The sequence below is a fragment of the Monodon monoceros genome, unplaced genomic scaffold, assembly GCF_005190385.1.
Source record: "Monodon monoceros isolate NGI ecotype Baffin Bay Population unplaced genomic scaffold, NGI_Narwhal_1 Super_Scaffold_22, whole genome shotgun sequence".
Lineage (NCBI taxonomy): Eukaryota > Metazoa > Chordata > Mammalia > Artiodactyla > Monodontidae > Monodon > Monodon monoceros.
Window position 1 is genome coordinate 41,514,416 of NW_021703779.1, and position 140,615 is coordinate 41,655,030.

At 48.1% G+C, this 140,615-nt stretch overlaps 5 protein-coding genes across 17 annotated transcripts; 4 read left to right on the forward strand and 1 right to left on the reverse strand.

The window, feature by feature from the left end:
• Positions 1–11,220: 11,220 nt before the first annotated feature.
• Positions 11,221–13,737, reverse strand: NDUFB11 (NADH:ubiquinone oxidoreductase subunit B11). Its single transcript, XM_029240759.1, has 3 exons — positions 13,227–13,737; positions 11,603–11,733; positions 11,221–11,448 (listed from the first exon to the last, which is right to left on the reverse strand). The coding sequence occupies exons 1-3, from the start codon at positions 13,431–13,433 to the stop codon at positions 11,322–11,324; spliced, it is 465 nt and encodes a 154-aa protein (XP_029096592.1). The 5' UTR covers positions 13,434–13,737; the 3' UTR covers positions 11,221–11,321.
• Positions 13,738–14,070: 333 nt separating this feature from the next.
• RBM10 (RNA binding motif protein 10) lies at positions 14,071–44,265 on the forward strand. Of its 10 annotated transcripts, none has more exons than XM_029240392.1 (24): positions 14,071–14,515; positions 16,365–16,506; positions 29,061–29,283; positions 30,759–30,989; positions 32,843–32,912; positions 34,806–34,879; positions 36,309–36,395; positions 38,461–38,521; positions 38,665–38,841; positions 39,225–39,385; positions 39,561–39,658; positions 39,745–39,832; positions 40,438–40,624; positions 40,728–40,870; positions 40,957–41,074; positions 41,159–41,250; positions 41,338–41,502; positions 42,494–42,643; positions 42,740–42,805; positions 42,881–43,069; positions 43,149–43,223; positions 43,513–43,619; positions 43,695–43,824; positions 43,919–44,265. In XM_029240392.1, the coding sequence occupies exons 1-24, from the start codon at positions 14,200–14,202 to the stop codon at positions 44,042–44,044; spliced, it is 3,276 nt and encodes a 1,091-aa protein (XP_029096225.1). In that variant the 5' UTR covers positions 14,071–14,199; the 3' UTR covers positions 44,045–44,265. The 10 variants fall into 10 exon arrangements, with proteins under 10 accessions (XP_029096225.1, XP_029096228.1, XP_029096226.1 ...); XM_029240395.1 differs by having other exon boundaries at positions 40,510–40,624; XM_029240393.1 differs by having other exon boundaries at positions 39,225–39,382.
• A 5,539-nt stretch (positions 44,266–49,804) lies between these two features.
• On the forward strand, positions 49,805–72,266 carry UBA1 (ubiquitin like modifier activating enzyme 1). Of its 3 annotated transcripts, none has more exons than XM_029240914.1 (26): positions 49,805–49,947; positions 57,884–58,000; positions 58,130–58,188; positions 58,289–58,457; positions 58,545–58,679; positions 59,629–59,735; positions 59,995–60,085; positions 60,198–60,330; positions 60,815–60,912; positions 61,007–61,153; positions 61,283–61,459; positions 61,585–61,689; positions 61,777–61,857; positions 62,221–62,376; positions 64,035–64,200; positions 64,347–64,543; positions 66,549–66,613; positions 66,854–67,049; positions 67,771–67,845; positions 67,965–68,154; positions 69,505–69,593; positions 69,889–69,981; positions 70,109–70,300; positions 71,491–71,592; positions 71,697–71,797; positions 71,934–72,255. In XM_029240914.1, exons 2-26 carry the CDS (start codon positions 57,884–57,886, stop codon positions 72,067–72,069), a joined length of 3,177 nt encoding a protein of 1,058 aa, XP_029096747.1. In that variant the 5' UTR covers positions 49,805–49,947; the 3' UTR covers positions 72,070–72,255. The 3 variants fall into 3 exon arrangements, with proteins under 3 accessions (XP_029096747.1, XP_029096746.1, XP_029096748.1); XM_029240913.1 differs by lacking the exon at positions 49,805–49,947 and adding an exon at positions 53,197–53,399 and having other exon boundaries at positions 71,934–72,266; XM_029240915.1 differs by lacking the exon at positions 49,805–49,947 and adding an exon at positions 53,204–53,219.
• A 3,245-nt stretch (positions 72,267–75,511) lies between these two features.
• On the forward strand, positions 75,512–87,604 carry CDK16 (cyclin dependent kinase 16). 2 transcript variants are annotated; one of them, XM_029240987.1, is made up of 16 exons: positions 75,512–76,046; positions 80,919–81,126; positions 81,733–81,866; positions 81,968–82,093; positions 82,182–82,238; positions 82,337–82,451; positions 83,135–83,229; positions 83,328–83,390; positions 83,656–83,779; positions 83,982–84,102; positions 84,212–84,309; positions 84,394–84,499; positions 84,581–84,623; positions 84,775–84,865; positions 86,148–86,225; positions 86,317–87,604. In XM_029240987.1, exons 2-16 carry the CDS (start codon positions 80,925–80,927, stop codon positions 86,352–86,354), a joined length of 1,491 nt encoding a protein of 496 aa, XP_029096820.1. In that variant the 5' UTR covers positions 75,512–76,046; positions 80,919–80,924; the 3' UTR covers positions 86,355–87,604. The 2 variants fall into 2 exon arrangements, with proteins under 2 accessions (XP_029096820.1, XP_029096819.1); XM_029240986.1 differs by lacking the exon at positions 75,512–76,046 and adding an exon at positions 76,069–76,490.
• Positions 87,605–90,523: 2,919 nt separating this feature from the next.
• Positions 90,524–106,289, forward strand: USP11 (ubiquitin specific peptidase 11). Its single transcript, XM_029240892.1, is given in 22 exon segments — positions 90,524–90,640; positions 90,642–90,802; positions 98,179–98,288; positions 98,462–98,592; positions 98,938–99,055; positions 99,194–99,339; positions 99,462–99,523; positions 99,648–99,747; positions 100,107–100,280; positions 100,363–100,521; positions 100,906–101,130; positions 101,272–101,355; positions 101,474–101,568; positions 102,306–102,512; positions 103,188–103,240; positions 103,428–103,670; positions 103,761–103,831; positions 103,985–104,097; positions 105,056–105,205; positions 105,294–105,409; positions 105,582–105,670; positions 105,744–106,289. Coding segments are annotated over 22 exon segments (2,862 nt in total). The 3' UTR covers positions 105,882–106,289.
• Positions 106,290–140,615: the final 34,326 nt, after the last annotated feature.

Below are 140,615 nucleotides of genomic sequence, written 5' to 3' on the forward strand. Positions count from 1 at the left end.
TCCAAACACCAATGACACACAGCCCCAAACACTGACCCTTAAAGAATCCAATTAAGGAGCCAAAGAAACCCCCATCAGAGTGTCGCTCGTCACCGGCCCACATAAACACGAGCAGCACAGCCCCTCTCCCAGTGATCGACAGTCACGTACCCTCAATCAGCAGCCTCGCAGGCCTCAATCACTATTTCCCTCAGGACTCACTAATGGCGCCACATTCCCAACATCGCTGGCAGCTGATCACTGACCTTCCAAAACTGCCAATGGCCAAATCATAGGGACTATCAGAGTATACAGAACCATCCCTCAGTCCTTGACTGTCAGGGTCAAGATATTTTTGTAAAGGGTCTGAGATTTTACCCTCTTAGAAGAGAACAAGTTTTAGAGATGCTGACAGAAGACATGAGATTCCTGGGGCAGAGACAAAGGAGTTTACTATTCACGGAGCAGCAAGCAGCACGTACATCATATCGGCACCCCATGTCCTCGAAGTCCCACAGGGGTGACATAGAGGGACCCTGGTGGATGCTGCACACACAGTGGATTTACATCACAGCCATGAAAAGCTGAATTTGGGGAATCCAGCCTGCTCTTTGTCCCAGAGGGAGACATTACCTCATCCCTCAAGGTTCCTCACTGTCAACGCAGCCCTGAGAAATGGCCAAGGTAATAAGTGGTCAGAGCCCATCTTAGACAACCAGGAAGTAGTCTAAGTTCAGGCTATTATACTGCACCCCACACAAAGGAGTTTAGACTGACTTTCGGATGTTTGGTGTCAGCATCAATAATGACAGCATCCAAAAGCAAACCCCATCCCCAGTGGAGAGACGTTCTATCCCCCAGTCTTTCCTCCATATACGAACACATAACCCAAAGGAACACAGTTCATTTCAGTTCAGAATTTGTTGTTAGACTTGACTGGGAACACCATGACATTGGTTTGGTGAAGTCCAATAGGTGGTAACATCAATCGCTAAACATAGCATAATCTGAGACCATTCAGGTGTTGGGGGAAGCAGATGAATTTGTATCGGTCAGATCTAAACAAGGTCATGCTGGCCCATGTGTTTGTACAGTTATGAGGGACGTCTGTCTTCAGGAGTTGACATTGATGGCCTCGGGCACAGTAGACTAGTTTAGGACCAGCCATGTTCTCATGAGTTTTTCTGTTTTTGTCATCCCAAGGAAGTGATGACACAACTGGTAGCAGGTCAGATTGCCAGCTGTCTGCTTGACTCTGGGAAACCACACGATTGTTTTGCCAGGCTGTAGTGCTCAATCTAGGGGACAAAGAACATTAACTGGCTCCCCATCTCGCACCTCTCAGGGTCTAAGATGTTCCTTCCCCAAGTACACACATTCCATAGCCATGAAATCGCTGTGTCCCATCCCAGTGCCTATAACTTCACTTTTATTCAATCATTTCCTGTTTGCACACAGACCTTTCATCCAGATGCAGGGTCAGGTGCAAGAGGACAAAAGGCATTTTTATAAAATTTACGGAGATTTTTTTTAATGTCTTCTATCTTGGCCCCTGTGGGCCACTGGAGGGGAATTCGGTAAGCAGTGTCTTCAGTCAAGTGGTCAGTGTTGTTATGATCTACGACCACGTCCATCCAACAAAAGAATCCAGGTGACTGAACCAGAATGAAGTTCAAATCCCCTAGGCCCCTTTTGGGCTGAGTTGCCACCCCTTTTGTCCTGACCATTACCCAGAAGGTATCCAATAGGCGATGATCCTTTTCTGGTGGCAGCCACATCCAGTGACCAAACTGACTTACTTAAGTGTGTGGACCAGAAAGAGGTAGAGAGAGGTAGAGTCTGAAATCCTTTTGAGTCCACTTTTGAGGAGGCTGTTCAATGTTCAACAATATAAGATACCTGCTGATGGTAGGGAGCACTGTTGGGTGCACCACTGTCAGACTGCAAACAGTCTGCATCAGAAACATAGAGATTTTTACTTTGTACCCAGTCTCTGATGGTGGATGTGTTACCATGTCCAAGGGAAAACGGCAGTGATCTGAGCAGCACAGACTCCATCCGCTGCTTGATTCCAATTGGTCTCATCAGAGAACAGGCCCATACTATGGGCGTCTACATCAGTCACCCAGACTGACCTCAACCACTCACCATCCATTACAGATTCCCACAGGCCACCATCATTGTCCTCAGAAATCCCCATTCACTCTCACCAGAGACCCTCTATCAGACAACCTCCTCCATCACCATCTCTCAAGCCCTAAAATTCAAATCAAGTTCCAATTCTATGCCAACTGCTGTTCAGCTGCTTCTGAGAACCACTTCCATTTCCAGTCCCCACCACTAAGATCACCTTTTCTAAGGGCTGCTCTTTTTTTCACAGGTACAGTGAGGCCACCATTTCTGTCCAGCATGAGAAAGCTAAATTGCTCTAAAGCTGTGATTTTCCAACTTTTTAAAGTATCATAGCCTTTTCAAAAACAGAAAAGGGGAAAAAATTAAAAGAAAAACAGAAAAGGGGGAGTGCTACTTGTGGAATTTGGTTTTCCTCGTTGAGCAAAACAAGGGTCAGTCAAGGACAAGACCCTGCCTTTTCTGCCACTAGCCGCCCCGCCCCCAGCTCAAGTAGACCTGCTTACTGGATGATAAATGTGTCAGTCAAAGCAAGACCCTCCCCTCAACTGCCAATAGACCCGTGCTACGCAGGGCCCCGTGGCTCAGACATTCTGACTCGTTGGAAAGGCTATCAATCAAGTCCCCACTCCCGCCCCCTGCTCGCAGATGAGCGGCGGGTCCAGAGCCTGCACTCACAAACAGGCTGGCTGGTCAATCAGTCCTCCACCCTCTCGCTCAGCACACCCAGTGCCCCAGGAGCAAGAGCCCTTGATTGGCCATCTGCTGCCCTTTCAGATGGAGGACCCACCCTCTAAAGGTGGCAAAGCTGCTGTGATGAACAGCTGATTAACCCAAGGGCTGTCACTGGCCCACAGATCTGTCACGACTGGCTCCACCTCTTCCCAGACATCTATTGACACGAAGACGGGCGTGCCTGCAAACAGGCTCTGCGCTCATCCCAGCTTCCCTCTGCTGGTCCTTTTAAGGTGTCCGGTTTGGAGCCCAGTCTCCACCAGGGAAGAGAGACCGTGGCGCAGTGTAGGTTTCCCAGACTGTAAGAGCGCAGAGGGAAAGAGTCCCTACGCAGCCACATTCTGGAAAAACAAAAACCTGGGGGTGGGTCCAAAACACTTTTAAAGATTAACTCAGCGAGCTGCTTCTTTGGAGTTCTCACCTAGCGCTTAGGTATTGGCTTTCCTTCAGACTGCATGGGAAATTTTACCTGCATGTGTGCATGTCTGATTTTTTCAAAATATACTTGAACTTTCTGTAATTGTGTTTTCTGTAAGATTCTGTAATATGGTAATGGTGGTGAGTAATTCACTTACAACTCTAGTTTGAGTTGAAAAACAAAAGTAGTAAAAATAACCATAACTACAATACTCTTATTGGTTACACAATGTAAAAAATATATAAACTGTAACATCAAAAACCTAAATTGTGAGGAAAAGTGTAAAGTTTAGGAGTGCTATTGAAGTTATCAGCTAAAAATAGGGTGTTATAATTTCAAGATAATTTACAAGCCTCGTGGTAACCATAAGGGAAAAACCTGCAGTAACTACACAAAAGAACATGATAAAGAAGTCAAAACATACTGATACTGAAAGAAATCAAAACACACAAAAAAGACAGCAGGATAAGAAATAAGGAACAATGTGTCTACAAAACAGCCAGAGAATAATGAAAATGGCAATAGTAAATCCTTACCTATCAATAATTACCTTAAATGTAAATAGATTAAATACTCTAATCAAAAGACATAGATAAAATAGATTAAAAAATACAAGACCCAACCATATGCTGCCTGCAAGAGACTCACTTTGGTCTTAAAGACACATATAGACTGAGAGTGAAGGGATGGAAAAAGGTAATTCAAGCAAATGGTCACACACACACACACAAAAAGGCAAGTGTAGCTATATATCAGACAAAATAGACTTTAAATTAAAAATGGTAAATTTTATTAATCAAAAGCCTTTTTCAGGGTCAGATCCCAAATGGCCCCTCTGAGCTTGTTTTTTCAAAATGAATCTCCCCCCAAAGAGGCCACATTTGTAGGGCAAGTGGAATTTTCTGAAAAAGGGAGAAAGTGGATTCTAGGTTAGAAAAATAGCGGCCCAGAGGTTGTTATGACTTAGAATCTTGGCAGAAACAGAGGCTGGAAACTGTGGAAATAATGTTTTTCATTTAGATGGAATTTGTTCAAATACACACACACACACACGCCAAACCTCGGTGTGACACCTGGCCCCAAACCACCATTCCTGCCACGTCTTGATGGGTTTAGGGTTTTTGAAGATTTCCTCCATCTCCCCTTCCTCTCTCCTTTCTCTTCTTCCTTTCTCTCTCCCCCTCATTAAAATAACAACCTAGTTTATTTTTGTTTAATTGCTGGTAGCATGACCTCAATTACAAGGACAACACAACTAATGCAGTTTGTGTGTGCTGTAGGGGGAAAAAAACTCCAAAAGAAAAAAAAACCTAGAGAATGAATAGTAAGGGGGATTGTACCTTTAAACGAGGGGAGTCCTCTTTGAGAAGCTGATGTTTAGCAAAACACTTGAAGGAGGTGAGGGAGTTGGAAAGAGGATAAAAAGACAAGGCTACAGCATTTCAGGGCCCCAGTTCAGGGCCTCTAATTGACACCTCGCGGCATTTGTTGATGGCTGCTCTGCTCTTTTCCTAAAGTTCAGCTGAGACCCTGGATCCTCATTCTGACCCTGTCAGAGTTCCCCAAACTCTCTCTACCTTTGAGGCAATTGACTCCAAGAATCCTGCAGCTTTTCTGACAACTGCTACCTAAAGTACCTGACTGGCCTAAGTAATTTTTCAAACCTTGCCTACTGGAACCACAACTCTCAATACCACACCCTAAACCTCTCAGTAGTGACTGCCAGGTTTCCAGAACCACCTTCCATACCGAGTCCACAATCTGAACATCCCCAAAACCATAGTTGCCACAAGTTCATTTTATAGGGCACTTCCATGGCCACTACATTAATGTTAATGAGGATTCATTCATTCAACCAATATTTACAAACACCTAATCTGTGGCAGGCAGTGTTATAAGTACTCTCAGATTAATCCTCTCAAGATCCTTAGGAGGTAGTTAATGTCATTAGCCCGAGTTGATAGAGGAGGAAAATGGGAATATAAGGTCACACATTGGATGTGGAGAGGGCTGTGATTTGAACCCAGTCTGGCTCTAGAATCCATGCCCTTAACCCCTGTGACTGTCTTGCAATCATGGGTCTTGTTTCAAAGTTCTCTCTTCAGTTGGGCACTTCCCTTATGTCTTTCTTAAATGTCAGCTCAGTGAGGCCTTTTCCATGGCCATTCTAGCTAAAATTTACACACACACACACACACACACACACACACACACAAACACTCACTATACCCTTTCCTGCGTCATTTTTCTCCTTAACCTTTATCACTATATTATACATTTTATTTATTTATCTAGCAGTTATTACCCCAAATGGTTATTTGTTCTTTACATTTAATATCTGTGTCCTGCACTAGAACTCAGCTGCAAAAGGGCAAGGATTTTCCGCCTGTTTTATTTGCTGCTGTATCCCTTGTCACACAGTAGGCACTTGGTAAATATTTGTGGAATGAATGAATGAACCCTTCCCTTGTGGAATGAAAGAATGAATAAGTGAGTGAATGAACCCTTCCAATGATGGCTGATTCCAGGCTGCCTTGCTTGGATCCTGGTTGGCTCTGGATTCACCCCTCTGACTCCCATGCTTTTGACCGCAAGTGTATTGGCTCTGTTTACAAATGTTAACGTTTAAAATCAGAATTATACCAATTCAGATTAATTTCTGTTGAGGAAGTTTGCCCTGGAGTTAATTCTGAGTCAATGTAAATTCTTGTTCAATGCCGTACAGTGGCGAAGTTAACCCAAAGCCAATTTTGTCCATTTTCACTTTTCTGAAATTGTTTTCAGTGGGATGAATCATTTTCGGGTTAATATTTACAGTGATAATTAGATCCACACATCAGTATTCTTATCTGTGTCATATTTCAGCAATAATAGCTTTGCCCCTGATATCTCCTTGCCCTCAGGCTGCTCTTTGAACAGCTCAGGCACATTCTTGCTTTGGGGACTGTACTGGTTGTTCCCTCTGCCAGAAATGCTCTTGCATCTGTAGTTCATCTCTTTCTTTCTTCACATGTTTTTCCTCAAAAAAAAAAATTGCCTTTCAACAAGTCCTAAGCAGACTACCCTATTCAAATACAATTTTCTCCCATCCTGCACTCCTGATCCCCCTTACTGCTGTTATTTATTTTTTATTGAGATATAATTGATTTACAGTGTTTCAGGTATACAGCAAAGTGATTCAGTTATATATATATACATATGTATACATATATATGTACATATATATTTCAGATTCTTTTCCATTATAGGTTATTACAAGATATTGAATATAGTTCCCTGTGCTATACAGTAGGTCCTTGTTGTTTATCTATTTTATATATTGTAGTGCATATCTAATCCCAAACTCCTAATTTATCCCTCCTCCGCCTTTATTATTTTTTCTTTTTTGCGGTACGCGGGCCTCTCACTGTTGTGGCCTCTCACTTTGCGGAGCACAGGCTATGTCTGAATTGCAAAAAGCAGTAGCTCTCTTGATATCTTTTGAACGGAATGTTGCTGACAACAGGCAAAAGTGGAATTCAAGAGGGAATCTTATGCTAGAGAAAGAAACATTGTTGCAATAATTCAATTCTGTCTTCTTTTTTTCTTTTTTCTTTTTTTGCGGTATGCGGGCCTCTCACTGTTGTGGCCTCTCCCGTAGCGGAGCACAGGCTCCGGACGCGCAGGCTCAGCGGCCATGGCTCATGGGCCCAGCCGCTCCGCGGCATGTGGGATCTTCCCGGACCGGGGCATGAACCCGTGTCCCCTGCATCGGCAGGCGGACTCTCAGCCACTGCGCCACCAGGGAAGCCCCCCGCCTTTATTTTTAATTTAATGCATACTTATCACCTCCCAATACACAAATATAATGTAATTTATTGTCTTGTTTATTGTCTGTCTCCCTCTGCTAGAATAAAACTCCACAGGGGCAGGAAGTTTTGAATCTTTTGTTCCCGGCTGTATCCCCACTACCTATAATAGTGCCTGGCACCCAGTAGGCACTCAATTAATATTTGCTGAATGAATAGCTCCTGTTCTTCTGAGCTTTATTTGTGGCAAGTTTTCACCAAGTCTAATATTTCAAGATTGCAGTTTGCAGGTTCATGTTTGGTTGAGAGCATTGGTTCTGTTTTCCCTTAACACATTTTAAAGTTCACGGTTTTAGCTGTTGTCAGTTTGTTCTGCAGTGATTATGTCTATCAGTAATAGTCATTGTGAATCCGGTAAGATATTTTGTTTTTATTTCCTGGGTAATCCAGGAGAAAAACTGTACGCAATCCCCTTAGACAGTCCAGAATTGTCTGGGATGGGCTTTGCTAAGCTGGGTTTTCAGTCAGCTTCTGGTCAACTTTGTGTAGTGTGTAAAATCTAAACTCCTTCCAACAAGGACCTGCTGTCTAGCACAGGAAACTGTATTCAGTATCTTGTCGTAACGTATGATGGAAAAGAATCTGAAAATATATATAACTGAATCACTTTGCTGTACACCTGAAACTAACACAACATTGTAAATCAACTATACTTCAAGTTTTTAAAAAAATCTAAACTCCTTCTAACCATGGCCCATGGGGCCCTACAGATCTGGCCCATGACCATCTCTATAACCTCGTCTCTAACCACTCTTTTGCTGGATGATTCCAGTGATTCTAGTAAGCACCGTATTCCAGCCACACTCGCTTTCTGGCAGAATTTATCTCATCTGTTGGTTTCCATGCTTGTTTATCCTCTGTCTCACCCACAGCCTTGAGGTAAAGTCCATGAGGACAGAGACTGTCTTAGTTTGGCTCCTTCCAGAAGCTGACCCTGAGACAAAGATTGAAGTCAGTAGTTTATCTAGGATGTGTTTCCAGGAAGCACCTGTCAGGCAGTGGGGAAGTGAGGAGGTGAGACAAAGAGGGGAGGGCAGCCGATGAGGAGTGTTATTAAACGACTTAGTGCTGTGGGCAACGGGACTTGTTCCCACTGTGGAGTTCTGGAGGCCAGTGGAGAACACACAGCTCGGGGATGTCACATCTGAGGGGCAAGGGGGCAGGGGTACTTATCTACCAGCTCTCGTCGGTCATTGGCTGAGGGCTACTGCCAGGAGGTGTTCATTTCCTGGCCCCTACAGCCTGCCAGGCCCAGAGGCAGAATGGCCTTATGCAGCTTGAGAGAAGTCCTCCAGCCAAGAGATGCAGACCCTGGCAGTTGGCAGTTGGCCAGTGCACACCGGAGCAGTGAGGGAGCTGACAGTGTCTGCCACAGGGACTGTGACTGTCTTGTTCACTGGGCCTTGCACATAGTACGTGCTCTATTAGACTGAAAGGTGAAGCTGGTTCATACCTGTTATTTTGCCAGAGCAAAGCTGGGCCCCATACATCAAGGTTCAAATATCCTTGGGGCCAAACAGTATGGTGAAAACATTGAGTGTAAGGTCTCTGACCACTCACACTGGCCTCCACTCCCACCCTGGGAAATTCCTGAGGACAGGGATCCTGGTATCTGTCATGCCTGGCACTGTCAGGGTTTGACACATAGTAGGCACTCAACTTCCACCCCTTCATCCCAATGTGGTCCTTAAAATGTCAGTCAGTCACCAGAATGGCTACAATGAAAAAGATGGGGAGTGCTGAGTGATGCTGAGGATTCACCACTGGGGAAGTGTAGATTGGAGAATTGGCATGATTTACAAAGCTGATCATATGTCTACTCCCATGATTTAGCAATTCCATTCTTAGGTATATGCCCAAGAGAAATGAGTGCATATATCCATCAAAAGATATATACAAGAATGTTCACAGAAGAATTATTCTTAATAGCCCCAAATAGAAAACTACCCAAATGCCCATCAACAGTGGAATAGATGAAGTGTGGTCTATTCATGGCAATGCAAGAGAATACAGCAGTGAGGATGGGCAAACTACTAGTTACATAACAACGTGGATCCATCTTGCAAACATCACGAGATTGAACGTTGTTAGAAGTCCAGAGAGTGATTACCCTTGGGGGAGGGGGGTGGACTTGAAGGGAGCTTCTGGCGTTTGTTTCACATTCTCTTTCTTGACCTGGGTGCTGGTCATATGGGTGTGTCTAGTTTGTAAAAAGTAAATGAGCTCTGTAAACTTACGGTGTGTACACTTTTCTGTATGTACATTTTAATTTAATGATTTAAGAAGAGGTGGCCAGTGTGGCTGGGGCCCATGAAGGAGAGGAAAGGTTGCTGTCAGAAAGGGGGCAAGGACATGAATTTTAGGATTTGGTGTAAGTGCAGCTTCTTGTTTGACCAGAATGGAGGCTTCTTGAGAGCTTGATGAGGAGGCGGGGTGGGGGGGGGGGGCAGAGGGGGCGATCAGAAATGCTCTTCCTCAGGGGCTGTAAGCCTGAAGGGCATTGATGGTAGGGAATGGCACCTATACCAGAGGTAACAATACCAGTGTGTTGCAGCACATACTGTGCCAACCCCTGCTCTAAGTGAACAGATATACCCAAATACCTGCCCTCGTGGAGCTTACATCCTGGTGGGGGTTAGTGGGGGGACATATTCTCTGGGCCAAGGGTAGCTATGGCTGCAACAGGCTGAGGTTTATTATGGGGGTATTCCCCTCATATACTCAGGTACTTGGTGGCTGGGATAACACGCCCCTTTCACTTCCACAGTCCCCGTAACTGTCGGCTGGAGAGTGGAGAGTGCTCGCTTTACACATTAGTACTCTCTGCTTTGGAGCTGCCCTCGAGTTGGGAGACTGGCTCCACAAGGAAGCATTCAGGGAGTGACACTGCTCACTTCCAGGAAGGTTCACCTGGATATCACTCCCACCTTAGCCTCATACAAGTGAACTAGGACTCCTCCTGACTCAGAAGCTAGGGTTAGGGGCATCACCTGTAGTGGTGGGTCCATCAGGCCAGATGTTCTTCGGTAGCCAGTGACTGGGGGCTCCTGCCCTCTCCGACACCCCAGGCAGGGACATGCACAGAGATGGCAGCAATGAGCATGTGATATGGGAATCTCATAGTGTGAGCTGTGGAAGGGGGCCACAGGGGAGAGGGCAGAGATGCCAGGGGCACGAAGGGGAGCCCAGATGCCCAGACTTAATGGGGATCTAGGAGAGACTCCCTGGAAAGAAACAAAGAGCCAGAGCAAGTGTCCAACTCCATCTGCCAGATCCAGAGAGACGGAGACAGAGAGAGCCTGAGAATGAGCCCCTGACGCAAGGACGTGGCCTATTCCCAGAGAAAAAGAATGGGGGATGGGGTGGGCAGTGGAGAGAGACTTCCTGCTCGAAAGAGAGACACAGAAAGACAGAGAGAGAGATAAGGGGGCAGGGAGAGAAACAGACACACATGCACACACACAGAGATGTGCATCTTGAGTTAGAGACCATCCAGATTGGGGCAGAGGGGAAGAGAGAGGCATCCACACTCACCAAGACACAAGACAGAGGCAGAAACCCCAGAGATGAGAGAAACAGAGAAGAAGGCAGGGAGCGAGACAAACACTCACCCTCAGCAATATAAAAGCCCTGCTCTGACCCACCACCCTCAATCCCTGGTCACCCTGGCCCTTCTTCCAGCATAGGCGGTCCCAGTGTGGTAGCTTTTTTCTAAATACAGCTGCCATCAATTTCTTCTCATATGCTACACCTTGATCCAGAGAAGGCCTGAGCCACCACATAAAAAGCCCAGGCTACTCTGCTGGAGAGAGAGGCCACATAGAAGACTCAAGTACCAAACATGGGAATACAGAAGTCATCTTGGATGTCCAGCCCCGTTGAGCCTCCAGATGATTCCAGCCCAAGCCACCCAAGACCCCAAGAAGGAACATCTAGTTGAGCCTGGTCAACCACAGGACCATGAAAGGTAATAGTAAATTGCCGTTTTAAGCCACTGAGTTTTAGGGTGTTTGTCACATGGCAACAGATAACCAGAATACCCAGAAAAGGCTTTTAAAGCCTGACATCCCACTCCCACATCCCCCTTACAACAAAAGCAACACCAGCCAGTCACAGTTTCAGTCCCTTTAATTAGGTGCTCTGAAGAGAGGGCGGAATGGCAGACAAGGGGTGGAGAAGGTGGTGCTTCTTAAGCCCCTTTCAGTAACCGGTCAGTCCTCATCCTCTGGCAGCTGGATCTTGCTGGGGTCGAAGCAGTTGGAGTCCATGATGGGGAGGCCATTGGCCTCTCGGTATTTTACAAGCCTCTCAGCTTCCCGGCGGGCCCACTCCTGCATCCTGGAGGCAGCAGCGTGAGGGTAGACGTGAGGGAGCTTCAATGGACACCAATCCCCATCTTAGCTCCCCAAGGACAGGATTTCTGGCAGTCTCCTTCAATCTCCACCCCTGCTTCTGCCCCGACCCGTCCCACTCTCTTTGACACCCCATGCACCTGTAGTCAGGCAGATAAGCCACAAAGGTGCTGCCAAGGACCAAGATGATGGAGAAGCCAAAGAAGAAGACGACCCGCATGTTCCAGAGGTCCACAGCAGGGTCCCTGTCATAACCGTGGGAGTCTGGGTTCTATGGCAAAGAGAAGAAGAGGTCAATGAGGGCTTCCCGCTGCTCCATAAAGCCTTATGCTGGCGCTGCATAACCTGGTCTCCAATTTCACCTTGGAGCAATCTCCCCTCCCTCCCTAAATTCCTCTCTGTTCTTAGGACTTGTCAAGCTCCTTCCCACCACAGGGCCTTTGCACCTGCTGTTCCCTCTGCCTGGAAAGCCTTTCCCCCAGATCTAGTCATGGCTGGATCTGTCTCCTCATTCAAGGTTTTGGCTTCACCATCACTCCCCTTAGGAGGCACTCCCTAGTCACCTTATCTATTAAGTTGAACTATAGAAAATTGCCATTTTTACAGGTCAAAAATGGCTCAACCTATTAACTCCCTACCCCCAAGTCACTCTCCATCCTCTTACCTTGCTTAACTTTCTAGCATTTACTAGTTTACCAAAGTAGCATATCCTCCAAATCCTCTGATCACATCATCTTATATTATTGATTACATACTCTTTATTACTGTTTGCTAACATTTTACATGTTTATTTTCCGTATTCTCCACTACTACGTAAGCTCTGTGAAAGCAGGGGCTTTATCTGATTTCCATACTGCTGAATCCCTAGCACCCTGAACTTAACCTGGCATTACAGCAGGCCCTCAATACATAGTTACAGAATGAATGAATAAATGAATAAGCATCCTATATATCACAGCCCCTCAACCAGAGATTAGTATTAATGAAGTACCTATTATATGCCAGGCCTTTTCACAAGCACAAACTGCACAATATCCCAGTGAAGTGGAAAGTGGCAAGAATAATTAACACCTTCTAATGGTGAGTACTTACTAAGTGCCACCTGCTGTTTTGAGCATTTTGATTCATTGAATTACACGAGGCAGGTGTACTGTAGTATTTTATTTTTTTAGAAGGTGTCCTAACACTTTCCCCATCTTACATAGAAATTGAGGCACCAAGGGGTTTAGCTACTTGCCCAAGGTCACTGCCTGTATTCCAACTCGGGCGTTCTGATTTCTGTCTCTGATATCGGTATAGCACAGCAGACCTGGCTCCACCACACATTCAGTTATGTGAGCTTGGACAAGTCACTTAACATCTTTATGCTTCAGCCTCCTCATCTGTAGAATGGGTACACTAATACTACCTACCTCAAAATAAGGTTGTTATGAGGATTGAGTTAATATATGTAAAGTGTTTCAAACACCTGAGCAAGCACTATATCAGTGTTTAGTATTACTGTTGTTATATTGCTTCAAACGTGTTTTGAGCACTGTCCACTTCAGGGTTGGTATCTGTCTGCAAAATAAGGCCAATCTCGCCTCTGGCCCTGAACCCGAAGGTGATCGGGGACAAAGGAGGAAAACAAGCTAGGCAAAATTCCCAAATCTTCGAGGATTTCGCCAGCTGCGCAATCTTCAGCCGACTAAGAACGTCCTCTACGGCGCCCATCCGCCGGTCCCCGATTGACCCTTCCGGCGTCCCGTATCCCCTCCCTCTCACCTTCTCGTAGAGGTTTTCGTCCTCGGGATCTGGGTCCTCCTGCCAGCGTAAAGTCGGTTCCGGCGGCCGCTTTCCCGCCACAGCGGACGGGGCGATCACAGCCCTGGAGGAGCTGGATTCCCAGCGAACACGGGCAGCCGGGAGCCCTCGCCTCGCCGCCACCGCCAAAAGGCGGCGGCCGCACAAACCTAACATCCCGGCCACCATGACAGACGTTCTGCAGTTTATCGGGGGCGGGGACGGAAATGTGACTGCGCAGCTGCAGCTGGTCCGAGCGCGAGAATTGTCGCTCCGCCCCTACCGCAATAGGTCCCGAGTCGAGATTTTGTTTTCAAAAGGGCGAAGCGTCCCCTTTCCCTCCCTCTGTCACGGCCTCACGGAAGCAACCATCTTCTTATCCTCTCAATCAGGCTATGGAATTTCTGACCGAAAGGCTGTGGAATTTCCTTGAAAATAAAGCGGTAACACTCGTGTGAATTCCGTTTCCAACCAATTGCACGGAGAGCTCCCTTGCCCTCTGGCGAGAAGGGCGGAGCTTCCGTTGCTCTTTCATCTTAGAAGGAAGCCAACTTTTTTTTTTTTTTTTTTTTTTGCGTTACGCGGCCCTCTCACTGTTGTGGCCTCTCCCGTTGCGGAGCACAGGCTCCGGATGCGCAGGCTCAGCGGCCATGACTCACGGGCCCAGCCGCTCGGCGGCATGTAGTATCTTCCCGGACCGGGGCACGAACCCGCGTCCCCTGCATCGGCAGGCGGACTCCCAACCACTGCACCATCAGGGAAGCCCGGAAGCCAACCTTTCTTAAAAGCGCCTCGCCGGATTGGCCAATTGCTGCTCCTTTTCTCGACTTGTGGGAGTTTGCATGGGGAGCGGGGAAATGGCGTACACTTGCCAATCAGAGCAAGCCGGGGCTGGCCGACGGCGGACGGCGACCAATAGACTGGGCAGGCCAGAGCGCGCTCCCTTAGTAGGTGGATGGTGGTTGAAGCGCCGGCTCCCTTCTTGTCGTCGCCATTTTGTGCTGGTGATCGCGGCCGGCTGGGAGTAGGCGGCAGTGGGTTTCCAGGGGAGGGTAGCGCGCCTCGCGCTTCTCCCCTCCCTCCCATCTCCGCCCTTCCCCCCCTCCTCCGCCCTTCCGCCCCTAGCCTCGGACTTGGTAGCTGCGCGGACCGGCTCCGGCTGAGCTGCGAGAGTTGGAGGAGGTGGCGGCGGGCCGAGGTGATGTCCGAGAGCCCTCCCTTGACAGCCCGGGCCGAGAAGGTGAGCGTCGACGCTGGTCGTGGGGGCGGAGGTAAGGGGCCGGGGTGGGGGAGGGGGTGCGTAGAGGAGGCGGGAGGGCGGACTGCGGGCGGCGGGTCTGGGCTTCGCGAAGAACCGATCGATGCTTGCACGGTCTGAGCCGGGGAGGGGGTGTCTTTTTGTTTTTTGTTTTTCTCCTTTAGAGAGCAGAGGCGCGTGCGCGATTGGGACACTGGATGGGTGCACGCGGGTTGGGGGAAGGGAGGGACGAATGGGAGTGGGCTACTGTGGCTCACTGTGTCTGCGACGCCGAACTTTATCCGTGGGAGGCGGATGTCTGCGACTTTGCTTTTTATTCATAGAAGTGTGCTCTCTGCAATCGTGTGTGACTTTGGTACTTACCTACCCATGGGGAAGTGTTTTGTGGCTCTGGTCCTTATTCTTGGGTGGGGGAGGAGGGAGAACGTCGGTATGACTCGGGTCTCTATCCTCGGAGTGTGTGTCTGTAACCCTGGTCCTTATCCATGGGGAGGGGTCCTTATCCAAAGAAAGTCTTCTTACGATTGGCCCTAATCCACTTACTGGGTGGGGACGGGGAGTGCAAGGAACGTGTGTAAGACTTACTTCCCCGTCTTTTTTGGGGGGGGGGGCTTCGTATCTGTTATTCTGACGCTCATCCTGTGAAAGGGGGCCTCAGTGTGTGATTATGGCCCGTGTTGATTGTGAATTCCTGTCTGTGATTTTGGCCCGTAGTTATTTGGGGCTCGAGTCTGTGACTTTGGTCCCTGTCTGTTTTGGATACCAGTGTATGACTCCGGCCCCTTTGCCAGATCTACTGAGGGTTTTGTCTCTGGCTCTCATCCACTGGGGCCCCTGGTTGTGATTCTCTTACCCATCTGGGAGCAGGTAACTCTGGTTCCCTGTGGCTTGAAGAGGAAGAGAAAATTGGTGTGAGTGTATACAAGGAGGAAAGGTGTGGTGGCAACCTAGTGTTGGGCAGGTGCTGTTAACGCCTGACTTTGCCTGATTCTTGTTTAGAGGGTGGGGCCTGAAGATTCTGGGATACTTCGTGGTGACCCCTGGCCCGGTCACATGGCTTTCAGGCCTTCCTTCGTTCTCACCGCAGCCCTGAGGGTTGCGGGAAGGGACTGCCCTTCCATCCCAGCAGAGTAACAGTGGTTCAGAACAGGCTCCAAAAGGGTTCCTTATTACCTCTGAATAACTTGGGCCCAGAGCCCTGGGGAGGGAGCCGCCTTGGGGGACCTGGCTGTGCATAAGAGACAGGGCTCAGGGCTGAGCCAGTTGCCCTGTGAGGGCCAAAACTGTGTTAGCCGGGAGCCTAGGGAGGCGGCAGCTGTCTCATTGCCAAGTTACCCTTCACCCCCTGAGCCTTTCGTGGTCTCCTGCTGTCTCATAGTGGGCAGCCAGCATCTTCTTGGGAGGATGAAATGGCACCTGAGGGCTCATGGAAGAAGCCTGGTGGGTGCCTGGGACTCCCGTTGTGAAGTCTCGCCTCCATGCCTAATGTGCCTGATCTCAGACAAGTCATCCAGCACTTAGAGCCCCCTGGGCAGGTAGCTCCGGGCTTGACTTGTCTACCAGTCTCAGGTGGCAAAGCCCTGATCACAGAATTGGTGGCACCACCGGGTCTCTGCAAGATGCTGTCTGCTGAAGGCCATGCTGTTTCTAGGGCGGCCGGCTCTAGCCTCACGTTTGTAGGGAAACGAAGCAGCAGGCCAAATAGGGACTGCCTTCCTGCCCTGGTCCACAGGAGCGCTAGGAGTTGGGAAACAGCGTCGCTGGGCTCAGGGACAGCAGAAAGCCTTCGCAATAAGCGTTTCTCAAGGAGGCCCTCTCTGCCCCAACTGCCGTGACCCCTTTCTTCCTTCTGCTCTCTCCAGAGTCCCTGCAGGAGGCATCACCCAGGCTGGCAGATCATGGTGGCAGCAGTGGGGGTGGCTGGGAAGTGAAACGGAGCCAGCGGCTGAGGAGGGGCCCCAGCAGCCCCCGCAGGCCCTATCAGGACATGGAGTATGAAAGACGGTGAGTTACCTGCTCCCACCTTTGCCAAGAAATCTAGGCTTGTCCCTGTGTGAGAGTTGATCCAGGAAAGTGCTAGGAGGGGGCCTTTGTGCAGAAAAAAACAACAACAAAAAAAACAGCACAGCATATAATTGGTTTCTTTTCAGCAGACATTTACCTTGGCACTTGTGAGCCAGGACCTGTGCTAGGCTCTGGGAGTGCATTGGTGAATTGAGACAAATAAGATTGTAGCCTTCTCCTTACTTAGGGTCTCACAAGGGAGACCACACAGTTTACAGATCATTACAAAACAGCTTGATAGGTGCCATGTTTGGTTGCAGAGTGGGAAGGGATCCAGAGAAAGGGAGGAATGGAGACTGATGCCTAGGTTTCCAGTTTGGATGACCCAGATAGGTATATGGTGCCATTCACCAAGGTGTGGACAGCCACTGCAGGAGGAGAGGCAGAGGTGCATGACAGATGGGCAGTGGGTGGGTTGTAAGTGCTGTGGATTCTCAGGAGAGAGGTGTGGGCTGTAGCTTTGGGTTTGAGGGATGAAGAGGAGTGGTGCCTTCAGAGTCGGGAATTTGCCCAGAAAATGTATGGGGCAAGCCAGGTCAGATAGTATTACTCAGCACTGCATTTTTAAGATTTAGGATTCAGGGACAGGGTGGGCTGAAGTTGCTGTGATACTTATCTTGGAATGGGACACTCTTATACAGTTATTTTTAAACTCTGGTACGAACAAGAAACAGTTGGGACACTTGGTGAAATACAGAGATCCTGGGCCATACCCTTACCATACTGGTGGATCACCTTGCTTGATTCTAACGAAGGTGATTTATTCCTGACATTTAAAGATTGTATAGGAAAGTAGACCTAATTGTCCCAGAGAGCCTCTATTAAGAGTCAGTAGATTTATGAAAAGTCAGGGAGGAAATAATTTTTTTAATGTCTTACAAAGGGTTTCTGCTACCACCACCTTTTCAAAAATATAGAATTATAATATTTTGTTTTCTGAAAAGTGATGAGCCCAAACTTGAGGTGTGGTCATTCTCTAGTGTTATTCAGCCTTGACTTTATTTGAGAATGTCTTTTGAAAGGCATTCGATTTTGGATGGTATTCACTGGAAGAGCTCTGTGGCAGTTTCTGAGTTTGAGTAGGTAAGATACTTGCCTCAGACTTTATTACCAAATAAAGCCACTAGCTTTCTTTTGGCTTTTAAAGGACCTCAAGTGCAGAGGTTTGAGTTAATCATACTTTTCCAGTTCAAGGTACATTTCTGTCATAGGTTGGTACAAGACCTTCTCTTGCCATATTTATTTTTTCCTTTTTTATTTCCAATACCCATAGCTGTAGGCAGCTGCTCTGTCGTGTTTGAAACGTATCCTTCTAAAATATGTAGTGTTGTTTCGAGTGTGTTTGTTTTCAATTTACACAAATGGCAGAGTATTACAGTCTTCATTCTGTTTCCTGGACTTTGTGTTACTCAGCCCTGCATTCTTAAGATCTGTCTGTATTGCCATGTGTATGTTAGTGCTTTGCTTCTAGTTGGTCCCAAAGACACCATGGGGTGTGCCTACTGCCTTTTACTTAATGATTCCCTCAAGGATGGATACCTGTTTTTAATTTTGGTGTGCTGAAATTCATCACTTTTTGTCCTATAACCTTTCCTTTCAGAATCTTCTCTATTCCTATCTCTGGATCACAAAGATTGTTCTCACTCTATAGTTTTACCTTTTGCATTCACATCTTTAAATCCATCTAGAGGCCACTTTTGAATATGTTATAATGTAAGTTCTGGTTTTATTTTCCTCCATATAGTGGGCAGTTTTCCCAGTACAGCCCCCCAGATATTCCATTCTTTCTTTATTGATTTGCAGTACCTCATCTCATTTTAAGTTTCCTCATGTACATGGATCTGTCTTGAGTGATCCGATTTGTTTCATTGGTCTATTTGTTATTCTGGTGTAGAACCCTACTGTTTTTCTTACTGTGGCCTTATAGAATATCTTAATAGGTCCTACTTTGCTCTTATTTTTCAAAGTTGATTTAGTCATTTTGGAGCTTTATATAAAAAACTTACCAAGTCCTTCAAAAAGTTCAAGAATTTTGATTGAGATTGCACTGAATTTATATATTAATTTGGGGAGAATTGTCAGCTTTGTAAGTAGTCATCTCATCCTCTGAAACAGGTCACAAAGATCTATAAAATTCGTTTAAAGGACATAAAAATCTGAATAAACCAAAATACAGGTCTTTGGTATTCCTTTTTTTTAAATTGATGTATAGTTGATGTATAATATTATGTAAGTTTCAGGTGTGCAGTATAGTGATACAGTCTTTAAAGATTGATTATATATTCCATTCATAGTTATTATAAAATACTGGCTCTATTCCCTACGTTGTACAATATATCCTTATAGCTTATTTATTTTATACATAGTAGTTTGTACCTCTTAATGCCCTACCCCTATCTTGTCCCCCCCCTCTTCCTTTTCCCCACTGGTAACCACTAGTTCTCTAATCTGTGAATTTGTTTCTGTTTTGTTATAGTCATTAGTTTGTTTTAAGTTTTAGATTCCACATATAAGTGATATACAGAATTTATCTTTCTCTGACTTACTTCATTTAGCATTAATACCCTCTAAGTCCATCCATGCTGCAAATGGCAAAATTTCATTCTTCTTTATGGCTGAGTAGTATTCCATTGTATATATGTACCACATGTTCTTTAGCCATTTATCTGTTGATGCACACTTAAGTTGCTTCCATATCTTGGCAGTTGTAAGTAATGCTGCTGTGAACATTGGGGTACATGTATCTTTTTGAATTAGTGTTTGCATTTTTTTCAGATATAGACCCAGGAGTGGACTGTTTTTAGTTTTTTGAGATGCCTTCATACTGTTTTCCACAGTCGCTGCACCAGTTTACATTCCTACCAACAGTGTACGAGGGTCCCCTTTTCTCCACATCCTCACCAACATTTGTTGTCAGTGTTCTTTTTGATGATAGCCATTCTGACAGGTGTGAGGTGATACCTCATTGTGGTTTTAATTTGCATTTCTCTGATGATTAACGATGTTGAACATCTTTTCAGGTGCCTCTTGGCCATCTGTATGTCTTCTTTGGAAAAATGTCTATCAGGTCTTCTGTCCCTTTTTTTTTTTTTTTTTTTTTTTTTTTTTGCGGTACGCGGGCCTCTCACTGTTGTAGCCTCTCACGTTGCGGAGCACAGGCTATGTCTGAATTGCAAAAAGCGGTAGCTCTCTTGATATCTTTTTAACGGAATGTTGCTGACAACAGGCAAAAGTGGAATTCAAGAGGGAATCTTATGCTGGAGAAAGAAACATTGTTGCAATAATTCAATTCTGTCTTCTTTTTTTCTTTTTTTTTTGCGGTACGCGGGCCTCTCACTGTTGTGGCCTCTCCCGTTGCGGGGCACGAACCCATGTCCCCTGCATCGGCAGGTGGACTCTCAACCACTGCGCCACCAGGGAAGCCCCTTCTGTCCATTTTTAAGTTGGGTTTGTTTGTTTCTGTTTGTTTGTTTGGTATTGAGTTGTATGAGCTGTTTATATATTTTGGATATTAACCCCTTATTGGTCATATCATTTGCAAATATTTTCTTCCATTCAGTCGGTAGTTTTGTTTTGTTGATAGTTTTCTTTGCTGTGCAAAAGCTTTTAAGTTTAATCTGGTCGTGTGTTGTTTGTTAAAGTAATTCCTAGATGCTTCAGTAGTTTTTATTCGCATCTTGTCTTTTTATTTTCCAAGCTGGTATTTACTGGGGTAGAGGAAAGCTGTTGGTTTTTTTAAGTTATCTTATCTCTGCTGTGTTCCATTGTTATTTCTACTCATTCATTGTTGACTTTGATGGTCTTTCTAAGTAGTTAGCCATGTTGTATACAAACCAATCCTGGCTTTTCTTATTTCTTTTTCCTCACTTATAGCACTGACCAGGACTTTTGATACCATGTTAAATAGTATCTGTGATGCTGATTAAGATTCATTTTAGTTAAGAGTCACAAGTATAGATTCATTTTGGTAGGTTGTAACTGAAAATCCAAAGAATAATGGCTTAAACAATATAGTTTATTTTCTTTCCCATAAAGGACATCTGCAGACAGACAGTCAGTCCAGGCCTGATAGGCAGCCCCTTTTGCTTAGCCATCAAGTGTGATGTGTACTGTAGGCTTTTAGAATATAGTCTTCAATAAATCAAGAAAATTCTCTAGTTTTAGTTTGCTAAGACTGAACAGAAATGAGTATTGAACTTCATAATTACATGCTTTTTTCCCTCCTTTTGTCCATCAACTTCATAAATTGCATTCAGTTGCATCCTTGATATTATTGAGATATACCCTCTTTGATCATGGTATGTATGTGTATGTTTATAACTTCTCATTTTGAAAAAACCTCAGATTTACAAAAAAAAAATTGCAAGTACAACGAACTCCCTTAATCCTCTACCCAGAACCGCTAATTGTAAACATTTTGCCACATTCGCTTTGCCTACTCCTTCCTCCTTCCCCCTCTTTTTTCTCCCCTCTCCCTTTTCTCCCCTCCCCTCTCCCTTCCCCTCTTCCTTCTCCCTTCCCTCTACCCCTCCTCCACTTTCTATACATAACATTTTTTTCTGACTCATTTGAGTTAGTGGCAGACATGACCGGTAAGTACTACAGCATGTTCGTCCCGCTTTCTCTTTCATAATCACAGGATGCTTATCAATATCAAGAAATTTAACATTGATACAATACTTCTGTCTTAAAGTCTATATTCAGATGTCATCAGTTCTTCCAAAAATGTCTTTTATAGCTGTTTTTCCCTAATCCAGTATCCAATCCAAGATCACACATCACATTGAGCTACTTTGTTTTTTAGTCTCCTTTAATCTGGAATAGTTATTCAGTCTTTGTCTTTTATGAACTTGATGTTTAAAGGGTACATGTCGGTTGTTTTGTAGATGTTTCTCAATTTGTGTTTTTCTAATGTTTACTAATGAATTTTTGGAAGAAAAATTATTTAAATAATGTTGTGTATACTTTTAAAACACTGTTACATTTAATTAGATAATTGTTTTATTTAGGATATTTGCATCTGTGTCCATCAGTGATGGGGTCCTATAATTCCTTTTCTGGTATTTATCTGGCATTGAATCAAGGTGGCCTCATGACATGAATTGGGCATCTTTTGCTATTTCTCTGTTTATTGGAGGAACTCATATAAGACTTATCTGTCCCTTGAAAGTTTGGTAAAACTCACCTTTAAAGGGGCCTGGGTTTTTGATTATCATTTTGTCTACTTCTGCCAATTATGGCATTTTATGTTTTCCAGAAATATACTCATTTTGTGGAGATCCTCTTATATTATGATTCAGTCCAGCTTCCTAGAAATGTATTATGAATGGGGACTACCTTTGGAAGGTATTTAGTCAAAGTGCTTTGTGGCCAATGAAAAGTATCCCTTACTATCCAAATCTTTTCCCTTCCTGAGTTTAGATAGCAAGAGTTCAGTATCCAAATTTATTTGGTTTAGATGCTGGGTGTCAGTTAAGGATTTCATCTGAACATTTATTCAACTCTATTCAGTTTTTTTGGTTTTTATTTTGTTTTTTGTTCTTTTTTTTTTTTTTTTTTGGCTGTGTTGGGTCTTTGTTGCTGTGCGGGGGCTTTCTCTAGTTGTGGCGAGTGGGGGCTACTCTTCGTTGCGGTGTGCGGGATTCTCATTGCAGTGGCTTCTCTTGTTGAGGAGCACCGGCTCTAGGTGCGCGGGCTTCAGTAGTTGTGGCACACGGGCTTAGTAGTTGTGGCGCATAGGCTTAGTTGCTCTGCGGCATGTGGGATCTTCCTGGACCAGGGCTCGAACCCGTGTCCCCTGCATTGACAGGCAGATTCTTAACCACTGCACCACCAGGGAAGTCCCCAAATCTGTTCAGTTCTTAGATTCTGATAACTAGAGTACAAATATCGAGGAATACCTACATTAAGCAACAATGAAAAACATTGTTCATATCAAAAGCTTAAAAATACTCATATCTCTCACACCAGCCACTTCTTGTCTAGGCATTTATCATTAAGGAAACAATTTGGGTTCTAAGCCAAGCTCACAAGGACAGAGACTTCATTTTGTTCACAGCAGTATCCTCAGCACCTAGAATAGCACCTGACACATAGCAAATGTTACATTACTATTTGTTGAATGAATAAATGAATGAACAATTTTGAAAAATTGCAAACCAACTGAAATGTCTGGAAACATTTTATTTTTCCCATTTGTTAATTACCTTTTAGCTTTTTGGGGGTTTTCCAGTATTTTATTATGAAATTTCAAGCATACAGCAAAGTTGAAAGAATTTTACAGTGAACACCTCTATATCCGTCCACTGGATTCTACCATTAACATTTTATCATATTTGTTTTATCACATGTTTATTTGTTTATGGTATTTTTTTATACTCTAGATATTTAAAATTTTTTATGAAGCCAGATTTATCTTTTTTTTAAATTTTATGACTTCTGGGTTTTGCCTTACTTATAAAGGTCTTCCCCATTCTTGAGGTAATCAGTTTTTTCTTACATTTTCTTTCTAATATTTTTAAGGTGTCTCTTCAGGGACTTAAATTTTTGATCCATCTAGAATTTACTTGGTGTAAGAAATGAGGTAGATAAACAACTTTATTTTCTTAAAGGTCAACAAACTTTTTCTGTAAAGGACGTGATAGTAAATATTTTTTGGCATCGAAGACCATACAGTCTGTCACAACCAGTCTGCGGAAAGCAACCACAGACAATATGTAAATGAACGGGTATAGCTGTGTTCAAGAAAACTTTATTTAGGTGACTGAATTTGGCCCCCTGGCTGTGGTTTACCAATTCCTGAGCTAGACAGTTATCACAATTAGTATTTATTGACTAATCCATTTTCTCCTTGTTCATTTGAATTGCAACCATTGCCTGATTCTAAATTTCCATATGTGTGTTTGTGTACTATGAACTCTGATTTTACCGATCTGTCCATTTGTGTTTCAATTGCTCCACCTTTATAATATGTTTTAATATTTGGTGGGGTTCCTCTCTCCATCATTAGTCTTTTTTTAAACAGAATTTTCCTGACTCTTCTCTAAGTTGTTTCTTGTCCTTTGCTGTTATAAACAGTGTTACATTGAGAATACTGTTTCTGTATATGTGTAAGTGTATCAGTACATTAAATTCCCAGAAGGAGAATTGGGGGTCAGAGAGTATATAGATTTTTAGTTTTGCCAGCTATTGACAAATTCTCCTCCATGAGGATCGTTCCATTTTCACTCGTACTACCAATATGAGAGTGCCTATTTCCCATACAGCCTTGCCAACAGTTTGTTGTCAAACATTTGGACTTCTGCAGATTTGTTGAGTTAAAAACATTCGATCACAGATCTTCCTTACAGAAGAATTCCAAATAATATATGTAGATACTCCCCACTCTAAGAAGTAGAGCTTAATTTTCCTCCTCTTGAGTGTGGGCTGATCTTAGTGACTTGCTTCTAAAGAATAGAGTGTAAGAGAAAAAGAAACTTTACAGCGGAGAAACCAGGCAGACCCCACCATAACCAGATGATCAAGTTCAGTGTCACCAGTGGTAAGTCACATTGATAGCATGCCCCTGAGATCTGATGTGATCAGAAGGGCACCTCTATTGTATTCTTCAAAAAACCATAACTGACCAGTATGCTTCAAAATTGTGTCAAGGTCATAAAGAAACAAGGCAAGACTGAGAAACTTTCACAGGCCAGAGGAGACTAAGGGGGCATGATGACTAAATGCAATGTGGTATCTTGGATTAGATCCTGGAACAGAAAGGGGATAGTAGTGGAAAAACTGGTGAAATGCTAATGAAGTCTACAGTTTAGTTAACTTTTTAGTTCTGGCAAATGTACCATGGTTCTCTTCATATTAGGAGAAACTGGGTGAAAAGTATATGAGAATTGTATTATCTTTGAACTTTTCTGTAAATCTAAAATTATCATTTCTTTTTTTTTTTTTTGTGGTACACGGGCCTCTCACTGTTGTGGCCTCTCCCCTTGCGGAGCACAGGCTCCAGATGCGCAGGCTCAGCGGCCGTGGCTCACGGGCCCAGCCGCTCCGCGGCATGTGGGATCTTCCCGGACCGGGGCACGAACCCGTGTCCCCTGCATCGGCAGGTGGACTCTCAACCACTGCGCCACCAGGGAAGCCCAAAATTATCATTTCTTAAAAATAAGTTTGACTTTATCAAATTAGAAACTTTTATACATCAAAGAATGCTATTCAAAAGAATGAAAAGGCATCCCACAGAATGGGAGAATGTGTTTGCAAATCATATATCTGATAAGGGATTAACACCCAGGATATATAAAGAAATCCTACAAGAGCAACAGAAAAACCTAATTCAAAAATGGGCAAAAGACTTGAATAGACATTTCTCCAAAGAAGATGTATAATTGGCCAATAAGCACATGAAAAATGCAAAATAACAAGTGTTAATGAGGATGTGGAGAAATTGGAAGCTTTGTGCATTGCTGGTAGGAATGTATAATGGTACAGCTGCTATGGAACACTGTTTGGCAGTTCCTCAAAAAATCAGTTACCATAGGATTCAGCAATTCCACTCCTGGGTGTGTACCCAAAAGAACTGAAAGCAGGGACTCAAACAGATACTTGTACACCAGTGTTCATAGCAGCATTATTCACAATATCCAAAACAACCAGTAGGTGGAAACAACCCAGGTGTCCATCAAGAGATGTAGCATATACCATACATACATATATGGCCATAAAAAGAAATGAAATTCTGATGCATTCTACAACCTGAACCTTGAAAACATTCTGCTAAGTGAGATAAGCCAGACACAAAGGGACAAATGTTATATGAGTCCACTTATATGAGGTACCTAGAATAGGCAAACTCATAAGAGACAGAAAGTAGAGTAGAGGGTGCCAGGTGGTGTGTGGAATTATTGTTTAATTAGAGTACAGAGTTTCTGTTTGGGGTGATGAAAAGGTTCTAGAAATAGATAGTGGTGATGACTGTACAACATTTTGAGTGTACTTTGTGCCACTGAGTTGTACACTTTAAAATGGTAAAGTCCTTGGGCCTCCCTGGTGGTGCAGTGGTTAAGAATCCGCCTGCCAATGCAGGGGACACGGGTTCGAGCTCTGGTCTGGGAAGATCCCACATGCCGCAGAGCAACTAAGCCTGTGCACCACAACTACTGAGCCTGCGCTCTAGAGCCCACGTGCCACATCTACTGAAGCCCACACACTCTAGAGCCTGCGCTCCGCTACAAGAGAAGCCCGTGCACCGCAATGAAGAGTAGCTCCCACTCACCACAACTAGAGAAAGCCCACGTGCAGCAACGAAGACCCAACACAGCCAAAAATAGTAAATAAATTAAAAAATTTATTTTAAAAAATGGTAAAGTTCTTGTTATATATATTTTATCACAGTAAAAATGATTTAGGAAAAATATACAAAAATAAATTTTAAGTGTTATAAAAATGACCTACCCAGTATAGTTTTAATTTTCATCTTTCATTATGAGTGAGATAGAGCATCTTTTCAAATATAAACCATCTGTACAGTTGACCCTTGAAAAACACAGGTTTGAACTGCATAGGCCCACTGATACACAGATTCTTTTCAATAGTAAATACTACAATGCTACAGGATCCATGGTTGGTTGAATCTGAGCATGTGGAGGAACCACAGATACAGAGGCCTGACTATAAGTTATACTCGGATTTTCAACTGAGCAGAGGGTCGGTGCCCATAACCCCCGCATTGTTCAAAGGTCAACTGTATTATTTTCTGTGAATTCAGTTGCCTTTTTCTTTATCCCTTATCTTTTCCCTGTTTATTGTTTGTCTTGACTTGGCTTGTGATGGTTTTTGTTTTTTCCAAGCAGAAATGTTTTATTTTTATGTAGTCAGATTTAATAGTCTTTTCTTCTGTGGCTTCTGGATTTGGGTCATAGTTTTCCCCATTTCAAGATTATCAAAAAACTATCTCGTGTTTTATTCTTCTTTTCCTCTATGGTTTCATTTCTTCCATTTAAATCTTTGACCCATTTCAAATGTATCCTGGCTTATATGTGTGAAGTATAGTCATAAGATCTTGCACATGTCTAGGTATTTAACCTTTTTGATGCAGTGATCCTTGGGATCTTCCTATTTCTAAACAGTGGCTCTCTGAATACAAGCACAATATTTATTTCTGTGTATTAATTTTGAACCCAGCATCTTTACTGATTTATCTTATTATTTATAATCATTTCTCAGTTGATTCTCTTAGGCTTAGGCAGATACATCCTCATATCATCTACAAGTAATGGTAATTTTACCTTTTCCTTTCCAGCTTTTAATCTTTTTTTTCCTTTGTTTAATTGTTTAATAGCGAGTATCTTAGAATAATGTTAATAATGGTGTGGATAATGGATATTCTAGTATCATTTCTGACCAGGATTGGGATCCTGCTAGTAGTAGTCTATGGTGATGTCCATTTTTGTCTTGTTTTAAGTAGATATGTATTGGTTGCTTTTAGAATACTTTTAGAGGGAGTTTCCTGGTGGTCCAGTGGTTCCTGAGTGCTCTTTAGAGTCATTATTTTATCAAAGAATAATTATTGGGCACCTGCTGAGTATTAGGCACTAAGCTAAGCTTTGGGGAATAGGGCAGTGAACCGAACAGGTGGTTCCCTCATCTCCCAAAACTCAGTCTAGTAATTTTTTTTTTTTTTTTTTGCGGTACGCGGGCCTATCACTGTTGTGGCCTCTCCCGTTGCGGAGCACAGGCTCTGGACGCGCAGGCTCAGCGGCCATGGCTCATGGGCCTAGCCACCCCGCGGCATGCAGGATCTTCCCAGACCGGGGCACGAACTCGCATCCCCTGCATCAGCAGGCGGACTCTCAACCACTGCGCCACCAGGGAAGCCAGTCTAGTAATTTTTTAAATCATCAAAGAAACGCACATTAAATCAATGTTGAGATAATTATTTTACAGTTATTGCAGTAGGAGAAATTTTAACAAAACAGCTGCCAGGGGCTTCGCTGGTGGTGCAGTGGTTAAGAATCCGCCTGCCAATGCAGGGGACACGGGCTTGAGCCCTGGTCCAGGAAGATCCCACATGCCGCGGAGCAACTAAGCCCATGTGCCACAAATACTGAGCCTGCGCTCTAGAGCCCACGAGCCACGACTACCGAGCCCATATTGCTGAAGCCCGCATGCCTAGAGCCCGTGCTCCGCAACAAGAGAAGCCACTGCAATGAGAAGCCCACGCACCACAACAAAGAGTAGCCCCTGCTCGCCGCAACCAGAGAAAAGCCCACGCGAAATAAATACATACATACATACATACAACGAGAAGCCCACGTACCGCAACGAAGAGTAGCCTCCGCTCGCCGCAACCAGAGAAAAGCTCACGCGAAATAAATACATAACATACACACAATAAGAAGCCTGCGTACCTCAAGAAAGAGTAGCCTCCGCTCGCCGCAAGCAGAGAAAAGCCCACGCAAAATAAATAAATACATAACTACATACAATGAGAAGCCCGCGTACCACAACGAAGAGTAGCCTCCGCTCGCCGCAACCAGAGAAAAGCCCACGCAAAATGAATAAATACATACATACGATGAGAAGCCCGCGTACCACAACGAAGAGTAGCCTCTGCTCGCCGCAACCAGAGAAAAGCCCACGCAAAATAAATAAATACATACATACAATGAGAAGCCCGTGTACCACAACGAAGAGTAGCCTTCGCTTGCCGCAACCAGAGAAAAGCCCATGAGAAATAAATAAATACATACATACAATGAGAAGCCCGCGTACCGCAATGAAGAGTAGCCTCCGCTCGCTGCAACCAGAGAAAAGCCCACGCGAAATAAATACATACATACATACAATGAGAAGCCCATGTACCGCAACGAAGAGTAGCCTCCGCTTGCTGCAGCCAGAGAAAAGCCCACGCGAAATAAATATATACATACATACATACAATGAGAAGCCTGCGTACTGCAACAAAGAGTAGCCTCCGCTCGCCGCAGCCAGAGAAAAGCCCGCACAAAATAAATACATACATATATACATACGTGCAAACAGACAGCTGCCAGTGCTAGCAAGGTGACCGTGGAACAGGGGGGCAGGGTAGCGCAGTGCACGATGAGGTGGAAGGAAAGAGGTCAGCAGGGACCTCATCCCGCAGGACCCTGCAGACCTTGTAGGACCTTGGTGAGCATTTTGGTGTTTTGTAAGGAGCAATATGGTTGGGCTTGATTGACTTTGCCTTGTGAAACCCTCACTCACATTTGGGGTATAGAGAGTAAACTAGGGGAGGCCTGGGCGGAGGTGAGGAGACCAGTCGGGGTTCCACATCTAAGGGCCCAGTGAGGGAATGGAGAGGTGGGGAAGGGAAGGAGAGAAGTGGGTTGAATTTGAGGGAGAGGTGGGAGCCAGTTGGCCCCACGGGGTCAGCATGTAGGGATCCCTGTCAGGGGGTGGGGCTGAGGGTCTAGGGGGAGGGGGTGGGTGGGGTCACTCTCACCTCTTGCACCTTTCAGAAAGGACTGCCCTCTCTTCCCTCCCCATCCTTTCCCCAGAGGGGGTCGTGGAGACAGGACTGGCCGTTACGGAGCCGCCGATCGTTCACAGGATGATGGTGGGGAGAACCGCAGCCGGGATCACGACTACCGGGACATGGACTACCGCTCATATCCCCGCGAGTATGGCAGCCAGGAGGGCAAGCACGACTATGATGACTCGTCCGAAGAGCAGAGTGCAGAGGTGAGGGCAGGGGAGGGCCAGCTCCTGCGGGGCCTCTGTCTGGCTGTAGCACCGTGTGCAGGTAGCTCTCAGCTCCCATGCCTTCAGACTGTGCTCGGTGGCTTTGCCTCACCTGGAGGGTCTGTCCCCACTCCCCTCTCTGAGGGCTCCTCTCCCAAGTTGGGTCTCCCTAACTTCCACGTGCTTGGCTCTATACTTCTGAGGGCCCCTGGCCACCACCTGTCTCCCTTCTTCCCTGTTGTTCGGGGTTCACTGCAAGCCCTATACTGCCTGCTCCCAGCCAATTTGGGGACCCGGCATCTAGGGTTGGGAGGGCACTTGGATATCACTTGGATATCACCAAGCAAAGCAGCTCTGGGGGGCTGACCGTGGGCATTCCCAGTGGTGGCAGAGCCTCTAGACAGAAGGGGAAGTCCCCTCAGGCCTCTCCTTTGAGCTCAGAAGCTAGCCATTTCCATGTTGTATAGTTAGCCCTGGCCTGAGTGGGGAGGCATGATGTTCACCATCAGGGAGCCCCCATCTGACGGGAAGCAGCAGCCTTGCCTTATGGGAACCCCAAGTTGAGGGGGCGTCAGGGCCCTGGTCCACACAAGCAGACAGCTCTCCTTTCCAGTGGGAAGCAGAGTGTGGGCTGCCGGCCACCCTCTGGGGGGTCCAATGGAAAGACCCCTGTGGTGGGCAACCAAGCTTCCTTGATGGCAGCTGTGAGCTGTGCCTGGATGTCTCCAGGGCACTGGCTGGGCCCTGGGTGGACCAGGAAGAGTGGAGTGCTAAGTTATCTGGCCTCCGTGAGGGCAGTAGGGTGTGGACCCAGGCCTGGCTTGCTTAGTCCTGAAAGGATGGTTTGGGCAACGCCCAGGAATCCAGTGACCACACCCTGTTAGGAGAGAGCCTGGTGGTGATGGAGGACTGGCCAGGCAGAGGATCAGGGACCAGAAGGCAGCGCTGTAGCCCTCGCACCTTTGCCAGGCCCTGCTGGCTGGCTCTGGCTGAGGTCTTAAGCTATTCCTAAACCCACGACTTGGTGGCAGGGCCCAGGCTGGGAATCTTAAGCGAGGTGTGGCCTTCCATGGCACAGGGAAAAATTGTGCACATGCTAGCTGAGCTGGCGAGGGAGGAGGGGGGAGAAACAGAGCAGGGTTTAGTGTGCCAACCCCAAATGGTCTCTTCCCAAGGAGGTTTTAAATGGTGTCTGGTCACCTGTCTGTGGGAGTTCCTCTCCCACACCAATACTGCCACCGGCCTCTCCCCACTCCCCACCAAAGCAGCCCCCAAAAGCATCCTGGGGAGAATCTCCAACCCCAGAAGGGTTGCAGTCCAGGGCCTGCCCACATTGCCTGCCCCAAGCCTTTAGCCGGAGCCCGCCCACCCCTGGCTTTCAGAGCCTGCCTGCCTCGGAGAGCCAGCGGCCAGCTCCTAGGCCCACCCCAGACTGACTGCCCGTCTGGTGTCTCTCGTCTCATTCTGTTGGCCAGGATTCCTACGAGGCCTCCCCGGGCTCCGAGACTCAGCGTAGGCGGCGGCGGCGGCACAGGCACAGCCCCACCGGCCCACCAGGCTTCCCCCGAGACGGCGACTATCGGGACCAGGACTATCGGACCGAGCAAGGGGAGGAGGAGGAGGAGGAGGAGGAGGAGGAGGAGGAGGAGAAGGCCAGTAACATCGTCATGCTGAGGATGCTGCCACAGGCAGCCACTGAGGATGACGTACGTGCCCCCCGTGTCCCTGGGCAGGTGGCAGAGCAGGAGGCCAGGCTGGGTCTCCTCCAGGGCCCTCAGCTTCTCCCTTACCCCCAACCTCAGCACTTTTCATGCCTTATCCCCACTAGCTTCTGTCCGCCAGCACTGATCCGTCCCCCGGACAGGCCTTGTTGTCTCCTAGTCTGGAAGGGAGGAGCGTTGGATAGGCTGACTTGGCCCAGGGGCTGTGGTGGTGGGTGGGGGAGGGAACAGAGCATTCCTTCTGCACGTTCCACTGGCCATCCATCCATTCTGCAAATGTCCATCAAAGGCCAGATGCTCACCAGTCCCAGTGCCAGATATTTCTGGTGACAGAGATGTTGTGGAGACCCTGCGGCCTGGGGGGTGGGGTGGTTCCCCGTGGGATTTTCTGAGGTTTTATTCTCATTCCCCGCCCTCCACCCTCTTTTGCCAGCAGCATCAGATCTCCTCACTGGCACGACCACAGAGCCTTGGGTTCTCCTTTGACTTCATTGCTGCTGCAGCCTTCCCACCCTGTTTTCCTGTGTGACGTTCCCTCCGATCCTCCTCCCTTCTCGTGCAGACCTCTCCTAGAGAGCAGGAAAACCCCAAGTGGGCCACTAGAACAGCCTTCTCACTAGCCTCCCCAGTTCTCCGCCTCCTCCCCACTGCCCGTGAATTCTCTGCTCATCTCTTCTCTGAAACCTGCTGGCTGCCTATGTTGTCGCAGAGAAAACCCCACCTGTGTGCTTGAGAGCTTTCAGGTCTGGCTCACCTGCACTGTTCAGGGTCAGACGGTAACTGAGTGCTGACATCTGTGGAGGATTTATCACAGGGTGGGCCACATGTCAGGTCTGATTTAATCTGCACAGCCACCCTGTAGGGAAGGTACTTTTGTATTTTCATTCTACGGATGAGGAAGCCAGGCCCCCAGCAGTGAAGCAGTTTGCCTCAGGTCCCACAGCCGGTGAGTGGCACAGCAGAGTTGGGGTCTGAACCTGGACAGCTGAACCCCAGAGCCCACATTCTAGCTGTTTCCTGAGCTCTCCCTGAGTGTTAGCAGTTCTGATCTGCTCCTCTGTGTCTTTCTTTTTCATCCTTGTATGTGTATGTTTAATTTCCCTTCTGTTGTTGAACCTGATGAGGAAACAGGCCCAGAGGCATTAAGGCTGCTGCCCAAGAATGCCCAGCACAGGCTCCCAATCGCTTGCGAGAGGCACCACTGGCCTAGAGACTCTGCCTCGCCTGGTCCAAATCCCAAATTGCATCTGCAGCTTCCTTCTGGCTTAGGTCATCCAGGAAGCTTTCCAAATCCCACGGCCATGCCTTTTGGTTTCCACCCCAAGTTACTGCTCCATTTATGGTCTAGCACACATGTTTGGGGTTTGCTCAGACCCCAGTCCTTCCCAGTTTCGTACTTTTTGTCATGGGTCTCTCTTGATGCAAGCCGGAGGGCAGTCCCTTTGCACAGGGCCAGAATTGCTTGCCAGCTTTCCTTGCTCTGTGGCTGCACCAAGCCTGTTGTCAGACCACCCCTGCCCACCATTCTTGAGCTGCTGGCTCGCTTGCTCTCTTGCTGTTCTCCATCCCTGAGGGTCGTTATGCTGCCATGCTTCACCTTGCACCATGCCCCTTTTTTCATTTGACTCACTCTGCAAGTCTGGGGCTGAAAGCTGAGACTGGGTACTGGTGTGGGGCTGGGGCTGTGGTCACTTGGGGGAAAGCCCTGAGAGAGGGAGAGGAGACAGTGTGTGCACATCCCCTATGACCCTCTGGGGTCCTGGAGGCCTCCAGCCAGCCTCAGGTACCCAGTAGCCCCCTCGTGCTGAGCTTGCTCCAATCCGTATCTCCCCGTACAGATCCGTGGCCAGCTGCAGTCCCACGGCGTCCAAGCACGGGAGGTCCGGCTGATGCGGAACAAATCCTCAGGTGAGCTTTTGTTCTAGTACCTTCCTCTTCCACTGGCCAGCCTCAGCCTCCGAGTCTCCCTCCTGCCTCTGCCTTTTCCCTCACCCTCCCTACCCTGCCTTCCTGCCACAGCTGGGAATGGGCAGCTTGGGGGTACCCTCTTCTTCTCTCCCCCTCATCCCACTCTCCTCACAGCTCCGGCCAGTAGCCTCTTGTGCGAGGCTGTCAGGGAGGGGGTGCAGCTCTGAGATGAGCTGAGTGCTCCCCGGGGGCAGGGCCAGGGCCAGGCTCCGGGGAACCTCCTCTTTGGGACTCTGAGTATCTGAGATGGTAACCCCGTCCCCCCAGTAGCCTCCCTTCCCTCCCCTTTCTTCTCCTTTCCCTGCCCCTTGCTCTCCCCCACATTTTTCTGGTAACAGCCTCTGACCAGAAAGAGGTCTGACACGGCCCCACCCATGTGTCCCAAGAGGGGAGGCAGGGGATGGCTCTTGTCCAAGGGTGCATCCCAAGGAGCAGCCAGGATCGCTGGCCTCGCTTGTTCCCTCCCTCCCTCTTGCAGGCTGCTTGGAGCTGGCCTGAGGTTAGTAGGGTGGTGGGGGGTTGTCTCTGCAGGACCTCTGGCCCAGGCTCCCCAGGGCAGGCACAGTGGGGCCTCGTTCTGCCTGGGCTTCTCTCTGCATCTCTCAGTCTCTCTCCTCCCCACGCCTCCATCTCTCCATCTCTCTCTCTCTCCATCTCTCTCTCTCTCCATCTCTCTCTCTCTCCATCTCTCTCTCTCTCTCTCTCTCTCTGTCTCTCTCTCTGTCTCTCTCTCTGTCTCTCTGTCTCTCTCTGTCTCTCTCTCTGTCTCTGTCTCTCTTTAATTATACCATTCCATCCTCCTGTGCATCCTAATGGTTATTCTTTCGGAGATCAAGCATGCCCCTCAAGTCCCGCCGTGTCTAAGCCCTCCCTGTGTGTGCACCTCCAAAGAAGGAGCTACTTTCCCCTGGTATCAAGCCCTGGATCCTTTTCCCAGCCCTGGCCAGGCCTGGAGTCTCTCTTCATAGCATGTAGGTCTTGCTCTGCTGTACCCCAGCCAAGCTGACAGGATTCTGGTCTCCCTGAGGCGCTGTCCCAGGTGCAGCCCTCTCTGTGGCCCTGGGCGCTTCTCCCAGGCACCTGCTGATTCTTTAAGATCTACCTGGACGATCCTGGCCCCCATTCTCCTGCTGTCTTGGAGGACTTGGACTGTAGGTGGCTGTAATCTTCCCAGCTTGGCCCTGAGGTGGCTCCCTGGTGAGGCCAACCTTCCCTGGACTGTGGTGAGGCTGAGGTGACCTTGTGTCCCTAACTCCCTCCGGTTCCTGTTGGGCCTAGAGCCTTCCCAGCCTCCCCGAGCAGCCTGGCCCAGCTTCTCTTCTGCTCCTTTGATTAAACACCTGTTACAGGACCCCTCCTGGGCTGCCCCGGCCTTGTGCTGGGCCCCACCATTTGGTTATTTATTCTGGCCCATGTGAAGCCAGCTGCCTGCCCATCTGTCCTCCTTCCTTCTCTGGAGACGTCTCCTTGTACCCTTTCCCTCCCAGCTCCTTCTCTCCATCTCTGTCACCCCAGGCTGTCCGGGCAGGTGTGCCTGAGCCCCATCTCTCTGTCTTTCTTCCCAGCTGGCGTGTGTGTATCCCCTGCCCCCAACCCCTCTCCAGCTCTGTTTTCTTCCCTCCCGCTTCCCTCTTTCCTGCCCCTCCCGACCATCTACCTTGCCTCCCACACCCTGGTCTTTCTTTGCTTCTCTCTCTCCCTTTCTTCCTTTTTCCTCTCCCCACTTCCCTCTCTGCCCCCCAGTCCTCTCCCCTCGGGTCCCGCCCCCGGGAACGCCGTGTGTCCAAAGCTGTTGACTAACCCACTGCGTCTGTATCTGAATGCTGTCTCCAGGTCAGAGCCGGGGCTTCGCCTTCGTCGAGTTTAGTCACTTGCAGGACGCTACACGATGGATGGAAGCCAATCAGGTTGCTTTGCCGCACTTGAACCCCCCCCCCCCAAACAAATACTACTTTGTAATCGAGCGCTCCCCATCGCCTGATTCTTACGGACACAGTTCCCTGCCCTGTGGCCCTGTGTCCCATCCCCCCACCCCCCTCTCTCCCCCTTCCTGACCCTCACTATCTCCTCTTCCCATCTCTCGCTACCCACTGGGCTTCCCATCAGGAACCCACACTCACCACTGGCCCTTCCCACTGGCCAGGCACTAGCTCTGCCTCTCTTCCTCTCCTGGCTGAGCTTTCAGAGAAAGGGCTGCCTTGGGGGTGGGGTGGGGGTGGGGTTCTTCCACCTAAGTTCCCACTCCCCGGGGGACCGCCCTGCTCTGGGGTCAGGCAGAGCCAGGACTCTGTTCCACTCTTGGGCACCGCTGGAAGTCCAGCCATTGGGGAACTTAGCTGTTGGCACACTAACTAGCAAGTCCTGTTTTGCCAGCTCTGTCCCTGCATGTGAGTTTGGTCCTTTGATTTCCATGGGACAGGCCAGCACTGCTCTATTGATCGAAAGTACCAGTCAGGAGTGATGGTTTCATTCACCAGGACTCACTTCGGTCACCCCGCCCCTCCCACTGCACCTAGCCCCCACAGGAGTCACCACTTGCCCCACTCCGCTAGGGACAGGCCTGCCCTCTCAGCGAGGAGCCGTGCTGTCCGGAAGGGAGGGGAGCCTGCTCCCCCAGCCTGGCACGGGCTCCCAACCCAGCAGCTTTGGGACCTTCAGAGACCCAAAGCTTCTGCTCGCGCACCCAGAGCCCAGCTCACTGGTGTGAGGCACTGAAGGAAAGCCTCAGGGGAGGAAGGGGCGATGTGGTGGAAGGGAGGCTCAGCAGGGGCGGCCCTGGGGCCATCTCTGCCGGTCCACAGGCTAGTGCCATGGGCCCAGGACCCAGCCAGCCACGGGAAGACAGCCTCACAGCAGGACCGTCCATCTTTTAAATATGGCTCTTTCTTTTTCCCCTTCTCCAGCACTAGTGCGCGTGCGCTCTCTCTTTCTCTCTTTCTCTCCCCTCCTCTCCCTCCCCTCCCCTCCCCGTCCCCCCTCATCCCAAGTGTAGCCTGTGTAGTGCTGGCCCTGGGTGTGGCCTGGCAGTGTCAGGGCCGAGTGGGGGTTTCCCCCGCTGTCCGGCAAGCTTCGGGCAGCCGAGCACTGTGTGCCTGGTGGCGTGTGTTCACGTGTGCGTGCGCGTGCCCGGAAAGGCAGCAAACAGCTGCGCCCGAGGGCTGTGGCGCTTTCCCTCCCTCCTTCCCTTCCTTCTTCCCTCGTCAGTTCTCCGACCTCCCTCCGTTCCCTGTCCCTCATCCATCCAGCTGAAGGGCTCGCTCACTCTCTTCTCCTGTGCTGAGACGGTGCGTGGGGCACTGCTGCCTAGGCCTCACTGTGCTCTGCTTTTCCCCGCAGCACTCCCTCAACATCCTGGGCCAGAAGGTGTCCATGCACTACAGCGACCCCAAGCCCAAGATCAATGAGGACTGGCTGTGTAATAAGGTACAGGGGCGGTGGCAACGTCTCTGTCTCCCCGGGGCCTCTGAGTGGTGTGGGTGTGGAGGACTGGCTCAGCTCAAGCAGCGCTGCTCCTTGCCACCCACCCACCAGTTTGTACTGAGCTTTCACTTGGTGCCAGGCTCTGCCCTCATGCGGCACGATCTTGCCTGAAGCCCCAGTAGACTTGAAACAGATGTTTATGTAAGTGACTAGTGACAGTGGAGGCATAATGTGATCTATAAAATGTGGGCTTCAGAGCCAGACTAGCTGAAGTTAGACTCTCCCAAATCTGCCTTGATTTTCGTCAGGGTATTTAACCTCTCTTTGCCTCACTCTCCCCATCTCTATGATGCAAATACCAATGACCCCGCTCCCCAAAGGTGGTTGGGAGGATTGAAATGTGATGAGAGGGTAACACTTGGAACGACACCTGGCCCGCCGTTAACAATGTTCAGTGTCAGCTCTTGTCCTGAAGGAACGTGTAGGGTGTTCTGAGAGCCTGTGTCAGGTGACCCAACCTCTGACAAAGCCATGTCCGCCTGAGACTTAGGGTACAAGCTGTAGCTCTTTGCAGTCATATTCCCTAAGAGGAGGCTGAGGCTCAGAGAGATGGAACCTTGAGTTGTGCCTTGCTCCTGATCGTGGGCCATGGATGCCACCGTGAGTTCAGATCTCCCCTGGGGCCAGCCTCACAAGCAGCCTTGGGACTCTATAGCCTCACCTCCTGCAGCCGGCTGGCAGCCCTGAGACCTAAGGGGAGACCTGAGAGCTTGCGGAGGCCCTCTCCCCAAGAGGAACTCTGCCCAGTAAGGGGAGTGGTTCCTGCTTATTTCAAAACCAAAAAACTAATATCAGAAGGCGGGTGTCCAACCTCTCTGGAGAGGTAGGGACAGAGTGACGGGAGGACTCCATCCCTCCTGTATTTTCAGATACTCCTTGAAACTAGGGGATTCTCTTTCTTTTCTCTCCTTTATCCACCACATGCTGTTGCTCTCCAGTCTTGTCACTTCCATCACAGAAATGCCATTCCCACTGCTCAGGCCAGTCCTCACCTCCTCCCCCACACAGTCGCCACAGGCCCCTCTCTGGTGTGCTGGCCTCTTGCCTCTTTCTCCCACTCCCTCACTGGTGACACTCCTCAAAACCACTTCTGACCACGTCCCTCCTCCTCTGCTGAAAACCCCCACAACTCTGAGCTTGAGTGTGACTCCCCTCTGTGATCTAGTGTCACCTTCCCTGTCCAGCCTTTGCTTTTGCCTCTCTCCTCACCCTCCTACACAATCTCTTGCTGCCTCCGCCAGCAGTCGCTTCCCAGCAAAACCAAACCAAACTCTTGGACCTCCCAGATCAAACAGCCCTGCTGACTATACCCAGCTGAGTGATCTGGCCCTCTAGGCCCGCTCCCCTCCCAGAGCCCCTGGGGGGGACCATTTCCACAGACTCACCTGCTGCCCCTCTGTGCTACATCTGCTCCCCACTGTTAGGCCAGGAGGGCAGAGGCCATATCCTGCACGGAGCCTGGCACGGGAGCAGCGCTTAGTACGTGACCATGGATCACAGATAGAAATGTGGTGAAAGCTGGGCGTCTCCAGAGGCTGCAATATCCCAGGCAGATTTATTTCTCAAGAGCTGCAGGATCCAACCCAGTCCTCGAGATGAAGGAGGGGTGGGAGTCTGGCAAGAGAGGGGCTGATGGCTTTGAGGGATAGAAATAACGAAGGTTTCTGAATAGGGAAGTACATTTTGGGAAGAGGAACCTACCAAAGGGACTTTGGAGGTGGGGGCATTTCTGGGAGTTGGTACCTCGGAGCAGGCGGCACTTGGTAACAGAGGTAGGGGAGTTATGGATCCTGAGTTGAGGGGTTGGCACTGAGGACAAATTTGAGACCATGTAAAGGGAAGATTCACGGGACCGAGGAGGACAGCCAGAGCCCCAAAGCCCCCTGCCACCCCTGACCCTGGGACCTTCCCGGGGCATGGCGGGTTCCCTGGGGGATCTCTGGATCCACATTTGGAGGGTGCAGTGGAAAGCCCCACCCCCTCTGATAGCCTGGCCTGTGCCTCACAGTGTGGCGTCCAGAACTTCAAACGCCGTGAGAAGTGCTTCAAATGTGGTGTGCCCAAGTCAGGTATGGCCCTCCTACCTCCCTCTTTCCCGGGACGTTGCTGGGAAGAGGGAGAAGGGTGAGGGGCCAGTGCTCTGGGAGGAGGGAGACCAGCCTGGGAGCCCCTCCCCCTTTGTCATTGGCCTGTCTTCTGCCGCCCCTGACAGAGGCAGAGCAGAAGCTGCCCCTGGGCGCAAGGTTGGATCAGCAGACACTACCGCTGGGTGGTCGGGAGCTAAGCCAGGGCCTGCTGCCCCTGCCACAGCCCTACCAGGCCCAGGGAGTGCTGGCCTCCCAGGCCCTGTCACAGGGCTCGGAGCCGAGCTCAGAGAACGCCAACGACAGTGAGTCAGTTGTTCCTTCCTTCCTCCCTGCCCTAGGGTGTCTAGGCTGGGCTCTCCAAGGCCAGAGAGATGGTGGTGACCAGGACTTCATCCTCCCAGGGGCCTCTGCCTGGTGGGGGGTACACACATGTAATGTAGGGAGAGCAGAGGAAGAGCATTGCCAGACTCGACTTTGGGGGTGTGTTGAGAAGGTTCTCAGCAGGTGGGTGACTGAGCTGGGACTTGGACTGACAAGCAGAGTTTATCTGAGAGGAAGAGGTGAGGGGAAGCAGCGGGCGCAAGGACGCGGAGGCCAGGGGAGAGGGAGCAGAGGGGAGCCACCAGAGGGTAGGGCCAGAGCGGAATATCAGTGGTGCTTCCTAATGCTGGGCCCCTTCCTGCAGCCATCATTTTGCGCAACCTGAACCCACACAGCACCATGGACTCCATCCTGGGGGCCCTGGCACCCTACGCAGTGCTGTCCTCCTCCAACGTACGCGTCATCAAGGACAAGCAGACCCAACTGAACCGTGGCTTTGCCTTCATCCAGCTCTCCACCATCGTGGTGAGGGCGGCACAGGGGGGGGCCGGGCAGCCAGGATCCCGGCCCCCGGGGCAGGGAGGAGGGACCCTGACCCTAGCCCCCCACCGCGGCCCCAAGCCTGGAAATGGGGCAATGGAGCCGGGGACCTCCCCGGGCCTGACCCTTCTGCCCCTGCCCCCGCCACCTCCTCCCCCAGGAGGCAGCCCAGCTGCTGCAGATCCTGCAGGCCCTGCACCCGCCGCTCACCATCGACGGCAAGACCATCAACGTTGAGTTTGCCAAGGGTTCTAAGAGGTCAGGGCCCCACCTGTGTCCTTTCCCAGCTTGCCCCCCAGCTTGGGGCCTCCTGTCTCACTCCCAGTCTCTGACATCCTCCCCAGGGACATGGCCTCCAACGAAGGCAGTCGCATCAATGCTGCCTCTGTGGCCAGCACTGCCATTGCCGCGGCCCAGTGGGCCATCTCGCAGGTACTCAGAGACTCCCCTCCACCCCAGCATCCCTGTACCTGGGCCGCCTCCACCCTCCCGCTCCCTCTCTGCAAACAGGAGGGCTGGCTTGCTGTTTTGGCTTCCTGTGGCCCCGAAAACCTCTCACAGTGGTCGCCGGTGGGGGCTATGGGGTCCTCGCTGCAGCTCCCTTCCCAGGCACCTCCTCCCAGGCTTTCCTTTTCAGCGCCGTCGCGGCTGCTTTTCTGTTCTGTTTGGTAGTTGTATATCATCCTGAATTGTTACAACCTTTCTTGGTAAAAGGGAATTTATAAGTGGCTGCAAGAAAATTGGCAGATGACAATAAAGAAGGGGAGGATGGTATCTTCCTTGGTCTGACACCCAACACATATATTACGCGACACGTGTACCAGTGTCAGCCCTAGGAGCGTTTTGGCGCGTGTCTTTGTCCCAGTCTTGTTTTTGTCACCACCCTGCTCTGCTCTGGCCGGGTGGCCCTTGTTTGAGGGCTGCATGCTTTCTGTCAGCAGACACTTGCTTCACTTGGGGGCAGACGTCTCTTAGCTGGTCCCCCTCCCCTCTGTGCCCCCTCCTCTGCTAATGAACCCCTCCCACCTGCCCCTCAGGCCTCCCAGGGTGGGGAGGGTGCCTGGGCCACCCCCGAGGAGCCACCGGTCGACTACAGCTACTACCAACAGGAGGAGGGCTATGGCGGCAGCCAGGGCACAGAGTCCTCTCTCTATGCCCATGGCTACCTCAAGGGCACGAAGGGCCCCAGCATCACTGGAACCAAAGGGGACCCAGCCGGAGCAGGTTAGCCTCAGCATCTCTCCCTGAGCCCATGGTGGGGACTGGCAAGCATAGGGTCCTGGGCCCTGCCATTCACGTTCTCCTTTTTCCCTGTCCCCTTTTACAGGTCCCGAGGCCTCCCTGGAGCCTGGGGCAGACTCTGTGTCCCTGCAGGCTTTCTCCCGCACCCAGCCTGGTGCCACCCCTGGTGTCTACCAGCAGTCAGCAGCTGAAGCAAGCGGCAGCCAGGGCACTGCTGCCAACAGCCAGGTGAGGAAAATCAAGGGGAGGTCCTGGGGGCCATGGGGGCACTGGTAGACACTGAGCCCTGTTCCCCTGTCTTGCCCCGTGACTAGTCATACACCATCATGTCACCCGCTGTGCTCAAATCTGAGCTCCAGAGCCCCACCCATCCCAGCTCTTCCCTGCCACCAGCCACGAGTCCCTCTGCCCAGGAGTCCTACAGCCAGTACCGTGAGTAGCCATGGCCTACGGTGAGGGGTGGGGAATTCCTTAACAAAGCAGAGAGGAGTGCGACCCCCTCTTCTCACTCTCCAGCTGTTCCTGACGTCTCCACCTACCAGTACGACGAGACATCTGGCTACTACTATGACCCCCAGACTGGCCTCTACTACGACCCCAACTCTCAGGTGATAGGGCAGTCTGGGGAGTGGGCAGGGTCTGCAGTCCCCTCCTCGAGGTCTTCCCTCACACCCCTTCTCCCCCACCTCCCCCAGTACTACTACAATGCTCAGAGCCAGCAGTACCTGTACTGGGATGGGGAAAGGCGGACCTATGTTCCTGCCCTGGAGCAGTCAGCTGATGGGCATAAGGAAACGGGAGCGCCCTCAAAGGAGGGCAAAGAGAAGAAGGAAAAGCACAAGACCAAGACGGCCCAACAGGTGAACACTGGGAGTCCAGCAGTCACTGGCTGGCTGTCAGGTGTCTTCCGATGAATGCCATTCTGTCATCTGTTATCCTCCACTGCCAAGGGAGGGGATGGCGGTGGATGTGCACGTGGGCAGTAGTTGTGCCCAGGAGAGACCAGGCTCCCGGTCCAGCTTTGCTCTTTGCTGCGTGACCTTGAGCCAGGGCCGTCTCCCTACCAGGTACATGGTAGGGCTGCCCACCTCCCTGAGGTGGCCAGTGCCATCCAAGTGTACCCTGTCTGCTTTCCCATCCCCTGGTGGGAACCTTTGTGCTGTTGGTGGCAATGTGGGCTGGTGTGGGCACGCCTGAAGCCAGGCTAGCCCTGCCTGTGGAAACAAATGCGCATGCATGCTCCTTTGGGCCCAGAACCCCACCTAAGGGTGTGTCCGTGTCTGTCTGTGTATATATATCCCAGAGAACTTCTCGCGGGCCCATCAGGGGGTGGGCAGGAAGACAACCATCGCAGTGTTCTGTGGTGGTGGGCAGTTGGAGGGAACCTCAGTGTCTTGTCTGTGGAGGAAGAATATGACAGTCTGGGTGCAACACTTAGAAGCAAGAACTACGTGTTCCTTTGGCAGCCTGGTAAATTCTAAAAATGGTGTTGTGCCTGGGGGTCGGGGTTGGGCAACGACATGGAACGTGGCATAGTATCACACGTGCAAATTAAAATTATACACAGAGCAAGCCATTCTATGCATTTTAGAACGATAAAATGAAAACACACGGCAAACCTAATAGCGTGGGTGCCCATGAGGAGAACGGGGGCACAGCTGGGGAGGGCCTTGCTGAGGAGCACTGATGACAGGACGACAGAGAAATGGGGACTTTCACTTCCGCCTCTCTCACCTTCTGCTTGAGGCTGCAGGGCAGGAAGGGGCGGGCTGCTGCAAGGGCAGAGGTTGGAGTTGGTGACCCCAGCAGTCGGAGGATTCCTAAGAGCCTCACCCCCACCCTCGCCCCTAGATTGCCAAGGACATGGAACGCTGGGCCCGCAGCCTCAACAAGCAAAAAGAAAACTTCAAAAACAGCTTCCAGCCCATCAGTTCCCTACGAGACGATGAAAGGCGGGAGTCGGCCACCGCAGATGCTGGCTACGCCATCCTCGAGAAGAAGGTGTGTGTGGCTGTCCATCCGCGCCCTGCCCCCTAGTCTTGTCATCCCTTTGGTCCTTCCGTGGAATCTCTGAATTTCTGTGTTCCTCCACCCCAGGGAGCACTAGCTGAGAGACAGCACACCAGCATGGACCTCCCAAAACTGGCCAGTGATGACCGCCCAGTGAGTGCCCAGGGCAGAAAGAAGGGCAGGGCTCTGAGCTAGCCAGACCAGACCTCTCACCCTCACCTTTTGCAGAGCCCACCGAGGGGGCTGGTGGCAGCCTACAGCGGGGAGAGTGACAGTGAGGAGGAGCAAGAGCGTGGGGGCCCGGAGCGGGAGGAGAAGCTCACTGACTGGCAGAAGCTGGCCTGTCTGCTCTGCCGGCGCCAGTTCCCCAGCAAGGAGGCGCTCATCCGCCACCAGCAGCTCTCCGGGCTCCACAAGGTGACTGAGGGAGGCTTGGCTGGGAACCCTGTCCTGGCCCGGCCCAGCCGCTTCACTCCTCCTCCTGTCCTCCTTGCAGCAAAACCTTGAGATTCACCGGCGAGCCCACCTGTCAGAAAATGAGCTGGAGGCACTTGAGAAGAACGACATGGAGGTGAGGTGTGACCCACTCCTGGGCTCCATCCCTCGGTCCCTTACCAAGCGCTCCATCCGTGTAGGCAGCTGGCGCTCAGGTTCCTCAGCTAGACACAGCCTGGCTGCCATCAGCCACTTCACGTCCTTTCCCTGCAAGGCTTCTTCCCGATTCCCCCCATGCTGGCTGCTGGCATTCACAGGACCACAGATCTGTTCGCTAGATCTAGCTCCCTGTGGGGGCCCCCAAGCTGTGCCCATGTTTCCTGCAAATAGCGATCAGCTCCTTCATTCTCACACACACTCTTCAGCAAATGAAGTACCGGGACCGCGCAGCTGAACGCAGAGAGAAGTATGGCATCCCTGAGCCGCCGGAGCCCAAGAGGAGGAAATATAGCGGCATGTCTGCGGTCTCTGTGTGAGTGCCCGGGGCCAGGTCGGGGGCCTGGGGCCGGCAGGCCAGTCGCTCACACTGTGCCACTGTCTCCTGCAGGGACTTTGAGCAGCCCACGCGGGATGGGCTGGGCAGTGACAACATTGGCAGTCGCATGCTCCAGGCTATGGGCTGGAAAGAGGGCAGTGGCCTGGGCCGCAAGAAACAGGGCATTGTGACTCCCATTGAGGTGAGTCTGCGGGGATCCCATCCCCACCCTCCAGTACTCTCTGCTGTAGCCCTGGCCCCCGCCCAACCTGACAGAGTCTGCCTCCCTCACACAGGCCCAGACACGGGTGCGGGGCTCCGGCTTGGGTGCCCGAGGCAGCTCCTATGGGGTCACCTCAACCGAGTCATACAAGGAGACGCTGCACAAGACAATGGTGACCCGCTTCAACGAGGCCCAGTGAGCAGCTGCAAGACCTACTTATACTTATGTTGGGTGTCCAGCCTGGAGCAGGGGAGGATGAAATGTTGGGTGGTCAGAACAGGGGCCCTGCACCTGTTGACTGGCCCAACTCCGCAGCCAGAGAGGCCCTGACCAAGTCAGACTTTTGAGTTGGTGACTTTTATTGGAAAACTGGGCTGGGTTCATGTCTTTCTTTTTGTAATAAAAGCTGAAAAGTCCGCAGCTTGCATGTCTCTTTCTCATGTCCCAGAGTGGTTTGTGGCCCACACAGATACAGGGACATAAACACAGATGGACAAGATCTTGGTCACAGCCCCTCACCATTATCGGGTCCAGCAGGTCATGCTGTACCAGGAAACCAAGCACCACCAGGGCACCGTCAGACTTGAAGACCCTCTGGGTCACAGCCAGGACTAGGAACCCCCCATCTCCTGGCCTTGCCACCCTGCAGCTGCACTTGCTGTATGGCTGCAAGGCTAAACTGTACTTGGGTCTGGGGACAATGCCTGAGGGCATCTCTGAGTGAACAACGATAGGCACTCTGGCGCCAGTGGGCCCTGTGCCCTCAACAGGCTGATGACCCCAGAGGTGTGGAGATAAGAGAATCAGCCTGCCAGTCCCAGGGATGCCCCACCAGTTGGGTCCACCCTCGTCCTCATCCGCTCCACGGCTTTTACCACAGCACCCTATCCCTCCAGTCCCACTAACCAGTCTCCACCCTGTGATTCACAAGTATGCATGTGCTCTCAGCACAGGTCTGAGTACAGTGGAACACGAAGCTGGGGCTGCCCTCTCCGGGCCTTGCGGGGGCTGGGCTGTGAAACGGGGCCAGGAACCGCCCCTCCCCAAAACATACATGCTTTTAAGACAAGAAGGTGGAAGGGAGGTAGTGTAGGAAGAGCAAGTGGTTCAAAGCCCCTCCTTCCTCACTTAGTAGTCTGCATTATGACATCACCCTACACAAGTTGTAAGGAGAGGGATGAAAAAGCGAGGCTGGTGTAATCTTGATCCCCAAAACAGATGAGATAATTCAAGAAGAGAACATTTCAAGCCACTTAACACCTGTAGATTAAAAATCCTTAATAAAGTCTTAGCTACGGCTTCCCTGGTGGCGCAGTGGTTAAGAATCCACCTGCCAATGCAGGGGACACGGTTTCGAGCCCTGATCCGGGAAGATCCCACATGCCGTGGAGCAAGTAAGCCCGTGCACTACAACTACTGAGCCTGCGCTCTAGAGCCTGTGAGCCACAACTACTGAGCCCACGTGCCGCAACTGCTGAAGCCCGCATGCCTAGAGCCCATGCTCCGCAGCAAGAGAAGCCACCACAATGAGAAGCCCGCTCAAGGAAGAGTAGCCCCCGCTTGCCGCAGCTAGAGAAAGCCTGCACACAGCAACGAAGACCCAACGCGGCCAAAAAGAAAGAAAGAAATTTATTTTTAAAAAATGTTAGCTAAATGAATCCAATATTATATTTAGCAAATATGTTTTGATCAAATAGTTTATCTCAGGAATGCAAAATTGAGTCAACATTAGAGAAACTATATATGTAGTGCTCTACATTAACAGACCAAAAGTAAACAAACGTAATAATCTCAACCACAGAAAGCATTTGATAAGGTTCAAGAATCAATAAATCCATACTTACAGAAATTAATGGATAAAAGAATAAATACATGGAGGAGAAGAGAAATATCCCCTATACAGTAGAATGTCAACTAATAATCACGGCACAATGATGGTGTTCTGTTAATGTTAATGAAATCTCTGGGTGCTGAAGCTAGCGGTTACACTTTGATGTAAACAGGATATTTACACAGATTCAAAGTATCTCTCCATGAGATATATGTTAGTTAATTCCAAAGGGGGAAAATAGTATCTTTACAGTAGAGAAACCTGGCAGATACCATCTTAATGAGGGGAACAAAGTGAACATTATCAGTATTAAAATCCTGAGCCATCTGATAGGATGAAATGAGGAGACAGCATCACTTTTGTGATATTCCCAGGCAATATGCAGAACACGAATCTAACCACAAGGAAACATCAGACAAAGCCAAACTGAGGGACAGTCTACAAAATTCCTGGCTTATAATCTTCAAAAGTGTCAATGTCATGAAGGTCAAGGGAGCACTGAAAAACCGTTCCAGATTGAAGGAGACATCCCATTTGAATGTTCAAATGTTACCTCCTGGCTACCCCATTTAAAGTTCCAAACTCTGCCCTGCCATACTCCCTATGCCCCTTTCCTTGCATTCTTTTTCTCCATGACATTTCTCAATTTCTAACATACTATAAGTTTTCTTACTTTTCTACAGTCTCCTTCACTAGAATGAAAACATCACGAGGGAAGGGACTTTTGTCTGCCTTGCTCACCACTGTGTCCCCGATGCCTCGAACAGGGTTTGGCACATACCAGACCATGGAAGCATGAATAAATACACACACCACAACTGTTCAAATCATTCTCATTCTCAAGACTCCATTTTTTTAAAAAAATGGCTAATACATAAAGAGTCCTTAGGGACCTCCCTGGTGGCACAGTGGTTAAGAATCCACCTGCCAATGCAGGGGACATGGGTTCGAGCCCTGGTCCGGGAAGATCCCACATGCAGCAGAGCAACTAAGCCCATGCGCCACAACTACTGAAGCCCGCGGTGCCTAGAGCCCGTGCTCTGCAACAAGAGAAGCCTCTGCAATTAGAAGCCCGCGCACTGCAACGAAGAGTAGCCCCTAGGGAAAGCCCGCACACAGCAACGAAGACCCAATGCAGCCAAAAATAAATAAATAAATTTATAAAACAAAAATAACGAGTCCCTAAAAATCCATAAGAGGTACAACAACCCAATAGAAAATGGATAAAGGAAACAGAAAATTCCCAGAAAACAAGAACTGCAAATACCTTTAAATCTATGAAAAGATGCCCAAGTTCACGCCTAATAAGAGAAATACACATTATAATTACACCCGATTGGCAAACATCCAAAGGCTTGACAATCTGCTCAGTGAGGCTGTGAACCAGCTGCACTCTCATACGTGGCTGGGGGCAATGCGAATTGTACAACTCTCACCCCCACTTCCCCTTTCTCCCTGCTTTCTTACCTCCACAGGCTTTTGTTCAAGCTGTTCCCTCCGACTGGGATGCCCTTCCCTCTCACTTGGGAAAGTCCAAAGTCCAAATCCTGCCTCAATTACTCCTACTGATCCTTTTGAAGGCAATCAATTCTTCAGAGAAGTCGGCCACACCCACGGCTTCAGTTGCCACCTCTGATGGCCCCTAAATCCATCCACGGAAACTCAGATCTAGTCCCCAAACTGTTCATTCAACCAACACATACCAGACCATGGATATCTAACAGGCATCAAAAATGTAACACGTCTGGGGACTTCCCTGGTGGCGCAGTGGTTAAGAATCCGCCTGCCAATGCAGGGGACACGCGTTTGTGCCCCGGTCCGGGAAGATCCCACGTGCGGCGGAGTGGCTGGGCCCGTGGGCCATGGCTGCTGAGCCTGCGCGTCCGGAGCCTGTGCTCCGCAGCGGGAGGGGCCACAACAGCAAGAGGCCCGCGTACCGCAAAAAAAAAAAAAAAAAAAAAAGAATCCGCCTGCCAGTGCAGGGAACACGGGTTCGATCGCTGGTCCGGGAAGATCCCACATGCCGCGGAGCAACTAAGTCCGTGCACCACAACTACTGAGCCTGCGCTCTAGGGCCCACGAGCCACAACTACTGAGCCCGCACACCTAGAGCCCCTGCTCCACAGCAAGAGAAGCCACTGCAATGAGAAGCCCGTGCACCACAACAAAGAGTAGCCCCCGCTTCCCCAAACTAGAGAAAGCCCACGTGCAGCAACGAACACCCAACACAGCCATAAATAAATAAATAAATAATGTAACGTCTGAAAATCAACTCCTGATTTTGCCCCATGCCTGCTCCTAATGGAGTATTTCCCCTGTCAATGACAACTCCATCCTTCCAGCTCAGGCTAGAAACCCATGGGTCAGCCAGGACTCCTCTCTATTTTTCATGTGCTGTATCCGATTTCTCAGCAAATCCTGGTGTCTTTACCTTCAAAATCAATTCAAAATAGAACCCCACACACTTCCTCTTTCACCACCTTGGTCTGACCCTCTCTCATCACTACCTGGACTCTTGCAGTAGCCTTTCCACTGGCTTTTCTGCTTCCTCTCCCCCACCCCCACCCCCCCATACACAGTTTGTTCTCTCTCCACAGAGAGCAGCCAGATTCTAAAATATAATTTAAATAATGTGACTCCCCTACTTAAAATCCTTTTATGGCTCCCCATGGATCTTAGAATAAAAACCAAACATCTCAGCCTGGCTTACAATGCCCTGCTTGATATGGCCTCGAATCTCATCTGCCAGTGCTCTCCCTTCCTCACTCCTCTCCAACTACACAGACATCTGTGCTCTTCCCAAACATTTCAAGAACTTCCAGCCTCAAGGCTTTGCCCCTGATGTTCCCTCTGTCTGATGCTTTCCCCCCATGTTACACATGGTTTGCTTCCTCACTTTTCACAGGCCACCTCCTCAGAGAGTCATTCCCTGACTACTTCACATGGGGTATCAGGGGAGGTCTCCCTGAGGTGAGGCAAACAATAAATCAGAAGGAAAAGATCTGATGGAAGAGCGTTCTTAACTATTGCCAGGGCAGTAGTCTCCTTGCTATGTTCTTTGCCATGTTCCCAGTGCCCTGCACTTAGTAAGCATTCAGTAAATCTTTTTCAAATGAGCAAATGTGGAGGATTTGAGGACAGGATATGGGATACAGAATTTGGGATAAGGTGATAAAGGCATTTTGTGTTAAATACCTTTGCTGTAACATCACCTTCTCAGGGAGGCCTTCCTTGACCACACTATCTAAAAATGCAACCGGTCCCCCACAGATTTCCCTTTACCTTGTTCTATTTTTCTCCACAGCATTTAGCAGTTATCACATATATACGACATATTTACATATATATTTAATTGTATATTCACATATTAATATAGGCTATACACAATGTATTTAATATGACATTTATTATATACAGATGTAACTTTTTTTTTTTTTGCCACAGCACATGGCTTGTGGGATCTTAGTTCCCCGACCAGGGATTGAACCCCGGCCCTTGGCAGCGAAAGCGTGGAGTCCTAACCACTGGACCGCCAGGGAATTCCCTACAGATGTAAATTATTTACATATTGACACTGGCTATCATGTTATGTAAACTGTGTAATATTAACATGTACATTTTATTAGACACAATTTATATTATATTCACATGTATCTAATATAATTTTTACTTATTTGTTACATTTATGGTCTTGTCTCTCGCTAGTCTGTCAGCTCCGTGAGGGCAAGGAAGAATCCCTGGCACCTGGCCCACAGCTCGAGCTCCAAAATGTCAAATGAATGAACTCCTTTGGCCACCTGAGCCTCAGCTTTCCCCTCTGTAGGATGGGTGTGCCTTTCCATCTGGAGGTACCCCCATGTTCCGATCCCTTTTCCTACACCTCCCCCCCTCCAGAGGGCTGCTCCCGGAACTCCACAGCCCAGGTTTACATTTTCCCATACCCTGGGCGTTCATGCCCACCACGTGCACTAGGCGCCGGCCCGACCGGACTACCACCCCCAGCATGCCTCGCGCGTTCGTGAAGTACCACCACAACCCATAGGGGTATCTGGGTCTGACAAGGGCCCTGACGGCGCAGGAGCAAGGGCGCGCGCCCCTCTAGCTGAGCATCTGTGGTACGTTCCAAACAGGGGGCCCTCCGAGGCCCCGCGCTTCCGAGCCCCGCGGAAACTCTGGCTCTTCTTGTACAACAGAGGTGGTTTGCTCTTCCGTTGCCCCGTGGCTTCGGCTCATCTCCAGCAGGAAGGCGAGGCTTCCGCCCGGCGCAGGGGGTGAGCTGGAGCACGGTACCCCCAACCCCCTGGACAGCATTTGAGGGAGGGGGCTCAATTTCGGGGATCCCCGAATGGGCATATTTAGAGGCTCTGAGCCCGGTGTGGCATTTAGAGGTGGCTGTTTTTGAGGGGACCCTTAGCAAGTGGCGTTTAGGGACTCCGGGGTGGGACTTGGGAGTCTGTTTTAAGGAGCGTCTCTCGGAGGCAGGGTTTATACCCCTTGGAGACAGGGTTTAGGGGGATGTTTGGGGAGACCCTTAGGGTTCGTGTATGAATACTCTGTCCACGAGGCAGGATTTGGTGTGCTTCCCCAAGGTAGAGGCAAAGTTTGAGGTTCCTGAACTCAGGGCGGAATTTTGGGGGGCTTGTTTCAGGAAAGGTCCTGGTGACGGTGGGAACGTTTGGGACCGACATGGCATGTGGACCTATCGAATGGCCTTTTTGACCTCTGGTTCTGTTATGATGTCTCACCGCGGAGAGACTAGACACATCTGGGCCCACAAGTTTTTTTAGGAACAGGAACACCCAGCCCAGGCTGTGGAAGTAACACCGGAACCTAGTGTGCTAGGTTCTTCCCGAGGGGACAGTGTGCCACGGGGCCTTCATGGACCGTGGCTTTATTCGTCATTCATAAGGAGGTGGGCTGTTGTGGAAGACCTTTTTCTTTTTTTTTTTTTTTTTGCGGTACGCGGGCCTCTCACCGCTGTGGCCTCTCCCGTTGCGGAGCACAGGCTCCGGACGCGCAGGCTCAGCGGCCATGGCTCACGGGCCCAGCCGCTCCGCGGCATGTGGGATCCTCCCGGACCGGGGCACGAACCCGTGTCCCCTGCATCGGCAGGTGGACTCCCAACCACCGCGCCACCAGGGAAGCCCTGTGGAAGACCATTTTTGCCTTTTTCGCACCTAGTCCATTGGAAGTGTCAGCATATGAATTATTCACGAGGGGGTGGATCAGCGTGCTGAAGGGGTGTGCTGAAAGGGGCGTTCTGCAGTCTGCCGGGCAAATTAGATCTCATTTATTAAGCGTAAAGGTGAGTAGCACCCCGAGTTTTCTGTGGCTTTTCTAGGGGCATTGTGCATAATTCATGAGGGGCGTGGCTTTTACGGCTTCATCTGCATGATCCGCTGTTAGCTTCCCCTTAGAGGTTTCAGGATTTAAATTTTGCGTCTCAGCGAAGGGACGAGGCCTCGCTCATTGTTCATTCCTTACGGCCCAGTAATCCCAGATTATCAGCAAAGGCTCTAGATTCAAGTCCCATCGATCCTTGCCAGCTGTGTGATCTTTGGCAAATTTTTCTGTGAGCCTGAAAAAATGAGTAAGAGCATAATGGTGATCAGATTAGTTTACACTCATTTAGCACTTTATTAGCCTGTTTAATCTCCACAACAATTCTAGGTGGTAGGTTATTATTGTCCCATCTTATAGATGAGGAAACTGGGACACCGGGAGACTAAGTAATTTGCCTAAGGTTACTCAGTCAGTGAGTCTGAGTCTACAGTCCAGAGTCTGTAGTCTTAATCAAATGTCATAATGTCTCTCTCCCATCCACCCAATTCAATGGTACTACTACTACTGTTAGTCATGTACCACTGCCTGCCAGGCACTGTTCTGAGACCTTTCTACATATTTATTCATTTAAGCTTCATCACAAGGTAGGTTACTATTGTTCTCATTTTATGGGTGGGGCAACAGTGGCCCAGAGAAGTGAAGTGCCTGGTCCCAAGTCACACAGCTAGTCATCGGTGGATGGAAATGATTTTTGTGAGGGTTTAAGAACTCTCTAAGGAGGTCACCTTTGAGCTGAGACCTGAAGGACAAGAAGGAACCGATTTCCTGCTCTGCATTCCTGAGACCAGTGGTGCAGTGCATGGAAGGGACACACAACAGGAACCACCACACAGTGGGCAATCAGTTAATGTGATCTATTATTATTATTATTTGACAGAATCGTACTGGGTGCTTATCGTGTACCTGGGGCTTTGGTATACAGTCGTATCTCTGGTGACATGGTAGTCTCTCCTACCTATTTAATGGACATTGGTGGCCTTAGCACTCTGTTTTCCAGTGTAATTCTGGAAGGGTGTTTCAAGGCACTATTTTTTAGATAATGTCCCAAGTTGGGGGTTTCTCTAGTGGCTGGGTACACCCTCACCCATAAGTAATTTTATATTAATATACAATATATTTACATATCACCTTTAAATTAATATATAATACTTAAAAAATTTAGCATTGCCCTGTGCCAGCACTGCTCTGAGCTCATTCCATAGTTCATATTCTCTGGTTTTCACAGTGACACATTTTGCCTTTACGATGTAGATGGGTTCTACTACTATCCCCATTTTACAGTTGTAGAAACTGAGGCACCTGCCAGCGGTATGTGGTAAACCTGGATTTGGTTGGACCAAGGCAGCCCCGGTGCAGTTAGTTAAGGGTGGGGAGGAGGCAGCTGCACTTCTCCTGGGTTTCCCCTGTGGTTCTGCAGCACCTTTCATCATTCATGAACGGGAAGGGGTGACCAAGTTGCCTCGCCTGGAGTACCATAATCCCTACTTGCTGGAGAGGGCTGTCTTGAGTGTATCTGTCCATTCAGTCTCATGCATAATTCATGAGTAACTGGGTGGGACCTTTCTTGACCTCTCTGAGTTTCCAGGTTGGGCTGCTGCAGCATTACCATTCATTATTCATGAGCTGGGGGAGTGTGTTTTCCCTGTGTTAGCCCTATTTCCCTGCTTACTGGGTATTAGATGCAGTAATGGGCGGACCTGTCTCTTTTGTTCTTGCCCACCGGGCCTCATGCATTACTCATGATAAGATGTGGCCTCGGTCTCCTTGGCTTCCAGGCTGCAGCAAGATCATTCACTATTCATGAGCATTGGGGTGTGACTTCCATGTTTTAACATTGGCTTTCTGGTTGCAGGGTGTTAGTCAACCAGCCACCCGGCCTCGTGCATAATTCACGATCAGGAAGTGTGGACTTGATGTCCTTTCTTGGTTTCCATGGTAGCCTGGCTGTAACAATGTATTCATTATTCACCTTCCATGGGCGTGCCCTCCATGTCGTTTTACCTGTTTTCCTAGTTACTGCCATAGTAACCACCAGGTGGAGCTATTCGCCTTCGAAGGAGTCACAGACAGGCAGGGGCCGTCATGCATGATTCATAAACGGGCGCGGCCTGCCTGCATCCGGGTTTCTGGGGGTGGGGCCCAAGGTTTTGTTCCGGCCCCGGGCTCAACGGCCGCCATCTTGTGTCGGCGGCGGCTGAGGGTAAGGAGGTCCCAGGGACGAGTACAACCCCTACGGCCTGAGGACGAGAAGGCAGCGACGGCGATTCTAGGCGGCCCAGGCGGCAGGGAGGAGGAGGAGGAGAAGGAGGAGGGTGGCGGCCGGGCTTGGCTTCGGCTCCTAGAGGAGTTGGCGGCGGCGCGACCCGGGGAACCGGCATTGGTAACAAATGGCCTTTCTCAGTTCCTTGGCCGGGGCAGGGGCTTCGCGAAGCATTGGAGGGTCTTGGGTCGGCGCAGGGCCAAGCTGACGTTGGGGCGGGCGGTGATGACTCGGACGCAGGGATCGTTGGAGAGAAGGGGGGGTAGATCTTGGGGCGGGGCCGACATTTCCCATCCGGGACCAGCCCAGTCCCTCGGGCTCCAAAATCTGACCTTAGAGTCAGACCCCCAGAATCTGCTTTTAGAGACTCAGGCCAACATTCCTAGTCAGTGACCTGACCCCATCCTGAGCCTTGCATCGCAGATCGGAACTTCCCCCAATCAGCAGTAGAGACTTACGGGATCGACATTCCAGGTCAAAACCTCCTACCAGTGTATGTCATTAAAGACCTTCCACAGAATCTCTCTTCATTCACTCCTAGTTCCTCAGTATTTGCCCTCGCAGCTTTCAAGAGGGGCCAGACCTCAGGGAGGGTCCATTTGGCTTCATTTCTAAAAGAGTCTTTTCTAGCATCTTCCTTCAGAACCTACCCCCCCCAACACACACACACACACACACTCCGCCCCCCACCCTCTGCCCTCAGCTTTGAAGGAGTCTAGACCCTGTGAAAGGCCATTTGAGCTTGGCCTCCATGTCAGAGAGCACTCCCCCACATCTCAGAGGTCTCCCAACCCACCCTGGCCCAGCATCTTCCCTCCAAAACCTCTCCGGGCCAGCATTTCTATTCAGAGGTTTCCACGTAGCACTCACCTTTAAAGACTGCTGTAATTCCTAGAATCTGACCTTAGAGACTTCCTTTACTTTAAGAGAATGCACCCTTTTTTATGGTTCCAGTATTCTCTTCAGAGAGTACCTCTTGCAGGCCTCAGCATCTCCCCCATCAGACACTCATAACCCCCAGTATCTTCCCTCAGAGCCTCCCAGGGGACCAGACACCAGGGAGGAACTGTTTGGACATATAATCCTCCATCAGAGATCTCTTTGCCAGCATCTGCCCTTGCAGACCCTGTTGGCTCCTAGCCCCTTCCATCAGAGTCTTGCCTCAAATCCCACGCTTCACTCAGCCTCTGCCTTCAAAAGCCAACCGGGGTTCCAGCTTCTCTCACAGACCCCTTAACCTCACATCAGGCCTAAGAATCTGCCCTCAGAGCCTTTCAGGATTCCAGCATCCTCAGTTAGACTTTCAGCTTCGTAGGACCCCAACATCATTGTCAGTTGTCCCTTCCCACAACGGGTCCAATTCTCCATCAGAGTAGGAAACCCCTTTCTCTGCATCTACTCTCTGAGCCTCCATGGGGTCCCACATAATTGGTCAGAGAAACCCAACCCCACCTGGGGACCTAGCCAGTATCTGCTTACTGAAGTTTTTAGGGCCAGAACTGTCTGGGCTCAGCCTCCCCTTTCCACTCCTCAGAGCAGCTGCAGTACCTAGCACGTACCAATCAGAGATCAACACAAGACCTTTGTACTCCATTAGAAATCCCTCCGCGACCCCACCCCGGGCCTCAGCATCCACCCTCATAGCCTCCTGGGACTCTGACATCAATGTCAGAGACACCTTTTCCCTGCAAGTCCCAGTTATTTTTGGTCAAAGATTTCCCTCTGCCACCAGTGAAGACCCCCCAGGGCCCCAGCATCCCCCTGATGGAGAACACCCCCACCCCCAGACCCCAGCGTCTTCCCACAGCCTCCTTGGACTGCAGAGTCCCCCACCCATTCCCTGTGCAGCCGCTGGGGCCTCAGGTGCAACTTCCTGGCCCTTTCGTAAAAACTCCTTTTCCAAGGACCCAGATATGAGTCTTAACAACCTTGTCCAGCACCACCCCTCCTGCCCCCCAGGGCTTCTAACATCCCCTTTCCCATCTCCCTCTGAGCCTCCAAGGGCTCAGACAACTGTCTCCTGACTCTTTTATATTCCCAGGGACCTCTCAGTTAATCCCTCCTAGGAGGCTTGACAGGCCCCAGCATCCTGTGCCCTAGCTTCTCTCTATCCTGATAACTTGACCCTGTGTCTGCCCTCTCTCAGACCTGCTCCAGGACTCCTACCTCAAACCTCCTTCTCTGGTTTGGGTGGTAGACAATGCTCAGGCTTCAAAATCAGCAGATTGGAGACCTCAGGCAGGTTCTGAAACTCTCTAAGCCTCATTTCAGCTTTGCTGAACAATTGATAGTATATGTGTTTTAATTGGGGCCTGAGCATGTGTTGAGAGAGAAAGGTTTCGAATTTATGCTGGGGGTGGAGGATCTTAGCTCCTCTCTGGGGTTTCTGCCCCAGACCCCTTCTGCTTGCCTTGAGACTGGCCTGTTCCAAATCTCTGCGATTGAAATCCACTCTCAGACCATCAACCAAAACCTGCTTAGACCCTTGTTGCCAGCATTAGGGGTCCAGATGTCAAAGGTCCAGATAGCAGAGATCTCTCTGGCCCTGGATCATCTCTGATTTCGGAAGTGGGAAGACGGTGTGTCCCAAACAACCAAATCAGTGACAAGGCAAGGCGATAACTAAGTAGTGGAGGCCTCTGCAGGTGCCCAGGGAGGAGCTTATGTCCTTAAGCCTCTGAGTTCTGACCACAGACCTTGACTCTTTTAACCTCCCTAGCAGCCCTTTGAGGATATTTCTGTTTGCCCCTGCTTTGGGGGAAAAAAAGGGGGGCTCAGAGGAAATGAGATACCTGTCACGCGTCAGGAAGTCAGTAAATGGAAAAATATGATTTACCTTGGTCTCCCTACTAACTCACCACGCCTCTTCTACCCAAGTTGGTTCTTAGCGTTCCCAGAAGTTCAGCTAGATGACTTGGACCTAGCCAGCCTCCTGGGTCCCCCTCCCTCACCCCTCATCTCTTAGCCCTGTGGGCTGGGCCCTGAGCTGGGTCCTGACTCTGTTCCCCCAGGAGGCATTGGCAAACAGTCCAGCACCAGCTGCATGACTGGGCACGTGACTGGAGTTCTCTTAGCCTTTGTTTTCTTACTTGTGACATGGGTATAAGGTTATCTGGTTCATGGGCATTGTTAGGATTATACAAAGCCCTTTACTCTGAGATTGACAGGCAGTAAGCTCTTGGTAGATGGTAGAGAGCTCCTGTCGTCTTGCTTAGTGCTAGCATGTGACAAGCGCCAAGATGGAATCTTAGGTACAGTGGGGGTACTTGGTGTGATTGGGTGTCAGAAAAGGCTCAGTGTAGGAGAACAGAGGCTCAGAGGAGCATTGGGGGTGGGGGGGGGAGGGATTGGGGGGCCTGTTGTCTCCAGCGTCTGGATCCCGCCCCCCTTCTTCCCCCCCCCCCCCCCCCCGCCAATTTCACTTCCACAGCAGCCTGCATTGTTCTGTCTCTGGGACCTAGTCCTCATGAGCTCAGGTTTTTCCATTTGTCTGGCAAGGACACTCGGCCCTTCCTTGCAGGGTCAGGACCGTTGAGGGGATGAAACGCCATAACATCAGGAAGCAGCCTGGGCCTCAGGGTCAGCAGATCCCCGGGTGGTTCCAGCTTGGCCACTGTCTTTGTGGGAACCTAGGTCAAGTCACCAAACTTCCCTGAGTGAGTTTCTTTTCCTCCAGTGTGAGTTGCGAGTGTTACTGATAGTAGTCCAAACCCCACAGGGGTGCCCTGAGGACAGAGTGAGGCACAGATCATAAAGTGATCTGTGTTTGACATTTGGCCCAGGGAGGACTCCTAATAAATATTCGTTTATCATTATTGTTGATCTGTTTTAGGGACTCCACACTCAGACAAGGCTTGGGAAGTGTGTGTTTTCTCTCTCCCTGCGACCTCTTTTATTGGCCCTGGGTGTTTTCCCCTCCCAGAGCTGGGGGTGGTGGGAAGCAGATTGGACTTTGTGAAACTCTCCTCCGTGAGCCCCTCTGGGAACTGAGTTCTCAGCACAATATCTCTTGCCATCATGCCACCCTGATGGATGTCCAAGCCGCGTTTCCCTCTCAAACCCCTGTCACTAGGGTTAAGGGAGAGGAGAAGGGTTGCTTGCTATTGCCTACCTGCTCTGTACCAGGCTCTTTGGTCTGTGTTATATCTCGTCACATCAACAGCTCCATGGGGTAGGTAAGTGCTCTTCTCACTCCTGTTTTACAGGCGAGGGAACCGAGCCCATAGGGGTTAAATGATGACTGTCAAGGAGTGCCAGGGTCTGACCTGAAGCTACATCCTTTCTCTGACTTCCCGACAAGTACATTCTTGTCACTCCTTTCCCCCCACAGTATTGGAGTCTCTCCCTCATTATGCTGGGCTGGGGAGAAAGGCGAATGGCCTAGTGGTTAGCAGCATGGATTGCAAGCCAGACCACCTGGGTTCAGATCTTAGCTCTGACAGCTGTGTGACCCTGGGCAAGTCACCTCACCTCTCTGTACCTGTCTCCTCTTCTGTAAAATGGGGATATTAGCCCTTACGTCTTCCCTTTCCCCACAATCACCACTAACCAACAGGAACACCCACATGCCCTAGGCTCATCTCTGATCTCTTTTTTCCTTCCAGATGTCCAGCTCGCCGCTGTCCAAGAAACGTTGCGTGTCCGGGCCTGATCCAAAGCCGGGTTCTAACTGTTCCCCTGCCCACTCCGTGTTGTCCAAAGTGCCCTCGGTGCCAACCAACGTGAGTGTCTTCTTCCTGGAGACTGACAGGCGGGGTGGTGGGTGGGAAAGTCTTCTGTATCGCTGTCCCATCTGTCCCTCCCCTCCTCCTGCATGTCTCCCTGAACCTGTTCTTCCCCTCCATCTCTAGGGAATGGCGAAGAACGGCAGTGAAGCAGACATAGATGAGGGACTTTACTCCCGGCAGCTGTAAGTGGGGCCGAGGTTGGACTGTGAGGTGGGAGGGGGCACTGAGTGGATAGGGTCAGAAGGGCCTGGCCCTGACCTGAGACGCCCCCTAACCTGGCAGGTATGTGTTAGGCCATGAGGCAATGAAGCGGCTCCAGACGTCCAGCGTACTGGTATCAGGCCTGCGGGGCCTGGGCGTGGAGATTGCCAAGAACATCATCCTTGGTGGGGTCAAGGCTGTTACTCTGCATGACCAGGGCACTGCCCAGTGGGCCGACCTCTCCTCGCAGGTACCTCTTCCCATCGCCCTTCTCTGCTGAGACCCCATCCCCCAGGCTACACAGCCAGTTCATTTCTTTCCTCATTCCCCTTTGCAGTTCTACCTGCGGGAGGAGGACATTGGGAAAAACCGGGCTGAGGTTTCCCAGCCCCACCTGGCTGAGCTCAACAGCTACGTGCCTGTCAGCGCCTATACTGGACCCCTCGTAGAGGACTTCCTCAGTGGCTTCCAGGTACCTTGGGCCACCGCCCGACCTCCTGCCCACTTCTCTCAGAGCCCATCTCTGGTTTATTCATATGATCAATATTTAACGGACTAGCCCGGGTGCCAGGTTTCATGCTGAGGCTGCAGCTAGGGGATGCGAGCAGGCTTTAGACGCTGGACCTGCCTCTTCAGGGGGAAGATGTGAGCCAGCAGACAGGACAGCATAGTGCACAGACTGGAGCCAAACCGCCTTGGCACAAGTCTCTCATTGTACTAGTGTGACCTTGGGCAGGTCACTGAGTCTCCTGTGCCTGCCTTTTGTCTGTTTGTAGACATGGGAATGGTAATAATGCCGACTTCATAAAGATTTTGTGAGGGCTAAGCACTTAGAATAGCAGCTGGTTTTTTATTAAATAAAAACCCTGGGCTGGAAAGAGGAGCTGTGGGAGCTGAGATTGTGCCCTGGGGTGTCCCAGCAAGCCAGGACACTGCTGCCGAACCCTGATGTAGCTATGGGAGCTCACCCTGATGGAATGGGTGGGCATTCAGGCAGAGAGCTAAGTCCCAAGGATCATGGCTGAGCAGGTGTTGTCCTGAGAATTGGGAGCAAGTGGGTGTGGTAGGAGTGAGCTCAGACTTTGGCTGAGGATGAAGTTTTACTTCTGTGTCTCGCAGGGCATGGCAGGGTTGTAGGCAGGCAGCAGTGGGTGTTGGCAAATGAAGGAATCAGCTGTTGTCCAAACTCTGTCCTCCCAGCTGCCTCTTTACCTTGCCTGCCATAGTTTAGGGATTCACATTTCCCTTCACTGAGTTTCGCCTGGGCTGAATCTGATACATGGTAGATACTTTGTATTTGTGATAGACAGCTGAACCAGCAAAGCCTTAAGGACTCCCTGAGGCCTCGCACCAGCCTTCCTCCACCATCTCCCCCTTTCCCCTGGTGCTGGGCCCTCGCCTGAGCTGCCATCTCTCCACAGGTGGTGGTCCTCACCAACACCCCCCTGGAGGACCAGCTGCGGGTGGGTGAGTTCTGTCACAGCTTTGGCATCAAGCTGGTGGTGGCAGACACACGGGGCCTGTTTGGGTGAGTGCCCCCACCCTTTTGCCCTGACCCCTGCCATGCCCAGGAAAAGACCCCCAACCTCTGACTGCCCTCAGCCCCCCTCAGCCCCTTGGGTTTTGGATGTTGTGTCTTTACCTCACCCCATGTAGCATGAGTGCCATCTGATTCCCAGCAGTGATGGGCTGAATTTGCTCAGCAAGTACTTGCTGCATCTTGAGGGACACGTGGGGTCCCTGAGCGCATGGGACTCGAGCATCAGCCCTGTTGCCTCCCTCTACAGGCAGCTCTTCTGTGACTTTGGAGAGAAAATGATCCTCACAGATTCCAATGGGGAGCAGCCGCTCAGTGCTATGGTTTCTATGGTCACCAAGGTGAGAAGCGCAGCCTCAGGGGTCCTGGTCCTGGCAGGCAGATGGGCGGCAGGCCTTCCTGTCTGCTCCCGGTACCCTGGGCCTGCCTCTGAGGTACTCCTCCTTTAACCAGGACAACCCCGGTGTGGTTACCTGTCTGGATGAGGCCCGGCATGGCTTTGAGAGTGGCGACTTTGTCTCCTTTTCGGAAGTACAGGGCATGATTGAGCTCAATGGAAGTCAGCCCATGGAAATCAAAGTCCTGGGTGAGCTAGGGCCATGGGGAATCATGGGAGATAGGAGGTGTTTCCCTGGACTCTGCATGAGGGGAGACACATCCTGGGTGTCTGAGATGAACCAGAGACAGAGTCCCCTGGGGTCCACCTAGAGCTGGGGACATGGGGGAGAAGTGCTGTCTCGTGTTTGAGCTGTTCCTAGAAGAGGCTCCTGGTACCTACATTGAGGGGGAAAAGGTCTCTGGTGTTTGAACAAAGCAGATCAGAGGATCCACTCATGTCTGACTGGATTCGGACAGGGAGCAGAGAATGTCTTCTAGTGTAGACTTGGGGTCAGGGACACAGGGTCCCATGGGCTCTGAGCTGGGCGAGAGGGTAGATGGTTTCTGAAGTTCGAGTGGAATCGATTACTCCTGATGTCTGGGCTGGGTCAGGGATGGATTTTTCCTCATCTTGTGGGTGTTGTGGGTTTTAGGAAGGGTGGGTAGCCTGACAGTTTCCCTGTCTACCCTAGGTCCTTACACCTTTAGCATCTGTGACACCTCCAACTTCTCTGATTATATCCGTGGAGGCATCGTCAGCCAGGTCAAAGTACCCAAGAAGATCAGCTTTGTGAGTGTGGGGAGTAGTGGGCTCTGGGGGTGGTGCCAGGCATTTCCAGGTTCTCCATTCTTCTCTTCTGGTTCTGATGCTCTGCCCCCCACAGAAATCCTTGCTGGCCTCCCTGGCAGAGCCTGACTTTGTGATGACGGACTTCGCCAAGTTTTCCCACCCCGCCCAGCTGCACATTGGGTTCCAGGCCCTGCACCAGTTCTGTGCTCAGCATGGCCGGCCCCCTCGGCCCCGCAATGAGGTGGGTAGGTGGGTGAGCCAGCCAGGGCAGATGACCTTGGCATCGAAGGCCCACAGTGCCTCTCTACCTAGCCCCCCACCCCCCACAGTGGCCTCACAGGCATGCTCTTGGTTCCTTCTGCCCCACCAGGAGGATGCCACAGAGCTGGTGACCTTGGCCCAGGCTGTGAATGCTCGAGCCCTGCCAGCGGTGCAGCAGGACAGCCTGGATGAGGACCTCATCCGAAAGCTGGCATATGTGGCTGCTGGGGATCTGGCACCGATAAATGCCTTCATCGGGGGTCTAGCTGCCCAGGAGGTCATGAAGGTCAGCACAGATGGAGAAGGACAGGGTTGGGTTGGGCCAGACACCTCCCTGATTCCATCGCTTGTCCTTCTGTGTCAGGCCCCAGTTAACCACTGACCACTTCCCCTGTCCTGCCCAATCCCCAGGCTTGCTCCGGGAAGTTTATGCCCATCATGCAGTGGCTGTACTTTGATGCACTGGAGTGTCTCCCCGAGGACAAAGAGGCCCTCACGGAGGACAAGTGCCTCCCGGTATGTGAGTGGGGCCCTGGGGGAGATGTCACTGGGGGCATTTCTGGTGAGGCCTTTCTCTGACCCTTCTCCCTCTGCATTCCTCAGCGCCAGAACCGTTATGATGGGCAGGTAGCTGTATTTGGCTCACACCTGCAAGAGAAGTTGGGCAAGCAGAAGTACTTCCTGGTGAGTGATCCACTGGGACAGACACTTTCTTCATCTCCTGTGGCCTCTGGCTACCTCTTAAGGGGTCTCCTTCTGCCTCCTGAGGGCGGGTCTTTGGTTCTTATATCTCTAACGCATGACGTTTGCCATTTTCTTTTATCTTGAGGGAAAGCCTGGTGTGTCCTTCTGTTTCCACCATCTTGTGCCTCCTCCCTCAGATGCCTGGGTTATTTCTCATAGCCCTGGCACTTGAGCATGTGGCACTAGACCCACCTCTCCCCTCTCTTGCTATCTTCAAGGGGAGTGAGAGTGAGGAGTGATGAGTGACTTCACACTGACCTGCATCACCCTGACTAGCCTCTTTCTCTCTTGGCTGTCTTCTAGGTGGGCGCAGGGGCCATTGGCTGTGAACTGCTCAAGAACTTTGCCATGATTGGGCTGGGCTGTGGGGAGGGCGGAGAAATTGTCATCACAGACATGGACACCATTGAGAAGTCAAATCTGAACAGGCAGTTTCTGTTCCGGCCCTGGGACGTCACGGTGAGAGTGGTGGGGGTAGGAGGTGGGACTTTGTCATCTTGTTTTCCTCTTTTGTTCTCATTCTTGGAAAAGGGGCTTTACCACCTTTTTCTTTCCTTCACCTTCTCTCTGTCACTCGTTCAACAAACATTGAGTACCCTTCCATCGAATCTACCGTTTTTTATCTCCTTTTTTTTTTTTCTCTTTCCTTCTTATGAGTGCTGGTTGGGACAGTGTGTTGGGGGTCCCAAGTTCAATGATTCACTAGTCCCCTAGGACTCAGCAGTACTCAGCATGTAGTTGTACTCACAGTTAACGATTTCTTCCGGCAAAAGGATGCGTAACAAAATCAGCAAAGGGAAGTGGCTCATGGGGTGAAGTCTGGGGGAGACCAGGCACAAGTTTCCAAGACTCCTCTCCCAGTGGAGTCGCACAGGACATGCGTAATTCCCCTAGTAGTGAGTTGCAACAACACGTGAAATGTTGCCAACCAGGGAAGCTCGTTAGAGACACAGTACCCAGGGTTTTTACTGTGGTCTGGTCACATAGGCACCTTCTGCTGGTAATGTCCCCAAATTCCAGACTCCCAGAAGGAGAGCAGGAGTTCAGCATAAACCACAGGGTTTGCATAAGCAGTCTAGGCACAGTGAGAAGCCCTTACCAGGTACTGAATGGCAAGAACCCTCCAGAAATCCAGGTTCCCAGACTGCAGCCAAGGGCCAACCTGGCCAGCAGGCCTCTTTCCTAGGAGAGTACTTGTGCTAGGTTCACTCTTCTCTGCACAGATAGAAGCTGGGTTATATGGTGATCTAGTTAGGAAGCCTTCTGTAGGGGACAGTGTCATTGTTGCCTGGCCAGGATCGATTCCCCTTTTGTTCATTCATTTATTCACCAAGTAGTTATTGAGTAAGTTCTGTTCTAGGTACACCAAGGAAACAAAGATTTTAGTGGACGGGGACAGACAGTAAACAGTAAGCACAGTACAATAGCGAAGTTTATAGTTAACGTCCATAAGTGCTGTGCAGAGGAAACAACAAAAACAAGATGAGGGAAGTGGGCAGGCCAGGGAGATCGGTTTGCAGTTTTGATTACAGTGGTTAAGGAAGGGCTCATTTCTGCCGACTTGGAGGGCATGAGGGAATAGAGTCCCTTCTTCTGGGGAAGAGTGCTCCAGGCCAAGATCCTGAGGTGGGAGGGTAATAGGAGATGAGCTAGAGGAAACGGGGGCCAACTCATTTTGCCTTCAGTGGAGGTGGGAGCCAAGGGAGGGTTTTCAGCAGAGGAGGGATGTGACATGATTTGGACTTTGAAAGGATCCTCCTTGTCTGTGTGCTAAGATTCTGTTTTTGGGGGAATGTTCCCCAGCCCTGGGTGCCATTAACTGCAAGAACAATAGAAGTTGGGTAGGCAGAAGAACAAATGGCTGGCCTATTGTCTCCAGCCTGTGTCTGTGCACTGCTTCCCTTTTCACTGAGCCCCTGCCATATCCGTCACAGCCCTAGCCATGTGGTACTGTCACGGACTGTCTCCTGCCAAACCAGGGAGCCTCCTGAACTCAGGGCTTGGTTCTTCCCAGCATTAAATAAGCCAGCCTTCAGGAGGACAGCTCTGTGGAGGTTCGCTGGTGCATGCATGAATAACTGAGTTCTGTTCCCCCATTCCTACCCGTGCCCCCCCAGAAGTTAAAGTCTGACACAGCTGCTGCAGCTGTGCGCCAGATGAATCCGCACATCCGAGTGACAAGCCACCAGAACCGTGTAGGCCCTGACACCGAGCGCATCTATGATGACGATTTCTTCCAAAACCTGGATGGTGTGGCCAACGCCCTGGATAATGTGGATGCCCGTGAGTTTGGAGGCGGGTGAGGAGGTCAGGGGCCAAGTTGCGCGCGCGCGCGCGCGTGCGTGCATATCTTGGAGGTGCCTGTCTTCCATTCTCCTGATGTCCATTTCCTGGCACTCACCTTTTGTTGTGACCCCCCCGCCCCTCAGGCATGTACATGGACCGCCGCTGCGTGTACTACCGTAAGCCACTGCTGGAGTCAGGCACACTGGGCACCAAGGGCAATGTGCAGGTGGTGATCCCCTTCCTGACAGAATCATACAGCTCCAGCCAGGACCCGCCTGAAAAGTCCATCCCCATCTGCACACTGAAGAACTTCCCCAATGCCATCGAGCACACCCTGCAGGTGATCAGCATGGGGGGAGAGGGCAGGGGTCAGGCACCCGGCCTCGCGGCCACTGGCCCCTGTGCTTTTTCTTTAAACCTTCCTCTCTTACTTTCTATCTTGCAACCTTGGTTTCTAGAATGATTCATTCTTTTTTTTTAAAACTTTTTTTTTTTTTTTGTGGTACGGGGGCCTCTCACTGTTGTGGCCTTTCCCATTGCAGAGCACAGGCTCTGGACGCGCAGGCTCAGCGGCCATGGCTCACGGGCCCAGCCGCTTCGCGGCATGTGGGATCTTCCCGGACCGGGGCACGAACCCGTGTCCCCTGCATTGGCAGGTGGACTCTCAACCACTGCGCCACCAGGGAAGCCATTTTTTAACTTTTGTTTTGAAAACTTTTCAGCGTTTAGACAGATACAGAGAATAGTGTGGGGAACACTCAAATACTCTTAGATTTAACATTTGTTAACGTTTTGCCACATTCTCTTCATAGATTCATGTGGCTTTTTCTTCTTTTGGTGAAGTATATTGTGGCCATCACAATGCTTCACTCCCTCTGCTTCTTCGAAGGGAGGATGTATTCGCACATAACAGGGTCTCAACTTCAGCACTGGTGACAGTTGGGGCCCGATATCTCTTTGTCATGGGGGCATCCTGAGCACTGTAGGATGTTTAGCAGAATCCCTGGCTCCTACCCACTAGATGCCAGTAGCACCCCCTTCCATTTGTGGCAACTAAAAATGTCTTCAGACATTGCTGGATGTCCCCTGGGGGCAAAATCTCTCCCAGGTGAGAACTGCCCCCAGGTAAGAACTGCCGTGTCTAACCAAAACACCACCTTCATGCTGAACAAAGTTAATGGTAATTCTTACTGTCTCTCCTAGTTACTTATTTGTCTCTAATACTCAGTCCATATTCAGGTTTCCCCTGCTGTTGCTCAAAATGGGTTTAATAGCTGGTTTTCCAGGTTGATTTTGTTTGCGTGATGCATATACATACAGAATACAGAGCAGTCAGTGCACATATTATCTGGCTGAGTTTTTTACAAAGCGAACATATCTAGGTTGTCCAGCACCTAGGCCTACAGACCAGAACCTAAGGATAACCATTGTGTTATCAGATGATTCTTAGTACAGTCGTTGAGAGCAAACCATTCAGAACGTTTAGTAAAAGTATGGGGGGGGGGAACAAAATAGCGAGGGGGGAAGAAAACAGTTCCCTCTATCACTTTCCCTTCTGCCCCTGCAGTTCCAGACTGGGTGTCTTTGTATTTGTGCACCCACCACAGACTCACTAGGCCATGAGTGACCTTGGACTTAGCCTCTCCATGCCTCTGATGAAATGGAGGTGACAGTAGTATATACTTCATGGGGTTGTAAAGCATTTAGCATTCACTATGTATCTGGTGCTGTTTTAAATAAACTTTAAATATATACATACTTGGCAACCCGTGAGGTACATACTACTGTTACAGTATCTGTTTTGGAAAGGAGGGCACAGAGTTAAGTGTCACTGTGTGTCCCTGAAGTCGCAAAGCTAGATACTGTGTAGCGGAGCTGGTTTTGATCTCTGACATCTATATCCTCCAAACCCCCTCACCAGTGACAGCACTTACTGTTCTAGGAATTCTCAGAGGGCAGAGCCTCTGTCCAGTTTCCTGCTGAGTCCTCAGGGCCTGTATAGGACCGTAATTTTAAATATGTAATATAATTTAAAAATACACGTAACTGAATTGTTTCTTTTTTATTGAGGCATGACATACCTCACGTAAGATACACAGAACTAAATTTTTTTCACGCATTCACTAGTGTAACTGCTGTCCAGATCAAGTTCATTGGTTTTTCAAATTGAGGTGCTGGGGGGGTGGTGGAGTGGGGAAGCTTGGGAACAGTGATTGCAGGGCTTACCTTCTGCCAGAGCAGCTTTGTTCATCCTGTTTGATTTGTTCACTGATGGTCTTTCTAATGCCTCCAGAAGCCCATTTTGTCAACCATCGCCCCCTGTAATCTGTTTGCTCTGTCTGCAGTGGGCTAGAGATGAGTTTGAAGGCCTCTTCAAGCAGCCGGCAGAAAACGTCAACCAGTACCTCACGTAAGTAACCAAATGCCCCCTCACCCCACCCGCTGCCCTCCAGCCAGAGCATCCTGTCTGCTTTCCTCACCAGTGTGACACCTAGCACCAGGCACACTTCTCAAGTGAGTCAGTGAATGTTGGGGCCTCATTCCACTGGGGGTCAGGACTAGCTTTCCGTGGAGAAAGTGGGGTTGCCCTGGAGCCCACGCTTGGGGCCGCTGTGTAATCCTGCCCTTTTGACCCCTCCAATTCCGATAGAGACCCCAAGTTTGTGGAGCGGACCCTGCGGCTGGCGGGCACCCAACCCCTGGAGGTGCTGGAGGCCGTGCAGCGTAGCCTGGTGCTGCAGCGGCCATGTACCTGGGCCGACTGTGTGGCCTGGGCCTGCCACCACTGGCACACCCAGTACTCTAACAACATCCGGCAGCTGCTGCACAACTTCCCTCCCGACCAGGTAACGCCCACTTGCCAGGTCCATTTGGCGGGATGCGTTTCCCAGAAACAGGAGCCTGCTGTGCGTTCTCTGTGTGGCTCCTCTCGGTCATTAGTCCAGCTGTGGCAGATGCCCCAAGCATGGGGGTCTCACATGAATGATTAAACTCGACCTGTTTTTGCTGTACCCTTTCCTTTGAGCAAGAGACTTCATTTCTGTTTCCCTTACCTGTGGTGTGGGCTGACTCACCCACCTCCCAGGACTGGAAGGATCATAGTGGAGAGATTTTGGAGTTAAGAGCTCAGGAATCAGTGGGGGTTCAAATCCCAGCTCCATTTTCATTTGGGCAAGTCACATACCTTCTCTCTGTACTTCAGTTTCCTCATCAGTAGAGATAACAGTAATCTACCTCATGAGGGTTTTTGTGAGGATTTATTAATATTAGCTTAGTACAGTGCCTAGCAATTCATAAGGGTTTGTTAAATGGCTGTGTGGCTAGCACAGAGTGAGTGCCAGGAGTTTTTTTTCAGTGAGGTGCCCCTGTTTCATTCAGCCTGGCATCAGCACTTCCATCTACAGGACCCTACAGTCTGGGTTGTTCATGATCTATTCTAGCCCCCTGCGCGTGCCCAGCCAGGAATAGTGAGTCAGGGCACATCCAGGGCCAAGGTGAGAAGTTAGGATTGTTAGAGAGGACTCCAATCTCAGGTCCTGCTCCTCAAAATTCTCTCTACTTCCTTAGCTCACAAGCTCGGGAGCTCCATTCTGGTCTGGGCCCAAACGCTGTCCACACCCGCTCACCTTTGATGTCAACAATGTAAGTCTCCTCCTTGGGGTCTCCTAGGGTCAGGTGGAGGGTGCGTGGGTGGGAAGGAGGCCGAGACTCCCCAGGTGAGGGTGGACGTGCTCACCCTTCTGGGCCCTGCCTTCTCCCAGCCTCTGCATCTGGACTACGTGATGGCTGCTGCCAACCTGTTTGCCCAGACCTATGGGCTGACAGGCTCTCAGGACCGAGATGCTGTGGCAGCGCTCCTACAGTTTGTGCAGGTCCCCGAGTTTACCCCCAAGTCCGGCGTCAAGATCCATGTCTCTGACCAGGAGCTACAGAGCGCCAATGCCTCTGTTGGTGAGGATGTTTGGCCAGTCGGCCAGGAGTCACCACCCCCACTTGTCCCCTGCCCAGTCCAGCCTTCTCTGCCCCTGGCACTGCTCTGCAACCCCTGGCCTAAGGCTTCCCCACACCTTCCTTTGAGCCTCCCTTGCTCTGAAATGAGGGTCGGTTGTGTTAAATTCTATCCCTCCTGCCTCCTCCTCCCCACTCCCTGGCCCTCAGGAGAACTAGCTGTTTGTTTCTCTTGCTCTGTGTGTGTTTCCCTTGGAAAGAACAACTTTTCTCTGTTTCTTCTTGATCTGTTTATCTGGAGGGTGTGATTTCCGCCAATGGTCTTGCTCCCTTGGTATCTGCCCCATCTTCCCACCGCCATGTTCCTCTGTGTGCATCTTTGCCATGGTATTGCTCTCCACAGTTTTCCTCATCTCCCTCTCCATATCTCTGCCCCAGTTCCCCATCTCTCTCCATCTCTTTCCCCCAGCTCATGCTGTATATCAGGGGTAAGGGCCAAACAGTGACTCTTCTAGGCTTTGCAGGGCATCTAGTGTCTGCAGTTAATCACCTCTGCAGTTGAAGCACAAAAGCAGCCATACACAACATACAAATGAACGAATGTGGCTGTTTTTATTTTCTCCCATGTCCCCATCTTCCTCCCCAAATATATATCTGTCATGTTCCTCTCTGTGTATTTCCTGCATCTTGTTCCTCATATACATGCATACATATGTATCTATGTGTAATATATATAAAACATATGCAAGGTGTATGTAAAATGTATATAAACGTTGTGTGTGTGTGTATATATACACACACACACACACACAGCATATATAGGGTATATATAAAATGTATCTATCATGTGTATAAAATTTTTTCTCACCTATCTCATCCTCTGTATATGCCCCTATTCTCCACTCTTCATATATTCTGTCCCCCAGTATCTTAACCTCAATATCCACATCTGCATATTTCTCCCAACTTCCCCTCTATGTATCTTCCCCTGCCTTTTTCCCCTGTATCCTCTTATGTCTCCCCACCTCTCTCTGCATCATTCTTCCTGAGATCTACAGCTCTCCCATCCTGATCTGTCCATCCCCACTTTCTCCTAATGTCTTCATTTTCAGTTCCTTAGAGTCTCTAGAGATACCTCTCTCTTGATATACCTGCCCCCTGCCCCCTGTCTTATTCAGGTTTGTACTCTGTTGTCCTGCTCTCTCTCTCCCCATTGCTCCTCCTCCCTCCCAGGATGTCTTTCCTTTTCAAATCCTTTATCTACCTAAACTTTTGCCCCACCTGAGCTCCTGTTTCTACCTTAGACCCTGGCCTGGGGTCTAAAGGGTTGACGGTGTTCCTCTCTCCCTGCAGATGACAGTCGTCTGGAGGAGCTCAAGGCCATACTGCCCAGTCCAGAAAAGCTCCCTGGGTTCAAGATGTACCCCATTGACTTCGAGAAGGTGCTGGGTGGGGGCCCTGGGCAGGCGGTGGGGATGGGCTAAGCACAGATGGGCAGGACAGAACAGGTTCTGGGGATCTAGAGGCAGCCCCAGGCCTTTGTGGGATTGGATCACAGGCCTGCTATGGGGCCCTGAACGAATAGATGTTCCCAGCCATGCCTTTGTGATCTGAGAGCCCAGCAGGTAATTGCAGTGGAGGATACTTGTGTCTCCGGAGGCCAGGAATCCTTTTCCTCCTCTGATCCTCTCCTTATTGTCTCCCCACCCTCCTCCCTTAACCTCTCACTCATAAAAGGATGATGACAGCAACTTCCATATGGATTTCATTGTGGCTGCATCCAACCTCCGGGCAGAGAACTATGACATTCCCCCTGCAGACCGGCACAAGGTGAGGCAAATCTAGACTTGACGTTTCACCCCCTCCCAGGCTGCAGTTGCCCACATTCTATCCCTTCTGTAGAATATGAGCTTCTTCTACCCTTAACTTCCTTCCTTGATCCTTTCCTTCCTCACAGAGCAAGCTGATTGCAGGAAAGATCATCCCGGCCATTGCCACGACCACAGCAGCTGTGGTTGGCCTTGTGTGTCTAGAGCTGTACAAGGTGGTGCAGGGGCACCGACAGCTTGACTCCTATAAGAATGGTTTCCTCAATTTGGCCCTGCCTTTCTTTGGCTTCTCCGAACCCCTTGCAGCACCCCGTCATCAGGTGAGGGCCTGCATCAGGGGAAGTGGATTTGTGGGTGGGTGTTTCTCTGTAGAGCTGGCTCTAGTTTGCTTCATAGCCTGTCACCAGGAGAGGGTTTCCGTCAGTGTGTACCTGTTCCTTTTGTGTACCCCCTTGTTCATTTATTCACTTATCATATATATATATATATATATATATATATATATATAGGTTTTTGGTTTTTTTTTGCGGTACGCGGGCCTCTCACTGTTGTGGCCTCTCCCGTTGCGGAGCACAGGCTCCGGGCGCGCAGGCCCAGCGGCCATGGCTCGCAGGCCCAGCGGCCATGGCTCACAGGCTTAGCCGCTCCGCGGCATGTGGGATCCTCCCGGACCAGGGCACGAACCCGTGTCCCTTGCATTGGCAGGCGGACTCTCAACCACTGCGCCGCCAGGGAAGCCCCATATTTTTTTTTTTTTACTATTTTCTATGTGCTAAGTACCGGTCTGATTCTGCTTGTGGAAGACCTCAGAAAAGATATTTGAATAGTAGATTATGATTAATAACTGCACAATAGTAGCACCCAAAATTTATTGGGTGCTTAGTATGTGAAGTGCTTTTGCTTGCTTCTTCATTCACTCAGATATTTACTGAGCACCTACTGCATGCTAGGTACTCTTACAGGTGCTAAGGTTATATTCCTGAAATAGAGTAACACAATAAATGATTTTGGAACCCCAAAAAAAGAACAGGATAAGGAGAACTTGAGAGTACCAGGTGGTGAGGGGATGGGTTTGGGATTTTAGCTGTGGGATAATCAGGAGTGGCCTTACGGAGAAGATGACATGTGAGTCCAGACTTGGAGGAGGTGAGGAGACAGGCCATGAAGGATTTGCCGGGAAGGCATTCCAGACAGAGGGGCCAGTCTCTGCGGGGGTATTGAGGTAGGAGTGTGCCTGGGATGTTTGAGGAAGAAGTCGTTAGAACAGAGTGAGTGAGAGGATGAGGAGATAGGAAATGAGAAGAGAATAGGATTCCAATGACTTAAGGCCTTATCTCCATTATCATAAGGGTTTCATTCTTTACTCAAGGCAAGACAAAAGCCATGAGAAAGTTTTGGACAGAAGAGGCTTGTGATCTGACTTAGCATGTCTGCATGAGTGGAGGGGGAGACTGATGGGGCTGCGCCCTCTGGTGGCCCCCATCCCATTGGCCTGCTCCTTGTCCCACAGTACTATAACCAAGAGTGGACATTGTGGGATCGCTTTGAGGTACAGGGGCTGCAGTCTAATGGTGAGGAGATGACCCTCAAACAGTTCCTTGACTACTTCAAGGTGAGACCCCTTTCTCTCTCTCACCCCACTGGGGGCGGAGTGTGCAGGTGACTGGCTGGCCTGTCCACCCCCGTGACACTGCTGTCCTCCCCCTTCTCCTCCAGACAGAGCATAAGCTGGAGATCACCATGCTGTCCCAGGGTGTGTCTATGCTCTACTCCTTCTTCATGCCGGCCGCCAAGCTCAAGGAACGGTTGGATCAGCCGTGAGTTGGGTAGTGGGGACCCTCAACTTGTAGCTGTCCCACTCCTGCTCACTGCCCTTCACCTCCTCTGCCCTCAGCTACCTGCCCCTCTTCACTTACTTTTTGCCTCCCTGACCCTCTGCTCCCCCGCCCCCAGGATGACAGAGATCGTAAGCCGTGTGTCGAAGCGAAAGCTGGGCCGCCATGTGCGGGCCCTGGTGCTTGAGCTGTGCTGCAACGACGAGAGTGGCGAGGACGTTGAGGTCCCATATGTACGATACACCATCCGCTGACCCCTATCCTCTCCTACAGACTGACCCCAGGCCCCCTCTCCAGACCCCTTCCAGCCCAGGGCTCCCATTTGGCCTCTGTCATCGGCCCAGCTATCCAAGCCTGGTGTTCCCTCCTCGTCCCTCTACCTGAACCCCTCTTGCCGCTGCTTCCTACCTTGTTTGGAACCTGAATCCTAATAAAGCGTTGTAAACCCAGATGTGACATAGCTGCTGGTTCCAGGGAAAGAAGGGACTTCCTGGAGCTGTCTGGTTCAGATAGTAACCAAAAGGGCTCAGCCTCACCCCAGCTGCCAGCTTCCTGGGCAGAGAAAATGTGGGAACTGTCATGTCTTCCTCCTGCCCTTCCTGCTTAGGAAGAAATGGAGGCAGTAGTGAAGCTGTGGAGAGCAGGTACCTAGGTCCTTGTGACTTCACTGGAGGTGGGTTCAAATTCACTTTCTCCATCTCTAGCTCCTAACTCCCTGCCATATTGATTTTGAGAGGTAGTTAAGAGCAGTGTTTGAGCAAGTCCTTTAACTTCTCTAACCTTGTCCCCCCTCTGTGAAGGGAAAAGTTATGGCAAGCACTTGGTCAGGGCTTGGTCACTGTGGCTTATGTCCTTGGGGCACATCTCTTCCCACCTGGACCGAAGCACTCAGACCCTGGACAGGCCTTTAGCATCATGGTTCCCAGTGCTAGGAATGCCTGTGGTGTCCTTAGTTCAACTTCCCTGCTGCAGAGGGGCCTCAACAGCTCTGCTGGACTGAGGAATGCCAGTGTTTGTGCGCACTTTGCAGTTCTGATGAAAATATTTGGCTGAGAACATCTGTAAAGGAAAAGCCTCTTTCCCGTCCCTCGGGCCTGGTCTGCTTGTCCTGAGGCCTCCCACCTGTGAGAAGAGAGCGGCTGTGAGTTGTTGACTGGTTAGAGCAGACAGTAGGAGGCTCACCACAAGCCCCACCAGGACTGCAGAACTGCCCGCACTCCGTCTTTAGTCTCAGCTGAGCACTTCAGACAGTTGAAAGCACCGATCGGACTGGCCACCTGGTGCCTGAGGGTGCCACTCATAACCTCTGTCCTTCACCCAGCCAGACTCCAACTTTTTCCATTTAGAAACAGACCCCTCATTCCTTCACTCTAACTCAAGTACTGGGAATCACACAAACTGGCCTTACCCTGACCTGTCACCCATCACAGCCTGTTCCCACATGTGCTGCCTCCTGGGCCAGCTCCAGACTCCAGGCACAGCATATGCCCTTGCCCCACCTCCCTCTGGTTACTTTTTTTTTTTTTTTTTTTTTTGACCACATTGGGTCTTAGTTGCTGCGTGCAGTCTAGTTGGCGGCGAGAGGGGGCTTCTCTTGTTGCGGAGCACAGGCTCCAGGCACGCAGGCTTCAGTAGTTGTGGCGCACAGGCTCAATAGTTGTGGCTCTAGAGTGCAGGCTCAGTAGTTGTGGCGCACGGGCTTAGTTGCTCTGCAGCATGTGGGATCTTCCTGGACCAGGGCTCGAACCCGTGTCCCCTACGTTGGCAGGTGGATTCTTAACCACTGAGCCACCAGGGAAGTCCCTTTCTGGTTACTTGTTTTTCCTTGGCCTATTCTGTTTGGGTGACCTCATCCTTCCATACTTCCTTTCATTCTCCGCCAGGACATTAGGGACTGAAGTGCTTTATCTCTGGCATCCATTTAGTGGTGATGCTAGCTATCTAGGTCAAGTGGAGAGGTTTTCCCGCCACAGGTACTTTTTCCATTATTGCTGCTCTAGAGTACCCCCAAACTCTGCACGTCTGTCCACTGTTTCCACCATTTCCACCTCAGCATCTGAGGCTTGCACACAAACTTGATTTCTCTGCTTCTACTATCCTGGGGCCTTCATGGGTACTCTAGACCTTGTTCACTGTATCCCCCCACCCCCCACCATTACACCTCCTGACTCCAGACATTGCTGTCCCTTTCTTCACCACCACAGCTCCTGGATCCCCTTGCTACCTAATTTGCACAAGGTTTGAGAACAGCTTCTTCATCAAGAACCCATGTTTTCTGGTTGCATTTTAGTTCCCCACACATGCCATTTCACTTCTCTATCATTTTTGTCTACCATTATAACACCAGGGCTCAGTGGGCAAGGGCTGGGTCACTGCACTGAGCCCCCTGCACCCAGCAGGCACAAAGGACAGGGTGGGACAAGGTTGCTTCCTCTTGTCTCTGCCTAGAACTATTTACCATCAGGCATTCAACAAACATTTGTTGACTGCTTACTGTGTGTCAGGCTCTATTGTAGGTGTTGGAGACAGCAATAGATAAAAAAGATCCGTGTCCTGGGGTGGGTTGTGTGTGTGTGTGCATGCGCGTGTGCGCATACTTATGTTTTGCTAGGGCAAGACCTAGAATAGACAATAAACACAGTAAGTAAATTGTATGTTAGAAGTTGATCAGTGCAGTTCAGAAGATCTGTAGAGCCAGGTCTGGGGAATGATGGGGTGCAGGTAGGCAGTTTTAAATAGGGGAGTCAGGGAAGGCTTCATGAAGAAGGTGACATTGAAACAAGGACTGGAAAAAGATGAGGCAAGTGGATATCTGGGGAAAGAGCATTCCAGGCAAAGGGAACAGCAAGTGCAAAGTCCCTGAGGCTGGACTGTGCCTGCTTCATTCAGGAACAGCTAGGATACTAGTACGACTGGAACCGAGTGAGAAGGCTAACAGATGAGGTCTGGGAAGTGATGGACGCGATCATCTATCCCGAGGTGGACTTTTGTCTTTGTGAAATATTTCCACTCCCGACATGCTCCGGTAAATCCTCGTTAATATGAACTGGTGTGACCAAGGGTACCATAAGGGGAAGCCCAGAAGAGATGGGGAAGTTGGCTTTGGACTGGGGTGCCGTGTAAAGATGTTCCAGATGGCCTGCCGGACGGAGTCTGCTGCCATTTAAACTGGGCTTGGTGATAGTGTAGGAGTTTTGCAGGCAGAGAGGGGTGAGGGATTAGGTTGGTTTGTCAGTGCTTGACACACAACAGGCGCCCAATAAATGAAATGAAAAACCGGAGAGCCCAGGAGGTGGGGCAGGGGGAACCACGGGCGGGGCTCCGGCGGGCCAGAAGAGGTAGTTGAGAGGTGGCAGTAAAACCCAATTTAGGGTACAAATCCTTGCGTGAGGCGGAAAAGAGCCCCCTTTCCAACCCAAAGTCCCAAGCATGCGTAGTAATGCACTCGCCCCTGTAAAGGTCCATCTTTCCCTTCAGCCTAGGCTCCACCCCGTGAGCTTCGCTGATGGAGATGGGAGGGGTTAAAGGCGGGACGAAATTCGATTGAAAGACCTTTTGACCAATCACCTTGCGAGGCATTCGACCCATGGTTGAGAACAAAAAGGAGGCCCCGCCCCCTCGACGGTGAAGCCAATGAAAACCTGGCAGAGGCGCGGCCGGGGCAGCGAAATCACGCCTCTCCAGCCAGGCCACGCCCTTTATTCTTGCTCTGCCTCACCCCAGGGAGCAAATCCGATTGGATGGGCGACAATCTCAAAGGGCGGGGCCGCATACATTCACAGTGGGAATGAGCTCGCGTTTGCGGAGGAGCAGCTGGGCGGGGCTAGACTCTGTCCTATCTAAGGTGGTAGAGGCCAGTGATTCTCCAGGCCGCTTCTCCTAGAAAAGTCATCTTCTCGCGAACCTTTAAAGTCCCTGCCTCCGGAGGCACCTCAAGGGACTAGGACTGACTGCCTTATCTTTTTCCTCCTTCCAAAAGTCCCGTTTGCTATCATGGGGATGTACCAAGTGAGACGGAGTAGGGGGACCGAGTGGTGACCGGCACGCTGGTCACTGTCTGCTGCCCACTTCAGCGTTAGCAAACTTCTAGCAAGATCGGAACTGAGTACTAAACAACCTCTACACTTCCCCCCTGGCGCCATTCCAGGGCCGGCGCCACATTCCCCAGTGGGCGCGCAATGGCCGCGCCCCCTCCCGCTGCGGACGGGTCTTTTGGTACATCCAGTCCGAGGTGAGTCCCTTCCCTACCACTTCACCCGTTCCAGCGCGTGCGTGCGCATGCGCGGAGCGCGGCGCGCGCAGCGGTTGGGCCGTTGGGTGTTCGGCTCTGGGATCTGCCGCGTCTCCGCGAGCAGTCGGCTCTGAACCGCGAGCCGCCGTGAGCTCTCGGATTCTAGCCGGCGCCAGCGAGCCCAGGGGCATCGCCCGCAGCGGCCAAGCTCATGGCCGGCTGAGCGGGACGCCGCCTCCGCCTCAGCCACCGCCGCCGCCGCCGCCGCCTCCTCCTCCTCAGCCGGCGGCGGCCCGGGCCCAGCAGCCATGGCCGAAGACTACTGGGACGGGCGCCTGCGGCGAACAGGAGGAGAAGGAGGTCGCGCGGCCTCAGCCCGGGCCGCCGCCCCAGGCGCCGCCGCGCCGGTCCCGCGGCGTTGAGGTTGCTCGCGCGCCCCCGCCGGTGAGCGCGTCCACGAGGCGTGGGGTGGGGGCTGCCCTTCCTCCTACAGAACCAACCCAGACCCCGGGCGTTGCCGGGCTGCACTGCTGGCATGCGCCCCCTCCCCCAGCGAGTTTCCCAGAATGCGCCGGGCCGGGGGTCATTTGGGGCCTCCCTGACCTTGGCCCCGCCCTGGGCCTGGTCTGGGAACTGGGGATGGGAAGTACTGTGGGTGCTAATGGGGAGCAGGGTAATCGAAGGACCAGAGGGTGTGTAAATGGGTGGCAGAGTGGTGAAAGACTCGAGGTTTGCTAACGGGGGCCTGAGCTGTGGAGGGGTCGGAGCATGTGGTAATAAGTCTTACCGCTTTGTAAGGTTTTGAGGCCCAGTGTGTGCTAACGGAGGGGCGGTGCAGGGCGATGGAGGGACCTGAGGATGTATAACAAGGGAGAGGACGTCGGAGGAGTGCTGAGATATGCAAATGGGGTTATTGATGTAGAAAGGCCCCGTGTGTGTTACTGGGGGATAAGGTGGTAGAGGTACCAGAGGGTGTGCCAGTAGGATCGGGGTTCTTAGGCCCTGTGTGTGGTAAGGGGGGGCTGGTCAGGATGGTGTTAATATTGTGTATTTGTCCATGACGGACTGCGAGGTGTGAGGGTGCAGAGTGTGCTCATGGAGGACAGGGTAGTGGAAGAACTCCAGTGTTAAGAGGGTACTAATGGGGGTCATAGCTCTCGAGGGTATGTGCATATGATAATAAAGGTCTGGGTAGTATGAGGCCCAGTATGTGCTAATGGGGGCAGAGTAGTGGAAGACCTGAGCCTGTGCTAATGGGTATCAGAGTTGTGGATATATGTGTGTGTGGGTTGGGGGTGAGGGAAGTATCTAAGCACTGTAAGAGGTTCAGTGTATTAAGGATCAAGATGGTGTGAGATCAGTGTGTGTGGGTCCATGAGGTCAAGGGATGTGAGACTCTAGGACACCCTAAGAAGGAGCAGGGTAATATATGAAGTTCTAGTGACTATTAATGTGGATTTAGAGTCATGGAGGCGCTTAAATGTGTGCCAGTGGGGGGGAGAATCAGAGCAGTATGAGTTCTGGAATATGCTAATGAGCGTCTGAACATTCTGAAGACAGTGTGTTCTTGGGGGACTGAGGTGCGTTGAGGTTCCAGGGAGTGCTAATGGAGGGTAGAGCTGTGGAGGGGATCTTGTGTACAATAAGGAAGATCAGGGCTGTGAAGTGATCCAATTGTCAACCGACCAGGGTTATAGCTATGGAGGAGTTGAAACAAAGAGAAATAAAGGACAGGAACGTGTGATGGTCCAGGTGTGCTAAAGTGGATTAGCACCATGGAGGGCTGAAGTGTGTTAATGGGGTTCTGGGCTGAATGAAGATCTGTGTGCACTAATGAGGGTCAGGCCATTATAGAACAGCGTGTTTGTGTGTCCCTGGGGACTAGGGCTGAGTACAGGTTCAGGGTGTGGTAATGGGGAGGCACTGTGAGGCCCGGTGTGTGCTAATAGGGGTCAGGGTGAAGTGAAGGTCCAGCCTGTGCTGATGGGATATGGGGGGACAGGGTAGTGGGAGGACCAGAATATGTGTTAGTGATGATCATAGCTGTGGAGGGATCTGAGTGTGGGCTAAAACAGGTCAGGGATCTGCAAGATTCACTTTGTGTTCATGGGATTCAGGGTAGTGTGAAGGTCCAGTGAGTGCTAATGTGGGTTACCAACCTCTACTGCTGTAGAGGGTCCCAAGTGCATGTTAATAGGGGTCAGAATCATGTTGGGGGAACAGTGGGTGCTGTGGAGAAGAAAACAGGCAGCATGTGGTGCTAAGAGTTAACTTAGAGGGGCCAGTGGTGTGCTAACAGAGCTTAGTGCTCTGTTGAGGCTTTGTGTGCTGATGGGGGTTAGAGATAAATAGGGAAATTGCATTGCCGATGGCAGTTACAATGCAGAGAAGCCTTCTTGAGGGTCCAGTGTGTACTGAAGAAAGCAGGACACTGTGAGAGTCCAGTGTGTGCTTATGAGATGTGCCTGAACAGAATGAGGATGGTATGTTCCTATGGGAGTTAGTAGAGTGTGATGACTGTGTCCTCAGTGGTTGGTGTGATGTGAGGTGGTGAGTATCCTTGGGTGTGGAAGTATTCTGAGGATGGAAGCATCTCCTCAGGGGGTCAAGACGGACATGTGCCCTTCTCAGAGTGGGGTTGTGTATCCAGTTTCTTGCTCCTTCAGTATTCTAAAACCTAAAAATCTCAGAAAACTGAAATGATATTTAAAAGTTTTACTGCAGATTAATGTTCAAGTGTCTCTGTTCACAGGGCCCTGTCCAGGGTCCCCCTGCTGGGGGCGTTGCATGATACACAGATTTTGTACCCTATCTCCCTAAAATCCCCCCAAAACTGAACTCTGGAATATGTCCAGCCCTTGGGGTTACCGCTTAGAGGTCATGGACCCATGGCTCCTTCGGGTTCCTTCCTCATCCTCCGTCCAGCTCTACTTACAGTCCCCCCAGCTCCCCCATTCCCTGCCACAACAGGCAAAGCGGCTGGGTATCCATGCCATATGGACGTATGGAAAACAGTCTTTGGGGACTGGCCATGCTTCACCTTCCTCAGCCTCAGGTCCAGTGTTCAGCCTCTTGGGTCAGGATATTTTTTGTTATTGTTATCTTGGGTTCTTTGGATGGACTTCATCCTCTTTACTGGATCTTTCTGCTAGGCTGGGCCCTCTACCCCTTCTGGGGGTGATGAGCTCAGGCAGGCAGAAGTGGGGTATGGGGATCGCTAGGGTAAGCACCTGATTTCAGGGTAACAGATGACCCACTTCTCTCTCTTTCGAATCCAGCCCCAGCCTCATCGTCAACCTTCTATCTAGCTCCACTTCCCTTGGGCCCAGGGCCATCTTAGGCCCTGCTGTGAGTCCAGATGGTTCCTCGGCCAGGTCTTTCCCCCTCCTTGCTGGCCCAGAGCCCAGGAGGAAGCAGAAGAAGGCTGGCCTAAGCCTGTTGGTGGCCCCGTTCCCTCTAGCAGCCCCATCTTCTTGCTGATACCAGTGTCCCTGGGTCACCTTGTCTGGGGTTGTTCATGAGTAGCAGGGACTCACCCTGCTCACCCTGACAGATGTTGGTCCTAGGCCCTTAGCCCCCTGCTTCATTAATTTCTGCCATAAGCACTTTTTGAGCATCTACTCTGTGTCAGTCACTGTTCCAGGTCCTCAGGATATAGCCGTGACCTAAACAGACATAAATCTACCCTGGCGGAGCTGATCTTCTAGTTATGGTGGTGAGGAGACAGACAGTAAAGAATAAAGAAACCAGTAACTAGATGGTGTCATTTCTGAGGAGGTGATAAGTGCTGGGGGGGTAATTGGCAAGGTGGGGGGGCTCAGAATGGTTGCGATTTTAAATAGGGTTATTCGTGGTTATCTGTGAAAAAGGTGATATTTGAGCAATGGCCTGAAGGGGATGAGGGAGTGAGCTATTTTGAAATCTAGGGGAAGGGTCTTCTAAGTACTAGGAACAGCCACTGCAAAGGCCCTGAGGTGGGACTTTTGGGTGCGGTTGCAGAACAGCAATTAGCAACGAGGGGGCGGTGAGGCCGGAGAGGTAATGGTGTGAATGGGGGCCTTGTGGGCCACATTAAGGACTGGGATGTTTATTTGGGGTGATAAGGGACATGTGGTATGTTCTCAAGTAGAGGAGAAATGTGACCTGGCTTGCAAAAATCTGGTAAAATCTGGGTTCAACCTGATGGAACCAGGACAGCTGGTAGACTTAGATCCCCCCGCAACCCCACCCAGTGGTTGGGTCTGGGCAGGACTCTCCCTCCCTCTCCCTGCACCCCTCACCTGGGTAGCCCACTGGGGTAGTCCTTTAGCCACCTTGACCATGGCTGCTGGGGGAGGCAGGAGGGTCCTTGTGGTCGCGGGGAGCGTTCCGCCTTGGCAGTTGGGGGTGGTGTGGGCTGGTGCCAGCAGAACATGCCATTCTGTGGGCGTGCCTGGGGCCGTGTCAGTGGTTCCGGCGTCCTGGGCGAGCCCCCCGCTACACCAATGGCTAGGTCCATCAGTGCTGCTGCACCCGAGAATGCCTGCTGTGGAGCCTCTGCTTCCACAGTGAGGGTGCCCCCATAGAGGCCAACACGCCACCAGTTGGGCCCTTTCCCTCAGCCAGCCACCCAAGCCTCAGTACCCAGGTGGGCTCCTTAGGAGCAGGGTGCCCTGGGGCTGGTCATCGTAGGTGGCAGGCACTGACAAGGGTCTCCATCCATGCCAGGTTTCTAGGAATCCTGAGTGGTCCCAGGACTCCACAGTGGTTGGGTGGGCACTGACACAGGTTCATGTCAGTGCACCTCACTGGGTTGTCATGGGTTTTAGGGGGCCCATGGGTGTCAGGCGAATGCTAATGTGGGACCCATTCGCATCCATACCCCCTGCGCAGGTCGCCATGGATCGGATGAAGAAGATCAAACGGCAGCTGTCAATGACACTCCGAGGGGGCCGAGGTGTAGATAAGACCAATGGTGCCCCTGAACAGATAGGCCTGGATGAGAGTGGCGGTGGCGGCGGCAGTGACCTTGGAGAGGGCCCCACACGTACTGCCCCTGGTGAACCTCGCTCTGGACGGGGCCCACTCAGCTCTGCACCAGGTGGGTCCACTGACCATTCCCACTTCCAGACTGGTCCCAGGGGTGCTGCCTTCCAACTGAGTTCCTCTTAAACTTGCGTTATTTTCATTTTCCTTCCTCCATTTTTTCCCTCATCTCTGCCATCCTCTCTCAACACCCTCTCTCTATTGTCCATCTGTGTCCCTTTCCTTGGCTTTGTGCCCAGGCCTCAGCGGGGAGGAAGGGTGCCCCGCCTGCCACAGCTGCCCCAAGCCTCCCTCTGCCCTTCTCCTGCGCTCTGTGACAGCCCCCTCAGGCCTCCTGGCACCTGCCTGCCCTGGGCCTGCCTTCCCAGGGCATTTGGCTACTTCTGCTGCTGCCTGCCCACTGGCTCTGGGCCAGCCGCAGTTTCAGCTCGCCGCTGACGCGGGTTGCTCCACTAGGTGACTATTGCCCTCCCAGTTCAACCTGTCTTGACCTGTGTGAACCTCCCTGGGCCTTCCCACCCTCTCCGTGAGGGACTCCAGGCTGCTCTGGGGGCCATGTGCACACGTGTGTGATGAGGGAATGTGTTACGGGAGGGTGGGGGGATTTGTCCTGGGGCTTCTGAGCCCACCCGGCCTGCCCTCCCCCTGTCCCCACTACCAGAGATTGTACACGAGGACTTGAAGATGGGGTCTGACGGGGAAAGTGACCAGGCTTCAGCCACGTCCTCGGATGAGGTGCAGTCACCAGTGAGGGTGCGCATGCGCAACCATCCCCCACGCAAGATCTCCACTGAGGTGCTGAACCCCCTGTCCGGGCAGTGGCGGGGCTGGAAAAGAGGGTCGGACCTGGGGGGTTGGAGCTCATGGTCCTGTTTCTCCCCTATCTTGCCTGCCAGGACATCAACAAGCGCCTATCACTACCAGCCGACATCCGGCTGCCCGAGGGCTACCTTGAGAAGCTGACCCTCAATAGCCCCATCTTCGACAAGCCCCTCAGCCGCCGCCTCCGCCGTGTCAGCCTGGTGAGCGTCTTCTCTTCCTGTCTCCTCCTCTTCCTCCTCCCAGTCCCTTCCCCTGAGCTTACTTCAGCCTGCCTCCTTTGCCCCACAGTCTGAGATTGGCTTTGGGAAACTGGAGACCTACATCAAGCTGGACAAGCTGGGAGAGGTGAGAGACAGCCAGGAGGCCCATGGTAGGGCTGGGGGTCCGTGGGAACTCCCTGCAGCTTCATAGCTCGTCTCCTGTCACTCTTACTCACATTCCAGGGTACCTATGCCACCGTCTACAAAGGCAAAAGCAAGCTCACAGACAACCTTGTGGCACTCAAGGAGATCAGACTGGAACACGAAGAGGGGGCACCCTGCACCGCCATCCGGGAAGGTACAGGCCCCATCTGATCTGCCCCAGGCTTCCCGGGCTCTCCCCATGGTGTGCGCGTGCACGCACACACACACACACACCCATAGTGAGGACAGGGACTAGGGGTTCTGGGACTTCCCTCCTGACGTTCTGGGCTTCATGAGAAAGTGCCCATCAGCCACATATCCAGATAATAAATCAGGGTAACCAGGAATCTTCCTGTGTGGAGAAGAGGTAGGTGAATTGTAAAGCAGGGTGCTTGCTTTGGTTCTGAGAATATCCCTGAAAGTGCTCACCAGTTTACTTGACACAATAGTTTCTAGTCAGAATTTCACATGGAATGAATCTGAATTGCATAGTAATTGAGTGTGCAAACTCATTTTCACACGATGCTGCAGATCGGTGTACTGAGGATTGGAGCAAGGGCGCTTTCCAGAAACCAAAAACTGGTTGTGAAAATCTAGTGTCACATAAGCCTGGGGCTGCAATCCCAGGTTCTTGCTCTATACTCTTCTCTGAGCCTTAGTTTCCACATCTGGAACTTGGGGACACACCTTCTTCCTGGTATCAGGTGGGTTAGAGCCGGTGGCTGTGAGCCACCACCCCAAGCCATCTGGGCTCAACCCGGTCTAGTCCTCCTCCTTGCCTCTGTTCTGAGGGTGGGCCCTGACTCTTCCGCTGTCCCACCCCCCTGCTTCCTGCAGTGTCCCTGCTCAAGGACCTCAAACACGCCAACATCGTCACGCTACACGACATTATTCACACGGAGAAGTCCCTCACCCTTGTCTTTGAGTACCTGGTAAGGTTGGGTGGCAGTGGGTCCTGGGAGGAGGTGGGGAGATGGCCAGGAGCCACAGGATGTGACCCTCTTTCCTCTACCTGCTCTTCTTTCCTCAGGACAAGGACCTGAAGCAGTACCTGGATGACTGTGGGAACGTCATCAACATGCACAATGTGAAAGTGGGTGTGGGGCAGGAAGCAGGGGCACAAGGGGGCCCCCCACTCACCCACTCCACCCCACAAATCTCCCAGAAACAGACTTTTCCCGTTTGGCTTTTTTGCCAAAAAAAAAGCTGGGAGCCCTTGGAGGGCATTGGGACCCTATCCTCTTTCGTGAGACAAGGCTCTGGGCTCAGTGCCTATCTTTGGGAGGGGGAGCAGTGCCTGCTGGTGGTCAGGCTGCTGGATACTCTTTGACCTCTGCCTGCCGTTCCTGGGTCCCCAGCTGTTCCTGTTCCAGCTGCTCCGTGGCCTGGCCTACTGCCACCGGCAGAAGGTGCTACACCGAGACCTCAAGCCCCAGAACCTGCTCATCAATGAGAGAGGAGAGCTCAAGCTGGCCGACTTTGGTACCCCTGGCCTCTGCCTTCTTCCCAGTGATCCCCCAGCCTTACTCTCCCAGCCTCCCCCTTCCCCACAACCACCTAGTCTCAGTCCCTCCCCTTCAGCCCCTCCAGGCTTTGCTTAGGATGCCCTCAGTCCTAACTGCATTCTCCCCAGTACTGCCCACAACCTCCTCAATCCCAGCTGCCCCTTCTCTCCACCTACCAGGCCTGGCCCGGGCCAAGTCAATTCCAACGAAGACCTACTCCAATGAGGTGGTAACACTGTGGTACCGGCCCCCCGACATCCTGCTCGGGTCCACGGACTACTCCACTCAGATTGACATGTGGTGAGGACAGGTCGAAGTGTGGCAGGGGCCATGCGGTGAAGGGGGGTGGCTTGGTCACAACAGCCAGCCGGCCAACTGCCTACATATTCACTGTGCCCTCCCTGCCCAGGGGTGTGGGCTGCATCTTCTATGAGATGGCCACAGGCCGGCCCCTCTTCCCGGGCTCCACGGTGGAGGAACAGCTGCACTTCATCTTCCGCATCTTGGGTGAGGAGGCATGAGCCCTAGGAGCTGTGGGGACATGCAGGGAGGCCCTGTGAGATGTTTAGGATAACTCCACTTCCCCGCCAGGAACCCCAACTGAGGAGACATGGCCGGGCATCCTGTCCAATGAAGAGTTCAAGACATACAACTACCCCAAGTACCGAGCTGAGGCCCTTTTGAGCCATGCACCCCGGTGAGGCTGGTGGGTAGGTGGGTGTTAGGGACCAGAGTACCCAAACTGAGTTTAAAACAGGTCCCCTTGTCCTTGTGGTAGACTTGACAGCGACGGGGCTGACCTCCTCACCAAGCTGCTGCAGGTGAGACGATCTTCCTGGGCCAGCCTTGGGGCCTAGCGGATTCCAGGTGTGGGGAAACAGGGAGCTACAGGGGCAGGATCTGGGGCGGGGAGGAAGAGAAGCCTACTTGTTGAAAGTGTCAATACTCCCCCATCCCAACACACACACTCAGTTTGAAGGTCGCAATCGGATCTCCGCAGAAGATGCCATGAAACATCCATTCTTCCTCAGTCTGGGGGAACGGATCCACAAACTTCCTGACAGTGAGTGGAGCTGGGGAATGGACCGGCTGGTGGGGGGCTTTGGGGAACAGGACTGCTGCAGATAGCTGGGCAGGTTGTGTTGGGCTCTGGCTCTGCCACCTTGGATGGGGTGGGGTGGGGGTGGGGGGTATGCCCTTGTTCACGTGTGTGATGTGTTGTTCATTACATTAGAGTTTTTTAGTTTTCAGTTCCTGGAAATTTTCAAATGTACATAAAAACCGATGGAATATCACTTTACCTTTTAAAAAAAAGTAAATGTTGTGAAATAGATACTGAGAAATGACAGATCATAAGCATATAGCACAATGAATTTTTACAAACTAAACACCCGTGTAACCAGCTTACAGGTCGAGAAATAGGATGTGAGAAGCTCCCCTGAAGTGCCCTCTTTTCTCCTTCAGTTATTCCTGGCATCCCCTCTAAGAGTTGCCACTAGTTTGACTTCTAAAGCATAGATATGCTTTCCCTGTCCTTGTACCCTACAGAAATGGAGGCACATGGCGTGTTCCGTTATGTCTGACTTTTTAAAACTTTTTAATATGGACGTTTTAAAGTTAGATATATTTATATATTAGACCAAATAATATGATGAGTCCCCAGGTACTCCAACAAGTGATCAACTCATGGCCAGTCAGGTTTTATCTATAATCACTGATTATTTTGAATCAAGTCCCAGATACATCATTCATCTATAAACAGTTTCAGCACGTATCTCTAAAATATTTTCTTAAGCGTAACAGTAATACCATTATCACGCTAACATTTGATTGGATTAATCTCAATCAAATCCCAAACACCGGACTTCCCTGGTGGCGCAGTGGTTGAGAGTCCGCCTGCCGATGCAGGGGACATGGGTTCGTGCCCCGGTCCGGGAAGATCCCACATGCCGCGGAGCGGCTGGGCCCGTGAGCCATGGCCGCTGAGCCTGCGCGTCCAGAGCCTGTGCTCCGCAATGGGAGAGGCCACAACAGTGAGAGGCCCACGTACCGCAAAAAAAAAAAGAAAAATCCCAAACACCATCCATTGTCTAGACTTTACAGGTGGTAATCGCAGTATCACTGTCGCACTTGACAAAGTTAATGATTTCTTGGTGTCATGTAATAGTCTATATTCCATTTTCCCTGGTTGTAGCTGGTTTGTGTGTGGGATTATTTGACAGATGAAAGTCAAGGCTCTCAAAGAAAAGGCAACTTTTTCTAATTTCCCTGACGGGGCCACATGGGAGGTGGTCCTAGGTGGCCTCATGGGTCATGCCCCACTCCTGTCTCTCCTCCACCCACAGCTACTTCCATATTTGCACTAAAGGAGATCCAGCTACAAAAGGAGGCCAGCATTCGGTCTTCGTCAATGCCTGACTCAGGTAAGTGTACTTGTGGCCCTCACCCTCTTCCCTGCCCTGTCCACCTACCTGCTTGCTCACCAACAGCCATCTGCTCTGCTTTCCCCTGCAGGCAGGCCAGCTTTCCGAGTGGTGGACACCGAGTTCTAAGCCACAGACCGAGGCCCCAGCAGGCAGCAGCTGGAGGGATGCCATACCCCTCACAGGGCAGCCCCCAACTGCATCATCCTCCCTGCTTGCTGCCTGCCTACCTGCCTGACTCATGCTCGCCTGCCCACATGTCCCCTGCTGCCTGTCTGAACACCCGACCATTGGCCTGTCGGCCCACCCATTGGCCTGTCTGCTGGGTGCTAACAAAGTTCTCATCGTTCCTTCGCCTGATCTGTCTGTCTGTCTGTGTGTCTCTCTCTCTTTCTGTCTCGGTAGTTGCCGGCGGACAGCATGGCCGTGCCAGCCTCCCACACTGAGGCCAGGCCTATACCCCTCCCCATCATGCCCCACCCCCCGCAGGACCACTACCCCCACGGCAAGCCAGGGGTCTGGAGCTAGCCCAGGCTGGGGATCTCGACTCAGACAAGACACGGTGATGCCTTGGGTCTGAGGCTCCCCTGTCTGCTTTCCTGCCTGCCCCACCTGCCTCATGTTGTGTGGGCCTTTTTCTTTTTGTTTGTTTCATTCATTGTTGTTTTTTAATTATTTTAAATGAGGTTTTCATTTTTTAAATGCAATATCTCTGTATACAGGCTGGCTGGGCCCCACCCACTGTGTGGCCCTCCCACAGTATTTTGTGCAATGAAGCCCCGCTCCCAGCCTTTCCATGGCAGGGACACAACCCCTATTCAAAACCCTGACCATCACCAGACCCTGGGGTCAGCTAAGGGAAAGCATGCCTCGACCACTCGCCTTCCGACCCCCACCTGCCATCCCCAGCTGCAGGGGGACTTGGGGACTACTGGAGACTCTCTGGGAGATGGATGAGGTGGGGGGCCCCCACTCTTTCCCTCCTGCAGTCCCATAGCAGGGGCCTCCTTCTCAGGGTCTCCCTAGCCCAGCCCTCCTGCCCCCATCCCACTCGGTGCTGTTGAGTAGGGGCCCTGCCAGGAACTGACCAACTCAGCGAGGAGCCATAGTGTGTATATGTACACAGGCAGGGACAGAGGGGCACATGGTGGGGGGGGGTGCCCAGGCGTTACCCCCTAACCCCTGGGGAAGATGAGGCAGGGCAGGGACAGTCTCTGGGGTCAGTCTCCAGATGGGTGGTTACCTCCCCTTCACTCTAAACCCTGGGGCCCTCAAATGGGGTGGGAGGGCAGGGGCCTTCCTAGGGCGGTTTGGGAGGGGTGGGTTCCTGAATGCACCATAATCGCTGTATGAAATATTAAAAAGTCTAAAGTGAAAAACCTGATTGCAAATCCCTGTGGGGGTGGGCTCAACCCAGGGTGAGTACTGGGACCTTGGAGAATTCATACCTGGTCCCCATCGTCTAGAAGAGCACTGGGAGTGGGCCAGGGACATGTCAGGACTATGAAAAAGGCATCTGAGGGGTTGCACACAACGGTGGAACATCGAGTTGAAGCAGGCAGGGCAGGCTGTACAGAGCATAGGCTAAGGAGAGAGGAGTCAGATTTACCTGAGAATATGCAGGAGCCAGATAGAGGGTAGACTGGTGGGTGTAGAGAGGCTGTTTGAAAGAGACTTGGAAGGCCCAATAAAACGAGCTGGGGAGATGAGGCAGAGAGGCCCAGTATGACCAAGACATGTCTGGCTGGGAGCATGAGAAAGGCCAGTTGGAGAGGGAATATGAGAGGAGGGTAGATTTTGAACCACTGAGTAGATAGGGGAACGCTTTTAATACATGGATCAAATTCAGGAGTAGGGCCATTGATGGAATTGGATGTTTAGATTACTGGTGTCTAGGAAGTAATGGAAACCATGGACATGTATGAGATGACCCTGGGGAGGATGCAGTGGTTTGTGAGAGGCTAGAGGTCAAGAGACACAGCCTGGGACTTGGTCTCAAGTCGAGGCTTTGATTTCCTCTGTCCTGGGAGTTCTAGCCCGTGTCCACCATCTTGGGCAAAGCCTAGGATAGACTTCCAGGCAGAAGAGGTGGGGTGGGCAGGGCCAGGCAAATGCTACAGGAGATGCAAGCTTAAGTGACTGGTTACTGAAGTCTAGCGGTGGCAGTGGCCGACGGACCTCTACTGTGTCCCTGTAAGCACTTTGGTGATAGCTTGCAGCCTTATAGTTCCATGATGGCTGCCATGTCCCCAAAGATGGGAAAGCAAGCAGGGAAAACATCACCCTCCCTACCTGACCGCATCCTTGTAACAGGGCTGAAACTTCCACAGGCTTGTCAGCGGACTTATGCCATCATTTGGCTAAAATCAGTTGACATGGCCACCTCTGGCGGCAAGGGAGGTGGGGAAAACGAAGACCTTGCAAAAGGGGACAAGATTGCCAGGCCGGACTAGAATTCATCCAACTGCTCTGGGGAGTGGTAGGGTACCTGGTGTGGGCAGATGTTGGTTTCTGGAAAACGGAGAAATCAAGTTTAGGCCTAGGGAGGGAGGCCTCTTGTTGGATTGTAGGAAGGACGGGCTATCAATTAAATGGGGAGGGGGAGTTTGCAGAGGGGCAATAAGAGTCAATTCAGAGAATCTGACAAGCTTCAGCTGGGCCTGAAGAGCAACTATCTGCCATGTGCCAGACGGAACTCGAATGCCACTTCAGGGATCCCCAGGTGAAAGGGCTGCTCCCTTTCCTCCCTCAAAGTTTGCACAACTGAGTTGTGACCCCCTCACCTGTGCCAGGTCTGAGCTGGAGGCTGGAATCACAGTAATATACAATCCCTGCCCTGCAGAAGTTAACCGAAAACAGGTAAATCATAAGATCATGTGTATGGGTGGTAGTGGGATTTGAAATTGTGCAGGGAAAGGGTATTCTGGACCTGTGTGTGCCTGGGCCTAGAGGTGTGGAAAGGCAAGGTGTGTTTTTGCCTGTGGGTATGGGTGGTGATAGTGAAGGAAATCACTGAAACAGACCCAGAATCATGAGCCTGTCTTGGGGAGTTTGTGATATGGTCAAGTGGGGACAGCCAATAGGCAGGTAGATGTAGAGAGCCAGAGGGAAACTTTAGTTATCACCAACATGTAGGGCTGGGAGCCCTAGCAGAGAAAAGGCTGGCAGAGTCTAGTGCACTGGTTCTCAGCAGGAGATAATCTCCCCCACCCCCAGAGGACATCTGGCAGCGTCTGGAGACACTTTTGGTTGTGCCAACTGGTGGATGCTAGCGGGTAGAGGCCAGGGATGGAGCTAAACATCCTACAATGCTTCCTACAACAGAGAAATGTCAATAGTGCCTAAGTTGAAAAAACCCTGGCGTGGTGGACTGGTTCTCAAACTTCTGGTCTCAGGATCCCTTTATATCCTTAAGAATTGAGGACATCCAAAGAGCTTTTGCTTATGTCATGCAGCCTCTGGAAAATTCCACCGCATGTGCAAGAGAGAATGACCATGAAAAAGTACTGTTGTGAATAGTTTTGACTTTGTGAACCCCCTGAAAGGGTTTCCTGAACCGGTAGAAAGCCTAGGACCACAGTTTGAGAATCTCTGGCCTGGTGTTTTAAGGTGCCAACTCTGGAACTGGAATTCCTGAGTTCGAACCACAGCTCCACTACTTACTAGGTGGGGCAAAGTGAATTAACGTTTCTGTGCTCAGCATCCCCATTGTTGCCCATAGGCAACCTGCTGCCTAAGACTACTATTTACGTGCAATAAAACACCTAAACAGGGTCAACTATTATTAGTACTGCAACTCCAACAAATATACCTGGCCTGGGGCTGACTTGCCTTCAACACGTTTATCAAGAGAATAAATCTAGTTCACGCAGGGAAGAGGCCCGAAGGGCTGGGCGGCGCCCTGGAAGTGGTGACCTCTTTTGCATTAGGTTTTGATGGAGGAGAAGGGAAGGGTAGTGCAATGAAATAAGGGTATTCTGGTCAGGCTAGCAAAAACGCCGCTCCCAGGATAGGGGCCCGCGGTCCCCAGCAGAGCATGGGACCGAGAAGACCTGGAACCTTTGTGTTCCCCTGAGCGCTCCCCAATACATGTCCTCGTCCATCCCGGGGACCTCTACCTGCACCTTCCACAGAACCGTTTGCCCCGACTCAACATGGCGTTAGAATCCCACAAGACACCTTTGTCTTTAGTTCCCAACTGGAGGCTTTACCCCGCCTATTCGTCGCAGAGATCACCGCCCAAGGTCCGATGCCCGCCTAGCCCCTCGAAGCGTCCGAGCGGGGGCTCCCTTTTCAAGATGACAGTAGCCCCCCGGCTGTTTGGGGGGCTCTGTTTCCGTTTCCGGGGACAGAAGCCGGAAGTAGCATTTATGGGGACTTTTCCTATCCCCAGCTGCGATGACTGTGAGAGGAGGGCGAACGGCCATGGCGGCGGTGGCAGAGAGTCCGGCGGCTGCGGCTGCGGCCGAGGACCGAGAGCCACAGCGTAAAGCGGTGCCGGGCCTGGAGAGCCAGTGGCGCCAGATCGAGAACGGCGAGAATGGGCGAGGGCATCCGCTGCGGGCGGGCGAAAGCTGGTGAGGCGGAGATGCGAACGGAGCCTCGGCTAGGGGGGACGATGGGGGCGTTGGGGAAGGTGGGGAACGGGGCTGCGAAGGTCCGCAGGAGAGGTGCCGTGGGGCGGGGAGTGGCCTGTGAGACTGAGGACAAGAGACGCGGGGAAGTGCCTTGTCTGTGAAAGAGGCGGGGCCGGGCCTGTGTGGTGGAGCCTGCGGCCTGAGAACCGGAGGCGGTTTGTTGTGGAGAGGCAGGGGGGCGGATATATATTTTTTAAACATCTTTATTGGATTAAAATTGCTTTACAATGGTGTGTTAGTTTCTGCTGTATTACAAAGTGCATCACCTATACGTATACATATATCCCCATATCTCTTCCCTCTTGCGTCACCCTCCCACGCTCCCTATCCCACCACTCTAGGTGGACACAAAGCACCGAGCTGATCTCCCTGTGCCATGCGGCTGCTTCCCACTAGCTATCTATTTTACGTTTGGTAGTGTATATATGTCCATGCCACTCTCCCACTTCGTCCCAGCTTACCCTTCTCCCTCCCCGTGTCCTCAAGTCCATTCTCTATGTCTGCGTCTTTATTCCTGTCCTGCCCCTAGGTTCTTCATGACCACTTTTTTGTTTATTTTTTGGATTCCATATATATGTGTTAGCATACGGTATTTGTTTTTCTCTTTCTGGCTTCACTGTGTATGACAGACTCTAGGTCCATCCACCTCACTACAGATAACTCAGTTTCATTTCTTTTTATGGCTGAGTAATATTCCATTGTATATATGTGCCACATCTTCTTTATCCATTCAGATGTCGATGGACACTTAGGTTGCTTCCATGTCCTGGCTATTGTAAGTAGAGCTGCAGTGAACATTGGGGCGCATGTGCTTTTTTGAATTATGGCTTTCTCTGGGTATATGCCCAGTAGTGGGATTGCTGGGTTGTATGGTAGTTCTATTTTTAGTTTTTTAAGGAACCTCCATACTGTTCTCCATAGTGGCTGTATCAATTTACATTCAGGGGGGCGGATCTTGAGAAGAAAGGGCCACGGCGGCGGGGTCAGGCTCGCGTGGTGGAACTAAGAACCTGGGAAGGAGGTTTTCTCAGCAACAGAGCGGGGCAGCGTGGTCTGCGCGACGGAACGTAGCATTTGGGGGCGGCCCGCGGTGCTCCGCCGCGCCTGACAACGGAGGCGAGGCGGGTGATGTCAGGCGGAAGAGCGAAATCGGAGCCGAAAGGCTGAGGGGGGAGGGGAGTCGGAGCCTGCGTGATGGAGGGAGCTGGAGCCTGGGAACGAGGCTTGTGACGTAGGCCGAGGGGCGTGTCCTGGGGCAGAGGAAAGACTGCAGAGGGGAGGTGGTGCCTTGTGAAGCAGAAAATGGCGCCTGCGAATGAGCAAAGTTTGTGACGCGGCGAGGTTTTTGCCTCTGGCCGAGCCCTTCTTCCCAGGACGGGAGAAAGTGCAGGTGATTGGCACGGGAGGGGCCTTCGATGTTACATTTGTTTTCTGTTTTGTAATGCTTTGTTTTTGTAATCAGGAACAAATAGCTTTTTAAAATGTCAACGCGTATCTTGATAAATCGGCTTGTTTAATTGATTTCTTTGCTAACCAGTGCTTGAAATGTACTGTTCCTGGGTTCATTTTATTTCTCGCCGAGTTGTATCTCGTTTTTTAAGTTGTGAAATACGTAAGACCTGTAAAGATTATATGAAACGTTTACGTAGCCCAGGTTGATGGACATTCTATAAAAATAAACGGCCTGTGCTCTTCAAAAATTTCAAGGTCGTGAGAGACAAAGGATGAAGAACTGTTCCAGACTGAAGAAATTAACGGGATTTAACGAGTCATGATAACTAAATGCAAAGTGTGATCCTGGGTTGGATCCCGGAGCAGAAAAAATAAATTATTTAAAAATAAGTTTTTTCTCATAAAATGAATTTTCTCTCTTTTACTGTAAAAGATATGAATGGGGAAATTGGTAAAATTTTACTAAGGTCTGAAGATTAGCTATTAGTACTGCTAATTCCTTGCTTTTGATAATTGTATTTTGAGTATGAAAGGGAATATCTTTGTTTTTAGGAAATACATGCCGAAATATTTAGGGGTAAAGAACCATCGTGTAAGCAAGCTTACTCTGAAATCGTTGAAAGAATGGCATATATAAAAACGTATTTAAAGGAATAATCGAGCAAATGGGTAAAATTTTAAATTTGGAGAATCTGGATGAAGGGCACGCGGGAATTCTTTGTATTATTTTTGCGATTTTTCTGAGTCTATTTCAAAGTAAAAAATTTAAAGAATAATAAAAAAATTTGTGAATTAATCACCTAGGTTAAGATTCAGACCGTTACCTTAAGAAATCCTTCTGTGCCCCTCCCAGATGAAGATCCCCCTCCCTGCCAGGGGAAGTTATTACCCTGAATTTTTAATTTCGTTAACATTTCCCCACCATTGTATGCATCCCTAAATAGTATTTGTGGTCTAAGCTTTCATTTTATTGAGGATATATATGAAATCAGACTGGATGCACATGGTGTGCCCTTTGCATCATGTCAGGTGGGTACTCTGTATTCACATGACGTCATTGGTGATGTTAGCCTTGATCACTTGGTGAAGGTATCTGCTGGGTTTCTCCACTGTGCAGGTACTATTTTCCTCTTTCCGTACACAGTAATTCTTTTTAAAAATAATTTATGTCCATCCTTTCCTCAAAATGTTTTAACAGTCTTCCCATTTTATTCAATGTAACTGCTAAAATTCTTACAATGACTTGCAAGGCTTTAGGATTGCGAGGCTGGTCCCTGGCTCTGATCTTCTCCCATGCTCTTCTGATTTCCCTCCCCCTCACTTTCCCCATCCGGCCATGTTGGACTCTTGCTGTTCCTCGAACGCCTCAAGCATGCTCTCACCTGAGAGCCTTTAGGAGTGAGGTTTGCTCATTTTACAGAGTTATTTAATCACAGTACTAGCGAAATATATATTCCTGTTACTGGAGAGACAAGTTGAGATTCCCCAAATCGGAAATATGGAACTGAGCAGTTTGTTTTACCATTACACTATAGCTCTCCAGCAAGGCAAAACCTCAATCCATCCTGAGAATAAACAATAACAGGAACGTTTTTATAGCCCATTTGGAGGTGTTCAGAAGGGCGGGGGGGGGGGCTTTGGTTTCTGCCCCATCCTACCTTTACAGCCTTGTGACAATACCCTTTAAAATTATCCCACCAGTACCAGGTTTCCTCTTGGGGTGCTGAAAATGTTTTGGAAGTAGATAGAGGTTGTGGTTGCACAATGCTGAATGTACTAAATGCCATTGAATTGTTCACTTTTTAAATGGTTAATTTTATGTCATGTGAATAAAAAATTATGCTCTGTCAATAAAAAAAATTTATCCCATCGATGTTGGTTCAGTGAAACCAGTTTATCTCTGCTTTTGTGGATAATATGCAGCATTTTTCCTTAGCTCCATTTTTTAATGCTTATCTAGAGCAGAGCACCTCAAGATTCTTTAATTTGCTGTCTATTTTATAGGGGTTTGCTGCAGTGGTCAGGAAATTTGTGCTTATAAAGCATTTCAAAGTCATGGACTAACCCCAAATCATATACCTAATATCCATATTAATATTTGCACCTTCTATCTTTTGTCAGCTGGCATATTTGGGTGGGCGCATTTAATTAATTTGGCCATCTAAATTGATTTAATTTCTAGGAGAAGCTTAAATTTTAAGAGAAAATTCAAATCTGTGATAGTTTAGCCTCCTTGGCAAATTTTCGAGGATGAACCATCTAAAACAAATCTGGGATAGCTGGAGTCTCTAGGTCTGTGCAGGGTGGGGATAGTTTCCTAACAGAGGTAAGCAAGCATGAGGTTCTCTTTGCTCAGGTTAAGGAAGGTGGGTGGCTGGGTTCAGTATTGCAGAATCAACTGTGATGTGTGAAGGGGAAGCAACGTCTCACTGGAGCTTAAGAGACTAGCCTAGAAATGTTGAGGGTTTTCTGTCAATGGAGAAGTCTGCACAGCACGGGGAACCATTACCTTTAATGAAGACCCTAGAACTAAACCGACTGAAATTTTCACACGTTTGGTTGGCGATTGCTGCTATAGCTCTTACACAAGGTAAATATGCTTTGGCCACTGGATCTAATGAAAGACTGAAAAAAACAATAGGCCTCTGACAATTCCCCTCTAATTGAGTCGGCATCCTTAGTACCTGTTCAGACTTTTTGTGAACCAAAAAGGGAAAGGAGTTTGTGAGTCTAGCGTCCTGGAGGGGGGATCTTTTGGTAGACAGTTACTGTACTAGTCTTTGTTGCTTGAACATTATGGTTTTTAGCTTGAAAAGTATGCAGTTATTGAAAGATATTTATATTAGTATATCTAATTATATATAATTAATAACTAATCTAGGAAGATAAACTTTCTTTTTGGTTTGTCATTTTTAAAAATATCAAGTTTGAAAAATGAAAGCCTTTCTGAAATTTTCAAGTTAATTAAAATTGGGGGAATTTTGGATAAACCTAATGATGCTATTGTCATTCCTTTTATAGGGCAAAGGAGCAGATCTTTGTGGTATCTCCCAGAGATAGTTTAGACAGAAAAGAACATCTTAACAGTGTTGTTATTCTGACTTTGGCCTGAATTTGTGAAAGACAAAGGAAGAATAGTTGTTTTTTTAACAAGATATAAATTGAAGTAAAGACAAGAAATATTTATAGTCAACCTCGTAAAACACAGTGATAAATAACAAAGATTTTTAGGAGCTTAACTTTTTTTTAAAGAAAGAATTATTTTTAAAAAATGAGCTAAGGAGATGTCAGAAGGTACCAAGAGTTAACAGTAATTTGGTGACAGAAAAAGGAACTTCCAGTCTGGGCATAAATTAATGTAGTCATTTTACAGAAAAAGGCCCCAATTCTAATTTTTCTCCTTTGGTACATTATTCATGTAACAATTTATAGAAAGGATTTATTTATATGCCTGCCTTCTTATTTATGTATGTAGGCTTATACAGATATATAAATAATAAATTTAGAACAATGTAATAGCACATTTACCATCTGAATAAGACTAACAACCTTTTAATAAAACAAGGAGGAAACCATCTCTTAGTTTACATCCATATTTCTATTTCTCTGTAATTATTATACCTAGTGTAATGATTAACCAGAATAATCAATATTTTCTCCAGACACAAGAGAAATCTAGAGGACAGACAATATTTTTAGTAATTTCTTTCCATAAGCACATATTTCATATCATTTTAACAAATTTGAGGAAACACAAACATAAGTGACTTTAGGAAGATCCATTTTATTTCTGTATACTAGCAACAAGACATTAGAAAGTTAAAATTTGAAAGATACCATTTACAGTAGCAACCAAAAAAAATTGAAGTGTAGGAGTAAATAACAATGTGATGCTTTTTCATTAGACAATGACAGCTCTGTCATGACTGCCACCTGAGCTGACAGATTATGAGCCATCCCAATTCAGAGATGTTAAAAAAGTTTTTGTGTCTTTGAATTGAAAAAACATGCTAGTGATACTTTGTGAAAATTTATGTAAAACTTCAGTCTTCTATGACGGCTTTAGAAATCCAGGTTGTAGCCAGGTCTGGAGGTTTTGCTTACCACTCTAAAAAGTGATTTTAATGTTAATCTTCCTTAAAAATCTGCTTTTAAAAAAACCCATTGAGCTGTAGCTCCTTTTGCTTCGAAGGTCCCATTAACAATAAACTAGCTTTACTGAGTAACCTCATAGACCATCAATGGAGGCAATTAAAACCTTGAAGGGGAGGTGAAGGTGCAAGTGGCAGAGGGTAAGGTCCGCGATGGGGTTTTCTAGATGAGTGATGGGAAGTGTCTGTGGCTTGAGCCACTGGAGTGGGGAGGGTGTGTGTTCCTGGCATGAATGAAGTACGGGGTCTGTGGGGGTCACTGCAACCCCCAAAATAAATAAATGAATAAAAAACAACCCACAGAAAAGTTTGCCTATTGGGGCAACATGTGACTATTCCAGGGTTTTTCTATCTCCCCATCCCCCTACCTTTCTGATCCTTTTTTAAACAAAGAAAAGTTGCTATGTTAAGGAATCCAATTTATAGAGTTAAATCGCTGGAAAACTGTTACGTATTTTTTATCAGTTTTGTAATTTTTTTAAAAAGTGTTTATTTGAGGCTGTTAAATACTTGGGACAGCCTTTTATGTGTCAACAATTCCATAGCAGGGACTTCCCTGGCGGTCCAGTGATTAAGATTCCGCACTTCCACTGCAGCGGGCAAGGTTCGATCCCTGGTCTGGGAACTAAGATCTTGCATGCCACGGGTGGGCGCAGCCAAAAAAAAAGAAAAAAAAAAATTCCATAGCAGAGCAGGTTTGTGTTGGAGTTGGAGGGGGGAACGAGGATTACGTGTACATGAACTTTTTTGTCTAAGCCCTGGGACCGGAACAGTAACAGCTAATGTTCATTTAGCACTTATTATATGTCAAGTATTTTGCAGACTTCAGAATTTCTCATGACATTTTACAAAGGCAGATTTCAACAGTCTTCAATGTTTATCCTAGTAGTGCATATAAAAGTCTCCTTTAAAAGAGAATAGGTCAAACTGCACTTAAAGGTGGTTCAGGTGGTAAATTTTATGTTTTTAACCACAGTTTTACATAAAGAGTGAGCTAGTCACCATACACTTAGAAATTTACTCTAAAGCCAAAATAAATCCTAAATAAGAAATTATTTTTAAGATGGCAGTATACAGTTTTTGAAGGAAAACTTTATGATTCTTATAGCAGTTGAAATTCTTTTTGATTTCTGAGCGGGTTTTCAGAATTTAACAATCCATTTCTTAGCTGAAGATTTTTGTATCCTTTACAAACACTGCACATTTAACAAATGGCTAAGTCTTACAACATTAGCTGCAAATAAGTTATTTTGAACCTAATTTGACTGTGTTACCCCACAGACTAATACAAGTGAATTATTGTTTATTCCATAATAAAATCTCCTGTTTTCTGGCACCATGGGTATGGGTATGGGTTTTGGTGGTTTTTTTTTTGCCGTTATTGAGCACACTTTCTGTTTTTAATCATCAAATCTCTTTTAGTATCCTAAGAAGTTAAGCATTCTATCCAAATCTGAATTTCACTGAATACATTTTGCTTCTAGTTTATTTTTATATGATGCTGAAAATTTTTTTAAATGTTGAATTCTGGGAAGAATTTCTTTTTTTAATCGGAAATACAGTTGGCGTATAGCGCTGTATTAGTTTCAGGTGTTCATGAAACTTGTCATCTTGACTTGTAACATGTTGATACTTTTAGTCTAATAACCGTGTGAAGTGGTACCACTAACCCCCAGATAGCCGTGTGACACCCCTGTCACCTGTCTGGTCCAGGTTCCTCGTGGAGCAGCACTGGTACAAGCAGTGGGAAGTATACGTGCAGGGAGGAGACCAGGACCCCAGCACCTTCCCTGGCTGCATCAACAATGCTGAGCTCTTTGAAGGTACCAGGCTTCTGCCTCCCAACATCAGCTAAGCCTGGACTTCTTGTCATCTTTGTCCCCGCAAATGATCATGAGCCCCTTTTCTGTGCTAGGTCATTGGTGAGATGGCCAGAGTGACTCATCACTTTCCTTCCCTGATTGTTCCTCTGCCACCTCCCCCCGCCCTCCTGCAGACCAGGTAAACTGGCGCCTCAAGAAGGGACTGGTGGAAGGTGAGGACTATGTGCTGCTCCCAGCGGCTGCTTGGCATTACCTGGTCAACTGGTATGGTCTAGAGCATGGCCAGCCTCCCATTGAACGCAAGGTATAGTGGGTGGGGAGGGTGCTGGGGGGTGGCTTTTATAGGGCGGGGAGCGTAGGAGGAAGGCCTCCATAGGCCCAGGATGGGTCCAGACCTGTGTGTTCACGTATGCTGTATCCATACACCTGGGTCTGCCCTCTCCTCCTCTCCCAGGTCGTTAGACGGTATCTTGCTGTGTCCCCTGCATTTGCTCGCCTGTGTGTGCTCCCCTCACAGAGCCTCGTACATGTGTCTATGCCATGTGTGTTTGTCTGTGTGGATGTTCCTCTGATCTCAAAGGTCGTCGTTCCTGTGTCCATGTGTGTGTTGTGTGGGTACACCTGTGTGTGCATCCTTCCCTCCTTCCAGGTCGTGGAGCTGTCCAGCATCCAGAAGGTTGAAGTGTACCCAGTAGAACTGCTGCTCATCCAGCACAGTGATATGGACACAGCTCACACCGCTCAATTCAGCCGCACAGATTCTGTTGGTGAGTCTAAGGGTCGCGGAATGAGTTGGCATTCCCAGCCACGGTCACAGCTCGGTGACCTAAGGAATCTGATGCCAAGATGGGTGGATCCTCCAGGGTCCCAGGAAGACCTTGAATGTGCTCCATCACCCTCCACAGACCTAGTTCTGCGCACCGCTCAAGAGCAGTTTCTGGTGAGCCCCCAGGAAGAGACACGGCTGTGGATCAAGAACGCGGAGGGCTCTTTTGAGAGGTTGTGCAACACACGTGTCACAGTGCTGGACGCCGCTCTCAAGACTGGGCAGGTAAGGGTGGGGAGGGCTTCTTGGCCCACCACCCGTGCTCAGTTGGGGGAAGTGAGGGCTGGGTGTCTATGGGCCCTCCATGAATGCCTTTCCTGATCTTTACTCCTCTTCCTCCAACCCAGGTGGTCATCATGGAGACCCGAAACAAGGATGGCACTTGGCCCAGCGCACAGCTGCCCGCCATGTGAGCCCTTGGGGTTTCCAGTCCAGAGTGGGATCCCACAGTAGGCAGAACAACTGAGCCCAAGAGCACATTCCACCCACAAGTAGTAGGTCCTCAGCTGATAAGAGTTTCTCATCCGTCCCAGGAGCAGCGCGTCGGAGGAGGATGAGGACTTCCAGGGCCAGCCGGGCATCTGTGGTCTCACCAATCTGGGCAACACGTGCTTCATGAACTCGGCCCTGCAGGTTGAGCCATTAGGTCTAGGTCTGGCACTGCGCAGGGATGGATTTGAGCGTTGGAGATTGGGGACAGAGCTAGGGGGGTACTGCAGGGCAAGGGGTCAGTTGGAAGCTGGGGCCCCACAGTCTGGCTCGACATGCCCACGTTACTTTCTGAAACGTTAATGCCTCTTCCTTCCACTTGCTCCCTGCTTTCCCTTGTCTTCTCTCCTTCGTCACCACATTCTTCCTTCTCCTGAAATTCTTCTCTCCCCTACTCCCCTGCCCCTTCTCTTTCTTTCCCCTTCCTCCTGTCTCCCTTTCCTCTGTCCCCACCTTGGTTACCTCTCTCGCCTCTTCATGCACCTGGCCCCTGCCTTCTGCAGTGCCTCAGCAACGTGCCACAGCTCACCAACTACTTCCTCAAAAACCGCTACCTGGAGGAGCTCAACTTCTGCAACCCACTGGGCATGAAGGGGGAGATCGCAGAGGCCTATGCGGACCTGGTGAAGCAGGCGTGGTCCGGCCACCACCGCTCCATCGTGCCCCACGTGTTCAAGGTGTGGCTCAGCCCTGGCCGGTTCCTCTGTGCCCCCATCCCCCAACTCCCTCACGCTCTGACGGCCCTGCCCATCTTCTCAGACCAAGGTCGGCCACTTTGCGTCCCAGTTTCTGGGCTACCAGCAGCATGACTCACAGGAGCTGCTGTCGTTCCTCCTGGATGGGCTGCACGAGGACCTCAATCGTGTTAAGAAGAAGGAATATGTGGAACTGTGCGATGCTGCTGGGAGGCCAGATCAGGTGGGCGCTCCTGGAAGACCCCCATCCTGAGAGCCTCATTAAAGCCACTAGGGCCCTGCCTCAGGAATTTTCTGGCCTCCCTGGAGTATCCCGCACACCACCATTTTCTATTAAGTTCCTCTTCCCTGACCTCAGTCCCAACCTTGGCTCCAATGCCACATCTGCACTCACGCCCAACCCAGAGTTAACCCCCACCTGGTCTCCTGCCCCAAATAACCCCCGGCCCCGACAGTGAACGCAGTCTCCACATAGCCCTCACTGTAACTCTGCCTCTGGACTTTACCGGTGGCCATAACCTTAACTTTAATCCCATGCACATCCACCCCATACCATGGTTTTCCCCGGCCCCGGGCAAGCCTCACCACCCACCATGACACTCAACAGGAGGTTGCTCAGGAGGCCTGGCAGAACCACAAACGGCGGAACGATTCTGTGATTGTGGACACTTTCCATGGCCTCTTCAAGTCCACGGTGGTGTGCCCTGATTGTGGCAACGTGTCTGTGACCTTCGACCCCTTCTGCTACCTCAGTGTCCCATTGCCTATGACCCACAAGAGGGTCATGGAGGTCTTCTTTGTCTCCATGGACCCCCGCCGCAAGCCAGAGCAGGTATGGGGGGAATGGGGACAGGGGACGTAATGAGGAACATGTAGTCAGAGTTCGTTTGATTACTCTGTCGTACCTCAGGGTTTCCTTCACTAACTCACCACACATCCTTCTGCTCTTTTGTGGATACCGTTCCTCCCTCAGCACCGGCTCGTGGTCCCCAAGAAAGGCAAGATCTCGGATCTGTGTGTGGCTCTGGCCAAACACACTGGTGTCTCGCCAGAAAGGGTGAGGCTCTGCAGATAGGAGGAGGGTGGGATTCAGGGGCAGGGGGGCAGAGAGAGGCAGAAGGGCCTGGGGGAGACCTGGCAGACTGACCGGTCCCCTCTCTGCATCCCATTCTCAGATGATGGTGGCCGATGTCTTCAGTCACCGCTTCTATAAGATCTACCAGCTGGAGGAGTCTCTGAGCAGCATCTTGGACCGAGATGATATCTTCATGTGAGTGAGAGGACGAGGGGAGATGAGGGCTTCTCAGGAACCTCCTCCGTTAACCACCTTCCCTCTCCCTTCCTCGGCCTGATTCACAGGGCACCTGCGCAGCTCGGGCCTTCGGCCATGTGCCTTAGTGGGGCAGGGGGCTAGGGGCTGTCAGTGAGTGGGGCGACACATCCTTATACAGGGTGTCCTTGGGTGTTTTCCTCCTTGTTATGTGAGGGAGGCTCCTGTTTCTTTATTTTATTCAGCACTTAACTAGTACCTTGTATGTACCCGATGCTGATCTGCACTCCTTACTCACATTGCATGCCTCAAAAACCCAAGTGATTTTTGAAATGGGGAACACTAAGATGCTTTCTGAACATGAGAACATTCAGAGCAAGTTTGAAATCTTTGGGTAACTAAAATAGAAGGTGCTTTATGAGTAGAAAAATTTTTGTAAACCAAGCAGTTTAGTTTTCCAAAAAGAAAATGGTTTTAGATCCCTGTGTCACAAAAAATTTTTGTCAACTCCCTCAGTGTGCTGATAACACCGAAGTACTTTATCTAACATCACATAAACAAAGGGCTGTGTAAATCATCCAACAGTTTGTAAAATACAGAACCCTGGGTAACTCTTCGGACCCTTTTAAAAATATTTTCAGGCTGTGAGTGGTGAGTGGCTGGAGCAACTGGGGTAGAATCCTCGAATCCCTCTTGGGTGTTCTGATCAGGCGTGACCTGATGTCCATCCCCCACAGATACGAGGTGTCAGGCAGGGCTGCTATTGGCGAGAACTCCAGAGAGGACGTTGTGCTTCCTATCTACCTGCGGGAGCGCACCCCAGCCCGGGACTACAACAATTCTTACTATGGCCTGATGCTCTTTGGGCACCCGCTCCTGGTGTCGGTGCCCCGGGACCGGCTCTCCTGGGATGCCCTGTATCACATCCTGCTGTACCGCCTCTCGTGAGTCTGCTGTTTGGGGTCAGGCAGGGAGGTGGGGTCAGAACTCAGATCCGGGCGTCTAGCTGCTTAGTTGCCACCTCCCGTCTGCATCCAGAAGACAGCTCAAACTTAACATGGCCAGAGAGGAACTTGTAGGCTTTTTTCTTTCTCTAAATTTCTGACTTTGCACCACTTCTCCTAGGTGCTGGGGATACACAGAGGTGAACAAGACAGACAAAATGCAGACTTCATCTTGTACTTAATTGTCTCTTCCTTGGAGAGGCTTGGTTGTTTGTGTTTTTACTGATAGATTTTCATTGTGCTTAAAATCCAGAGTCCTTACCAAGGCAAACAACAGTGCGTTATCTGGCTTCACCTCTCTCTCATGTTGCACTTACAAGTGCTTCTCAGAGGCCTTCCCTGATGGAAATTTACAGCTGATTGTGTGCCTGTTTACCAGTGGCTTATCATACTTAAGATCCACGCTCCTTAACTGTGGCACACAAGATCCTACATTGTCAGGCTGCCTCTTCCCGTGTCCCTCTGACATCTCCTGAGACCTTCCGGGCTCCTCCTTAAGAACTGTTTGTGTGTGGGTTTACCAGTGGCTTCCCATCATAAGCAAAGTAGGATTCTGGGCTCTGTCCTCCCTGCCCTCGGGTCCCTCCTTGAGAGTCTCCTCTGCTCTGTTGGCAGACGCTATGTGACCAGACCCAGCTCGGATGACGAGGATGATGGGGATGAGAAAGGTGAGGAGGAGAAAGGAGAGAGGATCGGCAAGGATTAGGGTCTGTACAAGCAGTCCCATGGCCTGAGGGAGGGTCAGGGGGTTTGGGGTCGGTCTGGCCCACACAGGGTCCACATGGATGTGTATTGCAGCTCAACCCCCTGGGGCTCACACATTTCCACCTCTGACATCCTCTCCTGTCCCAGCAGACCTGGAGGATAAGGACAACCTCCCTAAGCCTGGACATGTGGCTGGGGGCAGCTCCCAAGACCCTGGGCCGGAGCAGGCTGGGCCCAGCTCTGGAGTCGCGGGCGGGAGCCGGGCCCCCGTGGACAACTCCCCTGGACCATCCCACTGGCCCCAGAGAGCACGGCGCAAGCACCTCTTCACCCTGCAGACAGTGAATTCCAATGGGACCAGCGACCGCTCGACCTTCAACGAGGATACCCATGGTGTCTCCTTCAGCTGTGAGCCAGGGTTGGGGAGGCGGGAGGGGGGTTTGCTTGGCAGCAGGGCCCATGACCACCTCCCCTCGCCCCCAGCCCAGCCGTACATTGCCATCGACTGGGAGCCAGAGATGAAGAAGCGTTACTATGACGAGGTGGAGGCTGAGGTAAACGAGATCCTGGGGATGGGAGGCACTTTCACCTTGCGCTACACACAAAGTCCGTGCTCTTAACCACTCGGCGTGTGTCTTCCACCCCGACTCCTTTTTATCCCCCACAACCCCCATCCTCATACCTGGCTGTCCATTCCCCCAACCTAGGGCTACGTGAAGCATGACTGTGTTGGGTACGTGCTGAAGAAGGCTCCGGTGCGGCTGCAGGAGTGCATCGAGCTCTTCACCACCACTGAGACCCTGGAGAAGGAAAACCCCTGGTGAGGGCCCAGAACAGGGCCTCTGGGGGTGCAGTTGGGTGGGCCCACCTCCTCCAGTCCGTCACCACTAAATACACCTCCTTCCCCCTCCCCCTCACTCGAAGCCTTCCTGCCACTCTGGCCACCAAAACCCCAAGCCTATTCCTACCTCAGAGCCTTTGCCTGGGCTGTTCCTTCTCCCAGGGTCATTCTTCCGCTAGTTATCTACAGGATTTGACCTCCATTTTGCTCAGGTCTCTGAGCAAATGTTACCTCATCAGAGAGACCGTCTCTTACTCTTCTGTTAAAAGCCGCTCCTCTCCCAGCCATCAGCTCCCTCCATTCCCTCTTTCTAGCTCTGTAACGCCACTTGATGTCACCTCCTAGATCCCCTTTTGCATCGTTTTTTTGTATTTTCTGTTAGAGTGAACCCCTTAAGGGGGAAGACTTTTGAGTTCACTGTGTGTCTCTTCTCACTGATTATAATGGTGTGGGCTGTGCAGTAGATACTCATTAGATCCTTGCAGAATAAACAAAACAGAAAAAGAGAACCAAAAAAGACAAAACCAGTCTCAAAAATAAGAGCGGCATCTCCATGGAGCAGAAAGGGAATAGAAATACAAAGTAGTGCCAAAGGACTCAACAGTAGACCGTCAGTAAATACCTGGCGAGTGAGTCAGTGAATAAAATAGAAGAGAGAAAACTGGAGTGAGAGAGGCAGGCTCTAAAAGAAGACTAGTGTCTCACAGACTGGAAGCCAAACAAAAACACACGCCAGTACAAAAGTGTATACAGTGGGGAGTTGGTAAGTACTTGGCAGGATTTTAACGTGTCAAGAGAGCAAACTAGAGTAACAGGCAGGCTAGGAGTAAGAGCAGCATCTCTGGATGAGACGTGGCCCACGAAGGCCGCACGGCACAAAGAGCATGCGGTAGGTGCTCAGAAAGTGTCTGTGTCCTGACTCGGGCTCCATCTCTAGGTACTGCCCCAATTGCAAGCAGCACCAGCTGGCCACCAAGAAGCTGGACCTGTGGATGCTGCCGGAGACGCTCATCATCCACCTGAAGCGCTTTTCCTACACCAAGTTCTCCCGCGAGAAGCTGGATACCCTTGTGGAGTTTCCTATCCGGTCCGGGGCCCGGGGAGGCTGGCTGTGGGGGGAAGGCAGGCAATGGGGAAGGGGGCGCCAGCAGTGTTAACCCTCTTCCCACCCACAGGGACCTGGACTTCTCCAAGTTTGTCATCAAGCCGCAGAACGAGTCGGCCCCAGAGCTGTACAAATATGATCTCATCGCAGTTTCCAACCATTACGGGGGCCTGCGGGATGGACACTGTATGTGCCAGGCTGTGGCAGGGCCGTGTGCTGGGGGGTCAGGATGTCCCCAGTGGGTGTCCCCAGATGTGTGAACGGGTGGCGAGGTCGTTAGGGTGGGAGGAGTGAGAGCGGACGTGGACGCCTCTTAGGGGCAGGAGGGTGGGTGAGGACAGCTTCCCCTCTTTTATAGACACGACATTTGCCTGCAACAAGGACAGCGGTCAATGGCACTACTTCGATGACAACAGTGTCTCACCTGTGACTGAGAATCAGATTGAGGTGTGATTTCCATCCTCCCTTCTCCCGACACCCTCCTCCCCGATCCACACTGACTCCTGTCCTCTCCTTGCAGTCCAAGGCAGCCTATGTCCTATTCTACCAACGCCAGGATGTGGCACGTCGCCTGCAACCCCAGCCCAGCTTATCTGACCCCCCAGCGTCCCCAGCCTGTGGTACCCCGGCCAACTCTGAGTTCATGGATATAAATTGAGGGCCCCTGGCCCTGCCACAGGGAAGGTAGCTATCTCTGCTCTCTTCCTTCCCAGCTCCACCCCTGTCCTCTTACCTGTGTTAGGTGCCCCATGCCAGACGCCGCAGGCTTAGTCGTGGCTACTGTCCTGTGCTGCTATATTGCTTTCTCCTGGGGAAGAAGAGGCCATGTCTCCTTCCAGCAGTGTGTTCCCTACCTGTGTTTGCCCCTAGAGCATTAACCCTCCCTTCTATTCTCTATTTATGGTTGTCCCCTTCCCTCTTGTCCTCAACCTGGGGTGAACTGAGGGGTTGGTGGTGGGATGCACCTGAACACAGAGTGTATTTTCTTATTGAGACTCTGTACTTCCTGCTGTGTACATATAAACGTGCCAGTGTGTTCCTTGGCAGTGTGGGTTTTTTTCTTTTAACATACTTACCAAGCACCAGTTTTATGCCTGTGTGCTTACTGAATGCCAGGTGTGTGATGGCTGCTGCTCTGAGTGCACCATCTCTGTGCCAGGTACTATTCTAAGTGCTTCTGAAGCACCATCTGCACATCAGACACGATTCTCAGCACCAACTGCATGCCCAGTGTTTCCCAAAGCATTTTGGAAATATCGATTCATAATCCTCACAACAGTCTCACGCAGGAGTTGTCATCGCCAATTTCAGATGGGGAAACAGATACAGAGGTCAAGTAATTGCTCGAGCTAGGTCCAGAGGTCAGTACACCTTATCAGTTACACGGCAGTAGTCCTGGAGGGGACGTTTGACCTCCCTGGACCCAGGATGGAAATCTTTGTGGACATGACCTGCACTACAGGTGATGTGGGAAAGGTGTGCCTGGAACAGACAGGCATCCGTGTGGGCAAATGGGTGGTTTCCGGACATAAAAGATACTAACCAGACCACCTCGCAGGCCCCCAGTAGTGTCCTCTGAGGAGTGGGTACATCTGGCCCAAGCCATACAAACTGACAGGACAGGTGTGCTGTGTTTGTGTCGCCCCTATGCTTAGCTTCCCGCCATGACTGCAGCTCCCCCACCAGGCAGGGTCCCTTCAGCCTCATGCCACAGAAGAGTGAGGTGGTGCGCCTAGCACAGAATGGGTGCAGCATAGTGTGTCTGCGCATAAGATGCCACCTAAGCACTGCACAGCCCCCACCTGAGCCCTCCCGTAGGCACCAGCTGTCACCTCTGAGAAACAGGGCTCTTGTGGGGACAACCTTGGGGCAGCGTGGAGTGGACAGATGTGCAGTATCTGGATGTAGACAAGCACCCCAACCCTTCACACTGAGGAAGGGAATCCTGATCAGGACGGCTGAGAGACCATTCCCATGGGAAGGGTCTCCTCATTCCCCTCAGCCTGCTGCCTTTGCACTGGACCTGGCAGGCTCCCCCCGCCCCCACCTCCAGCTTTATCACCCACAAATCTCCGGTCATGCTGTTGACACAGGCAAGAATCGAGGTAGTTGCTGTGAGGAGCTCAGCTCAAACTGACTTAAGCGAAAAGCACAGAAATACTAGTTAAAGGTATGACTGGATCCAGGAACTCATAAGCTGTTGTTTAATCCTCACGAAGACTATATGGTTTAAGCACTGTTACCCCATTTTGCAGATGAGGAATCAGGCGTAAAGAGCTGGTTCAAAATGAGACCTCAGGGCTTCCCTGGTGGCGCAGTGGTTGAGAGTCCGCCTGCCGATGCAGGGGACGCGGGTTCGTGCCCCGGTCCGGGAAGATCCCACATGCCGCGGAGCGGCTGGGCCCGTGAGCCATGGCCGCTGAGCCTGCACGTCCAGAGCCTGTGCTCCGCAACGGGAGAGGCCACAACAGTGAGAGGCCCGCATACCGCAAAAAAAAAAAAAAAAAAAAAAAAAGACCTCATTAGCTATGAGTAATCAATCAGTCCTGGACAAAAATCCACCTACAATGAATTCACTCAAAATAACTTCCCGGGTTTAACCAAAGACGTTTCGAAAAGACAACATGCCTAAGAATCAGGAGAAGTAAGAGGCAACAGACACAGTTACACAGAGACACCTCATATTAGAATCCTCAGACATCAATGTAAAACAGTTATGCTTACTCTGGCCATGGAAATAGAGACGATTACATATGAACAAGAAATTTAAAACTTTTAAAAATGAAAATGAGAAAGAACCAAGCAGAAGTAATAGATCTGAGATAGATAATAACAGTTTGAGAAGTCGATGGATGAGTTTAGCAACATATCAGACATAGCCGAGGAGGGACTCTGTGAATTGGATACAGTTTATAAAGTGCACTAAGTAGTGCACTTCTAGAAGATTTTAAGTTAGACTAATACTACCTTTCGATAAATTAAGGGTATAAAAACTAAAGAATAGAAAAAGTATAAATTTCAAACAAGAGGAAGGGAAATAGATGAATAATCCAAAAGAAGGCAAGAAGAAAGGAACATGGAACAAGGTGGATGGATAGCACATATGCAACCACTTGCAAATAGTCTGCTCTGACCTCTCCAGTTCAAGGAAGGGGACTGGGAACTAGGCTGCTGCTTCCAGACCGCAACTGCCACTGTCCCAGGGAGAAGGTGGGGCGAGGGTGAGTAAGAATGCCACAGAACTTTCCCACGACTTCGAAGAAGTCTTTTTCTTGATTGGGTACTTGCTCTGTTGCTATAAACCTGTGACTGTTTCCAGAGCACTGACACAATTGGTTCTGACAATTCAGCTTGCTTGCTTTTTTCTTTTCTTTTTAAATTTAATTTTATGTTTTCGTTGGGGCACACAAGCTTGGAGCTTCCTAGTCTGCAATTATGCTGATGTCACTCCCTTTGTGTATTATGTGTTTTTCTTTAAATAGGAAATTTATTGATAGAAATCTCATATTTTTTCATTAGATTACACATCATTTATTACTTGTTTTTTATTTTTTTAAATTAATTTGTTTACTTATTTTAATTTTTTTTGACTGTGTTGGGTCTTCATTGCTGGGCGCGGGCTTTCTCTAGTTGCAGCGAGCGGGGACTAACTACTCTTCACTGTGGTGCGTGGACTTCTCATTGCGGTGGCTTCTCTTGTTGTGGAGCATGGGCTCTAGGCTCGCGGGCTTCACTAGTTGCAGCACACAGGCTCCGTAGTTGTGGCTCACGGGCTCTAGAGCACAGGCTCAGTAGTTGTGGTGCACAGGCTTAGTTGCTCTGTGGCATGTGGGATCTTCCCGGACCAGGGATCGAACCCATGTTCCCTGCATTGGCAGGCGGATTCTTAACCACTGCGCCACCAGGGAAGTCCCTGAATTAGGTATTTTAAAATGATTCCACTTTATCTCTTTTGTTTGCCTATTAGCTCTTACTCTTAGTTTTATTTACTGATTGCTTTAGGGTTTATATTATACATCTTTAACTTATCAAAGTCTACCTTCAAGTGATATATACTACTTCACATATAGTATAAGAACTCCACAATAGTGTGCTTCCATTTCCCCCTGCTCAGCCTTTATGCTATTGTTATCATGCATTTTACTTTAACATATGTTATAAATCCCAAAATACATTGTTATTCTTATTTTTTAAAAAAATATTTATTTTTTTTTACATCTTTATTGGAGTATAACTGCTTTACAATGGTGTGTTAGTTTCTGCTTTATAACAAAGTGAATCAGTTATACATATACATATTTGGTTGCACCGGGTCTTAGTTGCGGCATGGGGGCTCCTTAGTGTGGCATGCGAACTTTTAGTTGCAGCATGCATGTGGGATCTAGTTCCCTGGTCAGGGATCGAACCCGGGCCCCCTGCATTGGGAGTGTGGAGTCTTAACCACTGTGCCACCAGGGAAGTCCCTGTTATTTTTATTTAAGCAGTCAATTACTTCAAAGAGATTTAAATAATAAGAAAAGGAATCATATATGTTTACCCACATAGTTGCCACTTCCAGTGCTCTTCATTCCTTTGTGTAGGTCCTGATTTCCATCTGGTATCATTTGCCTTCTTTCTTTAACATTTTTTGTAGCGCAGGTCTGCTGGTGATGAATTCTCTGTTTTTGTATGTCTGAAAAAGTCTGTGTTTCACCTTATTTTTTGAAAGATATTTTCATGGGTCTAGAATGTTAGATCAACTGTTTCTATTTCTTTTAGTACTTTAAAGACATTCCTCCACTATCTTCTTCCTTACATTGTTTCCTATGAGAAATCTGCTCTCATCCTTATCTTCGTCCCCCTGTGCATAGTCTTTTTTTCCCTCTGGCTGCTTTGAAGATTTTCTCTTCAGCACTGGTTTTGAAAAAATTGATTATGATATGCCTTGGTGTAGTTTCTTTTTTTTCTTCTTCCAGTTTTATCGAGATATAATTGACATACAGCACTGTGTAAGTTTAAGGTGTACAACATAATGATTTGACTTACATACATTATGAAATGGTTACCACAATGTTTAGTGAATATCCATCATCTCATATAGATACAAGATTAAAGAAATAGAAAAAAAATGTTTTTCCCTGTGATGAGAACTCTTAGGATTTACCATCTTAACAACTTTCATATATAACATACAGCAGTGTTAATTATATGATGTTGTGTATTACATTCCTAGTAGTTATCTTAGAACTGGAAGTTTGTACCTTTTGACTGCCTTCATCCAGTTATCTTCCCCACCATCTTCCTGCCTCTGGGAACCACAAATCTGACCTCTTTTTCTATAAGTTTGTCTCTTTGTTTTTGAAGTATAATTGACCTTCAACACTATGTTACTTCCTAGTACACAGCATAGAGATTCAATTTTTCTATATATTTCAAAATGTTCACCAAGATAAGTCTAGTTACTGTCACCATACAAAGATATTACATAATTATTGACTATATTCCCCACACTGTACATTTCATACCCATGACTCACTTATTTTGTAACTGAAAGTATGTACCTGTTAAACTCTCTCACCTATTTCTCTCCTCCTCACCTCCCTTCCTCCCTGGCAACCACCTGTTTGTTCTCTGTTTATGTTTAGTTATGTTTGTTCATTTGTTTTTTAGATTCCACATATAAGCGAAATCTTACAGTATTTGTCTTCATCTGACTTATTTCACTTAGCATAATGCCCTCCAAGTCCATTCATGTCGTCACAAACGGCAAGATTTCATTCTTTTTTAAGGCTGAGTAATATTCCATTGTGTATATATATACCACATCTTTATCCATTCCCCTTTTGATGGGCACTTAGGTTGCTTCCATATCTTGGCTATTGTAAATAATGCTGCAGTGACCATAAGAGTACACATGTCTTTTCAAATTAGTGTTTTCATTTTCTTTGGATAAATACCCAGGAGTGGAATTGCTGGATCATATGGTAGTTGTATTTTTTACTTTTTTAGGAATCTCCATACTGTTTTCCATACTAGCTGCACCAATTTGTATTCCCACCAACAGTGCACAAAGGTTTCCTTTTCTCCACATCCTCACCAACACTCGTTATTTGTTGTCTTTTTGGTAATAGTCATTCTGACATGTATGAGGTGATATATCTCATTGCGATTTTGATTTGCATCCCCCGATGATTAGTAATGTTGAACATCGTTCATGTATGTGCCTGCTGGCCATGTATATGTTTTCCTTGAAAAAATGTCTATTCAGGTCCTCTGCCCATTTTTTAAATCAGGTTGTTTGTTTTTTTTAACGTTGAGTTGTATGAGTTCTTTATATATTTTGGATAGTAACCCCTTACCAGATATATTGTTTGCAAATATCTTCTCCCATTCAGTAGGCAGCTTTTTGTTTTGTTGATAGTTTCTTGCCTTGGTGTCGTTTCCTCATGTTTCTTGTGCTTGGGGTTCCTTGAGCTTCTTGGATCTGCAGGTTTCTAGTGTTCATCAGATTTGGAAAAATTTTGGCAAGTGTTTCTTTGTATGTTTTTTTTTTTTTCTGAAGCTCCCTTCTCTCTTCTTCTTTATGGACTCCAATTACTCATATATTAGGCTGCTTGAAGTTGTCTCACAGCTCACTGATGCTCTTTTCATTTTTTTTGATTCTTTTTTTCCTATGTACTTCATTTTCAATAGTTTCTATTGCTGTGACTTCAAATTGACTAGTTATTTTCTTCTTCAATGTCTAATGTGCTGTTAATCCTATCTGGTGTATTTTTCAACTGGGGCATTGTAGCTGTTCAATTTGGGTCTTCTTTATATCTTCAATGTCTCTACTTAACTTTGAACATATGGCATACAATAATAGCAATAACTGTGTTAATGTCCTTTTCTGCTAATTCTAATGTCTGTATCAGTTCTGAATCAGTTTTGATTGATTATCCTCCTTATTATGGGTCATGTTTCCCTGAAAAGGCATTTCTGATACTCTTTGGTTGGATCTCAGACATGGTAAATTTTATCATACTAGTAGCTGGATATTTTTGTATTCCTACAAATCTCCTAGAGCTTTGTTCTTGGATGCATCTAATTTTCTTAGAAATAGTTTCATCCTTTCAAGTCTTGCTTTTATGATGTTAGGCAGTTCCAAAGAAGTGTTTAATCTGGGGTTAATTATTCCCCACCACTGAGGCAAGATCTTCCTGAGTCCTCTATCCAACGACCTGAGAATTACGAGTGTTTCCAGTCTTCCTGGTTGGATCAGCCACTGGAACCACCCTGTGTGAACGCCAGACCTTGTTCCCTATAACCCTTTTGAATGGCTCTTTCCTCAGTCTTGGGCAGTTTCCTTACACAGATGCACTGCTTGATACTCTGTTGATTGCTCCAGGAAGACCCTCTGCAGATCACCAGAGTTCTCTCTGCAGCTCTCTCCTCTCTGGTACTCTGTCCTAAGGACTCCAGCTGTCCTGGTCTCCACAGACTCTCAGCTGTGTCTCTTCAACTCAAGGGCTCTGCCAGGCTCTGCCTGGGTTCCCCTGCCTGAGCAGTGGCCTGGACAATCCCTCCAGGCAGTAAGCTGGGGAATTCACCTCATCTGCTTCCTGTTTCTCAGGGGTCACTGTCCTTCATTTCCATTGTCCATTGTTTTAAAAACTGTTGTTTCACATATTTTGTCTAGTTGTATTGTTGTTTCAGGCAAGAAGGTGAGTCTTGTCTCTGTTGCTTCATCTTGGGTGGAAGCAGAAGTGCTCTCCCACAACTTTGTAAAACTTGCTGTTTAGCTGTTCTTTTCCTCACTTCTTGAGATGAAGCCTTAGTTCATTAATTATTCTAACTTTTTGCCTTGATGTGTTTGTACTCCTAGATAATAAAAAACAGAAATATGGATTGTAAAAACCCCATGTAAATAGATTTATTACTTTTGACACTGTTGGATTCTTTAAATTCTTTAAATAAAAAAAGTAACACATTTGTGAAATGCTTACAGTTTTTTGGTGCCATCGTAGACCTCACCTTGAAAAAAAATTTCCTTAACAACTGGAAAAAATGTATATAAACATGGGTATCTCTATATTTTAAAAACTTACTGTACCTTTAAAAAATTGTACACTCTTTCTGTGTGGAAAGGAGATAGCAGAGAGAGCAATCTGGAAGTTAAAAAAGAAATATGGAAGGTAGAAGAAAGCAAGGAGAAGAGGGAATAGAAAAGTAGGAAAAATTAGTAGCACATGGATGAGGTTTACAGAAATGGCATGTAACCCTCACTGTTTCTAGATCTTCAGTTATAGTTTCCATAGACTGCAATGCATGGCTGGTCATGGTCCACTTGCATTCACCAGCCACCCCACTGAGCGGACCACTGCCTGTGTTAGCTACTCTATAAAATGGTAAAAACAGTATGTAAAAACACTGTAGAAGAAGACTTAATTGTGAATATAGTTTTTTGGTATGTTTAACAATGGACAATGTCTGAAGTCAGGGTTCCAAGGGAGCATCCTCTTTTTCTTCTATTGCCGTGTAAGATCCCTGTCCTATTCTCTGAGCAGCTCTAAAATCTTGTTTCTTTCCAGTCTAGATCCTAACAAAATCTTGGATTTGGTTTGCTCTAGCAGTTACAGTCACTGAGGCGCTTTTCTCTCTCTCCTTCCCTCAGTTAATAGGTTTCCTGTGCCCAGTTGGAAATGGGGCAGGTTGGAGAGGACCTTTCCTCTTTCCAAATGGAGACTGTGCTGAAAGCAGCAGATTTTGTGTCCATTTGGTATCACTGCTGCCTCTTCCCAAGCTCCTGTCCCTGTCATCAGCTGACCCTTTCTTTCTGTGATGTATGAATAGGGCTGTGAATTTCGGTGAAGGTAAAATATGTGTTTTCAAACAAAATCTGTTTTTGAATCTATCCTGGGGACAAAAGTACTTTCATAATTATTAAATACTGTGTGCTGGTCTAATGTCATAAAAACAACAATATGTATAGGACTTCAGAAATTACAAAAAAGCTTCCAGATACATTCTCATTTGCCCTCTGTGTAACACTGTGGGACGTGGTATTGTCATTGCCATGTCGCAGATGATGGAGCTGCCGCTGAGGCAGGTAGGCATTTTGCCCTTGCCCAAGGTCATATAGCAAATAAGCGGTATCTTTTAGCCAAGTCTTAGCTCTACAACCCCACTCTTTCTACTACTTTATTCTTTCTAACATGTGCCGAAAAGCATTGTTATTTGTTTAAAGAAAAATAAAGTACTTTCACTCCTCCTAATGAATTTTAAAAAATATTTATTTATTTATTTGGCTGTACCGGGTCTTAGTTGCGGCAGGCGGGATCTTCATTGCAGCATCCTTGTTGCAGCATGCGGGATCCTTAGTTGTGGCATGCAAACTCCTAGTTGTGGCATGCGGGATCTAGTTCCCTGACCAGGGATCGAACCACCCAGGCCCCCTGCATTGGGAGCATGGAGTCTTAAACACTGGACCACCAGGGAAGTCCCCTCCTAATGAATCTGAACATGTGTAAGCTTTTTAAAACATAGAAATGTGTTGGGAATTCCCTGGTGGTCCAGTGGTTAGGACTCCATGCTTCCACTGCGGGGGCATGGGTTCCATCCCTGGTTGGGGAACTAAGATCCCTGCAAGCCGCACGGCATGGCAAAAAAAAAAAAAAAGGAAATGTATTCCTATAATTTGAAAGAATGAGCCATGTTAGTAAGCCAGCTCTTTAGAGAGCAGTTAATTATTTTAGACCATCTCATTCCCTAGCTTTATCTCTTTGTGCCCTGCCATGGTGGGGTTAATGCCGTCCTGGTTAGTGAAGGGCTCTCCATCATAGGGTGGGCAAGGGAGGATGTCTCAGGTTCAGGGGATTTGCTACTTTTTTAGTGGTTCTGGCATAAGGTTTGAAAGTGAGCAGTGTAACAAAGCTGACTTTCTCTAGGCATTTCCCGCCCCCCCGCCCCCATCCCCGATTTCAGCTATTTTTGGTAGCTCTTTGTTTTAACCCAGTATCAAAAAAAGAAGAGGGTGGTTATTTTGTTGCTCAAGCAGAGACTGAACATCACCTGTTTTGACTGCTACAGTGTAATTGACTGCTACAGTGTAATTCATCCATGTCTCCATCCCTATCTTTGGCATGTTCTGAGGACTCCCATCATGGAACCACACAGGGCTGCTTCTCCATTTTTACAGGATACAGAAATATTGGAAGCTTCAAATTGTGCTGTTGTATTCAGGTGAAGTAATTTTATTCACAGGAATACAATTTAAAGATTATTTTGTGTTTTTGGAGAATGGAGCGTTTATAATAACCATAATCCAAAGCTTACATCTTTTCTGATGCTAAAACTCAGCAGAAAACTCCAAAAGAAATTGTTTTGTTAGAGATAGGACAGGGAACTGCCCAAGGGAGTTAGACATATCAAGTAGGCTACTTTTATTGAATGTATTGAATTAGATGACAAGGAAATGTATTAAGTGCATATATATTACCTGTCACTGACTACATCTGAAGCCCTGAATCTCTTAGCAAAGAGATCTGAGCATGCAGGGAAAGTGAGTGCTGAACCCAAGCTGGTGTGTTTGTGGTGGTGTGTGTTCTGAGGCCTTTTTAAAATTTTTATTTATTTTTTCTTAGTTTTATTGAGATATAATTTACATAGAACATTGTATTAGTTTTAGGTGTACAACACGATGATTTGATATACACATATATTATGAAATGATCACAAGTTAACACCTCTCACCTCACATACTGAGATCTTTTTTATTGAGTTATAATTAACATACAATATTATATTAGTTTCAGGTGTACAACATAGTGATTTGATATTTTATACATTATGAAATGACCACCACAATAAGTCCAGTTACCACCCATTACCATACAAAGCTGTTACAATACTGTTGACTATATTCCCTATGTGTACCTTATATACCTGTGAGTTATTTACCTTATAGCTGGAAGTTTGTACCTCTTTATCCTCTTCACTTATTGCATCTGTACTCCCGACCCTTCCTCTGTGGCAACCACCAGTTTGTTCTGAGATCTTTCTGAAGACAGAATAGATATCTTTAATTTCTTATTGCAATGCTGGGATGTTTCTTATTTTTCCCATGGTATCCTTCTAACACCCCTCCTTATCCCCTCCCCCACTTTTCCTCCAACACTTTCCTAAAGCAGAATTTGTGGAAAACCTATTCTGTTTTACTTATTTATTTATTTATTTAATTTATTTTTGGCTGCGTTGGGTCTTCGTTGCTGCGAGCGGACTTTCTCTAGTTGCCGCGAGTGGGGGCTACTCTTGGTTGTGGTGTGTGGGCTTCTCATTGCGGTGGCTTCTCTTGTTGTGGAGCATGGGCTCTTAGGCGCGTGAGCTTCAGTAGTTGCAGCACGCGGGCTCAGTAGTTGTGGCTCACGGGCTCTAGAGTGCAGGCTCAGTAGTTGTGGTGCACGGGCTTAGTTGCTCTGCAACATGTGAGATCTTCCTGGACCAGGGCTCGAACCCGTGTCCCCTGCATTGGCAGGCGGATTCTTAACCATTGAGTCACCAGGGAAGCCCCCTATTCTGTTTTTAAGTTAGAATTTTATAAGCCAGCCCCTTAGGTGATAGCATTCCCAAAAAATCAGGAGTTATGTGTCTATTTTGGAAGTACAATTTTTAAAACTGCAGCGATCACTTATTACTTTCACTGAAAGCATAGAATCAAAAAGTGATATTTGCACTTTTAAAGCATTTTTAGATGATAAAATTAGAGATAAAGGCATAATTCACATTCCAGAGCTCGGTAATGTCTTCACAATAGTGCTTTCTGTATGATAGACATCAGTCTCCAATGTCAAAGGGGACCTCCTTCACCAGAAGTTAGCATTTTCTGGGGGTCTCTTCCATGCCATCTTACTCTAGGGACAAGGAGTGCACTTGGGGTCTAATCAGAAGCCTGCTCCTAATTCCCATCTCAGGCTTTGACCTCGTTTTCTGCAGCTGCAACCATAGTATGTTGGGTGAGGCTCTGGATACAGAACTCTTGCAGCTCTGAGTTTCCATGGTTCCAAGAGCACAGATGAAATAACAGCATAACCTAAATTTTGTTGGAATACGTTGCTTGACTGTGTTTAGCCTGTGTGCGTGTGTGCACACACGCACACACATGTCTGAGTATTCTAGGAATAATATAATTATAGTGGATGCATTCCTGAGCAATGATGAGCAACAATGGGAAACAGCATGGCTGACTGTCTCTATGATAACCTCAGTTAACTATGTGTATGCATATTTTACTTATTTTGGTAATTTGTATTTTATTTAATTTATTTATTATTTATTTATTTATTTGGCTGCACTGGGTCTTAGTTGCGGCAGGCGGGATCTTCGTTGCCACATGCAGGATCTTTAGTTGCTGCATGTGGGATCCTTAGTTGTGGCATGCGAACTCCTAGTTGCGGCATACGGGATCTAGTTCCCTGACCAGGGATCGAACCCGGGCCCCCTGCGTTGGGAGTGCGGAATCTTAGCCACTGGGCCACCAGGGAAGTCCGGTAATTTGTATTTTAAAGTATAGATAATTTTATGTTCATGATCGTGCATTTGTGACCATCAGTTACTTGTGATCGCAGCGATTATTGGCCATTATTTCTGCTGTGGAATTGTAAGAGCTGTGGAGGAGGTGGGTAGAGGAGACACAGGGAGAGAGATGACTCATTTTAACCTTTTCTGGAGCAAACAGGTGATCACATCAGAAAAAGATGCTTTTTAGTATTTATTTCCCCTTCCCCCCACCCCCAAACACCTTTATCAGTGATGTATGACTGCCTTCCTGTGTTGATTTTGTTCTTCAACCACTGCCTTCAAGCTGGTGCTTCTTTTCAAGTGCCTTGTAGACTTGAGAGCACTTTGCATTTAAGTGAGTCTGAGGCAGTCTTTTCAGCAGAGATGCTCAGTTATCATATGCTTCTTGGGGACAACTCTTGGAGGTCCTCATTTGCTAAAGTCTCATCATGAGAATTTAAGGACTGCTACAGAGCATCTTCGTTAGACTTATTAAGCCACATGGCTGAGGGAATTCCCTGGCGGTGCAGTGGTTAGGACTCCGTGCTTCCACTGCAGGGGGCACAGGTTCCATCCCTGGTCAGGGAACTAAGATCCCACATGCAGTGCATGTGGCCAGAAAAAAAAAAAAAAAAAAAAAGAGAAGGGTTCACAGAAGGCAGGAGTCCCTCTGTGATCCATGTTGGTCCTAGGAAGCATGGTTTTATTTTGTTTCTATGTTGCTGAGGACCAGGAGTTGAGTGGCCTGAACTGTTGTCACAGAGGTGATGGTTTCTTAGAGGTTCTTTTCATATAACACCTGAACAACCATGAAGAAAATGCTAATTAGCTGCTCTCCAAAAATATTTTCAAAAAATGATGCTTTGCCAAGGCATGGAAACAACACAAGTGCCCATCAATAGACGATTGGTTTAAGAAGATATGGTGTATATATATATATATATATATATATACAATGGAATATTACTCAGCCATAAAAAGAATGAAATAATGCCATTTGTAGCAACATAGGTGGACCTAGAGAATATCATACTAAGTGAAGAAAGTCAGACAGAAAGAAAAATATTATATGATATCATTTAGGGACTTCCTAAAAAAAAAAGAAAGAAAATTATTTTAAAAAACCCAAAAGAAACAGAAACAGACTCACAGACATAGAAAACAAACATGGTTACCAAAGGGGAAAGGGAGGGAGAGGAGGGATAAATTAGGAGTTTGGGATTAGCAGATACAAACTACTATACGTAAAATAGATAAGCAACAAGGATTTACTGTATAGCACAGGGAACTATATTCAATATATTGTAATAACCTATAATGGAAAATAAAAATAATCTGAAAAAAATATATAACTGAATCACTTTGCCATATACTAGAAACTAATACAATATTGCAAACCAACTATACTTCAATTTTTAAAAATGCTGCTTTGGGTTTGAATGCCCCATCATACACTTCTTTTCATCGAGAAACCCTAGGCTTTTTCATTTTATTTATTTATTTATTTTTTGCGGTACGCGGGCCTCTCACTGCTGTGGCCTCTCCCGTTGCGGAGCACAGGCTCCGGACGCACAGGCTCAGTGGCCATGGCTCACGGGCCCAGCCGCTCCGCGGCATGTGGGATCTTCCTGGACCGGGGCATGAACCCATGTCCCCTGCATCGGCAGGACTCTCAACCACTGCGCCACCAGCGAAGCCCAGGCTTTTCCATTTTAAACCTCCCATATTTCCCAAAGCGAGACAACCAGTCTTCATTAGTCTCAAAGGCTAGCAGAGCTTTTCCTCACAGAGAGCTATGGACGCTGAAGGGTTCAAAAGCAATTATAACATATTCAAGGCTCTCTTCCTTATGGTTCCAGCAAATATCTCTGCCATATGTCTGCCTGCTTTTTCTGTCACTGCTGAAATTCTGACACCATGCTCATGGTCAAAGCCACTCCTGTGGCTATTCGAATTTATTTCCTGCTTTTCTCATTCTCTTTCTGTTTTTCATGTTGCTATCAAACTCACCTAGTTATTCACAGTAATTCTCTTAGTGAGAATCAATTAGAGGTTTTGATTCTCAAGACATATAACCTGATTTTTCTGCTTGTTCTGACATATTTTTCCTTGTCCTTGTTACTGTACTTAGACCCAGAGAAGTAACATTTTCTTCTGCATTTGTAAAAATCTCTACTTTTTCCCCCAAAGATATTTCACCATAGTTGACTATTTTAACTGATAACATGTAGCATGTACCATGCACTCCTTTCCTTAGTCCTTGAAAATAATTTTCAGCTTTTGTTCTGCGATATCGTTATTCCCAGATACTTTTTTGGCAGTACATACAGTGCAGTAACTTGCTACTCTTTTAAAGACCACAGTAATTTTTTTTCTTTTTTATCTTTTTTTTTTTTTTTTTTGCAGTATGTGGGCCTTCTCACTGTTGTGGCCTCTCCCGTTGCAGAGCACAGGCTCCGGACGTGCAGGCTCAGCGGCCATGGCTCATGCGCCCAGCCGCTCCGCGGCATGTGGGATCTTCCCGGACCGGGGCACAAACCCGTGTCCCCTGCATTGGCAGGTGGACTCTCAACCACTGCACCACCAGGGAAGCCCCTTTTTTCTTTTTTATACAGCAGGTTCTTATTAATTATCTGTTTTATACATATTAGTGTATATATGTCAATTGCAACCTCCCAATTCATCCCACTACCACCCCCTCCCCCTGCTTTCCCCCCTTGGTGTCCATACGTTTGTGCTCTACATCTGTGTCTCTATTTCTGCCTTGCAAACCGGTTCATCTGTGCATTTTTCTAGATTCCACAAATGTGCGTTAATATACAATATTTGTTTTTCTCTTTCTGACTTACTTCACTCTGTATGACAGACTCTAGGTCCATCCATATCTCTACAAATGACCCAGTTTCGTTCCTTTTTATGGCTGAGTAATATTCCGTTGTATATATGTACCACATCTTCTTTATCCATTTGTCTGTCGATGAGGTTGCTTCCATGAGCGGGCTCTTGTAAATAGTGCTGCAAGGGCCACAGTAATTTTAAAAATCCAAAACTTTCTTTTTACCACCTAAAAAATCCTAATGCACCCAACAAGGATTTTGAAATGGCCTGGGAACAGTTCGTGATACACAAAGGATATCTCTGTTTCTTAGCAAAGTGATAGAACATAAACACCTGCAACTCAACAGACTTGTGAGATACTTTCTTAATTGTGAAATAACGTCTAAATTATATTGATTTAGTATTATTTTTTGCATTCAAATTCTCTGAAAAATTAATAATCCAAGTGTGGTATAAAGGGTACCATTTTATTAATTAGATTAGTGGGCTGCCAGAGTTGAATATTCCCCACTTTACCAAGCACAAGGGCTTCCTGTAGAATTCTACTAGACCAAGACAGGCCTTTCCTCTGAGCAATAGTGATAAAGTTGTCTAAATATGTGAACTGCAATGTTTTTGTTTTCTTCAAGTAAAAAGTTGAAAGATGTGTTGGAGGATTTTGCGAGCAGACCTTTTGTTTCTTAATGACTATTCTGCCTCACAGAGAGACTGAGTGACTTGGCTGCTCTCAGAGGTGGCAGAGGCCCACGTGGGGGGTTACAGCCCTCATTTGCTGGGCTTGGGGCAAATATTCAATGAATATTCTTTAGTAATGAGTGTTAGTACAGTTCCAACATTTTTATACATTTTAAGGTTGACCCTTTGAACATTTGGATTTCATAGAATATATTAAAATGGTTTAAAACTCTATGGAGGTGGGCGTCCCTGGTGGCGCAGTGGTTGAGAGTCCGCCTGCCGATGCAGGGGACACGGGTTCGTGCCCCGGTCTGGGAAGATCCCACGTGCCGCGGAGCAGCTAGGCCCGTGAGCCATGGCTGCTGAGCCTGCGCGTCCAGAGCCTGTGCTCCGCAATGGGAGAGGCCACAACAGTGAGAAGCCCACGTACTGCAAAAAAAAAAAAAACTCTATGGAGGGACTTTCCTGTTGGCACAGTGGTTAAGACTTTGTGCTCCCAACGCAGGGGGCCTGGGTTCGATCCCTGGTCAGGGAACTAGATCCCACATGCATGCCACAACCAAGAGTTCGCATGGCACAAATAAGGAGCTGGCGAACTGCAACTAAGGAGCCCTTGAGCCACAACTAAGGAGCCTGCCTGCTGCAACTAAGACCTGGTGCAACCAAATAAATAAATAAATATTAAAATAAAACTCTATGGAGTAAATATCTACCCCTTCCCCCATTTTTGACACTATAGCGAGATATTTTGAATTGCAAAGTGCCCTTCTTTTTACTTATAACATTTTATAATTATGTAACAATGGGAAAGTGTTCAGAATAAGTCCTTCCTTTTACGTTTTTATGTTGTGTGAACACTATGAAATAAATTGATTTCTGTTGCCATCGCCATAGGTTTTTCTTATCACATGTGGTTTTTCCAGTTACTAAGCACATAGCATAATTTAAACCATTCAAGCACTGGAGTCAAGAGAACTGGTCTGAGTTCCAGCTTACTAAGCAGGTGATGCTCAAAACACAGCCATGGGCAAAGGGACACAGAAGTCCATTCTCTGAAGTTGGTGTGTGATGTGTTAATTTATAGCCTAATTCTCCTGTTGACTTCTCAATTCACTGCATCATAAAGCTTTTAGCTGCAGCTAAAAAAGAAATCCAGAGACTGATACTTTCCTCATAATTTCCAGAGTTTTAACATGCAGGGTATATATAAAAAGTATACATGTTTGGATTTCATATTATATCTGTTCCATATGACACATATAACATACATATGTGACACATATACATAGAAAACATATTCATATGATAAAACTGTGGTACAGACTTCAGTAATTCATGTACAACCATCACTGCTTTTGCCATATCCATATACCAAATGAACGTTATTACCTAATATTTTTTTTTTAATCTTTATTGAAGTATAGTTAATTTACAATGTTGAGTTAGTTTCTGGTGTACAGCAAAGTGATTTAGTTTCATATATATATATATTCTTTTCATGTTCTTTTCCATTATGGTTTATTACAGGATATTGAATATACTTCCCTGTGCTATATAGTAGGACCTTGTTGTTTATCTATTTTATATATAGTAGTGTGTATCTGCTAATCCCAAACTCCTGATTTATCCCTCCCCCACCCCTTTTCCCCTTTGGTAGCCATAAGTTTGTTTTCTATGTCTGTGAGTCTGTTTCTGTTTTGTAAATAAGTTCGTGTCGTCTTTTAGATTCCACATATAAGTGATATCATACTATATTTGTCTTTGTCTTACTTACTTCACTTAGTATGATAATCTCTAGGCCCATCCATGTTGCTGCCAATGGCATTATTTCATTCTTTTTTATGGCTGAGTAGTGTTCCATTGTATATATGTACCACATCTTCTTTATCCATTCATCTGTCAAGGGAATTTAAATTGCTTCCATGTCTTGGCTATTGTAAATAGTGCTGCTATGAACATTGGGGTGCATGTATCTTTTGAATTATATGCCCAGGAACGGGATTGTCAGATCATATGGCAACTCTGTTTTTAGTTTTTTGAGGAACCTCCATACTGTTTTCCATAGTGGCTGCACCAATTTACATTCCCACCACCAGTGTAGGAGCCCTAATATGTTTCTTTAAATTGATGCACATTTCAAAATTTAAATAAAATGATGCTCAGTCCTAAGTGCAGGGTGCATTTATCCCTGGTGGTAATTATGGACACAGCACTAAATAACAGAGAATCACAAGTGAGAGAGATGACCCGTTCCCCAGGTTCTTTCAGCCTCGGTAGGCATCACAGTTAGAAAGTCTCAGTTTGGAACTTTTGACAAAAGAAGTACATCTTTTGACAACAGAAGAGTAAGTCTCAGACCCAGAGCCTCCACCGAACAGTAGTTTTTAGCTAAAATTCAGTAATGCTATTTTGTTTTCATTGTAGTGACCCCAGTATATAAAAAGGGGGGAAAAAAGCAATAATATAGAAAAAAAAGTTTTGTGATCACATTCTCCTTTATTTATTTTATTATGGACAGGCTGTGCAGCCTGCAGGATCTTAGTTCCCCGACCAAGTACTGAACCCAGCCCCCGCAGTGAAGGCGCTGAGTCCTAATCACTGGACTGCCAGGGAATTCCCAACATTCTCCTTTAAGAACATAAATTGTTAAAGTTAATTTTATTTAAAAAGACATAAGTGAACATGTGAGAATTTACCATGTTAGTACTACTTTAATTTAATCTAAGCAATTCATAATTATTATAGGGATTTTTCAAATAGCCATGCTGGAACTTAGAAAAGAAATAGGAACACCAGGTAAAGAAGCCAGGTCTTTCTAGTATTTTGCTTTTTACTCAAATATTGAGACTATTTTACATAACTAATTATAAGTTGCTATATAACTATGGTTATGGCAATTATAAGTTTGATTAATGTGTAGGATCAAAAACTGCAAATACAATAAGCTTTTGGTTCTCTTGCTAATTCTCCTTCACAAACCGAGATATACATCTGAATATGCAACAGGCACGGATTGGGTGACAGCCTCAGAACAGAGATTGGGAGCAAGAGGGCAGCCAGGCACAAAGGAGAAGCCATTCCAAACTGGGAGCACCAGCCTGCAGGCAAACGGAGCCCTTCATGCATGCGTGCTGTGAGGAGACTGTGATCTATATACACAGTCATTGCATGACAGCAACTGCCAGGGCTACCTACTGGCGGTGGTGACATTCCAGAGCGCTCCATGCAGTCTCACTTGTGGGGCATGCATTTTCCATAAGAGTGAGAAACTTCATCTATTTGCCTGCTTTCAGATGGTGTTTAACTCTCTGCTTTAACTTTTGAAAGGGGAAAAGAATCGCTAACAAAAGTGTAAGAACATATTGTTGTAGTTGTCCGATGTTTGCTCCAGCAACTATAGCTTGTGAAAGGGGCCCAACTCCATGGAAGAAAGGGACATTGTAAGTCCCAACTCCATGACTGAGACTTTGGGCAAGTTGCTTTACATTTGGGTGTCTCCATTTCCTGACCTGTAAGATGGGTACAATAATACATACCCATCTGACTTAGGCTGTTGTTGACCTAATTAATCTCCAAATACCCTTTTCACTGTGAAATGTCTGTGATCTGCGTCCTAAGCTTACAGAGATGAACTGATTTCCTTTCATTGGGGTATTTCTCTAGGAAAATGGTTATGGTTTCCTGTCTTCCCTTTTGGAATCTCTTAAGTAACACTCCACATCTAAGCTCCTGGTGGTGATTTCTGACACACACAGAAGTGAGTGGTAGCTTGCAGTGAGCAGCGGCTGGGAGCGAGACTATAGTTCTCTGACCAGGAATCGAACCCTGGTTGCCTGGGTGGAAACCAGGAATCTTAACTGCTAGACCACAGGGCCAGCAGCCAGAATCTAAATCCCCAGTCCCTGTCTACCTTTAAAGGAGGGATCTGACAAGGAGACAAGGTATAGAGGAAAGTAAACTGCTTATTAGGAAAGAAGAGTACATGCAGAAAGATGCATGGGCGAACTCAACGAGAGAGTCCTGAGAGTCGCACCTTTGGGAAGTTTAAATCCTTTATAAGGGGGCAGTCTTCTGGGTCTTTGTCTTCTTGACCAGTCGTATTTCTTCGACTCCATGGCTTATTTGTCTCAGGACCCTCCCCTGGGTGCGAATGCATCCCTCAGTCAAGATGGTGTTGGTATCATTCCATTGCAAAGGCGTCTGGGAGGGAAAATAGCAAGACTCATTATGGTCTGGCATCCCCTGCCTTTTTGACCCCATGGAGGCTTCCTGCATATGTGTAGTGTTTCCCTTGCCCCAAGGATGAGAAGTGTATGACCTCTTGATCTTTGAACAAGGTTTAGTCCCTCTCTGGTCCTGCCATAGAAGTGTCCAATGTCCGGCTATTTGCCCTATTCCTGTTGTTGTTTCTTACATCGAAGTGCAGATCTTGAAATGCAGACAGGAGTCTGGTAGTGAATGTCCGGCCTGGAGCCCATCTTTTTCTCACCCCAGGAAGTATGAACAGGAGGCCAGTTGTAAACTTCTAGCCTGGAGCCCATCTATCTCCTGCCTCAGTGGGTTCACAATGACTAATGTCCTGCCGAGTTCCACAGTCCACACAGGTGGCATCCAGGCGATGTGACTCTGGGAGGTGATGTGGGAAACTGTAAGATAAGGTGACACCGGGAAGATATTTTATCAAAACGCCAAAGTGTGAGAAAGCATATCCTCCTTCACATTTCAACACATTTTTGTCACTTGGGCGACAGCTCTTAAGCAGCAGTGCACTGGCAGCTGCTAAGCTGGCTTGTCACATGTCCACGGATTCAGCCGGAAAAGAGACAATGAAACCAAACTCACTCAGGCAGTGTAGTCCTTACAGAGGCAGCAAAAGTAAGACCAGCGTGATGTCAGCTCCCATGTCCTTAGTCCCACAGTTTGACACTGAACCAGAAGGGCCAGATGATAGACCGTGGGTCGCTCTGTTATTGAAGAACCAACTTTAAACCACAGCCAAGCAATTTTGTAGACTTTACACAGAAGCCTGCAGCTGTACCCTAAGTGTGATCAAGGTGGGAATTCCAGCTGCACCAGAGCCAGGGAGGCGGATGGAAAATTGCCTCTTGGCGGCTCCTCCTCAGGCTGCTTGTCTTGTTATGTCCCAGGGAAAATCCCAGGACATTCTGCCAAGACTCATTTCGGACTTCAGCCAAACCTTGGCCCATGTGGGCTCCATGGAGATGTGCAAGGTCACCGCCACGGCAGAGCCATTCCCCTACACCTGCACTGCCTGACCTTTCATGGATCCAGCTAGCTAAGAATTCTTTTAATTTTATTTTTTCTATGTTTTGGCCGCACTGTGGCGTGGCCTGCGGGATCTTAGTTCTCTGACCAGGTATGGAACCTGCGCCCTTTGTAATGGAAGCGCAGCATCTTAACCATTGGACCACCAGGGAAGTCCCTAAGAATTATTTTTAGAAGCGCAGACCATCCCATCAGATGCCCCATCAGTCATCGTACTGATAGGGGCTTGGACAAAAACCCTTTCTATTTATTTTGAGTGAAATCAGATGAGAGTGACTGTGGCTACGACTCCCAGTAGAACAATCACACCTGCCTGGAGGACAGACTGCAGCCAGGATCTTGATCCAGAGACAAGCCAGCCAAATATGTCATTTAATCCAGATGCAGCAAGAGGTGTTGGCAACTGCACACACCCTGACTTAGTGGCCAGCAGGAAGTCCAGGGTGATGGGATTGTCCATCCCCGGTCATGCTAGAGAGTGTAGACTGGTTCATGTGTGGCAGGCAAGTATAGGCTTGATGTCCATGTCAGAAGTGGTACCCTACTGGACCATAAACTGTAGCAGAAGTGTATCATTTATTACGACAGGAGTAAACCAGTTTTATGTCCCTTACGATAGAAACTCAACTGAATTAAACAGTTCCTACATCAGCCAGCTCAGCCCCCTGCCACAGCCTGCTCAGGGGGAACTAGATTCTACTAATAGGTCTGTAGCGACCTCAGCAGCAGCATTTTGTTGCCTTGGGGTCTCGGACAAGGTTACCACAGCATTCTGAAATGATAGGACAGGTCAGGGGTCCTGCAGGCAAGAGCCAAGAGAGCCTAATGGTCCCCCGCACCCATGCCAACCCCTGGGTCTAAGGTGTTCCTTTCCCACCAGCCCAGGTTGTCACTCTCCTTTTGTGGTCACGTGATGGGTACCCCCAGTCTCAGAAGCGCCCACATCTTCTAATCTCCCCCTGTCTTCCCCACACTGTGGGTCTAGGCTCATTCTAAGATGGTCCAGTGGTTTCCTTCTTTGTATACCTTGTGCCCTCCTAGATCATCTTCCGCCTCCAGACGTGTGCACCCCTCCAGGACCAACTTAGAAATTGTCACCTCATACCTATGATCATCATTAACCCGGAGTGAAGAGAAACACCAAGTTAGTGGCTCCAACCTCCCATCTCTTCTGGGCCACTTGCCAAGTCCCGGCTTCCTGCAGGTCGGTGTGGAAGGGAACAGGCAGAGTGAAAAGGACTACTTGGGTGGTTTGGGTCTCTTACAGTCAGTCTGGGCCCCTTTCCCTTCCCCCGAACTTCATAATTAAAACATTTTCTCCAAATGGGAAGTTCTCTTGTGAAGAATTGCCACATCTAGAGCTCATACTGCCTGTTTTTTGGGTTTTTAAAAAAATTTTTTGCCGCGCAGCACGGCTTGCAGGATCTTAGTTCCCTGACCAGGGGAACTGGTCCCTGCAGTGGAAGCAGGGAGTCCTAACCACTGGACAGTCAGGAAGTTCCCGATACTGCCTGTTTTAAATGTATGCGCCACTGGAAACTGAGCCCTGCTGGCCCACTTATCTTTTTTTAAATTAATTTTTATTGGAGTAGAGTTGATTTACAGTGTTGTGTTAGTTTGTGCCGTACAGCAAAGTGAATCAGTTATACATATACATATATCCACTCTTTTTTTTTTTTTGGCTGCGTCAGGTCTTATTTTCGGCCCATGGGATCTTTCACTGAGGTGTGTGGGCTCTTCGTTGCAGCACGCGGGCTTCTCTCTAGTTGTGGCACGTGGGCTCCAGAGCAGGCGGTCTCAGTAGTTGTGGCACGCAGGCTCTCTATTGTGGTGCACAGGCTCAATAGTTGTGGCACACGGGCTTAGTTGACCCACGGCATGTGGGATCTTAGTTCCCTGACCAGGGATCGAACTCACATCCCCTGCACTGGGAGGTGGATTCTTAACCACTGGACCACCAGGGAAGTCTTTATTAGATTCTATTCCCATATAGGTCATTACAGAGTATTAAGTAGAGTTCCCTGCACTATACAGTAGGTTCTTATTCGTTATCTATTTTATATATAGTAGTGTGTGTATGGCAATCTCAATCTACCCCTGCCTTCCCCTTTGGTAACCATAAGTTTCTTTTCTACATCTGTGACTGTATTTCTGTTTTGTAAATAGGTTCATTTGTATCATTTTTGAAGATTCCACATATAAGCGATATCGTATGATATTTGTCTCTGTCTGACTTACTTCACTCAGTATGACAGTCTCTAAGTCTATCCATGTTGCTGCAAATGACATTATTTCGTTCTTTTTTATGGCTGAGTAATATTCTATTGTATATATGTACCACATTTTTTAAAATTAAATGAGTCTTTTTATTTGGACTCATTTATTTTATTTATATTTTCACTCTTTTAAAACATCTTTATTGGGGTATAACTGCTTTACAATGTTGTGTTAATTTCTGCTGTATAACAAAGTGAATCAGTTATACATATACATATATCGTCATATCTCCTCCCTCTTGCACTTCCCTCCCACCCTCCTTATCCCACCCCTCTAGGTGGTCACAAAACACCGAGCTGATCTCCCTGTGCGATGTGGCTGCTTCCCACTTGCTATCTGTTTTACATTTGGTAGTGTATATAACTCAACGCTACTCTCTCACTTCGTCCCAGCTTATCCTTCCCCCTCCCCAGATCCTCAAGTCCATTCTCTACCTCTACATCTTTATTCCTGTCCTGCCCCTAGGTTCATGAGAACAATTTTTTTTTTTTAGATTCCATATACATGTGTTAGCATACGCTATTTGTTCTTCTTTTTCTGACTTACTTCACTCTGTATGACAACCTCTAGGTCCATCCACCTCACTACAAATAACTCAATTTCTTTTTATGGCTGAGTAATATTCCATTGTATATATGTGCCACATCTTCTTTATCCTTTCATCTGTCGATGGACACTTAGGTTGCTTCCATGTCCTGGCTATTGTAAAGAGCGCTGCAATGAATATTGTGGTACATGACTCTTTTTGAATTATGGTTTTCTAAGTCTATATGCCCTGTAGTGGTATTGCTGTGTTGTATGGTAGTCCTATTTTTAGTTTTTTAAGGAACCTCCATACTGTTCTCCCTAGTGGCTGTATCAATTTGCATTCCCACCAACAGTGCAAGAGAGTTCCCCTTTCTCCACACCCTCTCCAGCATTTACTGTTTGTAGATTTTTGATGATGGCCATTCTGACTGGTGTGAGGTGATACCTCATTGTAGTTTTGATTTGCATATCTCTAATGATTAGTGATGTTGAGCATCCTTTCATGTGTTTGTTGGCAATCTTTATATCTCCTTTGGAGAAATGTCTATTTAAGTCTTCCACCCATTTTTGGATTGGGTTGTTTGTTTTTTTGGTATTGAGCTGCATGGGCTGCTTATATATTTTGGAGATTAATCCTTTGTCAGTTGCTTCGTTTGCAAATATTTTCTCCCATTCTGAGGGTTGTCTTTGGGTCTTGTTTATGGTTTCCTTTGCTGTGCAAAAGCTTTTAAGTTTCATTAGGTCCCATTTGTATATTTTTGTTTTTATTTCCATTTTTCTAGGAGGTGGGACAGAAAGGACCTTGCTGTGATTTATGTCATAGACTGTTCTGCCTATATTTTCCTCTAAGAGTTTTACAGTGTCTGGCCTTACATGTAGGTCTTTAATCCATTTTAAGTTTATTTTTGTATACAGTGTTAGGGAGTATTCTAATTTCATTCTTTCACATGTAGCTATCCAGTTTTCCGAGCACCACTTATTGAAGAGGCTGTCTTTTTTCCATGGTATATTCTTGCCTCCTTTATCAAAGATAAGGTGACCATAGGTGTGTGGGTTTATCTCTGGGTTTCTATCCTGTTCCATTGATCTATATTTCTGTTTTTGTGCCAGTACCATATTGTCTTGATTACTGTAGCTTTGTAGTATAGTCTGAAGTGAAGGAGCCTGATTCCTCCAGCTCCGTTTTCTTTTCTCAAGACTGCTTTGGCTATTCGGGGTCTTTTGTGTTTCCATACAAATTGTGAAATTTTTTGTTCTAGTTCTGTGAAAAATGCCAGTGGTAGTTTGATAGGGATTGCATGGAATCTGTAGATTGCTTTGGGTAGTAGAGTCATTTTCACAATGTTGATTCTTCCAATCCAAGAACATGGTATATCTCTCCATCTGTTTGTATCGTCTTTAATTTCTTTCATCAGTGTCTTACAGTTTTCTGCATACAGGTCTTTTGTCTCCTTAGGTAGGTTTATTCCTAGGTATTTTATTCTTTTTGTTGCAGTGGTAATTGGAAGTGTTTCCTTAATTTCTCTTTCACATTTTTCATCATTAGTGTATAGGAATGCAAGTGATTTCTGTGCCTTAATTTTGTATCCTGCAACTTTACCAAATTCATTGATTAGCTCTAGTAGTTTTCTGGTAGAGTCTTTAGGATTCTCTATGTATAGTATCGTGTCATCAGCAAACAGTGACAGTTTTACTTCTTCTTTTCCAATCTGGATTCCTTTTATTTCCTTTTCTTCTCTGATTGCTGTGGCTAAAACTTCCAAAAGTATGTTGAATAATAGTGGTGAGAGTGGGTAACCTTGTCTTGTTCCTGATCTTAGAGGAAATGGTTTCAGATTTTCATCATTGAGAATGGTGTTGGCTGTGGGTTTTTCATATAAGGCCTTTATTATGTTGAGGTAGGTTCCCTCTATGCCTGCTTTCTAGAGAGTCTTTATCATAAATGGGTGTTGAATTTTGTCAAAAGCTTTTTCTGCATCTATTGAGATTATCATATTGTTTTTATCCTTCAATTTGTTAATATGGTGTATCACATTGATTGATATGTGTATATTGAAGACTCCTTGCATTCCTGGGATAAACCCCACTTGATCATGGTGTATGATCCTTTTAATGTGCTGTTGGATTCTGTTTGCTAGTATTTTGTTGAGGATTTTTGCATCTATGTTCATCAGTGATATTGGCCGGTAGTTTTCTTTTGTTGTGACATCTTTGTCTGGTTTTGGTATCAGAGGGATGTTGGCCTGGTAGAAGGAGTTTGGGAGTGTTTCTCTCTCTGCTATATTTTGGAAGAGTTTGAGAAGGATAGGTGTTAGCTCTTCTCTAAATGTTTGATAGAATTCACCTGTAAAGCCATCTGGTCCTGGGCTTTTGTTGGTTGGAAGATTTTTAATCACAGTTTCAATTTCATTGCTTGTGATTCGTCTGTTCTTATTTTCTATTTCTTCCTGATTCAGTCTCGGCAGTTTGTACATTTCTAAGAATTTGTCCATTTCTTCCAGGTTGTCCATTTTATTGGCATAGAGTTGCTTGTAGTAATCTCTCATGATCCTTTGAATTTCTGCAGTGTCAGTTGTTACTTCTCCACTTTCATTTCTAATTTTGATTTGAGTCTTCCCCCTTTTTTTCTTGATGAGTTTGGCTAATGGTTTATCAATTTTGTTTATCTTCTCAAAGAACCAGCTTTCAGTTTTATTGATCTTAGCTATTGTTTCCTTCATTTCTTTTTCATTTATTTCTGGTCTGATCTTTATAATTTTTTTCCTTCTGCTAACTTTGGTTTTTTTTTGGTTCTTCATCCTCTAATTGCTTTAGGTGGAAGGTTAGGTTGTTTATTTGAGATATTTCTTGTTTCTTGAGGTAGGATTGTATTGCTATAAACTTCCCTCTTAGAACTGCTTTTTCTGCATCCCATAGGTTTTGGGTCATCGTGTCTCCATTGTCATTTGTTTCTAGGTATTTTTTGATTTCCTCTTTGATTTCTTCAGTGATCACTTCGTTATTAAGTAGTGTATTGTTTAGCCTCCATGTGTTTGTATTTCTTACAGATCTTTTCCTGTAATTGATATCTAGCCTCATAGTGTTGTGGTCGGAAAAGATACTGGATACAATTTCAATTTACTTATATTTAACAAGGCTTGATTTGTGACCCAAGATATGATGTCCCCTGGAGAATGTTCCATGAGCACTTGAGAAAAATGTGTATTCTGTTGTTTTTGGATGGAATGTCCTATAAATATCAATTAAGTCTATATTGTTTAATGTATCATTTAAAGCTTGTGTTTCCTTATTTATTTTCATATTGGATGATCTGTCCATTGATGAAAGTGGGGTGTTAAAGTCCCCTACTATGAATGTGTTACTGTTGAGTTCCCCTTTTATGGCTGTTAGCATTTGCCTTATGTATTGAGGTGCTCCTATGTTGGGTGCATAAATATTTACAATTGTTATATCTTCTTCTTGGATCGATCCCTTGATCATTATGTAGTGTCCTTCTTTGTCTCTTTTAATAGTCTTTATTTTAAAGTCTATTTTGTCTGATATGAGAATTGCTACTTCAGCTTTCTTTTGGTTTCCATCTGCATGGAATATCTTTCAGTCTGTATGTGTCTCTAGGTCTGAAGTGGGTCTCTTGTAGACAGCAGGTCTTGTTTTTGTATCCATTCAGCCAGTCTATGTCTTCTGGTTGGAGCATTTAATCCATTTACCTTTAAGGTAATTATCGATATGTATGTTCCTATTACCATTTTCTTAACTGTTTTGGGTTTGTTATTGTAGGTCTTTTCCTTCTCTTGTGTTTCCTGGGTAGAGAAGTTCCTTTAGCATCTGTTGTAAAGCTGGTTTGGTGATGCTGAATTCTCTTAGCTTTTGCTTGTCTGTAAAGGTTTTAATTTCTCCGTTGAATCTGAATGAGATCCTTGCTGGGTAGAGTAATCTTGGTTGTAGGTTTTTCCCTTTCATCACTTTAAATATGTCCTGCCGCTCCCTTCTGGCTTGCAGAGTTTCTGCTGAAAGATCAGCTGTTAACCTCATGGGGATTCCCTTGTATGTTATTTGTTACTTTTCCCTTGCTGCTTTTAATCTTTTTTCTTTGTATTTAATTTTTGATAGTTTGATTAATATGTGTCAGCATGTTTCTCCTTGGATTTATCCTGTATGGGACTCTCTGTATTTCCTGGGCTTGATTGACTATTTCCTTTCCCATATTAGGGACGTTTTCAACTGTAATCTCTTCAAATATTTTCTCAGTCCCTTTCTTTTTCTCTTCTTCTGGGACCCCTATAATTCGAATGTTGGTGTGTTTAATGTTGTCCCAAAGGTCTCTAAGACTGTCCTCAATTCTTTTCATTCTTTTTTCTTTATTCTGCTCTGCAGTAGTTTATTTCCATTATTTTATCTTCTAGGTCACTTATCCATTCTTCTGCCTCAGTTATTCTGCTATTGATTCCTTCTAGATTATTTTTAATTTCATTTATTGTATTGTTCATCATTGTTTGTTTGCTCTTTAGTTCTTTTAGGCCTTTGTTAAACACTTCTTGTATTTTCTCCATTCTATTTCCAAGATTTTGGATCATCTTTACTATCATTACTCTGAATTCCTTTTCAGGTAGACTGCCTATTTTCTCTTCATTTGTTTGGTCTGGTGAGTTTTTACCTTGCTCCTTCATCTGCTGTGTATTTCTCTGTCTTCTCATTTTGCTTAACTTACTGTGTTTGGGGTCTCCTTTTCGCAGGCTGCTGGTTTGTATCTCCCATTGTGTTTGGTGTCTGCCCCCAGTAGGTAAGGCTGCTTTAGTGGGTTGTGTAAGCTTCCTGGTGGAGGAGACTGGTGCCTGTGTTCTGATGGATGAGGCTGGATCTTATCTTTCTGGCGGGCAGGGCCACATCCTGTGGTGTGTTTTGGGCTGTCTGTGAACTTATTATGATTTTAAGTAGACTCTCTGCTAATGGGTGGGGTTGTGTTCCTGTCTTGTTAGTTTTTTGGCGTGGAGTGTCCAGCACTGGAGCTTGCTGGTCATTGAGTGGAGCTAGGTCTTAGCGTTGAGATGGAGATCTCTGCTCTCGACAATTGATATTATGTGGGGCAGGGAGGCCTCTGGTGGTCCAATGTCCTGAACTTGGCTCTCCCACCTCAGAGGTTTAGGCCTGACACCAGGCCAGAGCACCAAGACCCTGTCAGCCACATGGCTGCCGAATCAACTAGCCCTGAAAATGCATGGCACTGGAGCGTGGGGTCCATACCCGCCATTGCTGGCAGTCAGAGAGCACGAGAGAGGGTCAGGAGTGGCAATGCAGTGTCCTAAGGCGCTTTTATATTTCTTAAGACTTTACTGTTGTCATTTTCTATATTTTATTGAACTTGTTATATATTCAGTGCTTTTCAATTCATTGCAGTCATTATTTCTTCTATTGGTCAAACTGTTCAGTTTAGAAGGAGCCAGTTGGAACTCTTTCACGTTGGCTTCTGTCTTTTTTCTTTTATTATTGAAATTTTCAAACAGGTATAAAGTAGAAGATAGTAAAAACACACACACACACACAAAAACCGTGCATGGCTCTATTCCTAAGCTTCAACAATTAATACCATTCTGCCAGTTTTGTTTGATCTTTTCTCCTCACCCACGTTTTTCACTGGGGCATATTCAAGCAATCCCAGCCATCCTGGCATTACACAGATAAATGCCTCATTCTGTATCCCTAACTCATAGGTACATTATATAAGGAACCACTAGGCCATTATATTTACTTAATAAGATTAACAATACTTCTTTATATTATCTAATACTCAGTCCATATTCAAATTTCCATGATTGTCTTTAAAATGTCTATTTACAGTAGCTTTGTTAAATCTATATCCAAAGGTCATTTATTGCTACTGGATATTTTTCTCTTGAATCTCCCTTCCTGTAAATCCTCTATACACCCCTCCCCCCCAATTTTAAATACCATTGATTTATTGGAGAAACTAAATCATTTGTCTGATTGACAAATGGATTTAGATGATTGCTTCTTTTTGATATATTTTTCAATATCTTTTATTTTATTGTTTATTTATTTTGTCTGTGTTGGGCTTTCGTTGCTGTGGGTGGACTTTCTCCAGTTGCGGCGAGCGGGGGCTGCTCTTTGTTGTGGTGCGTGGGCTTCTCATTGCGGTGGCTTCTCTAGTTGCAGAGCACGGGCTCTAGGTTTGCGGGCTTCAGTAGTTGTGGCTCACGGGCTCTAGAGTGCAGGCTCAGTAGTTGTGGCGCACGGGCTTAGTTGCTCCGCTGCATGTGAGATCTTCCTGGACCAGGGCTCGAACCCGTGTCCCCTGCGTTGGCAGGTGGACTCTCAACCACTGCGCCACCAGGCAAGTCCTGATGATTGCTTCTTTAAGGGGGTTTTTATTGTGTTTTCCCCTCCCCATGTTTCCTGTTCACTGGCATTTAGAGCTAGAGGCTTGAGTAGATTCAGTTTAATTATTTTTTAAGGGAAAGAATCATTTCATGCAGTGTTATGCACTTTCTTTTGCATTTCATCATGTGTGATTTTATCTTTTTAACTGATGCTGGGATTGATTTGTGTTTGCAGGTGATCTCAGCCTGATCCCTCCATTGTGGCATTTCCTACTAGCCTTTCTCCTGTTGATTTTAGCAGCCACTGAAGATAATTGTCTAAATTCATTATTTCAGTAGTGGTTGGAAAGTAGTGGTCTAATTCTAGCAATCATTCTGCATTCATTAGCTGGGATTATTTTATAAAGGAGACCTTTTCCTTACCAGCTACTATTTTCACCCTGAAATATGTTTCATGAAAAAAAGTCAGGATTTACAAACAGAAATAGACTCACAGACATAGAAAACAAACTTATGGTTACCAAAGGGGATAGCAGGGTTGGGGGGAGGGAGAGATAAATTAGGAGTTTGGGATTAATGTATGCATACTACTATATATAAAACAGGTAAACAACAAGGACCTACTGTGTAGCACAGCGAACCATACTCAATATCTTATAATAACCTATAACGGAAAAGAATCTGAAAAATTATGTATATAATATATATATATATACACATACACGTGTGTGTAAATGAATCGCTTTGCCATACACTTGAAACTAACACAATATTGTAAATTAACTATAATTCAGTTTAAAAAAGAGTTAATGTTAAAAAACAAAAGGATACTTTTTTATCATTTATTAATTTTCAGAGAATTGGTTTCCTAGAGACCTTCATTGTTTAATATCATTAGGAATTCATGGATTTTTAGGTATTTAATGTGTATCCATTGTGATTAAAAAATGTTTTTTACTGTAGATGGTTTACAATATTGTGTTAGTTTCATGTACAGCAAAGTGACTCAGTTACAGTTTTTTCAGATTATTTTCCATTATAGGTTATTACAAGATATTGAATATAGTTCCCTGTGCTATACAGTAAATCCTCGTTACTTATCTATTTTATATATAGTAGTGTGTATCTATTAGTCCCATACTCCTAATTTATCCCTCTTCCCGCCCCCCTTTCCCCTGTGGTAATTATAAGTTTGTTTTCTATGTCTGTGAGTCTGTTTCTGTTTTTTTTAATTTATTTATTTTTATTTATTTTTGGCTGCATTGGATCTTTGTTGCTGAGTGCGGGCTTTCTCTACTTGAGGCGAGCGGGGGCTACTCTTTGTTGCGATGTACGGGCTTCTCATTGCGGTGGCTTCTCTTGTTGTGGAGCACGGGCTCTAGGCGAGCAGGCTTCAGTAGTTGTGGCTCGCGGGCTCTAGAGCACAGGCGCAGTAGTCAGAAACAGGGAAGCCATGTTTCTGTTTTGTAAATAGATTCGTTTGTATTATTTTTTAGATTCCACCTACAAGTGATATCATATGATATTTGTCTTTCTCTGTCTGACTTACTTCACTTAGTATGATATTCTCTAGGTCCATCCATGTTGCTGTTGCAGTATTTCATTTTCTGAGCCTGAGTAGTATTCCATTGTATATAAATACTACATCTCTTAAGCCAATAGTCTGTTGATGGGCACTTGGGTTGCTTCCATGTCTTGGCTATTGTAAATAGTGCTGATATAAGCATTGGGGTACATATATTTTTTTGAATTAGAGTTTTCATCTTTTCCAGATATATGGCCAGGAGTGGGATTGCTGGATCATAGGGTAGTTCTATTTTTAGTTTTTTAAGGAACCTCTGTACTGTTTTCCATAGTGGCACCAATTTACATTCCCACCAACTGTATAGGAGGGTTCCCTTTTATCCACACCCTCTCCAGTACTGATTATTTGTAGCATTGTGATTTTTTTGATGCTCAAATCGTGCCATTTTATTTATTTATTTAAAAAAATTTTTTAATATAATTTAATTTATTTATTTATTTGGCTGTTTTGGGTCTTCGTCCGCACTTGGGCTTTCTCTAGTTGTGGCTAGTCGGGGGCTACTCTTTGTTGCGGTGCATGGGCTTCTTATTGCACTGGCTTCTCTTCTTGTGGAGCACAGGCATACGGGTATCAGTAGTTGTGGCATGTGGGCTCAGCAGTTGTGGCTCGTGGGCTCTAGAGAGCAGGCTCAGTAGTCATGGCGCATGGGCTCAGTTGCTCCGCAGCATGTGGGATTTTCCCGGACCAGGGCTTGAACCCATGTTCCCTGCATCGGCAGGTGGATTCTTAACCACCATGCCACCAGGGAAGTCCTTTTTATTTTTTTTAATTACTTTTTTTTTGGAGTATAGTTGCTTTACAATGTTGTGTTAGGTTCTACTGTACAGCAAAGTGAATCAGCTATATGTATACATATATCCCCTCTCTTTTGGATTTCCTTCCCATTTAGGTCACCACAGAGCATTGAGTAGGGTTCCCTGAGCTATACAGTAGGTTCTCATTAGTTACCTATTTTATACATAGTATCAGTAGTGTATATATTGTCAATCCCAATCTCTCAGTTCATCCCACCCTCTTGGTGTCCATACATTTGTTCTCTACATCTGTGTCTCTATTTCTGCTTTGCAAATAAGATCATCTATACCATTTTTCTCAATTCCACATATATGTGTTAATATAGGATATTTGTTTTTCTCCTTCAGACTTACTTCACTCTGTATGACAATCTCTAGGTCCATCCACATCTCTACAAATGACCCAATTTGCTCCTATTATGGCTGAGTAATATTCCATTGTATATATGTACGACATCTTCTTTATCCATTCCTCTGTTGATGGACATTTAGGTTGCTTCCATGTCCTGGCTATTGTAAATAGTGCTGCAATTAACATTGGGGTGCATGTATTTTTTAAATTATGGATTTTCTCTGGGTATATGCCCAGTAGTGGGATTGCTGGGTCATATGTTAGTTCTATTTTTTAGTTTTTTAAGGAACCTCCAGACTGTTCTCTGTAGTGTCCGTATCAATTTACATTCCCACCAACAGGGCAAAAGGGTTTCCTTTTCTCCACACCCTCTCCAGCATTATTGTTTGTAGATTTTTTTAATGATAGCCATTTTGACTTGTGTGAGATGATACTTCATTGTAGTTTTGATTTGCATATCTCTAATACTTAGTGATGTTGAGCACCTTTTCATGTGTTTTTTGACCATCTGTAAGTTTCTTTGGAGAAATGTCTGTTTAGGTCTTCTGCCCATTTTTCGATTGGGTTGTTTGTTGGTTTTTTTGGTATTTAGCTGCATGAGCTGTTTTGAATATTTTGGAGATTAATCCTTTGTACGTTGCTTTGTTTGCGAATATTTTCTCCCATTCTGAGGGCTGTCCTTTTGTCCTATTTATGGTTTCCTTTGCTGGGCAAAAGCTTTTAAGTTTGATTAGGTCCCATTTGTTTATTTTTGTTTTTATTTTCATTACTCTAGGCAGTGGGTCAGAAAAGACCTTGCTGCATTTTACATCAAGCTGTGTTCTGCCTATGTTTTCCTCTAAGAGTTTTACAGTGTCTGGCCTTACATTCAGGTCTTTAATCCATTTTGAGTTTATTTTTGTGTAAGGTGTTAGGGAGTTTTCTAATTTCATTGTTTTACATGTAGCTGTCCAGTTTTCCCAGCACCACTTATTGAAGAGGCTGTCTTTTCTCCATTGTGTATTCCTACCTCCTTTGTCATAGATTAGGTGACCATAGGTGTGTGGGTTTATCTCTGGGTTTTCTATCCTGTTCCATTCGTCTATATTTCTGTTTTTGTGCCAATACCATACTGTCTTGATTACTGTAGCTTTGTAGTATAGTCTGAAGTCAGCAAGCCTGACTCCTCCAGCTCTATTTTTCTTTCTCAAAATTGCTTTGGCTATTCAGGGTTTTTTTGTGTTTCCATACAAATTGTAAAATTTTCTGTTCTAGTTCTTTGAAAAAAATCCATTTGTAGTTTGATAGAGATTGCATTGAATCTGTAGATTACTATGGGTATGATAGTCATTTTCTCAATATATATTTTTTAACATCTTTATTGGAGTATAATTGCTTTACAATGGTCTGTTAGTTTCTGCTTTATAACAAAGTGAATCAGCTATACATATACCTATATCCCCGTATCTCCTCCCTCTTGCGTCTCCCTCCCACCCTCCATATCCCACCCCTCTAGGCGGTCACAAAGCACCGAGCTGATCTCCCTGTGCTATGTGGCTGCTTCCCACTAGCTATCTATTTTACATTTGGTAGTGTATATATGTCCATGCCACTCTCTCACTTCGTCCCAGCTTACCCTTCCCCCTCCCCGTGTCCTCAAGTCCATCCTCTACATCTGCATGTTTATTCCTGTCCTGCCCTTAGGTTCATCAGAACCATTTTCTCTTTTAGATTCCATGTATATGTGTTAGCATACAGTATTTGTTTCTCTCTTTCTGACATCACTCTGTATGTATATGTACCACATTTTCTTTATCCATTCCTTCGTCGGCGGGCATTTAGCTTGCTTCCATGTCCTGGCTACTGTAAATACCACTTATCTTTTTTTTTTTTTTAAACCCCACATTTGTTTATTTATTTATTTTTGGCTGTGTTGGGTCTTCGTTTCTGTACAAGGGCTTTCTCTAGTTGTGGCAAGCGGGGGCCACTCTTCATCGCAGTGCGTGGGTCTCTCACTATCACAGCCTCTCTTATTGCAGAGCACAGGCTCCAGATGTGCAGGCTCAATAGTTGTGGCTCACAGGCCTAGTTGCTCCATGGCATGTGGGATCTTCCCAGACCAGGGCTCGAACCCGTGTCCCCTGCATTAGCAGGCAGATTCTCAACCACTATGCCACCAGGGAAGCCCCTACCACTTATCTTTTATTTTTAGTTTTTTCTTTCATAAGTC

Coding starts and splice junctions, on each gene's coding strand:
- NDUFB11 (XM_029240759.1), bottom strand. CDS start 13,433: ATGGTGGCCGGGATGTTAGGTTTGTGCGGCCGCCGCCTTTTGGCGGTG. Junction 11,734..13,226: donor ACGAAAACCTCTACGAGAAG/GTGAGAGGGAGG, acceptor TCTTTGCCATAG/AACCCAGACTCCCACGGTTA. Junction 11,449..11,602: donor GCTTATCTGCCTGACTACAG/GTGCATGGGGTG, acceptor TGCTGCCTCCAG/GATGCAGGAGTGGGCCCGCC.
- RBM10 (XM_029240392.1), top strand. CDS start 14,200: ATGGTGGTTGAAGCGCCGGCTCCCTTCTTGTCGTCGCCATTTTGTGCT. Junction 39,659..39,744: donor TTTGCCAAGGGTTCTAAGAG/GTCAGGGCCCCA, acceptor CATCCTCCCCAG/GGACATGGCCTCCAACGAAG. Junction 40,625..40,727: donor AGGGGACCCAGCCGGAGCAG/GTTAGCCTCAGC, acceptor CCCCTTTTACAG/GTCCCGAGGCCTCCCTGGAG.
- UBA1 (XM_029240914.1), top strand. CDS start 57,884: ATGTCCAGCTCGCCGCTGTCCAAGAAACGTTGCGTGTCCGGGCCTGAT. Junction 64,201..64,346: donor CCTGGATAATGTGGATGCCC/GTGAGTTTGGAG, acceptor CCCGCCCCTCAG/GCATGTACATGGACCGCCGC. Junction 71,798..71,933: donor AAGGAACGGTTGGATCAGCC/GTGAGTTGGGTA, acceptor CCCCGCCCCCAG/GATGACAGAGATCGTAAGCC.
- CDK16 (XM_029240987.1), top strand. CDS start 80,925: ATGGATCGGATGAAGAAGATCAAACGGCAGCTGTCAATGACACTCCGA. Junction 83,780..83,981: donor GCTCAAGCTGGCCGACTTTG/GTACCCCTGGCC, acceptor TCCACCTACCAG/GCCTGGCCCGGGCCAAGTCA. Junction 84,624..84,774: donor TCCTCACCAAGCTGCTGCAG/GTGAGACGATCT, acceptor ACACACACTCAG/TTTGAAGGTCGCAATCGGAT.